The 121,896-nt window shown below is 39.9% G+C and overlaps 2 protein-coding genes across 4 annotated transcripts; one reads left to right on the top strand and one right to left on the bottom strand.

The window, feature by feature from the left end:
* The first annotated feature begins 13,407 nt into the window (after positions 1–13,407).
* MOCS2 (molybdenum cofactor synthesis 2) lies at positions 13,408–24,925 on the top strand. 3 transcript variants are annotated; one of them, XM_068990508.1, is made up of 7 exons: positions 14,312–14,342; positions 14,646–14,767; positions 15,926–16,070; positions 19,707–19,834; positions 20,427–20,577; positions 21,679–21,802; positions 23,638–24,923. In XM_068990508.1, exons 3-7 carry the CDS (start codon positions 15,973–15,975, stop codon positions 23,704–23,706), a joined length of 570 nt encoding a protein of 189 aa, XP_068846609.1. In that variant the 5' UTR covers positions 14,312–14,342; positions 14,646–14,767; positions 15,926–15,972; the 3' UTR covers positions 23,707–24,923. The 3 variants fall into 3 exon arrangements, with proteins under 3 accessions (XP_068846608.1, XP_068846610.1, XP_068846609.1); XM_068990507.1 differs by lacking the exons at positions 14,312–14,342; positions 15,926–16,070 and adding an exon at positions 13,408–13,461 and having other exon boundaries at positions 23,638–24,925; XM_068990509.1 differs by lacking the exons at positions 14,312–14,342; positions 19,707–19,834; positions 20,427–20,577; positions 21,679–21,802; positions 23,638–24,923 and adding an exon at positions 13,408–13,461.
* Positions 24,926–30,186: 5,261 nt separating this feature from the next.
* ITGA2 (integrin subunit alpha 2) lies at positions 30,187–121,051 on the bottom strand. Its single transcript, XM_068990354.1, has 30 exons — positions 120,925–121,051; positions 107,890–108,010; positions 91,445–91,554; positions 88,348–88,439; positions 84,704–84,818; positions 84,422–84,549; positions 81,687–81,835; positions 76,029–76,179; positions 75,578–75,743; positions 73,502–73,578; positions 70,448–70,586; positions 69,428–69,573; positions 67,542–67,685; positions 65,578–65,781; positions 64,737–64,873; positions 62,846–62,985; positions 57,474–57,625; positions 54,543–54,653; positions 53,865–53,947; positions 51,450–51,591; positions 50,259–50,351; positions 49,387–49,463; positions 49,217–49,300; positions 45,734–45,836; positions 43,981–44,091; positions 42,946–43,050; positions 40,635–40,748; positions 37,552–37,641; positions 34,363–34,479; positions 30,187–33,926 (listed from the first exon to the last, which is right to left on the bottom strand). Exons 1-30 carry the CDS (start codon positions 121,049–121,051, stop codon positions 33,846–33,848), a joined length of 3,609 nt encoding a protein of 1,202 aa, XP_068846455.1. The 3' UTR covers positions 30,187–33,845.
* Between the last annotated feature and the right edge of the window lie 845 nt (positions 121,052–121,896).

Here is a 121,896-nt window from a genome sequence, read left to right on the forward strand (position 1 = left end):
ACATTTTAAGAGTGAGAGTTATCTATATAAGAGCAGCAACAACACCTCCCAACACACAGAAAATAAGAGACGTGACTTTCACAGAGGAAAGAGCAATTGATGTCTTATGGCTTCTCAAAATGAGAGTCTAAATAGATTTTGGTTGGTTATCCAGTTTAATGGAACCAAGGTAACCACTGAACATGCACCTTGACCTTCTGCTTACCCTAACCTTCTGCACCCCAAAGCTGTTCTAGCAAAGTCTTCTGAAATAGGATTTATAGAAAGACCAACAGTGCAGTGCAACTTTGGACAGAAATATTGGTGCCACATTTCTCATGGCTACTTCTGACCTAGTGCCAAAGTTTCTCTTACCTCCTGGTATGTTTTCAGATGTCTGTATGGTGACAGAAGAATTCTCCAATCTCTCATTAGAGTTTCTAAGCAGTCTCTGTGGGGTAGAAATTTATAAAGAGTTTACTTCTTCCAGTCACCGCCTTCCACTGTGCCTCATTCATTCTCCATTTCTTGTCACTTAATACCATCTGGGATCGAGCCCATAAATTTCCAGTCATTTGAGTCATTAAAACTCATTTATTTTAAAGCATCAATCTCAATTTTGATTTAATCCCATCCTTCCTTTGTGATCTTTCTTGTGTGGTCCATGTAGGAATCTTTCAGAGGGCCTTGTAGGACCTGTCCATTCCACAGTTCCCTGGTCAGGAAAGTCAGCTCTCAGTCCAATTCCTCCACCTCCCATTGGCTGGTGCCCCCACCCAAAACTTCTCGTTACTGGACCCCTGTTGCCAGGAGGTCACCACCATGGGCTGAGCAAGATGCCTCAAACCTGGCTACTTTCTGTGGCACCCAATTGACCCACAGTCAACTGACTCATCTTTGCCACCGAACAGTGGAAGAGGAGACTGCCCCCCATCGCCCTTCTGCTGTCTGTCTTCAGGTCCCCCACCCAGATGGTCACAGGGACGGATGAGCCAGTTCACTGCCCAGGCAGATATCTCACCAGGGCATCCATCCAAGTGCAACCCCAGGCTGAGCCATTCTCCTGCAGTCTCACTCTCACTTGTCTTGGTGACCTGAATGCCCTTCTATTCTCCCTGGGAAAGGGGGAGAATCATCTTTCATTTACACCCGACAGTTTCCCTGAGGACAAGGAACCCATCGACTCTCACCCTTTCCTCTCCCCAGGCCTCTGCCCTCCAGACTGGAGGATGGGAGACAGTCACTTGTGGGTGGGTCAGTTCCACAGACTCTTTGTAAGCCCTGAGCGAGTTGTCTGGTCCACTGCTGGCCGCTGCTGTCAGAATACAGGCACTTCGTGACTTCACAAGTGCTGTTCTCTGTTGTCGGTGCCAAGCTTGGGAAAATCTGCCCAGTATCTGCGGCACTGTTGTATTTGTGCTAATTGCATCAGCTTGAGCACATCCAGGTGTGAGGGGCAGAAAGTGAAGTGAAGTCGCTCAGTTGTGTCCTACTCTTTATGACCCGTGGACTGTAGCCCACCAAGCTCCTCTGTCCATGGGATTCTCCAGGCAAGAGTACTGGAGTGGGATGCCATTTCCTTCTCCAGGGGATCTTCCCAACCCAGGGATCGAACCCAGGTCTCCCACATCGCAGGCAGACGCTTTAACCTTTGCACCACCAGGGAAGCCCCAAGGGGGCAGAAAACTTGACCCCAAATAGATCTGCCAATGAGGAGGTATATTGTGTCACTTAACTTCAAAAAGAGATACACTGTGTCACTTAACTTCAGATTGTACTGATTCCTGGTTCAAATGGTGTTCTTGGATCCCCAACTTCCTCGTGTTTTCTCTGGGTGAGAAGTGATAGGTGGGGGAGTCTTGGGGCTCTTATGGAAACTCACTCAAGGATTACCTCATCAGACACCAGCAGAGGAGAGTCCACTTTCCCAGCTGCTCAAACAAAAGTCCCGGAATGTGACTTAGGTCATGTGCCCATTCCTGACCCAGTCAGAGTGTTTGGAGGTGGCTGATGCCACTTTCAGAGCCAGGTGAAGACTGGAAATGACTTTCCTCCATCTCTCACTTCCCATGACATCCTTCAAAGGAGGTCATAGAGTTCCCACATCTACCCTTGCTCAAACAACCTGAGGGTGGATACACTTTAGAACCTGAGGCTGAAGTATGAGTCTGGCAATATAATGAAGTTATTGCCAGGTTTCAGTGGGGCGTGAAGACTAATGGTTTAAAGTTTAGGACCTTGGATCCAAGTCCTGGCTCTGTCAGAGCAGAGGGATGTGACCAGGTACACCTAAATTCTCTGAGACTTAGTTTTCCCAGCTATAAAATGGGAATGTTAATACCCAAGTCATTGGGTTGTTAACAGATAAAATAAATTGTGCCTATTTCAATTATTATGACTTCCCTGGTGGCTCAGACAATAAAACGTCTGTCTACAGTGCAGGAGACCCGGGTTTGATCCCTGGGTTGGGAAGATCCCCTGGAGAAGGAAATGGCAGTCCACTCCAGCACTATTGCCTGGAAAATCCCATGGACAGAGGAGCCTGGTAGGCTACAGTCCATGGGGTCGCAAAGAGTCAGACACGACTGAGCGACAGGGCTAATGCCTGACACAATTAGGTGTTTAATAAACACTGTTTTTATTGCTAAGAACTTCCTTCTTTGTGCATAGACACCAATACTATGGGAAAACATAGTGAAGTAAGAAGGTTCTCCTTGCATTTCCTAGAAGAGACTAACTTGACACTGCTGTCCCAGGGAGTAAGCAGATTTTCCTGCTAATTCTCCTGTTATTCTTTGCATGGAGCAAGTGGAAGACTCAGTGTGAAAGATGGAGGATGGAAGAAATCTAAGTGTGTGAAATGTTGTAAGCATCGGGGGGTGTGTGTATGTGAACTAGGAAGCTCATGCTAGGAGTAACCACCAGAGATTCATGAATCATTTTCAAAGAGCAACATCAGGTGCTTTGGAGAATCTGCCAAGTTTTGAGTAACTTATGAATTTAGCAACAGCCTCAGGCATTGCTGAGGCCTTCTACCCTTAGATTTGTCTATAAAACAGGGAAAATGGAAACATTTTTGTTTTGTCATCTAAAGCAAAGCAATCTTGCCCAAATTTCATATTTTAAGGAAATTGTAAACATATGAATAGAATCAATTCATTTCTAAAATGCATTTTGTATTTATTTTTTAAAATTAAATAATACTGGAATTAAATGTGAGAATATTTTTTATATCAAGTAGGAACTGCAGCTTTTTGAAAAGTAAAATCTCATGTTTTGAGAGACAGTAACAGTCGAGGTGATTTTCCCAAGTAGAATATGTGGATTATGTTGAAATATACATGTTGTGACTGTGTAAATGTAAAATGTTAACAACAGCCTATTTTGCATTCCAAAACAGCTCCTATTTATTCTGAAAATAAGGTAGCAACTGGTGCCCTCTTGTGGAAATGATTATTTTAGCTATTTAGTTGGAAAGGAAAATCTACACAGTGTTAAAACATACCAATCATAGATATGTTTTTTGCCAGGCACTTTTGATGACTTTGATCACATGATTTTGTTTAAACATAAAGTCCCGGAGGAGATTTTAATATGTAGCACAATGATGGTTCTCACAGATTTATTTACATTATGGCTTTTTTTCTTAAACAGATTTTGATCTGTTATCTGATTTGGCTCTTCTAATAACTTAAAAACTAATCAGGCTTCATTTAGGTACCTTTATACATTGTACCTAATACAATGTACATTTAGGTACATTATATTTCACACCTGAACCAAACAGGTGTGTTTAAATACAAATAAAAATACTTTTTACAAACTTTAAACTCTGTGCAGCATCTCCCCTCCCAAAACTTCTCTTGATGGCCCTCCTCCAGGGATAGGTTTTGACCCAGCTCCTGAACCAGCTTCAATCAAGTGGAAAGTCGTCCACCAATTTTAACCACCATGACCACCTCCATCTCTTTAGCAGCTGGCTGTCCCTGCTGTATGTCAGAATATAAAGAACAGTCACACTAGTCCAAGACTGAAAGTGATTCTCAGGCTCCAGAATTCTCTGGCATTCAAGGTATTCAAGGAGTGGGTGGCCAACTGCTTGGTAGGCCTACAGCAGAGTGCATTCAAGGTCAGTTATTTGGACTCAGTGATCTTCATCATCCCTTCCAACTCTGAGATTCTAAAGCTCCTCTGTGTAATCCAGTCCTGCTGAATGAACTAATCTTCAGCCCCATGATAGCTGTGCAAATTTGAACCCACTCAGTGCAGGGCTGTATGTCCCTCTGGAATTACTCCATCAAGTACACTCTCAGAACCTTCACAGGGCCATTTAAAGTGCATGTTAATGAGGACACTGGAGCATAATAGACATACGATGCCCTTTGACCATTATTTTTGAACAGTTATAAATAATCGTGGAATATACAAATTACCTTTAGCAGAAAATTGTTAAGCATAATTACAAGTGGATGCCAATTCACATCAGAAATGGTAGAAGGCCTAGGGTCACATATGCAAGGGAGACATGAAGCATCCCGGGGGTGGGGGGGAGTAATGTGTGGGTTTGGGGGGCACAAAGGAGCCAGATTCAAACCCTGATTCTGTTATTTGCTAATGAATGACCCCAGGTAAATGTCTGAGCTTCTTTCATCTGTAAGATGAGAAGGATTGTATTTACCTCAGAGGGTTGCAGTAAGAATTCAATGGTATAAGAAAATATGCACAGAGCATGGTATGTACAAGGCTCTAAAAATGCTAGGTATTCTCACTTAAGGGACAGAAACCACACCAAAGTGGAGTCACGGCCAGAAAGGGTCCCTGATGTTTAAGGCTTCACAAGCACTGAGAAAGAAAAGTGTTTCCTGTATATAATTACACTGTGTTCATTGATTATCCCTGATAAGCTTACCTTATGAATCAGGAAACTATCTCCATCTTCCCCTAATATTTTATCTTTGATTGTTGATCAGGGTAGATTTTAATCTCTCAGCATTTACATTCACACAGTAAGCACTCTTAACTGATTCAATTATATATCAAGAAGAGCAGAGTGCTGGAATTTGTACAACTCCCTTGGCTTTTCATAAGGATATTTCTGAACTTGACAGCAAAAGCTTATAGTAGACAACAGCTTCAGGTACCCATAGTGAAGGATCTGTGGAGAATCTTGATAGATTAGACCTGATTATTCCATAGTTCAAACTACTGGATTAGTCAGGCCTACAAACTGGGTGGTCACAGTTTATATATACAAAAGAATAATTTACGAAGTCTTAGTAGATTCAGAAGATACATAATTTAAGACAGAATTCTTTTGGAAAATGATATTCATAATTATTAGCTAAAGTGACGCCATCATGTGGCAAAAGCAAAAATAGCATGCACTCAGAGCTAATTCGGAGAGTAGCAATTTTGGACTGATTTTAATGAATTGCTTTTGATAATTGGATTAATTGTCATTAATTAATTTTAATTATTGTTATTTCAAGGATTTTACAAAATGAAACTTTATTACTGTTTCTTAGTGGGATGACTTCAAATGCATGTGATTCAAATGTGCATAAAATGTGAATAAAAGTGCATAAGATATGTAAAATAATTAAATGGACTCCCAAAGCTAAGTGAAATGTGAGGAAGTCTGGATAATTGTTAACTAAGCATTAGATTGCTTTACTCTTTTTTAGAACTATACTAAATAATTTGATTCCCTGAGTAAAACTAAATATATAGACCTGCTAAGAGAACTGACCAGCATTAAAAATATAAAAGCAAGGTTTTGTGGTCAATATGGCAGGCTGAGTGCATGCAAATGTAAAAAAAAAGTGAGAGAGATACAGTACAGGAGGTTTAGATTAGGCTTCAGAAACCCAGAGCTGGAGAAAAAGCACAATGGTATATGGGGATGAGAACACAGAGCAAAATAAGAGTTTTAAATTAAAATATATGCTTAGAAAGACTTTCCCAATGGTTCAGTGGTAAAGAATCTGCGCACAGTGCTGGAGACGTAGGAGATGTGGGTTTGATCTGTGGGTCAGGAGCAGGAAATGGCAACCCACTACAGTATTCTTGCCTAAGAAATTCCACGGACAGAGGAGCCTGATGGGCTCCATGGGGTTGCAGAGTCTGACACTATTCAGTGACGGAGCACTGAGCACACACTTGAAAAGCTGAGCCCTGAACTCCTAGCCACCAGCATTTGCATGCACAGAACTTGGGGCAGTTAGCCTCTCATGCCCCGTGAAACAAACTAGACTGTACCTCTCTGGCTTCCTTGCCAAATACTATGGAAAAAGCTTCTTCTTCTGGTTAAGATAGAGTAATATGGGCTGGATTTATCCTTCTAATTGAAACAGCTGAAAAACAGAGAAAAACATACAAAACATATGAAATCTTAAGACTCTGAGAAGAACTGAAAGGCAGACAGAGGTAAAAAAAATAAATAAATACGTTAGGGAAAGAGGAACAAAGATAAAGTAACATAAGAGAAAATAAAAACAAAATGCTGTAGAGAAATATCTTTAAAGCATCTAAAGAAAAAAATCTACCAACCTAGAATTTAGTGTTCTATACGTTAATGAGATCAACTTGATTAACTGTTGTATCCAAATCTTCTATATGCCTGCTAAATTTTTTCTTCCTATATGTCTGTTTCAACATGTGTTAAAATCCTCAACTATGATTGTGAATTTATCTACCTTTGTTTTAATTCTGTAACTATTTGCTTTATGTATTTTGAAGCAATGTTATATGATATATACTAATTTAGAATTGCACCTTCCTCTTAAATTGACCCTTTTATTATGACATAATATCCTTCAACTCTTATACTTCTTGCCTTATAATATATTTCGTTCTCAAACTAATGATTGCCATTGGGGAAGAATGGGGGAAGAGATAGTTAGGGAGCTTGGGATCGACATGTACACTCTGCTATATTTACAATGGATAACCTAAAAGGTACTACTGAATAGTACAGGGAACTCTCTGGTCAAGGTTATATGGCAGCTTGGATGGGAGGGAAGTATGGGGGAGAATGGATACACGTATATGTATGGCTGAGACTCTGCTGTCCATCTAAAACTATCGCAACATTGTTAATCGGCTCTACTCCAATATAACATAAAAGTTAAAATATATATATATATATATATATATTTCTATGTGAATATAGTCACACCAGGTTTTTTTCAGTTGGTGTTTGCACACTGTATCTCTTTCCATTTTTGTTCTGCTTGTTCTCTTCTTGAGTACTAGTTCCTTGTGCCAGGGTTTGGAAAATACCCTCAAACAGAAACCTGGAATGACAGTGAGGCTCATTCACCACACTTGCTTTCTTCCTTTAAGGCCAGTTTCAGACAGCTGTTTAATGTGGCTGAATTCTCTTTCAGTCCACTGTTTTTTCCTTACTATATAAGTGATACTGCAAGCATCAGCAAATATGGCCTGAGGGACAAAGTGGCCCATCTCCAATCTTTATAACTCATTTTTACTGAAACAAAGCTCCACTCATTCACTTCATATTGTCACCGGCTGCTTTCATGGCGCAACAACAGAGTTGAGCAGCTGTGACGGAGATCGGATGTTGGGATGTCTAAATATTTACTGTCTGGCTCTTTACAGAAAATGTTTGTTGACCTCTGAGGTACAGAGAAGGAAAAATTATGTGTAGCCTGAGGGCATGGGGCAGGGTGACAATTAGGGTTAGAAGAGATTTTTCTCAGCTAGGCCTGCCTGCAGCTTCATTGGCCAAGTCAGGCTTTGTTCTCTCTTCTGGCCCTTTATTAAAGGTCTTCAGCCAGGTTTACTTCCTAATGCAGGGCTGTCCTCTTTACATCCAGGGATAAACTTGAGCTTCGGATCATTCTCAACCTCTAGTTGGATCTGGGCTTCTGGAATCTTTGTTCCTTTTAAGGAAAGACAGCCCTGCTTGTGCTCTTGCCCTGTATTCGGGTGTCAGTCAGTTCTACTCCCAGATTGCTGACAAGTGGGTGGAAAGTAATTTGGCTCTCTTCTTGAGCACCTTTAAGATGACGAGGACTTTGCCTGGCCAGTCCACCAAGGACTCTGGACTCAGCCTCTTCATGCATCTGCAGCTGCCTCTGATTTTTTTTCTTATTTCTGTAGCCTGTGGGTTTTCCAGTTCTACAGACTGCTGACTCACCAACTCCACTTGCTAATGTTTTTCAGGGTTTTGTTTACTTCAGCTCTTCCTCTTAATGATTCCAGAAAGCTATTAGGAGAAGCTTTCCTAGCGCCCACACTGTGTTCCTGTACACAGCTTTGCTTTCCATGGTTAAAAATGTCCCTTGTATGGGACATTTTTCTCTCTCTCTCTTTTAACCAATTTGTTGTGTATATTTTAGATTTCACAGTAGTGAAATTTTGAGGTCTGGCTTTATTCTGCTATCTGAAACTGGGAGATTCCATATTGGTTTTAGAATATGGTCAGTAAAGTACATATAATAAAAAAGCTCTTTTGTATCTAATTTCTTCCCACTTGTAAGATGAAGGATTTGTAATTAGAATTTTAACCACAAGGGGGGGGTGTTTCTTTCGATTTTCATTTCCTTAAAGGAACAAAAAAACTTTTATGCCGGGTTTTATGTTTGTGACCAATGAATAAAATCACACGAGTATGATGTTTTTGTAAATAATGCTATTTGAATACAAAGCTGAATCAACAACTTTTTTGTATATTTACAAGGTGCAAGGCTCCCTGCTAGGTTGTTTATTAGTAAATGCTACAATGTGTCTTTACAAGCCAGTTTTACAGAAAAAAGCTTGGAATTCTGGGTGACTTGTTAAAAAGAGTAATTCTAGATAAGTTTATGTTGAACTAATAATTTAAGGAATAACTATGCCAAAATCACTGCAGATGGTGACTGCAGCCATGAAATTAAAAGACGCTCACTCCTTGGAAGAAAAGTTATGACCAACCTAGATAGCATATTGAAAAGCAGAGACATTACTTTGCCAACAAAGGTCCGTCTAGTCAAGGCTATGGTTTTTCCAGTGGTCATGTACAGATGTGAGAGTTGGACTGTGAAGACAGCTGAGCACCAAAGAATTGATGCTTTTGAACTGTGGGGTTGGAGAAGACTCTTGAGAGTCCCTTGGACTGCAAGGAGATCCAACCAGTCCATTCTGAAGGAGATCAGCCCTGGGATTTCTTTGGAAGGAATGATGCTACAGCTGAAACTCCAGTACTTTGGCCACCTCATGAGAAGCGTTGACTCATTGGAAAAGACTCTGATGCTGGGAGGGATTGGGGGCAAGAGGAGAAGGGGACGACAGAGGATGAGATGGCTGGATGGCATCACTGACTCGATGGACGTGAGTCTGAGTGAACTCCGGGAGTTGGTGATGGATAGGGAGGCCTGGCGTGCTGTGATTCATGGGGTCACAAAGAGTTGGACACAACTGAGCGACTGAACTGAACTGATGACATCATCTATTTTTTACTGAGAAATTTACATACCATCAAAAATATCTTGGGGATTCCCTGGTGGCTCAGATGATAAAGAATCTACCTGCAATGCAGGAGACCCCAGGTTCAATCCCTGGGTTGGGAAGATCTCCTGGAGAAGGGAATCCACTCCAGGATTCTTGCCAGGAGAATCCCCGTGGACAGAGGAGTCTGGCAGTCTATAGTCCCTCAGGTCGCAAAGAGTCAGACGACTGAGAGAATAACACTTCCACTTCCAAAAATATCTTAAAGATATCAGTTAAATGACTAATGACTACAGATCTCCCACCACACTTGACTTCCTCAGAGATATTTTCACTTTCTACAAATTATGTTACACTTAATAAAAAGGTATATGTGGACTTAGATTTTAAAATCTATTTCCTCTATTTTTTAACATAGTATATAGGCTTCAACTTGCATAAAGCCACTGACGCTAAATAGCATTTCACGGAGAGTTCCTGACAATGGGCCAAAACGTATGACACGGTGTTTGGGACTAGATACTGTTTAATAGCTCAAAATGACAGCAGAAAATATTAGGGCAAAATAAGGAATTTATTAGCTTGCATAAATGAAATATCCAAGGATCAGGCTTTGTCAGCTTTCTCTTCAGAATTGTTTGTGCTCCGGCTGCTCAAAATGACTCCAAGCTGATGCAGGGTCAAATCTGAAAAGGTGTGTGCATGTGTGTGTGTGTCTGTCTGTCTTCCGAATGAAAGTGGAATAAAATCCTAGCTGGCTTCCAGGACCTCCCAGGATCTTTAATGTTCAGATTCCCTTTAATCTCTTCAAAATCATCCCACCAGGCTCTCCCCCTTTTATTTCAGGCACGCTAGCTTCTCTTCTGTTCTTCAAATGTGCAGAGTCCTCTCCTACCCGGAAACCACGTTCCATTGTCCAGAAACTGTTTTCCTGGCACTGCACAGGCTGGCTCCTCTCCTCCTTCAGGTCTCAGCTCAGCTCAGTGTTCATTCCCTTCTGACCCTAAGGAACGGGCACTCTACTCCTTCCCTACAAGCCACTCATCAAACTGTCCTTATTTGTTTTCTTACATATAGCCTATCTTCCTAATGAGAAAGTAAGCTCCATGATGCAAGGCCCTTATTCTTATAGCTCACAGATGTATGCCCAGAGCCTAAATAACAATTAGAGCACAAAATAACAAAGAGCACTGAATAAATTTATTACTGTTAAAGATGAAGCAACACAGAAATTTACAAGAGGAAGCCAAAGTATTTTTTATATTGTCCACAATTCTACTACCCAGATACGGTAACTGTTATCTGGTGAATGTTATTCCATCCCTTTTCTTTGAGCATTAAAGATGTATATATCACATATATATATCTATCTCAGTTCAGTTCAGTCAATCAGTCGTGTCTGACTCTTTGCGACCCCATGAATTGCATGCCAGGCCTCCCTGTCCATCACCATCTCCCGGAGTTCACTCAGACTCACGTCCATCGAGTCAGTGATGCCATCCAGCCATCTCATCTTCTGTCGTACTATATATCAATTTTCTTTTTAGATTTTATTTTCACTTGTACTTTATTTAAAACAAAATAACTGAAGTGAAACTAAAGGAATTAAAAATCATCAGAATATTTACTTATAAGACACGCTGCTGCTACTGCTAAGTCACTTCAGTCGTGTCCGACTTTGTGTGACCCCATAGACAGTCACCCCTAATATATCCTTCTAAACTTAACAAGATTGTGAGAGCTATTAAGTGGCTTGAATCAATGTTTTGTTGACTACATGTTCCAATTTGGGGGCAGTTTCTATTTTTTAACAAAATATTCTGATGTCACTTACATTTAATTCCATAATCCCACAGTTGTTTTTGGTTTATATTTAAATGAGTTAAAATCTCACATCCAGTTGTTGTTGTTGTTTTTTTAACCATTAACTTCCTTAACACTGAGTTTTAAAGTTTGATTACCCTCTTGATTGACTGGATTTCTGCCCAAGGAGATTTTTAAAGAAGAGCTGTTGGTATCTGAGCTATTGTGCTTTTTGAGCTCTTGTGAGTTTAGGAGTGTCAATTTGCATTTTATCAACACCAGCTTGACTGTATGTAATATTTTGGGTCATACTTTGCTCTCAGGCTTTTTTTAGATGTTGCACACCACCATCCTCTGGCATCAGATGTTTCAGACAGTTCTAAGGTCATTGTCATCACTACCTTATTTTTCTACCTGGATGTGAATATAATTTTTATACTTGATGTTTAGCAACTTTGCCAGAATATATCCTGCTGCTGTTGCTGTTTAGTTGCTCAGTCGTGTTTGACTTTTTTGCAGTCCCATGGACTGTAGCCTGCCAGGCTTCTCTGTCCATGGGGTTTTCCAGGCAAAAGTACTGGAGTGGGTTGCCATTTCCTTCTCCAGGGAATTTTCCTGGCCCACGGATGGTACCTGGGCTTCCCTTGTAGCTAAGTCGGTAAAGAATCTGCCTGCAGTGCAGGAGACCCGGGTTCAATCACTGGGTTGGTAAGATCTTCCGGAGAAGGAAATGGCAACCCACTCCAGTATTCATGCCTGGAGAATCCCATGAACAGAGAAGCCTGGCAGGCTACAGTCCATGGGCTCACAAGAGTTGGACACGACTTAGTGCCTAAACTACCACCAAGGATGGTAACTACGTCTCCTGCGTCTCCTGAGCATTGGCAGACCTATTCTTTACCATTGTGCCACTGGGAACACCCCACCTTAGTGTTAGTCCTTGTCAATTTCTCTGGCCGTGGGCTACTACTTGAGAAGTCCAGTCTCATTTCCCACTACTTCCGTGCAGAGGCCACACCTACTTTGCCGACATTTTGCCCTTCTCATGATGCTCATTATGACCTCATTATGCTGCTTTATATCCCTCTGGCTTGGCAAAGGCTAGTAAAATTTCCTCATCCCTACTCCCACCCTGCCCTTTGCTGCTGATCCTTCCAGCAGATTTAGCTCAAGCATCTCTCTCCTCCAAGAGGACTTCCTAGACCACACTCCTCAGGTGACCAGCCTCTATCCCCCTCCACTCCCACGAAATGTAACATGTAACCCTAGTATAATCTATTCGGTGCACTGAGCTTCCATCACTGGTTCATGACCGTTTCACATCCAGGACTGTGAGCTCCACGGGGAGGGCCGCCTCGTTTATACTCCCGTACCTACATAACTACCCAATTTAAAAGAATTCTTGGTGGTAAAAAGTTGGAGATAGTAGAGGAGTTATGTGGGCAAATCACTAAGTAGCTAGTAAACTACCTAGAAAAAGTATAAATGTATGCAGGTCAAACGCCTTAAGCCGCTAATGAACAGTAATCACAATCGGAAGGCGCTGCTGCTAAGTCGCATCAGTCCTGTCTGACTATGCGCAGCCCCATTGATGGCAGCCCACTAGGCTTCTCCATCCTTGGGATTCGCCAGGCAAGAACACTGGAGTGGGTTGCCATTTCCTTCTCCAATGCATGAAAGTGAAAAGTGAAAGTGGTCAGTCGTGTCCGACTCTTTGCGACCCCATGGACAGTAGCCTACCAGGCTCCTTTGTCCATGGGATTTTCCAGGCAAGAGTATTGGAGTGGGGTGCCATTGCTTCAGCGGAAGGCGGGCTAGGTAAAAACTGTGAAAGAGAAGCCTGCAGGTGAGCGAGCGGAAAAGCAGTTTCCGTAACGGAGGAGGCAGGTGTCCAGGAGAGTCCCAGGGTCGGCTCTCCTGTACCTCGGCCCCTCGTCTGAGGATAAAGGCACGCGTGGTCAACCTTTTAACCGTTGAACGACAGCCACAGCTCTCGCCCACCAACGCGACCCACCCGCGAGCGAACACCAAACTCCAGACACCCGCGGCGCAAACAAAGCGAGGAAAACAGCGGGGCGGAGCCAGCTCTGCGCATGCTCGGTAGGGGCGGAAGGGGCCGGCAGGTTGGGACGGCAGCTTGCGCCTGCGCGCTGCGCCACTTGGCGCCTCCGCTTCCGCGGCCGGAATACCCGGCGAGATTTCCCTGGCGGGATGGTCCCCCGGTGCCAGGTAAGGGTGGGGAGTCCTCCCGAATGTGTCCGCCCTTTCCTCCACAGAAGCGGCCCTGGTCAGTCAGACCCTGGAGACTGCCACCGCGGTGGTGGCCCCTCCCGGTTTCGGAGGCTTTGCTATTGGCCTCCCCAAAGAAAGTCAAGTCGATTTCTGCGAATTCTAGTTATGCGGGTGACGGCCCAGAAGACCAGCTGTTTCCAAAACGCTTCTCAGATTATTCTTTCCTAAGAAGATAAGTTTTCAATTTAAAAAGAAATGCTCTTAACTAGGAATTCTTAGGTGAAAGTGCTGCATCTGTGCATTGGCCAACGGTTATTTGCAGACCTCTGCTTGTTTCGTGGTTTGCCTAGTGACTCAGCGGTTAATAAAAAAAAAAAAAAAAAAATCCACCTGCAGTGCAGGAGCCTCAGGAGATGGGGGTTCGATCCCTGGGTCGGAAAGATCCCCTGGAGAAGGTCATGGCAACTCACTCCAGTATTCTTGTCTGGAGAAATCCATGGACAGAGGAGCCTGGTGGGCTGCAGCCCATAGGTCACAGAGTCGGATATAATTGAAGTGACTTAGCACTCAAGCACGCTTGTTTCGTAGAGAATGATTTGCTCCGAGTGCCAGGTGGGTTATTTTACTTGGTCGGATCCCTTGGATACCAGGCTGTCTTAGATAGGTTTATCCTGTGTTTCAGGCCCACCTGCTTTTGTAACTATCAGGGTTTGTATGTTTCGTAACATAATCCCGGACAGCTGGGTTCAGTGTAATGTAGACTGGAATCGAAGGTCATGACAACCGTGAAAGACGTGTCTTTCACTTATTTGGTCATTTATTTGTGTAATTCATCGCTTGACTCAGACATTTGTTCACTGCCTAAGTGCTTATAAAAGGTGCTATAATTTTACGTAAATTAAAGGCCAACTTCATGGTTTCTAAGAAGATATTGTTAGAAGTTTAGTCGTGCCACGTGTATATTTATAAAACTAAAAAGCATCTGAAAGTCTGAATTGTACTTAGAAAGCCTACATTTTTTTCAAAATTGTGGATACTGAAATTTTTATGGGCACTTTAACTTTCTCTAACTTATCAAAAGTGTCTGATTAAAGTAATGCATTTGAAAAACAAAACCCCGCATTGAGAGTCAGAAAAGGGCTATGAGTTGTTACTGTTAAATACGTTTTCTTTCTTTTCAGGTGGAAGTGTTGTATTTTGCAAAAAGCGCTGAAATAGCAGGAATTCGCTCTGAGACCATTTCTGTGCCACAAGAAATAAAAGCATTGCAGCTGTGGAATGAGATAGAAGCACGCCATCCAGGGTACTTAAAAATTTGTAGAATGTATATGATAAGCACTTTTTAATATTTAAAAATGCATGAGTAAATGATAAAAGTAAGAAGTTAATGTTGATTTCCATGTTTAATGTCAAAAGTATCATTAGCTGTATTTTTTCTGAAAACTTATAGTATTTAAAAATAAACAGTTCCTTAAGAAAGGTTTGATATTTTACTTAAAAAACACAGTGAGCTGAGATACTCCCAAAGAGACATGACTATATTAGCTTTTATAATTTACATAATACTGAAAATTTAGATTTTGCATTTTTATAGCATTAAATGAAATCATTACAAATTCTGTTAAAACGTGTGCTTTAAATTTTTATGTCCCACCCCTTCTTTAGAGAACCCGATAGAAATTTTTAAGATTGAAAGAAAAATGAAAGATAAGAAACGTTAGCTGCTGCTGAATTTGCATTTTTGCGATATTTGATTTATTTTTTTTTGGTTCTTGAAAATTGTCTAATTTTACTGCTCTTGTTCCTACCTCAGATGAGTCTTCTTTGGAACAAAGTATAAAACTGGCTTACCTGAATGTGTTCCAGGAATACTAAGTGTCACTTAATCCTTGTAGATGTTTAACTTTGAAGTTTTAGTGCTGTGTAGCAGACAGTCCACAATGTATGTTCCGAAAGAAAACTATTCCTTCATGATTTCATATCTTTTTAAGTTCTTAAAGTGCCCTGATAATCAATGGAAGTGGTTGGGCCTCTGTCCTACTTTACCTTTAACCTGGTATTAATACCTGGCTGAGAGGCACTTTGTATTTTGGAACCTTACAGGGTATACTTAGCATACTTGTTTCCTTAGATGGAAGGCTCCTGGGAGGGCATGCACTGATAAATGTTTCTTTTTTTTTTTTTTTTTTAACTTGGTCTGAATGTTGTCTCCAGTTTAGTGTGGTTTTTGTTTGTTTGTTTGTTTCTTTAATTGCCTAAGACACCCAACATCCAGTAAAGAGTTGTTAGCAATTTACTCCATTCAGTGGATATATACTTTCTCTGCAAAATATGAGTGAGTTTACTTAGTCATTTTGTAGAGGATGCTTCATAAAATAGTATTTATGTAATTTTAATTGCAGCTGAGGAGATTTAGGATCTAACAGCATTGATAGGTCTAATTATACTTTTTGCCCTTCAGATTGGCTGATGTCAGAAATCAGGTGATATTTGCTGTTCGTCAAGAATATGTCGAGCTTGGAGATCAGCTCCTCCTGCTTCAGTCAGGAGACGAAATTGCCATTATCCCTCCCATTAGTGGAGGGTAGTACTTTTGAGGCACCTGGGTATGTGAGCGAGTTTTTTTCTTAACCAGTGTTGTGGCGCAGGACCATACAGATAATAACCTGTATATTGTTTACCTTATACACTTTGTAAGACTGCCTGCACCAGCTCTTTTTTGGTGCAGGTGGACTTACAAATGCCTGTCATCTTTGAATGTCATTTTGATATGTTCACTCTGTTGATTTAACATGGTTCAGTTGAGCTTTTATTTTGTGTTGGACACAGTGCCAGACACTGGTGTTTTAATATTCCTATTTTTGCAGAAGAGAAAACCGAAATTCAAAAAAGATAAAAAAGCTTGTCATGATCACATAGCTAATAAGTGGGAGAGCCAACACTTGAAGTCAGATTATTGGACTTTCTGGGTACTTTTCCACAAATAATGCTTATTAATACTGGATAATAGCTTTCCTCAGTACAGAGAAATGTAGAAAAATTGCATAGCTGGAAAGTAAGAATATTTTTCTTCCTAAGGAAAAAAAAAGCTTGCCATTTTCCAGGTAGAAAAAGACAGCTTTATTGTTATAATTGTATCGCAAATGTCTCTAGGATCCATGTCATCTTTCCACTACATAAAAATGTAGTCCATGTCTGAGTATGATAATGTGTAAGAACCTTGCTTAGTATAATGTGGAGAGGCAAACAGAATGAGGCTTAATTTGTCAACTGAGAAATAAATAATGTAGAAATTAATAGTCATCCCTAATTGTAAGTTAGGAATGAAAGAAAACTTTCTTAATTTGATAGTGGTTTTATTTCAAAGTCAAGAGTAAGTATCATCCTAGACTGCAAAACTTTGGTTGCATTAAAGAAAAGAACAAGCCATGGATGCCTGTTTCTTTTGCTCATTTTTTCTCTCTACTCTCCAGGAGGACAGTCCCTCAAAAAGTGAGGAATAAATATTGCAAAGCAAGTCACCTGGCAAGATCTTCAATTTAGAAAAAATACAATTCTTTGTTAGATTTGGAATTCATTCAGAAAACAATTGCCTGCCATTGAAGTGTGTGTGTGTATGTGTGTGTGTGTGAGTGAGATCATTAGAGCTGTCCTTTGAGAAGACGAGGAAGATCAGAAAACAATTCATTCAGAAAACAATTGCCTGCCATTGAAGTGTGTGTGTGTGATGATTAGAGCTGTCCTTTGAGAAGACTAGGAAGATCAGAAAACAATTGCCTGCCACTGAAGTGTGTGTGTGTGTGTGTGTGTGTGTGTGTGTGTGTGTGAGTGATGATTAGAGCTGTCCTTTGAGAAGACTAGGAAGATCAGAAACCAGTTGTCTGCCATTGAAGGTGTGTGTGTCTCTGTGTGTGTGTGTGTAATGATTAGAGCTGCCCTTTGAGAAGATTGGGAAGATCAGAAAACAGTTGCCTGCCATTGAAGTGTGTGTGTGTGTGTGAGTGAGATGATTAGAGCTGTCCTTTGAGAAGACTAGGAAGATCAGAGAACAGTTGCCTGCCATTGAAGTGTGTGTGTGTGTGTGTGTGAGAGAGAGTGTAAGATCATTAGAGCTGTCCTTTGAGAAGACTAGGAAGATCAGAAAACAATTCATTCAGAAATCAATTGCCTGCCATTGAAGTGTGTGTGTGTGTGTGTGAGTGAGAGTGATGATTAGAGCTGTCCTTTGAGAAGACTAGGAAGATCAGAAACCAATTGTCTGCCATTGAAGGTGTTGTGTGTGTGTGTGTGTGTGTGTGTGAGAGTGTGATGATTAGAGCTGTCCTTTGAGAAGATTGGGAAGATCAGAAACCAATTGTCTGCCATTGAAGGTGTGTGTGTGTGTGTGTGTGTGTGTGTGATGATTAGAGCTGTCCTTTGAGAAGACTAGGAAGATCAGAAAACAATTGCCTGCCACTGAAGTGTGTGTGTGTGTGTGTGTGTGAGTGAGAGTGATGATTAGAGCTGTCCTTTGAGGAGACTAGGAAGATCAGAAACCAGTTGTCTGCCATTGAAGGTGTGTGTGTGTGTGTGTGTGTGTGTGTGATGATTAGAGCTGTCCTTTGAGAAGACTAGGAAGATCAGAAAACAATTGCCTGCCACTGAAGTGTGTGTGTGTGTGTGTGTGTGAGTGAGAGTGATGATTAGAGCTGTCCTTTGAGGAGACTAGGAAGATCAGAAACCAGTTGTCTGCCATTGAAGGTGTGTGTGTGTGTGTGTGTGTGTGTGTGTGTGATGATTAGAGCTGTCCTTTGAGAAGATTGGGAAGATCAGAAAACAATCATCTGCCATTGAAGGTGTGTGTGTCTGTGTGTGTGTGTGTGTGTAATGATTAGAGCTGCCCTTTGAGAAGACTAGGAAGATCAGAAAACAGTTGCCTGCCATTGAAGTGTGTGTGTGTGTGTGAGTGAGATGATTAGAGCTGTCCTTTGAGAAGACTAGGAAGATCAGAGAACAGCTGCCTGCCATTGAAGTGTGTGTGTGTGTGTGTGAGTGAGGTGATTAGAGCTGTCCTTTGAGAAGACTAGGAAGATACTCAGCAGCAGTGTGTATTATTTGAGTGTGTTTGGCAAGATTTCTAACATGTGGTTTTAGAATCTATTCTTATAGAATCAAGTTATGGGACTCAGTGTGGTCTGAAGTTCATAGATGTTTGGGTTACCTATATCAGATTGCAAGAAAAAGTGGAAAAAACTCAGGTGGCACATGCAGGAGGTTGAAACATCCTGAAATCTGGTACCATCAGAATAATCCAGTAGTTTTTTTTTTTTTTTTTCTCTTCAGTAGTGTGATCATCAGTATCCTCATAAGTACCCATTCCCCAGCCCCCATGCTTTGTCTCAGAACCCTGTTTCTATAAGTTATCCCTGTTTGTAATTCCTATTTATTGCTTTGTTCCTGCTCCAACATAAGTGCCCTGAGTGCAGGAGCCAGGTCTTTTGTCCCCCGGCCTATATCCAATCTAGGACACTTAGTGAGTATGTAATAGATCCTTGACGGATGAAATGAAATGCATGCAAAGGACCTGTGGCATCTGATGAATAGGCCTTCAGTTCATTCCCTTGTTTCCTCAGTTATTTAACTGGGTTGTGCCTGATTATGAAATGAACCCAGTTCCTGTGGAGTCTCCATCATTTCTGCTTGCTCTCCTGTTTGGATAAAGAAAAAGCCAGTACTGAGTGTACTGCTTGGTAACATAGTGGTTTAGAGGTGATGTGCCTGTGGATGAAGGAGGTAAGAGCAGCAGCTCTAGAATGGGGACTATTTCGGCCTATGAGATAGATTACCTTTTAAGTGATGTTAATGGTAAACTTCTTATAACATGCTTGATTCATTAGGGGTATTTGTAAATGACTGAGTTCTGCTAAAATTTTACATTTATTTTTATCATCATATTTCAAATCATGCCTCCTAACATATCTATGAGTCACAAAGAGTTGGACATGACTGAGTGACTGAACTGAACATATCTAATGTAGAAAAAAAATAAATTGAAATACAGCCGATAAATTGGGTGTTTTGACTCTAGTACCTATATTAAGGTTTGCTATGCATACTAAGTTGCTTCAGTCATGTCTGACTGTGTGACCCTATGGACAGCAGCCCACCAGGCTTCTCTGTCCACGGGATTCTCTAGGCAAGAATACTGGAGTGGGTTGCCATTTCCTTCTCCATATTAAGGTTTAGTAATATCTTATTTCTAGAAAAGATATGAATGAAGTTGAAGAGAAATCTAAAGATATAATAAAATTCACATCTGAGAAACTTTCAGTAGATGAAGTCTCACAGCTGGTGATTTCTCCACTCTGTGGCGCAATATCCCTATTTGTAGGTGAGTTTTCATTTTCATAGCGTCTATTGACTGTACAAGACGGTTGAAGTTAGCAAGTGTTTCTCCTATTCAAGTGTTAGTAGTCAGAGGATTTTAAGATCCTGAGCTACTTAGGCCGAGATTACCCATGGTGGTGACTAGAAATTTTTAGTTATTATTTTGCTTTAATAATCTTTAAATTAATCTATGTTTAAAGACCAAAAAAAAGTAGAATAAAAGTCATTATTAATAGAGAATTTTGTGTTTTCCAGATATTGAGGGGAAAAAATGGTGATGATAATAACTTAATGATAATCCTGGGAGCATGATGTTTTCCATTTTAAGTGTCAAATCTTAGTTCTTAGAAAGGGAATATATACTGGTTTGTATTTTGAATGTTTTCAGTAAACCTGGCTAATCAGTGTCATTTTATTTCCTCATCTTTGTGATAATTATCTTGATTTTCTAGTCAAGTCTTCATGTTTAGAAAATTTCAAAGTAATTTTTATACAAACTTGTATGCTATTAAAAAATAATCCCCCCCTTCTTTTTATTAGTGTGGCTATTTCAACTATAAGGAGAAGCCTTATTTTGTCTTTTTTTTTTTTTTCAGGGACTACAAGGAATAATTTCGAAGGGAAAAAAGTCATTAGCTTAGAGTATGAAGCATATCTACCAATGGCAGAAAATGAGATAAGAAAAATTTGTAGTGACATTAGACAGAAGTGGCCAGTCAAGCACATAGCAGTGTTTCATCGACTTGGGTATGATTTCCTTTGTCAGTGTAAAAGTTTAAGCATAGTTGTTCTCCATGTTTGTACTAATTCTGATTCTGAGATCTTTCACTGGCATCCTGTGTTACCCTGAGAGGGAGGTTCATGTATCATTCTGGCAGACTGTGCCTTTAAGGGCTGCTTGTTATATTGTAACATTTGGAGAGAACGGTGGTAGATGCTGTAACAAAGTCTAAATGTGCAAGATTTGCAGCCTGTGCTGATGGGTGCTAAAGGCCAGGAGACCTTTAAAAGAACTGTTTTGTAGCTGGGACTTTGTTTATATGACAGTCTGAGACTTTTTGATGTAAAAGCCTCTTGAGGTCATGAACTTAGTTTATCTTTTTGTATCTCTTAAGAAGAGTATAATTCCAGGCTTTGTAAAGAACCCAGCAGGGGGACTAAATCTATCATCTACTATATTTTTAAATAATTTTACCAATTCTGTTATTTACTCTTTATTGCTGTTCAGTATTTTTAATTCTATGTTATATTCATCATGTGATTGCTTTGTATTTCTAGACATTACCTGACCTTGTGCCTTGTTTGAATCAGATACTTGTTGAATCAGTGAGGTCCCTTTCTTCTTGGTCCCCATCAAATAAATCTAGTGGATACATGCTAACAAGTTGGTCACAGCTTTGGCTTCTGCTAAATGCAACTGAGATGAATTACTGTTTTCTAACTAAATGGGATGTTTAGGTAAAATAGAACTGGATATTTAGTTCTGTGTGCTGTGCTAAGTGGCTTCAGTTGTATCTGACTCTTTGCGACCCCATGGACTGTAGCCCACCAGGCTCCTCTGTCCATGGAGATTCTCCAGGCAAGAATACTGGAGTGGGTTGCCATTTCCTGTTCCAGGGGATCTTCCCAACCCAGGAATTGACCCCCCCCCCCCCCCCGTGTCTCCTATTTTGGCAGGTAGTTTCTTTACCACTGAGCCTTTACCATTTACCGCTGAAGCTCAGATATTTAGTTCTAGGAACTAAATGTTTGCTGGATTCCAGTGGAATTTTTTTTTCCCCCCCGTGTTGATTCTTTAACATGCAGCTTCAGAGGAGATGATGAATTTTTGTCTTCATTTTGTTAAAGCTTGGTTCCAGTGACAGAAGCAAGCGTTATCATTGCTGTGTCCTCAGCCCACAGGGCTGCATCCCTTGAAGCTGTGAGCTATGCCATTGATGCTTTAAAAGCCAGGGTGCCCATATGGAAAAAGGTAAGTTAGAAAAATACCTACCTTTCTCTCTGGACATGATTTTTTCTTAGGAGTTTTTAAAGGACAAAGAAAAAGAGTACATAGAGTATATACTCATGGGCCTTCCCTGACTTTATAGAATTTTGTTTTCTTTTATCTATGAAATAGGGTGTTTATGTAATAATCTTCTTTCCAAGCATGGAAAATACACGCCTCAGATAATGCATGACTGGGAGAAGACCTCAGCAAGTGGTAACAGTTAGAAGTCCTAGTCTGGAATCTTCCAGTGGCTCATATATGCAGTAGTATCCCTTGGAATTGAATTCCCTTGAGTTAGAGGGGCTTTCCTTCGGAGAGCAGGAATCATGTATGGCTATTTAGGCAATGGCTAAAACAGAGATTTCTCAAGGCAAAAGAACCTTCTCCTAGAATGCCTTCATTTAAGGGGAAAATAAAGGATATTGCCTCTGTGGAGAAAATGCAGAGCGGATTAAAAAACCTAAGTTTGAAAGTCTAGCTTGTTTTCGGTCCATACATCAAACCCATCAATAAAAGCAAACAATTCCCTTCTTAGAGCATCCTGAAGAGATGAAAAGGCCCAGCTCCCTGATTTCTCCCCTGGTATAGTTACCTCCTTAGACACATGTAATTACACTTGAGAGCGTCGAATTGTCCATGGCTTGTGGCTGAATGCAAAGCTGAGGAATGTACTGCCCAGTAGAGCAGGGCTCAGAGTGAAGGGCCAGAGGGCGAGTCCTTCCTAGGAGCCTCCTGCTTCAGCCAGTGCTGAGATGAGTTAATTGGACCCTGAGCCAGCGCTTATGAAATTTAGTGACCCATATTTTCTGAATAAACACTGAAACCCATTGTTATAAGGGGATACTTAAGAACTAGAAGATAGCGTGTGTGAAAGGAATCTGTCTTAGTGAAGCTCAGGTATCTGGTTGCTTGGCTGTGAGCAAGGCTACCGCCATTTAGACCATGAGCCAGGCCGCTGGAGCGAGCAAGGTAGAGAGAGCAGGCCAGAATGAGTTGTGAGCCTGGCTGAAAGAGCTTTCTTTACCTGGGAGGGAAGAGTAGCGAGCCAGCTGATGAAGTAGATGAGAGAGCAGGAGATGGGATGCTGAGGACAGGCTGGGCTTTCTGTTTCCGTCTCTGTCTGCAGAAGGTGAGAGGGTGTCCGTAAAATGGGAAAACCTGAACTTTGTGGCCAATCCAATAGAAGCTAATGAGAGAGAGAGAAGAGAAAGTGATATATTCTTATTCCCCTTCTGTCCCCAAATTGTTTAAATTCCAGTCTGGTTCCGGCCTGTGCTTTGAGATTGTCTGTGACGTAGGCAAGAGGGCGGGTGGGTAGGGCAGGCACTTAGAGAGCAGCTGGCCCCAGCATGTAGCTCAGACCTGTTTAGGAACCTCTGTGGTGGTCTCTTTAATTTCAGAGCTAATGGAAACATCCCTTCTGCCTTTGGAAAAGCATGTTTAGAAATGTGGAAGTAGTAGGTATGTCAAATAGAACAAAATGTTTAAAGACCTTCCATCTTCCCCACTTAACTTTGCCCAGGCTATTGCCCATCATGGTCCCGAGTAGATTGAGCAGTTTATTCCTCTCAATGTTGGCACCTTGCCTTGTTAAGGCTTCTTGTCTGTTGTTTCTCCTATTGGACTGAATGTTTGAGTGTAGGAAGCATGTTTGTTTATTTTCTTTTGTTCTCAATGCCTTATGCAAATGTCCATTGGATTGTTAAAAGAAGAGCACATTTAAATAGTTGTGATATTCATTTGCCTGATTTATTCCAGTATATTTGCATTTATTAAAATGCTCTCTTTTGAATTCTCGTTATGGTTCTGTTTTTTAGGAAATCTATGAAGAATCATCATCATCTTGGAAAAGAAACAAAGAATGCTTTTGGGCAACCAGTGTTTAAACTGCTTAGGTTTTTAGAGCCCCTAAAATTTAAACTTGGTAAATTCTTATCTTTGATCATATGTCCATTCTTCTTCTCTAGAAGATTAATGAAGCTGATCTCTTATGTTACACCGGTGGAACAAAAGAGAGGAGAAAATAAAGCAAAATAAATGAGTGTTTAGGACAAGGGCTTATGTGGGAACTAGAGACAGAGGAAAGAAAGGCTTTAGGGAGAAAAATGGAAGAATTTGAATGTGAGGAATGATGCCTGTGGTGGACAGACAGCTCTATGACTGAGTTCCAGTTGTAATCTGACTCACACTGAGGGGCCGCACCTCATCAGTGACTCTCAGGCTGCCCCCTCTGTGCCCCCTCCTGCCCCCGGCACCCTGCCCCTATGCCCAGCGATATTGTTGTCAGGGATGCATTTTGGGAATGTTGGCAGAATTGAAAGTTATAAAAAGTCCTTATCAGATACTCTTGATATATTTTTAGAATTTATATATTTTAAAAATAAGCTAAGTACGGTTTTAAAAGTTTAAAGCGATATTTTCTTGTTTTTAAAACCTCAGTGATGATGCGTGCATGCTCAGTCGCTTCATTTATGTCCAACTCTTTGAGACCCTATCAGCTGTAGCCCACCAGGCTTCTCTGTCCATGGGATTTCCCAGACAAGTATACTTGAGTGGGTTGCCATTTCCTTCTCCAGGGACTCTTCCCTTCCCAGAGATTGAACCCACATCTCCTACATTGGGAGGCGGGTTCTTTACCGCTAAGCCACTGGGGTAGCCTGATGATACCTAAGATATTTCATAATATGAGGATTTCTTCTATTTCAGAATCTAGTATAATCTTATCATAATGCTTATTATATTTTGTTATTAGTATTGTATCAGTATATAAATGACCATAAAATTATCAAGACAAACTAGCAAGGGTGGTTTGCATTTTAATGTTAGTTATAAGATTGTACTCACAACCAATTAAGAAGGAAAATTATATGATTATTTAGTAAAGCATTTTCAGACATCTTTTTAGCTTAAGCAGCATTGTTGTTAGTGAAGTCATTAATAAAGTTATGTTTTCTGCAAAATCTTATACTAAATAATGGTCCAGTTTTTGTTTGGTCAACCCATATACTACCTTGATAGATCTTAGTATATAATTTCTATATATAGTTCTTTTTTTTTTTATAAACTGAAGTGTGATTTGCAATATTTGGTTAGTTTTAGGTGTACAGCATAATGATTCGGGGTTATTTTGCAGATTATATTCCACTATAAGTTATTGCAAGATTTTGGCATAATTTCCTATGCTGCACAGTAAATCTTTGTTGCCTATCTGTTTTATGTGTAGTAGTTTGTATCTGTTAAGTCCACTTTCCTCATTTGTCCTTCCCCCTCATCCACTCCCTTTTGGTATCCATAAGTTTGTTTTCTGGATGCTTTTGTTTATATTTGGATTCATTTGTACTATTTTTTTTAGATTCCACACATAAGTGATATCATACAGCATTTATCTTTCTCTGACTATTTTCACTAAGCATAACACTGCATTCATGTTGTAGTGAAGGATGGTTTTTGTGTGGTAACACTCGCGTGTGCGTGTCTCATCTTCTTAAGTCATCTGTTGAGCTGCTTTCATGTCTTGGCCATCGTAAGTAGCACTGCTATGAACACTGGGGTGCATGTACCTTTTCAGATTAAGAGTTTTCATGTTTTCCAGATATCTACCCAGAAGTGGCATTACTTGATCATATCATGGTTTTATTTTTAGTTTTTTAAGGAACCTCCAAACTGTTTTCCGTAGTGGTTTCACCAGTTTACATTACCACCACCAATGTGTGAGGATTCCTTTTTCTCCACATTCTCTTCAGTATTTATCTGTAGACTGATTGATGATAACCATTTTGACCAGTGTAAGGTGATACCTCATTGTGGTTTCGATTTGCTTTTCTCTAATGATTAGTGGTGTTGAGCATCTTTTCATGGGCCTTTTTCCTATCTGTATGTCTTCTTTGGGAAAATGTCTGTATGGGTCTTTTGTCCGTTTTTTGATTGGGTGGGGTTTTTTTTTTTTTTTTGATATTGTACATGTGCTTAGTCACTCAGTCCTGTCTGACTCCCTGTGACCCCATGGACTGTAGCCCGCCAGGCTCCTCTGTCCATGGGATTCTCCAGACAAGAATGCTGGAGTGGGTTGCTGGTCCCTTCTCCAGGGAATCTTCCCGACCCAGGGATCGACTGCGGGTCTCTTGCATTACAGGCAGACTCTTTACTGTCTGAGACACCAGGGAAGCCCCAGAAGCACAGTAGCACAGTGAAAGAGCTGGTAAACGGGAGCTGGCATCCAGTGGACAGGTAAGAGTTACTGACTGGAGGAAGGAGAGGAAGTGGAAGACGGCAGAGCTGAAGGATCGTCAGCAGCGGGAAGACGGAGGGCAGGCTGCAGTTTCACTCACCCCTGACGCTGACGGCCCAGGTTCTGGTTCCTTGCTGGCTGCAGATAGAATTATCTACCTTCTTGAAGAAATGACCCAGTGATGCCTGAGTAGTAGCTCTCTTTCTCATCGTAGGTGACATGGTAGCACTGGATTGCATGCCGAGCGGCTACTGCAGCCTTCGTGTGCCATTCTGTGTTCAGGTCTCGTGCCTGGAAAGCTGACAGTGCCTCCTCCAATAAAGAGGAGCCCTTGCCTTTTCCTGTGTCATGAATTTCCTCAGTCCTTCCGTTACTGCTGCTTCCTCTTTGTCCTCCCTCTGGGCCTCCAGTTCCACCAGGTCTTCATTACCAGGCTCCTCCTGTTGTACAGCAGGGAGTTCAGTGAAGTCGTCTGCAGATGCAGCTCTAGCTTCTCACTGAGGGTCACTGAGTGACTGAAGACCTCACTTTTGCATCCTCAAAAGCCCACAACTTGAAGGTTCCTTTGGAGGGGACTTGGAGTATATGTTCATATGAGGTCTATGTGGATTTTGGAATTTTTCTACTGAATTTCTTTAGAGGATCTTTATTGATAGTAATTATAAGAAGAACTGACTCATTGGAAAAGACCTTGATGCTGGGAAAGATTGAAGGCAGGAGGAGAAGGGGATGACAGAGGGTGAGATGGTTGGATGGCATCACCGACTCAATGGACACGAGTTTGAGCAAGCTCCGGGAGTTGGTGATGGACTGATGGGACAGGGAAGGCCGGCATGCTACAAGCAATCCATGGGGTCGCAAAGAGTCAGACATTACTGAGCAACTGAACTGATACAAAGTACATGAAACATTCTCTAAGCATCTTTTTTTAAAAAAATAATATCTTCATTTTAAGTAGGTTTTGTTTAAATCAGGAACTCAGACTATTAAGCTTTTAAGTCTCTAATGCAGACAAGTTAAGGAGTTAATCTGGGGCATGCTAAAATTGGGATGGATCGTCTGACAGTTTTCAGTGTGTTGCACTGGACTTGAATAGGGTCGTCATTGATCCCCACTTCTCTTAGGAGTGGCACAGTTAATTGGTGAAATATCAAGGAGCTGGCATCACTCTGACATAGCCTTTCTATGTCTGTGACTTAACCGGCTAAGTAGAAGAGTAACCTAAAAAAACTGGCCTTTAAATAGACTGTAATGTTTAAAGTCACTTGGGGACTGTGCCTTTGTATGACAGCTTTGGAAATTCATTTAAGAAGTAGGAAACTGATTTCTTGTGTTTGAAGTGTTTTAACAGGTAGCTAAAGTGAAAGAGTTTTATCTTTGAGTGAAAGTAGCCGCAGATGTTCTAGTGAGCTGCTTTGTGATTGTGTGGCTATGCTTGTTCTTTACATATCCTGCTGAGTCACTGTACTTTCAGTATGTTTTGAGAAGTAGTGATTAAGAAGCTAAGAGTTTGAGTCTTGATCTTAGATCTTGAATGAACCTATTGGACAACTGGAAAGCAATTCCTGGATGCCCCTGGAATCCACTCGTTTCTTTATTCTGCCGCCTCTGTCATCCAAGCCACCACTCCCATTTCTCTTGGACTGTTGCTATGGCCTGGTGACAGTCCCCCTTCCGTCTCCTACTTGGTCACTTCATCCTACTTGAACCTTCTGATAGGTAATCACATCCCAGAACCTCTGTCCTCACCATGACCAACAACCTGCACGACCCGGCTCCCGCCTCGGTGCTCTCTCGTTCCAGGCTCCCTGCTTTGCTGTGGTGACTTGTGGCAGGCTCTCTCTCCCCAGAGGCCCTCGCCTGCCCCTTTGCTAGGAAGCCCTTCCTCCAGGTATTCCCTCAGTTGCTTCCTCACTTTATTTCCTCACTTGCTCCTTGATGAAATGTTACCTCTGGAGAGAGCCTGTTCCAACTACACTCTCTAAAACTGGATTCCTTGTTCTACTTTATATCTTACAGTGGCACTTAGCGCACTGTCTCAGGTGCTACATCTGTTAGTTTATCTCCATCACTAGACCGTCAGTTTCCTGAGACTAGGGACTTGTCTCTATCATCAGTGTCTAACCATAACATGCATGCAGGTTTTGTTGGTATTAAGCACTGAAGTGAAGTGAAGTGAAAGTCTCTCAGTCACGTCCAACTCTTTGTGACCCCATGAACTATATAGTCCATGGGAATTCTCCAGGGGATCTTCCCAACCCAGGGATCGAACCCAGTTGTCCTGCATTGCAGGTGGATTCTTTACCAACTGAGCCACAAAGGAAGCCCAAGAACACTGGAGTGGGTAGCCTATCCCTTCTCCAGGGGGTCTTCCCGACCCAGGAATCGAACTGGGATCTCCCTCATTGCAGGTGGATTCTTTACCAACTCAGCTATCAGGGAAGCCCAGTAAGCACTGAAACCCATATTAAACACACCTGACGTGATGTGTAGTTGTAGTGCTTAGAGATGTGTAAAAGTACCTGGCATGATGAATGAAGTGGATAGGTGCAGCGAGCTTTTCTTCTCCACTCCCTTCCTCACTCCCGTCCTGTAACATCTCTTCACAGTTCCTGAGCATCTAGTAAAGGCCTCTTTACATTAAGTGATTTGTGTGGTGTAGTTAGGCAGCTCACCCAGCAGAGGGCGGTAGAGCCAGGGCTATAGCAAGAGCAACTTGAGTGAGTTAGCTTTTTGCCCTATTTGCATATAATCAAAAATTTCAGATTTTTCAGCCTTTTAATTAGGTTGGAGTGGTCCTCAGATGAAAATCAGCCCTTCTTTTTGAATAAGAAAATTTTCAGTCTTTAGTTGGTTATCTTTAAAATACTAAAGGGTTATGCTAGGATGAAACCCCAGGTGATGGAGTGGTGAAGAATCCGCCTGCCAGTGCAGGAGACGCGAGAGACGTGGGTTTGATCCTTGGGTCGGGAAGATCTCCTGGAGGAGGAAATGGCAACCCACGCCAGTATTCTTGCCGGGGAAATTCCATGGACGGAGGAGCCTGGCAGGCTACAGTCCATTGGGGTCGTAAAGAGTCAGATACAACTAAGCGAATAAACACACGATAGAGTGAGGATTATTTTTATGCTCTCTGTAGGTTTTCAAAGGTGATAAAGATAAATAAAAGGGATTATTTTTTAAAATACTGAAATATAAAGATACGTTCTGATTTGGTACAGAATGCTAGCTTTCATACAGGTAGCAGCATTTCTAACCCACTGTGACAAAACAGAAACGAATGTTCTTTTTCTCCAAAGTTGTATTTTAATGTATGAAGCATATAAGATACACTTACTGGTGGTGGTTCTGCAGTCTGGTTTTGTCAGGTGCTTCACCAACATTGAGATGGGTCGAATTGAGGGAGGGGTAGGGGGCAGTGCTCACTTGGTGGGAATCAGAGGTATCTGTGCACAGGTTGTGAAAGACAGCACCTACCCCTCAGCCTTTGCATCAGTGCACCATCTCTGCAGTGACAGCCAGTCTCTGAGCCTGATATGTGTCTTGTTTTACAGTTTCAGCACATTCGTTTCAGCTTACTTAATTCTTAAGAGTATGCAAATGCTTTTACTATTAAAGAGTTTTTTAAACTCTGCAGATGACTGCTCATGTAGGCTGCAGTAGTTTGACTTTTTTTCTGTTTCAGGCACGTATTTCTTTCTAGAGATAAGCTGTGCTTTAGAGTGGTGCTTCTCAACCTGTAGTGTACTGTAAATCATCTGGTGATATTAAACTTCCAGTTGGAATTCAGTTCTGCGTGGCACCTGAGAGCTCCATTTTGTAACAGGCTCCAGGTGATGCAGATGTTGCCTGCCTGTCCACCACACCGTGAGGAGCAAGGCTTTACACCTCGTCTCTAAACTGTTCAGGTGGTGTGTTGCCTACAGAACATCCTTGTGGCCACTGCTGTTGTAAGTGGTGAGATACATCCTCACTCTTCTTATACTGAGTCTTGACTGACTGTTCTCAAGCACAGTGAGTGCACAAGATAAATACAGTGAGATCCATAAGTCATAAAGTTCAAATTCCAAAGTGAATAGCTTTATCTTCAAAATGATTTTAATGATATTCAGAATGTGCTATGTAAAGAGTGGTTTACAATTGAATAATACTCTTCTGTTTGATTCTCATACTTTAATAGGAGAAAAGCTCTTAACTAATTTAAGGTTGATTATTGCTCCAATTTGATTGTTTCTTAGAAATCAAATTAGCTATGTGACACTTCATGTACAAACATGCATACATTCATTTTTATATTTTTGGTGGAGAGAAAAAAAGACAAAAACCAGTTCATCAAAACAGCAAATATTCTTAAAGATTTATACATTATGTATGAAGGAAACTATCCAAGACAATTTGTCTTTAAAAAATATACAATTTAGCATAGTTGTGCAATATATACATTTACATTTTGACTTTATCTCCCAAAATAAACCAGGTATGAAACCATTTTTTAATATTTACATAATGGCTACATTTTCATTCTTTAAAGTTCAAACAGTGAACATTTTGTTTCAAACATTGCCCCCATATATACTTTTTACCCCTAGATGTTCAGTCTTTCTAACTGATTAGAATGAGTGTGCATTAATGAGGGCATACTCCTAAAAGTTGTGTATATGATTATTTTCTATGTGCAAACTGTATTAAAGATGGACCGGGGAGCAAAGTTTGAGGAATCCTGTTTAATGCTTATGATATCTTAATTTATGAGATTGTCATATATTAAGTTATAACTATATCAATAGATACACTATAAAATTATACCTTATAATAACTACTTGTGTAATAACCATTAGTATAATCACTTGTGTGATTATGATAAATTGTTTTCCACTTCTTTTTTCACAGTTAATAATGTTCACTATTTTATAAAAACATATCCAGTTAGGAATCTGTCCAGTTTCTCAGTTTGCTGCTGAAGTGAACGATGCACAAATTCAAATTTCAATGCAGTTTCTTTAGACTGTTTTACTTTATTATTTTATAAAGCTTGTATGGCAGCCATGCATGAAGCAACTCAGTTCTTATCACATTCTATACACATTGTCTATATACCATTTATGAAATGGAAACTTTAAGATGACATCTTTTAAGCCCTATATTCTACTTACTTTTAAAACAAAAGTATGGCTGAATAGGAATACAGAGCTGTTCTTTTTTAAAAAAAAAAAAAAAACAATTTTAAAATATCTTGGATGACTATTCAACCTTTGCTTAAAAGTGCTCAAGGAAACAGAAGTTGTATATTTAGGCCACGTGCTCTCGTGCAGTGGTTCTCAGCTGGAGCGACTATACCTTCCAGGAAACGTCAGCCAGTGTCTGAGGCATTTTTTGATTGCCACGAGGGCGAGAGGGTGCCTCTGATGTGGGTAGGCAGAGCTGTAGACTGAGGCCAGGGATGCGGCTAAACATCCTACAATGCACAGGACAGGCCCCCACCAGAAAGAGTTACCTAGCCCCACCCAAGTGTCAGGAGTGCCAGGGCTGAGAGACCCTACCCCAGCAAGATAAATGGTGCAGAGACAAGTGGCTGGCTTTTTAAGTTTGCAGTAATCCTCCAGCTCCTTCATGGAAATGGTGCCATCAAGGCGACTCATCTAAGGCGAGGCTCACCAGAGCTCACCAGCTTGCTGTGGGCATGTGACCTCTGCCTAGTGTTTATCTAAGGAAGCTTAGAGGCAGAGTAAAGGAGGATGACATACTGTAATTCTTAGTATATTACTTTGAAGAACTAGTATACATAAATACACAGCAGTTACCCAGTTTATAGTCTTTATAAAGACTTAAATAGTCTTTATCAACGTAATGACCAGTTTCCCCTCCATTCTCTTTTTAAACAAGCCTTCTTGGAATGAAACAGTGTTTGAGTCCACACAGCTGTTACAAGAATTGGGCTCTAGCACATGTTAAGTAGAGAATACCATGTCATTTTTGCTTTAAACCCCTGACATTTTACTGATAATTGTTTCTCTTCCCTTTGTTTCGTCAGATGCAAAATGAATCCCGGAACTGTGCAGACAGCCCAGTGCTACCATCACAGACACACACGGGCACATGCCTACTTTCCTGACTTCAGTATCACATTCTGGGAGGATTGTCTATTTGTGTTATAAGAAACCCAGACAATGGGTTTTTTAAAGTTGAATGTGTCACTACTGAGCTCCACCCCAGTCTCCCCCATTTTATAATGAGGATGCTGAAGTTTCAGAGGCTAAGTGACTTGTCTGAAGCTTTAAGTAGGTATTTTCTGACAGAAACTAGTCCCCACAGCCTTTGCCTCTGTGCTTTCTCTCTCATGCCCTCCTAGAGGATGAACCTAGAAACTAACAGAGGAAAGAAGGTACCGCAGGAGGGATGCATGGTGTTCCACATAGTGGCCCGTTTACATCATAAGGACCTGGACCCTTGTTAAGATACAGGTCATCAGGCTTCATCCCAATTTGATGACTAAATAAGATTATCAGGAATTGGGGCCTGAGACGATCTGGTGAGCAAACTCCCAGGTTAAAGTTATTCTGGAAATTTAAGTTCTCCAGAAACAAGCACAGCAGGTGCTTACTAGGTGGTTTCTAAGGTCTCCTTGTAATTCCCTGCAAATTCCTGAGATTATTTATATTTTACCTTGTTTACCCTGCCGGAAATATCAACAATTAGAAGTTTACTTGGGCTTAATTTTTTCTTACATGTTTAGCAACAACTGAAAACAGCTCCCTGAAGTTAAGGGGATTATACAGTAACTCACGCAAGTGCGGGAAGTGGAACGGATGACTTCCTCCTCACACCGGGGGAAGAGCCCCCGCCCTGGTAGTGGAGGTTTGGACAAGAGTCCCGGAGCGTGGGAAACTCCGGACTCCTGGAGAGGAAGGTGGGCAGCTGCGGGCTTGCATAATATGGGGGCACCAGGACATGGGAGAGGGTTATTGTGGAAGCAGAAAGGATTCCAAAGCAATTACTCAGATTTCAAAAATTGGCATGGTGCCAGCCAGGTCAGCCAGTTTTCATCCTAAAGGAGAAAGGAAATGTCTTTCTGCTTCCCAGCGGGGACTCCCAACAGACAAGATTTTACTGTAAATGTTATAGATGCTAAACAAAAGTTAGTGCTGTGGCCTCTAAACCCATTAGGCCACTTAAGAGGAGATTTCCCCTGCAGGAGGCTCCTACCAGTCATCAAGCATGTTTGGATAAGCATGTTTTGATAAGCATATCATCACAAGAAACAGGGCTCTGGGAAACAGCTGTGGGCTGACAACAGCAAGTTTTACCTCGTTTATAAACAAAATTATCACTGAAAATATCCTCTGTGGCAACTTTGGACAAGCAGCAAAAGTTGACCTGTTTTTTTCCCCAACAATATCAAAATCCAAGTTAATGATGTATCTACACTTACCACTTCCACTTGTTTAAAAACAGTCATTTTAAATAATTGGGTTCCCCCGCCCCCAAAGATCGTATTTTTCTCTAAGACTTCTCCTGTTTGGAAATATGTCATGCTTCAGATACGATGTACTTGATAATGTAAACTCTGGACCAGCCAGCATAAAGATCACTTTTTCCTCCATATAAAATAAGTCTTTTACCCTTTGTACCCCTGTCCTCCCAATCCCCTCACACTTTCTTTCCAAACTGCCCTGCAGTTCTGTTTTAATTACTACATTATTAAGTTACCCTGGGATTAAAAGAAAATCCATTCATGCGAATAGTAACCTCTGGCTGTACTGCTGCCCCTTCCTACTACGGTGGGAGCTGCTGGGTGATTCAGCTGTTGAGTTCTGTGGTCTCATCAGTTTCATCTGGATTTTTGGCCATTTTTTCATATTTTCTTTTGAAGAATCCAAGCTGTAAGATGATGTAAAAACATTACCACTTGTGGCTAATTTTGTATAAGACCCAGACCCAAGGCCCTGCCACCAGAGAGGGGGGTGCTCCAGAGAGGTGGCTATGCAGAATACTGCCCTAGCATCAGCCCTTCAAGGAGGAGATTGATACCCAGAGTTGAATGAATTGCATAAAATTAAAATTTTCAGGGTCTGCTTATTTGCAGCTGAACAAAACATTCAGGGTCAGCACGAAAGGAAGGTTGGGGGAAAGGGATCAAGACCACTGGAGATAAAATCCTTACTGATGGTTTTCGAAAATATGAGTGAGAATTTGCAAGCAAACTTGCATGTCCTTTTTTCTTACAATATAAAATGTAGGGCTGCTCTGTGATAAGGAAATTGGAAGACAGAGGTCTTTAGGACCCTCATATTTTAAAATACGAAACAGTTCTTACCTTCCATAAAATTGCAACCAGAGCTAATAGCAAAAGGATTCCAGCGATTACACTTCCTACTATCACTCCAATTGGTACTTCAACTTTCTCATGGGGTTTCATTATCATAAGGGGAATCTGTAAGTGTACATACAAAACAATTGTGTTAATTTTAGCACTGGGAAAAAAGTGAGATGGCCTAGTCAAATCCTCTAATCTTAAAAGTGATGGTCCAGAAAGGGGATGTGATTTCCTCACGATCGCAATCCTCAGTTAAACATTGTGAAGTAGAATTGCTAGAGGAAATGCGCCTGCAAATACAGGCAAGGCACACAAGTCTTCCCCTTTTCTTCCTTTAATTGCATCAGTACTTAGCAGGTATGTCATCTCTGACGATCTCAGATGCTTTAATCATTTATGAAATGGGAACTTCAGTTTCTGACATCCACTCAAGTGAAAGCATTTGGAACCCAGTCTTGGGGAGGGGAGTCAACAAATTAACCACCCAAATCCCTTGTGATTAAACAACAATTTTGAATTGGGTTCCTAAAATGTTGATTTCACTTACTCTCACTCAAGATTACTTGATAATGAGTTGTTAACAAGTAGAAGTAATATCTCAAGACTCAAGCTGACATTTTCAGTGATAAATTGCCCTTGAGGCTACGCGTGATTCCTAATGTCCACTTTGTGGCAGTCTTTGTGACTTTAGGCTTCCCTGGTGGCTCAGCGGTAAAGAATCCACCTGCCAATCTCTGGGTTGGGAAGATCTGGAGAAGAAAATGGCAACCCACTTCAGTATTCTTGCCTGGAGAATCCCATGAACACAGAAGCCTGGTGGGCTCCAGTCCATGAAGCTGCGAAAAGTTGGACATGACTTAGCTACTAAACCACAGCATCAGCACGGCTGCTGTAAGTTCTAACAGTAATGTTCTTTTTTTTTTTTTTAATTGGAGTAAGAATCACAACCATTTCCTCCACAAAGAATATTCTTAAAAGAGTTACATTTTGGAACCAAAGGAGAGGAAAAAACCTAACTTACTTGAATTTAACACTGAATTACAATGAGAGATGAGCTGCTTTTCACCAAAGAATTTATGAGTTGGGCTAAATTTTAGTCTGGTTTTTTGGTGACTATAGTTCTAATTTGGATTTTGAAGAGCTAAAATAAAGCTTTGTAAATTTAGGAATAAAATAAGTTCATATAGTTCACTGTGTAGTGGCTGTCATATCCCTGCTGCTGCTGCCAAGTCGCTTCAGTCGTGTCCGACTCGGTGCGACCCCATAGACGGCAGCCCAGCAGGCTCCCCTGTCCCTGGGATTCTCCAGGCAAGAACACTGGAGTGGGTTGCCATTTCCTTCTCCAATGCATTAAAGTGAAAGTGAAGTCGCTCAGTCGTGTTGGACTCTTAGTGACCCCATGGACTGCAGCCTATCAGGCTCCTCCATCCACGGGATTTTCCAGGCAAGGGTACTACTTCTGTCTATTTTAGAACGTCCTAATCCAGGCTCCACGGATCTTTAGGGAACCATGAGGACAAGATTTTTGTATCAGATTTTTAAGCAGGCTTAGAATTCAAATCTAAGACTCATTGGTCTACCTATAGGAATAGGTCAGTTTATTCTTTGGATTCCAAAAACTATTTAAAAATTATTTAAAATAGTATTTGAATTAAAAAAAATATTTTTATAGACACAAGTAGTAGCTGGCCTCTATTATCAGTATTGAGCAGAGAAGACCATGAAAAGAAAAATCTCCCAAAAGGTCCATTGATGTTAATTTAAACTTTTCATTAACACATTTATTCAGTGCAGCTTTCTTAGAGATTTCAGCAGACGTCCAGGTATTGTCTGAATACTGCATTCTTCTGAAATGAGCTTTTAACATATGTATAGTATTTCCTCCCCCAACCCCGCAGGCTAAATTTCATAGCACTCTGATTCTGAATCCCACATTTCCTTTGGCTCCATTTCTGTCTTTCCACACTCCAGCCTCTGAAGATAGGGTGTGGGCCTTCCCTGACAGTCCTAAACCAGAAGCAGAAAAGCATGCTTCATTTTTGTTGGGACAGTAGTGGAAGGGCAGTGTTGTGAGCTGTACTCGCAGGCACGGAGAGGCCCGGGGTTCACAAGGCCATTGGCATTTTAGCCAAGTCTATAGGCTGCAGCAGTGGACAAAGCTGGCCTTGGGGGCAGAGTCTTGAACTGGCTTCCAGTTCCTAACAAAAGCATTGGGAGGAAAATGCCCAGGTCTCTGCCAGCAGATTCACTGAGCATGGAAATCCCGCTATATCTAAACAGCATATTCTAAGCAGAGTTCCAGTGCAAAGGAAGGTTGTCCCATGCCAGCTCTTGGAACAGTGAGCCTCTGTCTTCTGTGAGCATATGTTTCTTTGCCAAATCTTTTTTTTTTTTTTAATCAAGAGAAGCATTTACAGTTTTCTAGACGGAAGATCTAATGAATGGATGTGTCATACAGTGTCAGTTGTAAGGGGTACTACTTTAAAAAAAAAAAAAAGCCCTCTAATAAACACCTTATTTATTAAACATACTTCAGCACTTAAAAATACTCTGAAATACTATGTATGATTCAAATGAGCATGACTTAGACTTCATGGCCTAGGTTGTAGATTACTTAGTGTAAGCATGAGCAGCAAGGAGGAGCCGAGGTGCTGGTTGAGGCTGGAGCAGCGAGAAGGGGGTCACAGCCAGATGGAACCCCTTGCATCCTGCCTTCTGTGGTATCATCATGTCTGATCCAACTTTGCCAATGTGGGGACATGGGGTAGGACAAGTACACAGCTGGGCTTTTTTGAGTAGCAAACACCCTTGTCAAAAGCTCAACATGCCCCCTGCACACACCACTGGCAGAGGGGTGGGCAAACTGCCTGAGCCACTCCTCCAGCCCAACCCCTGGATACAGCCCTCTACCCTCACCCCATATAAGAAAAAACAGCTCCCCTCTCAGTGGGCGAGTAAGCAGGGGAATCTGTTAACTCATTCTTGCTCCCCACCTGCTAAAGCAGGGGCCCCAATAAATCCTTGCCTGAAAAAAGAAAAAAAACTCAACCTGATAAACATTAGACTTTTAGAGTTTCACTAAGATAGTTGTATATACAGGTAGGTGAGAAGAATGACTGTTCTATAAACTGTCAGAAATGGAAAGCCTGTGAGACTCCACAACCCACAGGGAGGGATATGAGCACTCACCGTGACCGTGTTTTCTTCGATCACGTATATCTGAGGGTTGTACGTGTTAATTTCTGCAGCTGCTGTCAACTGCACTGTCTGGAAAGTCGACTGGAACATAAAAATAAAGAGTATATTTTTATCCTAGCAGAAGTTAATGCATAAAACAACATGTCCATTATTTATTTCCTTGTGGAAAGTGACTGGAGCAAATGCCAACTCTGAAGACTCAAACATCTTTGTGTGCTTAAATCACTGATATGACAGGACCCCACATGGGAACTTAAGCCGTGTGGGTGGCTGGGCCCTGCAGTGGCAAATTAAACTGAGTCTTGGCGGGTGGGGTCTAGATATCAGCTTGTTAAAATGTCTCTCCAGACGACTCTTAACTTGAAAACGGGTGAAAAACAAAGGTTTAGAACTGAAGTTTTTAATTGGGAAAGATCATAGTTTAGGCTTTTAAAAACTTAAGTTTCTGACGTGAGAGAAAATTGAAAATTTTATGTTTGCCTAAGTCACAAAATGAAATAGAAAATCAGATTAAAAAAGAGAGTTTTTCCTCTGGATACACATGTATAAAATAATACTGTTTGAAGACCACAGACGTCAGTGGCAGACACCTTAAACCTTATGTCAGCGCTATATAACAGTGATAACTTCAGATTTCTTAAGTATCTGTACAGAAATATTGGATTTGGGGCAGGCATTTGGAAGGACATACATTTTATGGTGATGTTATTAGTAACCTCCACAAATGAAATAGTTTTGCATGTGCTCCTGAATGCACTTACAGAAAAAGCTATGCACTACCACTGTGTTATTTTCTCTGTAATCAAATATTGGGACTGATCTTATTTTGAGATGAAATATAATGCCTGGATTTGAGAACTGCCTTCCCATGCTCTGGCTACTAGGATTGAGTTTTTCTGGTTACTAGGGCACATGATTCAATATACTCCATGAGGTAATTTGCTAAACTATATCTGGGAGCCAGAAGAAGAGAATGCATATCCAAAAAGTGAGCAATTTATTTCTTTTCCACTGGCTCAGTCTCTGATTAGTCTTCTTAATTTTCTCAAGATGGAATACTGCAGCAGAAGTTAACCCTGATCACTGGTCCCTCAAACATGCATTATTTGGGGAACATTAAGAGTACTGACAATGGTTTAAATTAAAAAAGGAGTAACAGTTTAGTGAATGCTCACTTCATTGTCCCTGTAGAGTACTGGTGAAAGCATTTCCTTACAGCATCGATACATCTGCCCTCCCAGACTTCCCAAGTCTGGCCATTTGCACAGGTGCACAGTCCCCTGCACGGCTGACAAGTAGAGGTGAGCGTACCATGCATAACCAGGAGAGGGAAGTCACACTTGCTTGCATCCAGCCTTTTCCTTACAAAGAGCAGCCAACATGCCATTGATTTGGAGGTGTGAGCAATCACTTTGTGATGAAATTACTTTGGAATGTTGACTTACACTGCCCAGGAAAAGGGCAAAAAGTGGTATATTAATGAGCTCTAATACAGGAAATAGGACTCCTATTTCAGACTGGGTCTCCTAGGTGGTCTGAACATCCACTTGGCTGTTGAAATAGTTGAAAACCAGGTGGGAAGAAACATTTGACCTTTCATGAAGGAGGAAGATGTATAAGCCTTGATATACAGTAATTCCCATGAGTGTTTTTCAGCATAAATAATACACTGCTTCAAAATTTTGCTCCCAGAAATGAAACTGCTGCTTCAGAAAACCTTAGGAAGGTACTTTAAAAAGTCTTACAGTTAAAATGATGTAGCTTTAAACAAACGAGAAAAACCAAATGCATTTTACAGAGTTGGAGTGATTGCCTTTTGATTTGCAATGGTTTTCCTTCCAGCTGGCAAAGATTACTATGAAAACATTTGTTCCTCAAATCCAAGGAGCCAAGATCCAATGGGTAAAACCCAGCACCAATCTGTAGCAGCTGGGATGGTGGCATAACTGCCTGCTTTGCCTCTTACTGTATTTAGAAGCGTCCTGAAGGCTTGAAAGTAACTAACAAAAAAACCAACTAAAAGAAAGCAAACAAGCAGAAAACCCAACTCCTCACTCCTCCACTTCTCTAGCAAATTTTCCCCTGCCTTTCACAGCTCTTCTGTTATTTCTTTATCCAAGAATATTGCTTATATTCTTGTTCCAGGGACAAGTTTGGAGGGAGCTAATTCTCCAATGTTACATAAAACATTCAGCAGGGAATGGGGTCTGTTGGAGAGATCACGAAGTGGTTGGAATATAGGGAATAGGATACAGTTGAGGATAGCACCTTGAGGACTGATTTATTTATTTAAAAATCACCTAGAGCTACAAGGCCCCCTGGAGATTTTGCCTTAGAGCCAGTGTTAGTAAAATGAACAACTCGCTGCTTATGTAGTCAGATTTAAAGAGCTTGGTCTATCCTTCCAGTTTCCGAGCCAGATTGAAATTCTGGCTTCTGAAATCTCTACTGGAAGCAGATATCACTACTGCCAAGTCACACGTGCTGATGGAATAACACCCTGACATTGTTCTGGCACTTTCTTTGAACTTTTCATGAGATTGAAATGACTTTTAAAAAAAAATTGTAAGCACGTTGGAGGTTTCATGAGAGAAGGGGTAAGAACAGGAGACCAGAGTGTTTATCTGGCTCTAGGAAGACAGATCCTTAGGTCAGATTCACCCTCCAGGTGGTCTGAGATCAATCAGCAGCCACCTGGGGGAGCCAGGAATGACGCTGAGATGTGCATGCTTCAATTTGTGTGTGGCAGAGGAGACCAGAAGGTCAGAGAAGAGCCTGAGGAGGCAGATAGAGAAGGTGGCCCCTCACTCCAGGAATTCTGCTGTGGTAGGTGGGCCTGGGGTCTTAAGAAGCAGAGGCTTTGCAAGCACCTCAGGGGATTCAGAGGCACAGCCAGACTGGGCAAGCCTTGGAAAGGGATGGAAGCATATTACCTTCAAAGGTAAGATTGCTTTGGGCCACTGGGCATAGCTGACATTAGCCAGAATGCTAATTTTGTCAAGAGGTGTGAACTTACAATGAAGCTTTACATTTCCTTGCTATCCATAAACCCAATAAATAAAGTTGATACTTACTGCTGCAAAAGTCCCATTCCAAATCCTGGTGGACACATTAAGGAAGTATTCTCCTTTCACCTGAAGGTCTCTCAGCCAGCATGTGATGTTATTACATGAAGCGGTTCTACAGTTCTTTCAGGTTGGAGTCAATGATAAAAGAAGTTAGTATGAGCTTTAAGAAAAGAAATGCTAAAATTTTACGAAGACATACAACTTAGGGAAGGATCTAGGGAAACGGGCAGTCTTGTGAACTATGAGTAATTATTATATAACCCTTCTAGAGATTCTGGCACTTTGCCTCAGAATGTAAGAAGTACATGTCCTTTGCCCCGCCATTTCCCATCTGTATGGAGGGCCTCAGGAAATAATCATAAATGAGTGTAGAAAAATACAGCAAGCCTATTTATTGCACTACTATTGCTAAGAGGGGAAAAAATGAAATAATTCATGTTTATCAACAGTGTACTAGTTTATTACTGAATATATATACACAAAGGGCTTCCCTGGTGGCTCAGATGGTAAAGAAGCTGCCTGCAATGTGGGAGACCTGGGTTTGATCCCTGGGTCAGGAAGATCCCCTAGAAGAAGAAATGGCAACCCACTCCAGAATTCTTGCCTGGAGAATCCCAGTGGATAGAAGAGTCTGGTGTGCTACAGTCCACGGGGTCACAAAGAATCAGACAACTACTGAGTGACTAACACGTTCACTTTTTCGTGTATATACACAAAATTCAGTACAGTTAAGTTAGTAACCTCAGGATAAAGATGTCTTCCTTGAGTTTTAAAAAAGTCATCATTAAAAGAATCAGTGGTTACCAAGGAAGGGTTTGTAGGGAGAGAGGGATGAATAGGTGTCAAAGGAGTTTCCGGGCAGTGAACTATTCTGTATGCCATAATTGTGATCCATGTCATTATACATTTGTCCAGACACATAGACTATACATCAAGAGTAAACCTAACGTAAACCAGGGACTTTGGGTAATTATGATGTGTCAATAGGGGGGATTTGATAGTGTGGGAGGCTGTGGGTATGTGGTAGCAAGGGTATATGGGAAATTGCTGTAATTTAAACTCATTTTGCTGTGAACCTAAAATTACTGTAAAAATAAAGCCTGTTAAAAGATCTATGATATATGGGCCAATGAAAAAAAGGTCCATTTATGTAACATTATATGTAACATTATACATGTGCCTATTTGCAGCTTAGTGATTATAAAGAAGAATGTTCAGTAAGTGTTAAGTGGTCAGCTGTTAGATTTCTAAAGAACTTTAGTTTCTTTGCAGTTTTTTGTGTTCCGTTTGCTTTATATTGGAAGTTGCCATTTTTACAAAATCAAACATATTCACAAAAATATGGAAACTTCTAAGAGGTATCATATTTTGGCATACACTGAGGTGAGTTTCTCCTGGGCATTTTTACATATCTCTGTTCAGATTTAGACCACATTTACACTGTAATTACACTATAGTTACTTAAGAAACTGTTTCATTCTCCCAGCTTCCTGTTTTCCCATCCTTTATGAAATAAAACAATTGCAATGAATGGAAAACAGGAGCAATTCCATGTTGTTCATAGAGGAGAACTGACGTTGACCTTGTACGTGTGCGCTAAGTCACTTCAGTCATGTTTAACTCTGTGCGAATCTATGGACTGCAGCCCACCGGCTCCTCTGTCCATAGGATTCTCCAGGTAAGAATACTGGAGTGGGCTGTCATTTCCCTCTCCAGAGGATCTTCTCAACCTAGGGATCGAACCCATGTCTCCTGCTTGACAGGCAGATTGTTTACCACTGAGCCCCCTGGGAAGCCCTAGGTTGATCTTATTGTTTGCTAAATGTTTATGTATTTGAATACTTAATAATGTGCCAAGCACCATGCTAGACACTAGACAAGCCTCTTTCCCAAAGAAAGTGGAATATAGCTGTGCAGCAGGATATGATCAAATATGGAAAGCAGAGCAGGGTCATCAGAGAGTCAAATTTAACAGCTCAATAAAGACATCAGTGATTCTGTGGAGAAGGTGAGAGAGGCTTTACCTCGCATACATGCCCAGCTCCCGCCCAGCTCTTTGCAGTGTTTTCAACATGCCCGACACAAAACTAGTTTGACATGGGGTCCTTTTGATTTCATGAAATTATAATAATGGCATAAGCAATAATGCCAATAACCTGATTTGAGTGTATATTTTCTTGATTCACACAGACCATCAAAGGCAAAACGGGAAAGTTCTCCCACATGTGTGGTGGCAGGGAAAAAGAAGTGCCTCAATTTCCAGGTAAAACAAACAATGAATCACCCAAGGAAATTTCACCCATTAACCTGTCCTTACCAATTCTTTTATGTGCCGGAAATTTTCACTCTTGAAAGATACAGAAGAAGACGTCTGTCCTATTTTCAGTGGATTTATTTCAGCTTTGCAACTGATGTCACCAGCCTACAAAGAAGGACATCAAATTGGTCTTCAGAAGCAAGATGGTTTATGATGTTTTCAACTTGTTAGGAAATCCTGTTGTCCCATGTTGGGGCAGGGCAGAGCTCCCAGGATTCCCTTTATTGTGCTGACCTGGCTACACTTCTGGACATCACCACTGTAATTCTGATTCAAATCCTTCTGATGTGGCTGGATGGTGTGGCACCAGTTCTTAACAGTCCATATGTGATGAAAGAAATTTGCAATAACAACTGACTATGAGTGATTTCACTCGGGTTCTTTCCTGTGGAACAGTTTAGGCTTTTGCTTCCCTCTGGTCACCTGTGAACACCACAGAAGTACTGCTGCTGTAGCATCAGCTAAACGCTAATCACGGGGTTTGGCTAGAGTATGTCGGAACTACCTGGATGGCCCTCCAAAGGAAAACACCAGTGCTAGAGCCTTCGCCCTGGAGATTCTAGTATAATTGCCTGGGGTAGGCCTTGGAATGACACAGATTTGAAAAACGACCCAGGTGATTAAATGAGCACCCAGAGTGGACAACTACCAGACAAAAGCCCTGACTGAGAGCTTGAAACCAAGCTACTGACTGCAGCTATGTGGCCCAACTACTCTCCCACCATGGGTTCAACCTCTCACTTCCCAGCCAGCTAACTTCTCTATAAACAGAGCTCTGACAAAGTCAGATCTTCACCTGATCAGAACAAGGTGCTAATAACAATTTCTGCTATCTGTAAATCCCTAGACTCAGACATTTCTGATGATGATATCCTGCTTCTAATATGAAATTAACTGCTAGTTAACTGGCACCCAGAGTGCAGAGGGATTATCTTTTCAGTTCCTCGTCTATAAGATGGCAGGCAAGATCACCCCACCTTGGGGTGTTTCCACATGGGAGGTGTGCATTTCTATAGGCAGTCTGGCTGCCCTTACCTGATCTGTGTGCACCCCAGTCAGGTACATCAGCGGGTTCCTGCCTTTGGTGTGTTGAGGGATGTGGATGATCACAGATGCCATGCTTACTGGAACACTTCCTGTTGTTACCTGTGCAGTAAGGACACAGTCTTATTGCTGCTCCATCAGACACACATTGCAAGGAAAGTGATCAATAACCTCAGGGTTGATGACGGGCAACTATTAAGTATAGATTGAGTTCCTATGAAAGTGAGTCACTACTTTATGGACTCTTTGAGTCCTTGTGTTTCATCTCTCATTAAAATCTCAACACCTATGATTTGGACTGGTACATAATTTGTGACTTAGGAGATGGTTAGAAACACCTGCCATCTGTGGGTTTGGCCTGTCAGGGCATGAAGTCCCACTCTGCCCCTGATAACAGCGGGGCTTAGGCAAGATTCTTGACCCCTTCACGCTTCAGTTTTCTCATTTGCAAAATAAAGATAGTCAGCAACTCAGTAGTTATGCACAGGTATAGCCTCTGTTCTTACTGGTGGGAAGTCTGTCCTAATTGTTCAGGACTCGTGCCCTATTGGGGTTAGACATTTTAAAGAACACTCATAGGAATAATAATCCTACCAATCTAATAACTGATTTGGGAATTAAATGGGTTAACATATATAAAGTATTTCATACAAAGGCTGATACTTATTATATGTCTTTGAATATTATTTTTTTGTTACTACTAATTGACTAAATGTTTCATTAAAGAAGTAACTGCCAAATACCATGCACATTTTGTAAATTCCATAAATTTGGATCACAAATCAAGATTCCTTTAAGGACTTTTAAAGAATATAAATTATCACCAAATTATAGAGTTGTAGCCATTTGACAGATTAGTAGAATATGTACAAAAATAAAATGACAGGCTGTGGATGGATTCTTTCCTTTTTATTTAACAAAATTTATGTAATGTCATTATAAAATATTCTCTCACAAATTCATTTCTCTTTATATAACTGGAAACAAACTTTAATAATTACCAACTAATAGCCAATAGAAATTGATTTAAAAATATTTTGTATACTACTTAGCATGACTGTACAAAGTAAATATTTGTATACAAATAAATGGTGAGCTTCTCAAACAGAAGTGGTTTCCAAGCATAAATTGACATTATATTGCAGAGACTCTGTCCACAGTAGTAGCTTTATGTTAATACTCTGTTGATTAATATTCAACATTTGCTTTCAAAATACACCAATTATCCCTTACCCTGGATACAAAACTATGTATCAATACAAAGCCCAGCTGTTTACTTATCGATGGCCCATCTTTGTGGTTCTCAAAGAATGGCACCTGGCCCAGAAGCATCTGCACCCCTTGGGAACTTGTTAGTACTGCACATTGTTAGGTTCACCCCAGACCTTTTGCATCAGAACGACTGAGATGGAGCCCAGTGACATGTGTTTGACAAGACTCAGGTGATCCTAATGTGTGCTCAAATTTGAGAACCACTGGCATATTTCATATTTCACGGAGAAGGCAATGGCACCCCCCTCTAGTACTCTTGCCTAGAGAATCCCAGGGATGAGGGAGCCTGGTGGGCTGCCATCTATGGGGTTGCACAGAGTCGGACACGACTGAAGCGACTTAGCAGCAGCAGCAGCAGGCATATTTCAACTTTGTTTTACTTTCTTCTTCTCTTCCTGCCCTCACTCCTGCCCCCATTCCTGCCCCCGCCCCCTTTCTCCTGACTTCCCATTCTTGTAACAGGTATACCAACCTTAATGGAGAAGATGAATTTTGGACCAATATCTTCAAAACTGTGCAGGACAGAAGAAACATTCCCATCCAAGGAGACTTCATAAAAATTTATGTTGGTAGATCTGTTGGATGATATTTGTAAAGCTGAATATTTTAGTTATGCTATTGCTCTTGAAGTTTAATATTTCTTTTACTTATATATCTTCCAGCTTATATTACAAGTGAAAGAATTTACATTTAGGTACAAAACATTAAAGGAAAACAAATATCTGTTATGGACTTAAAGTTCAGTATACATTTCTAAGGCTAAAACAAGTTCCTTTCAAAACATACCCCTTCATGATCATTCTGCTAAGATTCTTTGTGTTACATCAGTTGTATATATAGATGCATATATCAGCTGTAAGTTTCTAAAATAAGTACAAATGTATTACTTTAGAATTTGGAGTGAAACTCTTTGCAAGATTGCTATTATATTGACTGCTGTGTTAATACAGTGGACACCTGGGTCTTATTGATTGGACTAACAGACTAATAAGGCAGAGGATTTTCCACTTGGTATGATGGCTGAAATATCATACAGTAATAAGATATCAGGCATTAGCTCCTGCACTACTGATCACTGGATGCCTGTGAAATAGGGTGTACATTTTATTATTCCCTCAGTATTCTTGCCTGGCAAATCCCATGGACAGAGGAGCCTGGCAGGCTACAGTCCATGGGGTTGCAAACAGTCGGACACAACTTAATGACTAAACAATGACAACAATCCTTAGTTTCAAGCCAACTCTGAAGCTTTGGTCTGAATCGGGGTAAGTCCATCTGTCTCCACCACTGACCACAGAAACCACTTCTAAGATGGCTAAGTAAGGAGTTTTGTTAATAGATTAGACCTAGAGGTAATGGCCTAACTGAATGTCTTCGCTTGGGGCTGCTGAGTAGGGTTTGCAAGTGAAAAAATGACCAGGCCTGAGGGAACCCGCATAGGACCACCCAGACTGAAATGTAACTGAATACCGTTTCCTCTCTTCACTCATTTCTGGGAATCTGAAGCTGAATTCCAACCAGGGCAGCTTCCTTAGGGGGTAGAGGGCAGACAGCAGGGGCAGGAGTCTGAGAAGCAATATTTATTGGCATCAGACAGTTTATCCTAATTATAATACATTGATTCTATTTCCTAAAAAAAAATTGGACTGGATATTTTCAAGATAGGGTCCTTTGGTTTCTTTACTGAAAATCTTGCTCTCTTTTATGCATTAGAATTTTCCCCAAAATTCTCAAAAGGAAAATATGTCAAAGGCACTTAAATAAATGTAGTATTTGTCAAGGTTATGTCTACGAGAGAAAATAATGATTTGTCAGCTTTACATGGAAAATGGGAAACCTGACTGAGATTTAAAACAGAAAGCCTGACTCCAGTAAAAATTAATTAAAAAAATAGAAAGGCTGGCTGTATGTGCCTTTTAGATCTTTGTGTGAGCCCCTATGTAAGGCGTTTTTAAATTAATTTATATGCTCTGTTTCTGCATTTTAAAGAGATCCAACATTTTTTCATTTGTTCCTTAAGGCTTCCGTCAGTTACTTAAATATTGATCAATATATTTATATTAGCAGTTAGCTATAGTGGGGCAGATCCTGCTTTAGAAATAAATTCTACTGTTATCTATTTCCACCCATCATATTTGCAAAATATAATTGCACACTTATATAGTATCAAAATGGTTCCTAAGGGATATATTCAATAATTGGGATTGGGTAGGACTTTTTTCTTTTTTTTTTCAAAAAGTAATTAAACTGTGTGTGTGTGTGAATGTGTGTGTGTCTGTGTCTCTGTGTGTGCGTGTGTGTGCGCGTGTGTGTGGGGCATATATCCTAGTAGACAGATAGACCTTGTATCTGGAAAATATTCTGAAACAGCCAAATCAGTCATTACAAAATGACGAGCGGAGATCGGTGGGATAATTTCTCTTCATCGTGCATTTTTCCATGATGTTTGGGTTTTCTATCCATGCACATTTAACATCTTTCTTTTTAAAAACATATTAAGACAAATTATCTGGATGGTAGGTTTAGGAATGACTTTAGCTTTATTCTTGATAATTCTCCATATTTTTTAACTGCATGATATACTTTAAACATCAGAATGTCTGAGAATCCAATTTACCATCACAAAAAATACACAGCTAAGATTTAGTAAATGTGAAGTCCCATTTATTTCATCTTAAAATAACTGAAAACGTTGGCCATGGTGGGAGAATGGAATGATGAAAAGGCTCTATTAACAAAAAGCATTTAGGATGAGAAAGTAGAATTATAGGTAGGAAGGAAAACATTTAGGTAATGTGGTGCTAGCAATCTCTTCGGCTGCAGCTGTTTTCAGTTACTTATTTTAGCAGCTGAGGGCCCTTTGAAATCTGTAGCTACTGAATAATTTTTCAGGGATGGATGACTTGAGATACAGTTTCTGCTTTTGCCGTTTGCAACTCACTTGACACAGAAGCATTCTTTTCATCTTTGCTCATGTGTCTTGAGCTCTAGACATAATGACCTATTTTCCTTTTTGTTTTTGCTCAGGGATCTGTTGGATGATCCACATATTCCATGCTTTTAGGGGTTGGAGTGATGTTAGAGAAAGCTGCAGTCACTGGACACTTCGTAGCCTGGCTCCCTGGGGATAGGTTGCTGTGTGTTTTCCAGGGGTCATTGAGCTGTACTGCAAAGCTGCCATAGTGTTTCAGCAGCTAGAGAACTCTGGTTCCCAGGCTTGGAGGTGGGCCTCACCTGGGACTTCTGTACCTGCACAGCTGTGCCGCAACGTGTCCGTGCCCATGAACCCGCTTCACTAAGTCGGAATGAAGGTGATAATATCAGCACCTGTGGTGTCTGCAAGTTACTCCCTCGCAAGACACCTGTCTCTCTGAACAATTCAAGATAATAGGTATCAAGTGATAGTGTTTTGGCCGGTGCTTTCAGGTTTACTTGCTTTGGACAGACAAGAAAGTGGAATAACTCATTTCTTTCTGGATGACCTCTTTTGAAAAATGCATCATTTCATCTTGGTTGGAAGAAACCCCTAATCCACTGTGCCAGGAATTTTCTGTGACTAGATTCAGTATTTGTGCCCAGGGCTTCAGTGTCCAGGAGTGGGGCTACCCCTTGAGATCTCATGTGGACAGCGGGACAGAGGTGTGGGGAAGGAAGTGGTGGCAGCTCCTTGGGGCCCTGCGAGCTGTACTCTGACAGCTCGTCCAAGAGCCTGCAGGGGAGCTCCCCTTGGCACGTGACAGACAATTATCTTTCCGGTATTGCTCTTAATAAATCTAAAGAGTCCCTCAAGAGTCCCCTAGGGACCAGTTTGCCCCTGGACTTCTGTTTTAGTTGACAAGGAGGAAACATTTAAATTCAAATTCTCCAGTAAAGAATGAGCATGTAGAGGACTTCTTTAGTCATGAACCAAATGTGTTGTGAGCTCCGGTCTTAGGCTCCCCACTGTTTCACCTACCTTGTTATGTGAATTTCAGCATCATACAGCAGAGAGAGTTTTAAGTTGACTGAATTATCTGCCATGTTTTCTTCCTGGCTTTCACTATTGAAAGGAATATTAGGAAATTACTGAAAGAGAAATATTAGAAAAGCCACTTTTCATCAATTCATGACTTCATCATGTTTTACCTTAAGGCTCGGAAACTGATGGATGCCTGATTCTGAAGGTTTTGAAGATTGAAGTCGAAGTTAATAGTGAAAGTCACCTATATACAAAATGAAAACTCATCAATCTATGATGCTTTGTACTCAGGGACCAACATAAAAAAAAAAAACTGTTCCATAAAAGTAAACTCAGTCCCATTTGATTCTGAATTTTATGAAACTTAAGCTTTCTAATGTGTAGAATATCTATGTATTTGTCCACCTTGCCTCACCTTCAGAACAGAACTGAATTTACTTAACAAATACATACAGCAGGTCTCCCTAAAGACTCAGTCAGTAAGGAATCTGCCTGCAAAGAAGGAGACCCAGCCTTGATCCCTGGGTTGGGAAGATCCCTTGGAGAAGGAAATGGCAACCCACTCCAGTGTTCTTGCTTGAGAAATCCCATGGACAGAGGAGCCTGGCAGGCTACAGTCCATGGGGTCACAAAAGAGTTGGACACGACTTGGCCACTACACCACCACCACCACCACCATCCATATCACAGGCACTAGTACTTGTCTGAATTTGAAGGCTTTGTGCTGACGTAAAATTTGCTTACTACCAGGGGTTAACAAATGATATCCATGACTATGTATAAACCACTTTGACTGGTGTTCAGAAAATCTTTCTATGTTGTGTGCGTCTTTGGAAATGAACTGTATAGGGGGAAATCCCACTTTTATTAATAATTTAAAGCATGCAGATATTTAAAAACTTCCTTTAAATATGCAGCCAATTATTTTGTGGTGCCTCTCAAATGATGACACTTAATAAAGAAAGATGGTTCACTAGTGAACTAACACCAATCATGGGAAGGGGTCAGCATAGATTTGGGGATGAAATGGAAGTTCTACCTGTTGTTTGCTCTTTAAAGCAGGATAGCCCACATTGCAGGTAACAGACTTCTGAGATGAAGCAATCTGGCAGGTCACTTCTGTCCCATCAACCTGAATGAGACCAGAGAAACAATGATCAATTCTTTTTCAATGTCTGTATGTGTGTGCGCTCGTGCACATATGTGCCAAAAGAAATATAAACCACCTAGATATTTTAGCAGTAAGGTTGTGTTCACACCAAGACTTGAAAATCTTCTATGTATTGTCCAGATGGCTAACATCTATTTTTATTGCTAGACAGGCCACCCAACAAAGCAAAGTCAGATACTGAAATTTCCCCCAGAAATAAATCATATGTCATATTTCAGAACCACAAAATAAATTTAATCCACTATTTAGAAATGCTGTCTTTAATACATACCTTTCTCTCAATATATTTGAAAGTTGTAGTTTCAAGAGCAAATAAAATATAGCTTTTGTTTATATTTTAAATAACTTAAAAGAATCATCTTCAGATTTTTTCAGGTTTCTTCTCTTTAAAATAAGAAGCTGTCATTTGGCACAAGAAATTTAAACACTAAAGTCAGAATCGGCGTAGAACACTAAATCTATTAAGTTCACAATGACTTGAAACTGGATGAAACCATTTTTAAAACCCTTTCATCAAGTAGTGAATTTGGAAAATCTGAGCTGTTCCCTTCTCTCCTTTTCACTGCTTGGTGGCAGAGGAACCAGGGGGGCGTTCATGGTCAAGTGTGTTCCTGGTATAGCGATCAAGTCAACATGAGTAACTGACCTCGCTGGAATGCATTATCTTGGCAGCAGCAAGACGTGTGGTTACAGAGCTTGGGCTGAGCTGTGGGACTCTAATTTCTGAGAGCAAGTGCAACTCCCAGCATCTGTGCAGCTCCATGCAGCCTCATCACACAGATGGCTTGAGGAGAGTTTACGGTAGAGTCTGGCTACAACTGCCAAGTGTCAGGTCAAAGGAAAAATCTGATCTAAGCCATGAAGCTGAACTGGTCTAGATACACAGCCAGGCTATGTTCTCAAGCAGTGTAACTAGTTGGGAGCCACAAGTGTCAAGATTGATCATGTTGAGGGGCAAGGAATTTCTTCAGAAAACACAGAGGACCTGGAGATTTGAGTAGAAGGAAGACAGTAATTGACAACAAAAATTGCAGTTATCACCAGAGTGCCTTCACGTACCGGCATGGACCAGGAAGCAAAAAACAGGTTTTCTGAAAAATCAACAACAATCTCAGTGTTGTAGGCACTTTCCTTCTTGTTTTCCAGTTTTACTGAAAATGTTAACCTTTTGTTTTGGTTGCTGACAATGAAGGGCTGTTGTCTGTTAACAGTAAAAAGGAGAAAAAAAAGTCATTACAGTTTTGTTTTCTTTTTTTTAAGTCAGCATTCAAATACTTTACTCATTTAAAAAACAAATTTTGGATTTACTAGAGACTGAGAAAACTGCTTAATAACAAATTATCTTCATAGTAAAATAATATTGGCAATGAATGAATAAATCCTGTTGGGTTTTCTTCTTTGTTGCTTTTAATTACATTGCAGAAAAAGACACCATCCAAATATAAGTGTTTTTATATTTCTTAGTGCTTACTCCTATATGGATGAGAGACAGTGAAATTTATACTTTCTATATTGAAGTATAGTTGATTTATAATATTAGTTTCATGTGTACAATACAGTGATTGAATCTTTTTATAGATTATACTCCATTGAAAGTTATTACAAAATAATGACTATATTTTGCTGTGCTATACAATATAGTTTTGTTACTTATCTTTTTTACATTTACATAATATTAATAGTTTGTATCACCTAATTACATATCTCTATCTTGCCCCTTCCTCCTTCCCTCTGCCCACTACTAGTTTATTATTTTTCTATTTCTATTTTGTAATATATATTTGTTTTGTTTTAAATTCTCTATATGAGTGAAACAATATTTGTCTTTCTCTGACTTATTTCGTGAAGCACAATACCCTCTAGGTCCATCTACATTATTGCAAATGGCAGAATTTTATCCTTTTTATGGCTGAGTAATATTCTATTATATATATAAGTGTGTATACATAAATATATATATATACATGTGTATGTTACATCTGCCTTTATCCATTCATCTATTGATGGACACTTAGGTTTCTTCCATGCCTTGACTATTGTAAATAATGCTGCTATAAACACTGGGGCACGTCTATCTTTTCGAATTAGTGTCTTTGTTTTCTTTGGATGCATGTCCAGGAGTAGAATTGCTAGATCATATGATAGTTCTATTTTTAGTTTTTTGAGAAACCTCCATACTGTTTCCCATAGTTGGCTGCACCAGTTTACATTCCCACCAACAGTGTAAAAGGGTTCCATTTTCTCCACATCCTCACTAACATTTGTTATTTATGTTCTGTTTGATGACAGCCATCCTGCCAGGTATGAAATAGCATGGTACCTCATCATGGTTTTGATTTGCATTTCTCTGCTGATTAGCACTGATGAGCATTTTTTATGTGCCTGTTGGCCACTTGTATGTCTTCTTTGGAAAAATGTCTGTTCAGGTCTTCTACCTATTTTTTAAATCAGGTTTTTGGTTTTTTGACATTGAGTTGTACAAGTTGTTTATATATTTTGGATATTAACCCCTTAGCGGTCATATCATCTACAAATATTTTCTCCCATTCAGTGGGTTATTTTTTTGTTTTGTTAATGGTTTCCTTTGCTGTGCAAAAGCTCTTAAGTTTAATTAGGCCTCACTTGTTTATTTTTGCTTTTATTTCTTTTGCTTTCAGAAACAGAGACAGAAAAGCTACTGCTACAATTTATGACAAAGAGTGTTCTGCCTCTGTTTTCTTTTAGGAGTTTTGAGGTTTCAGGTCTTATATTTAGGTCTTTAATCCATTTAGCATTTATTTCTGTAGTTCATATGAGAAAATGTTCTAATTTTATCTTTTTACATGTAGCTATCCAGTCTTCCCAGAACCACTTATTTAAGGGACAGTCTTTCCTCCATTGTATATTCTTGCCTTTGTTGTAGGTTAATTGACCATAAGTAGATGGGTTTATTTCAGGGTTCTTTATTCTGTTCCATTGATCTATATGTCTGCTCTTGTGCCCAAACCATGCTCTGTTGATTACTGTAGTTTTAAGGCATAACCTGAAGATACTTCAAACTTTGTTCTTTTTTATCAAAATTGCTTTGAAAATGTGGAGTCTTTTGTGGCTCCATATAAATTTTAGAATTATTTGCTCTAGTTCTGTAAAAAAAAACGTCATGGATATTTTGAGTGGGATTGCATTAAATCCGTAGTTTGGTGTGGACATTTTAACAATATTAATTCTTCTAATCCAAGAGCACAGGATATCTTTCAATTTCTTGGGATTATTTTCAAATTCTGTTATTAATATTTTATAGTTTTCAGAGTATAAGTCTTTCACCTCCTTGGTTAAGTTTATTTCTAGATACTTTGAAATTTAGATTTTAAGGATCTTTAGGAGTTATGATGCTTCTTTTGTAGAAAAAAATTTCCATACACAATCACTTGAATAAAGTAATCTAACATGTCTTTTATTTCAACAATTTTCACTGTGCTTTAAAGTAAAACTTACTGAGTGGCTGGCAGCTGCTGAACATTTAGAACTAGATCAGAAATGCAAACTCCATCATCACCACAGTCTTTATGAAAAGGGATCTACAGAAAAAAAAAAAAAGAGAAAAACAATCCCCCAAATTTGCTATTGAGTTAAACAAGCAAATTGTAGAACACATAATAGTATTATTCCATTTATATAAAGTTCAAAACCTTGTGAAACTAAACCACATTTTAGGAATATATACATCTTTAGCAACATCAGAAGGAAAAACATTGATAAATGCAAAATTCACGATGGTGGTGCAATCTGGGGGCATAAGACAAAAGTGGATATGATAGAGTATGGAGTAATACAGAGAATTTCAGAGGTACTGGTACCATTTTATTTTTTTTAAATGGGTTGTGAACACAAGGTGTTCCCTTTATTGTTATTTATTTCTTCAATAAACATTTACTGAGTGCCTGTGGCAGGCCAAGCACTACTTGCAGTGCTGGAGACAGAGCAGAGAACAAGGAAGACAAAATCCCTGTCTTGATGGAACTTACATGCTGGTGAACTTCCCATAGATGTAACTGTACTTCAATTAGAAAATTACCAACTTAGGCTATGTCCTAAGTGTCTTACAAACACTAAGGCAGTGACTGAAACTTTGCCAGCTAGTCAGGAATTCCAAGAAAGGCAAGCCGTACTTACACTAAAGACCTTGACCGTCTCAGAGTAGGCTTCAAGGGCAGGGTTAGTGCCAGGGTTTTCCAGACTAATGTTCACACACAGATTCAGAGGGCTGATAGTGTCAGAGGGCTCCTAAATACACACAGAGTTAGTGGATTAGGGCATGGCAGCTTCAAACAAGAAAATGACCACACGTGAGCTCACAATTAAACACACAGTCCACTCTCAGTCATGCAGAATAGCTCTGCTTTGAACTTTCAAGGCTCTCGCTTCTTCACTGCAGCCATGAAATTAAAAGACGCTTACTCCTTGGAAGAAAAGTTATGACCAACCTAGATAGCATATTCAAAAGCAGAGATATTACTTTGCCAATTAAAGTCCGCCTAGTCAAGGCTACGGTTTTTCCTGTGGTCATGTATGGATGTGAGAGTTGGACTGTGAAGAAGGCTGAGCGCCAAAGAATTGATGCTTTTGAACTGTGGTGTTGGAGAAGACTCTTGAGAGTCCCTTGGACTGCAAGGAGATCCAACCAGTCCATTCTGAAGGAGATCAGCCCTGGGATTTCTTTGGAAGGAATGATGCTAAAGCTGAAACTCCAATAATTTGGTCACCTCATGTGAAGAGTTGACTCATTGGAAAAGACTTTGATGTTGGGAGGGATTGGGGGCAGAAGGAGAAGGGGATGACAGAGGATGAGATGGCTGGATGGCATTACTGACTCGATGGACATGAATCTGAGTGAACTCCGGGAGTTGGTGATGGACAGGGAGGCCTGGCGTGCTGCGATTCATGGGGTCGCAGAGTCGGACACGACTGAGCGACTGAACTGAACTGAACTGAAGTCTGCTGTTAGCTTCTCCACTTCTAAGAGACTTCAAAACTTGGGCTCAGTAAAAATCTGAAGCACTGATTCAGATAAACTCATCAGTCATTTCATTATTTATATAAGTAATGATCAATATTTAGATGAGATATCCAGTTTTCAGTGCTCAGAAGATCACTCTGTTAGTACCTAGCTCTTGGGTTGTTGGCCATGTTCTTCCCATTCCTACTGCCAAGACTTTTGGCATCTACAGGTGTCCTGACCAAATCTCTGGAAGAGAATATAATGACCTGGAAGGGAAAGTCCCAGGGTTCACTCTCTAGTCTACAAAACCAGATGAAAGTGTTTCCCATACTCGAAACCAAGCTCCCCAGTTTCCAGCCTAGCTGTCTGTCAGTGCTCTTTTGCATGTCGAAGATGATGCACATATCACTCAGCAGGCGTTGAAACCAGCACTGTCCAGCTGTAAGTAGGACAGCTCCTCTTTGTCTAGTAAAGATGGTGGAGGATTTGCAATGCTCCAAGAGGCCTGAGCTGCTTCTAGTTTTTGAGGTTTCCTGTCTATTGCACAATGAAAATAATGCCAAAACAGGGCTACAAACACCATCTAGCATTCTTCTTCAAGAAAGAAGAATGCCTATACATTGGTAAGCACTAAAAATTAAATTTCCTTTTCTTAGGAGTGATATCTTTATCTCAGCAGGACTTCTGTCTTGAGCCCTTTGGACAGGGGGTAGAGGGGCAGGGGCAGTGAGTTCCTGACTGCAGGGAAATGTATCCTCGGCTGCAGGGTTGGCACATACGATGGACTTGGGTATTGATAGCAAATATGGTGTTACCTGGAACAATACCTCTCAGCTGACCACAATAATATACACCTTGTAAAAACTTCACAAGTACACATGGGAGAGAATAGGAGACGTATTTATATATATGTAGTAGTTGGGTCCTCATGTCTGGCTCTGTGACTTCATGAACTGTAGCCTGCCAGGCGCCACTGTTCATGGAATTCTCCAGGCAAGAATACTGGAGTGGGTTGCCATTTATTTCTCCAGTTTATATATATACATACGTACACCACATCCTGGCTCTCTTACTTCCCCCACAATGGATTACATGTTTAATTTGACCCACCACGTAGCACAAGGATAAGAGAGAATGGAATCTGGCTTTTATTCCTTTAAAGATGTATAATTGGCACATTATCAACAAAAAAAGTCTAAGCCTTCACAAAGAAGAAACATTCAACCTGAACAATAAATTACTCAACTGATTTTAGTTCATCCAGCTCTTTGTTCAACTCTTAGCACTTCTTGAGATGTGATTTCTGTATCATCCTTCTACTTGAGAAATGTCTGGGGATGCCCCTTAGACATATTCACTGGATCTGAAGGGAATTTCTGAGGAGGGTGGGGTTCCAGCATATGAATTTTATAAAAGTTTCTTTGGAAATTCTTATGCATCTTAAACTTTGAGAACCACATTCTAGGAAAGTTCTTAAATAACTCTTATAAAAATAGTTTCCTGAATAAATTGTACTTTCAAATACATAACCTGGCTTCTGGGGGGAAATAATCATATAATTTATAAGATAAGCTTTTTTAAGAAATTTTCTTCTGAGAAGCACTTTTTATACTTGGGAGAATTTCAAAATTCATGTGAACTGTAGTAATTATGGCATAAGATTAGAGCAAAGAATTTTTACCTCATAATCTACCATCCTTCAAGTGTATCAACTTAAATCTAATAAGGAGGGCAATTAGAGTTATCCTTTTCAATCATTTAAAAATAAATATTCTCCTGATATGAAAATATCAATATAAAATTTATCATCAACTAAAAGTTCTTCCTATTAAACATTTAAGAAATCACTGTCTTTGATTTCTTGAAGAATCTTATTTTTAGCCCTTTTACTTGCCATCCCAAGTAAAACTTAATGCAACTAACTTACATAATAGCATGTAACCACATAGATGAGCATAAGGGAAATATACTCCTATTCATAGACCAAAAAAAGCAGTAATTAGAAGAGCAAGGGGTCTTCTCATGCATAAGCCTCCAATTCAGGCTTCCACCATTCCTTAGTCTTTAAAAAGGAAGGAGATGAAAGAGAGGACTCAGAGGCTCACCTGTATGTGGATGATGTACTCAGAACAGCGCTGTGCTTGACTTACTATAGTGGTCTTCTGCAAGCACCTTTCATTATTTTCCTTAAATATGCCCCTGGACGTCACTCTGGATGAAAACTGGTCTTCATCAATTGTGATGTTATACACAATGGCTATAATAAAAGTCATAAAGAAATGTCATTACAAATACATTTTTAAGGAAAAGGCATTCCTGTTTTATCGTATCTCCCTGGGTTAAGTCTCTGACTACAAGAAAACAAAAACCTGTCTTCCTTTTGATGGACTGTGAACCATGGCCTGTGATATTTGTAACTGCAGCTCTGGTATGATGTACGTTGACTGTGGATACAAAGAAAGGTGATTCAAAGAAATGTGATTTGACGCAGTGGAAGAAAAAGTAGACTTGCCACCAGGAAATCTACTGAATGAAGTTGGTCAAACTCTTTCCTCAAACAGCAATTTCATTGTCTGTAACATGGTGACGTGCAAAGGAAAGGTATTATTATTGAGTGCCTACAATTGAACACGTTCTCATACGTTATGTAAGTTTCACAATAAACCTGGAACATGGATATTATTATCCTATTTTTCAGATAATTAATAGAATATTATTCGGTTTTTCAAAATAATTCACCTCAGCTCACACAGCTACGGCCTGGTCAGAAGTAAAGTTTGAGTAATTGTGAAATCAGACCCCATATTCCTACTATTTCTATGCAGTTTAGAGGATTCACTGTTATTTGAGGATTCAATTAGATACTCTAAGGGGAAATGTGTAGCGCCTTGCGTATTCCAAAAGCTTACTTGTGGAAAGTCATGTTATACTGCAATAACAAGTGTTGAATTTGACAGACTTGTTTTGAATCTTAATCTCATCATTGACAAGCTTTAGGCAATTTTCTTAACCTCCTTGAACCTCCATTTCTTCATCTATAAAACAAAGATAATAATACTAACCTAGGGAAATGGAATGAGAAGCATATGTGATAAAAACTGATGTCAGTAGCTAATGTCCAACTATCAGAACTTTCAATAAAATCTGTTGGCTACCCACCCAACACTGAGAAGATCTGATACTATTAATAGCATCAACTGCATTGCTTAGGATTATTCTATCTTATTATTTACAAGAATTCATGATTTTGAACTGTGGTGTTGGCGAAGACTCTTGAGAGTCCCTTGGACTGCAAGGAGATCCAACCAGTCCATCCTAAAGGAAGTCAGTCCTGAATATTCATTGGAAGGACTGATGCTGAAGCTGAAACTCCAATACTTTGGCCACCTGATGCGAAGAACTGACTCATTGGAAAAGACCCTGATGCTGGGAAAGATTGAAGGTGGGAGGAGAAGGGGATGACAGAGGATGAGATGGTTGGATGGCATCAGCGACTCAATGGACATAAGTTTGAATAAACTCCGGGAGTTGGTGATGGATAGGGAGGCCTGTTATGCTACGATCCATGGTGTTGCAAAGAGTCAGACATGACTGAGCGAATGAACTGAACTGAATTACTTCCAAGAGTTTAAAGATTGACTATACTTCCAAAAGCATTCTACATGTAACCTTTCAAATATCTGCTAGAAGTGATATATAATTTTTCTGGCTCTGAATACTTCATGAGGTTAACAAAGATAAAATACAAAAGAATCAAGAACTACAAATAAGTAGTGAAAATAACACAAAGGAAAAGTAATGGCAGGGAAGTGATGGTAGCTAGGACAAAGTTAGTACATGTGGTAAGGACAATACTTCATTTTTTCCAAAATGATACATAGTTACATAGGCAATATGATAATCCTTTTCATCTTATTAACTTCAAACTGGAGTGTGCACCCAATGCAATAAATAACAGAAGTCATATGCTTTATAAATTGACTTTTCAAAGTCACAGAGGTGGGATTTCTGTCTTACACACTATTATTGCCAGGCTAGTAAGTGACCAATGATCATGACCATATGGACTTAAGGCATCAAGAAGAGGATTCAAAGGGAATGGTGCCCAATGGTGAGAGACCCTAGAGAACAGGTGGGAGGGAATAAAATTCTCTGAAAGCAGAAAATGCCTTTCAAGTGTGTGGTAACAGAAGAGGTGAAGTACAATCAAAAACTAGGAGGAAGATGTTTGAGACAAACCCATGCTTCAGGGCCAGCAGAGGTCATTTCTGCCAACTAATAGATTTTCCAAATTAACTTTTTATACTTAATGTTTTATTCCTCCAGCTTCATTAAGATATCATCGACATATAACATTGTGTAAGTTTAAAGCATACAACATAGCTATTTTATACATTGCAAAATAATTACCACAATAAGGTGAGTTAACATACCCATCACTTCACAAAGTTACAATTTTTTGTGTGTGGTGAGAACCTTTAAAATCTAGTCTCTTAGTAACTGTATACGCTACAGTATTATTAACAAAAATCACCATGCTGTACACTCCATCTAGCCATTTCATGTTTAGACAGTAATGGTTTCTGACTCAACTCTCACGGCTACTCAGATGGATGTGCTAAAAGGCAGGTGTGTGAAATATGCTACTCAGAGCTGGGTAGTGTTTGAACACTTGAAAGGAAAAATGCCAGATAAATGTGAAAAATAGAAAATATGGAAGACATGCCAAGACGTGAATCTAACTTTGTGTTCCTAGCCTTCTTATTTCTTCTATAAATCGTGACAACTTGCCTCTATATTTTTACCCTTTAAGTTAATTTGTTCATCACCTAATAAAATAGCTATAGTCAACCCTAACAGAAATCAACCCTGAATATTCATTGAAAGGACTGATGCTGAGGTTGAGACTCCAATACTTTAGCTTCCTGAAGCAAGAGGTGAAGTCGCTCAGTCATGTCCGACTCTTTGTGACCCCACAGATTGTAGCCTACCAGGCTCCTCCATCCATGGGATTTTCCAGGCAAGAGTACTGGAGTGGGTTGCCATTTCCTTCTCCAGAGGATCTTCCCAATCCAGGGATCGAACCCGGGTCTCCCACATTGTAGGCAGACGCTTTACCGTCTGAGCCATCTGAAGCAAAGAGCTGACTTATTAGGGAAGACTTTAATGCTGAGAAAGATTGAAGGCAGGAAGAGAAGGGGACAACAGAGGGCGAGATGGTTGGATGGCATCATCGACTCAATGGACATGAGTTTGAGTACGTGAAGGACAGGGAAGCCTGGCGTGCTGCAGTCCACGGGGTCACAAACACTCAGACACGACTGAATGACTGAATAACAAGGAACTGCAGGTTTCTGAAAATTAGAGCCAAAATCTGATGGAGAGGATATATATGCATAACTGAGTCACTTTGCTGTACAACAGTAAGTAACACAACATTGTAATTCAACTACACTTCAACTTAAAAAATCTGATGGAAAGGATGCGGACCCATGGAACAGCAGCAAATGAAAGAAGGTAATATTGGATTAAGTGCTAAAAATCAATGGCTGCATATTGAAGGAACTGAGATAATTGGAGCAGGAGAAATGGAGGTGAGATGCAGTGGTTAGGAAGACTTAAGGGACATGTAGGACTTCAGCCAGGCTGCCGAAGACCACTGGACCAATCCAGAGAAAGACTGCCCACAGTCTTCCTTACCCTCCCCTGCCAATCGGTCATGTTTCAGACTTTCCCTCACTTCACTGGATTATTTGTTGTTATTGTTCAGTCACTAAGTCATGTCCAACTCTTTGCAACCTCATGGACTGCAGCACACCAGGTTTCTCTATCCTTCACTATCTCCCTGAGATTGCTCAAACTCATGTCCATTGAGTTGGTGATGTCATCCAACCATCTCACCTTCTGTCATCCCCTTCTCCTCCTGCCTTCAACCCTTCCCAGCATCAGGGTCTTTTCCAATGAGTCAGCTCTTTGCATCAGGTGGCCACAGTATTGGAGCTTCAGCATCAGTCCTTCCAATGAGTATTCAGGATTGATTTCCTTTAGGATTCACTGGTTTTATCTCCTTGCTGTCCAAGGGACTCTCAAAAGTCTTCTTTAGCACCACAGTTCAAAAGCATCAATTCTTTGGTGCTCAGCCTTCATTATGTTCCAACTCTCACATCCATTCATAACTATCGGAAAAACCATAGCTTTGACTATATGGATCTTTGTTGGCAAAGTGACGTGTCTGCTTTTTAATATGCTGTCTAGGTTGGTCATAGCTTTTCTTCCAAGGAGCAGGCATCTTTTAATTTCATGACTGTAGTCACCATCTGCAGTGACTTGGGAACCCAAGAAAATAAAATATGCCACTGTTTCCACTTTTTCCCCTTCTATTTGCCATGAAGTGATGGGACAAGATGCCATGATCTTCATTGTTTAATGTTGAGTTTCAAGCCAGCTTTTTCACTCTCCTCTTTCACCTTCATCAAGAGGCTCTTTAGGTTCCTCTTTGTTTTTGGCTATTAAAGTGGTATTATCTGCACATCTGAGGTTGTTGATATTTCTCCTGGCAATCTTGATTCCAGCTTGTGATTCATCCAGCTTGGCCTTTCACATGATGTACTCTACATAGAAGTTAAATATGCAGGGTGACAATATACAGCCTTGACATACTCCTTTCCCGATTTTGAACCAGTGAGTTGTTCCATGTAAGGTTCTAACTGTTGCTTCTTGACCTGCATACAGGTTTTGCAGGAGGCAAGTAAGGTGGTCTGGTATTTCCATCTCTTTAAGAATTTTCCACAGTTTGTTGTGATCCATAGAATCAAAGGCTTCAGTGTAGTCAGCGATACAGAAGTAGATGCTTTTCTGGAATTCCCTTGCTTTCTCTATGATGCAATGGATGTTGGCAATTTGACCTCTTGTTCCTCTGCCTTTTCTAAATCCTGCTAATACATCTGAAAGTTCTAGGTTCACATAATGGATTATTTATAAAATATAAAACACTGGGCACAAATTATACATTGTTCTATACTTTCTCTCTCATTATTTCATGCTTCTTAAATTTTCAAGAAAAGAAATATTTGATCCTCATACTGAACACACTCTACCTATATTATGGCATAGCCAACTCACAGTGGACTCATCTAATATGGACTCAGGTTCAGTGTAATTTGCATGTGCTCATGGTTTTCCATTAGGAAGGTATGGGTAAGAGAAACTTAAAGAATAGACTGGAAGAGGCTATAATTATGTCACTGACTTCATGACTTTCTGCAGCAGAATGTGACCTTCTAAGGATGACAGAGGAAGGTCAAAAACACCTTCCGTACCTAATTAACCATTCTCAGGCACCTCAAATATGTGGCAATTCAAGTGTCTGCAGGACCCTTATTTCTTTTGGTTTCCATACCCCAAGTATAGTTTACCTCAGAAGTGAAACTCTATAAGCACACCTATCTCTTGTGCAGATTATTTCAGGTTTACTCACCCACTTGATTGTTTTGATTAGTAGGTCTAAACTTAGCACTGAAGCAGAGTTTAAGTTTTATCTCAGCATTTTTGTTGAGCAAAGTGATTTTTTTTGGTGTGAATGAAGCATCTACAGATACATCAGCAATGCTCTGTGACCTGAAAGACCAATGTTTAAAAAAAATTATTCTCAGGGAGCTACGCAGAAAAACTAGTCTTAGCACCTTGTAGGAATGTGACCACAAAACAGCATTAACCTAGCTTAACAGACAGACAGACAGACAGTGAAGTTGCTCAGTCATGTCCAACTCTTTGCGACCCCGTGGATTGTAGCCTGCCAGGCTCCTCTGTCCATGGGATTCTCCAGGTAAGAATACTGGAGTGGGTTGCCATTTCCTTCTCCAGGGGATCTTCCCGACCCAGGGATCGAACCCAGGTTTCCCGCATTGCAGGCAGACGCTTTATAACCTAGCTTAACTGGTCCCCTCAAAAAATGGATTGACTCCTTGTGTCTTGACTTTTTAGATGAATCAAACCCACCTTCAAAGAAAAAAGTTTGGCCATCATGGGCTATCTTAAAAGGGAACGTCACAGTATAGGAAGTATATGGCCTACCATGCCTGAGGTCTACCAAGGTGGCTACAGGGTGAAGTTCACTGAAAGGTATGATTTCTTACAAAACTGTTCCAAAGCAGCCACATAATTATGTCATCACATCTTGTATTTTTCTAATGTTACTCTAAACTGATTTTATCCAGTAAATATATTTTCTTTTTTTCAAAGCCTTAAATATTACATTTGAGTTTTATTTTTTCCACATGAAGATTTCATTAAAATGATGCACTAAGGCAGTGATCCCCAAATTTTGGCAGCAGGAACTGGTTTCGTGGAAAGCAATTTTTTCACAGACTGCAGAGGGGAGGGAGATGGTTCACACCAGTAATGGAGCGGCAGATGAAGCCTCATCTGCTCACCTCCTGCTACGTGGCCTGGTTTCTAACATGGGCTGGTAGTTGGGGACCTCTGCACTAAGGAACTTCTCTGGTGGTCCAGTGGTTAAGGCTTTGTGCTTCCACTTCAAGGGGTACAGGTTCAATCCCTGGTGGAGAAACTAACAACCTGCCTGTCAGGCACTGAAAGAAAAATGATGCACAGAAAACAATGCATTTCATCCTTTAAAAGCACAGGTGAGATACTGTAAATAGTTTCATTGAACTCAGTGTGATTTACTCAATACCTCATTTCTTTCTGTTCTTCACATACTTGGACATTTAAAACATATTTTTCGACAGACATGAATGGATAACTGAACTATATTTTCTTAGAGACTCCCGATAGAATTATCAGTTTCTTTCTGGTTCCATTCCTTCACCAGCCCAATATATTTATTTTTTGTCTTTGCTCCTTGGCTCTTGAATCCCTTATTGTTCCCCTCTGCTCTTCAACTCCTCCTGAGGTCAATGAGAGGTCAGCTAAACCTAAATAATGGCTTCTTGTTTATGACTAATAATTGTAAAAGATACCTTTTAACCACAGAAGTTGTACTTCACTTGTGTGGCCTTGGTATTCAGTATTTTTAGAGCATTCTCATGAGAATTCTTTTCTACAAGTTGAGGTAATAAAAAAATAATCAGAAATATCCTTAATACCATTTCAAGAGCTTTATCTTTTCAATACACTTTTCCTCCTCATTTTATAGAGAAGAGAAACTTGGTTCTAATGTTAAGCAAGCATTTTTTTTTTCCCACCAGGAAAAACATATTCCTTCCTCTATGCAAACTATAACATACAAATGTCTGAGAGTGTTATATAATGCTTGTGACATTTTCGCAATACTAGCGAAGCAATCTGCTTTCCTTAGCAGGCCGTGTGTTTGTTAACTGGTTTTTGTCTGGCTCTCAATGACTCACCAGAGCTGAACGACCTGTCCAAAGGCCCCCACGGACACATCGGTGATGGAATCCCCATTTAAATCTCCATAGCCATCCAGGGATCTCCCAAAGTACTGGAGGTGGCTACTAAAGGCTCTGTCAGACCCCAGGATTTTCTAAAAGCAAGTTTGAGATGAAATTATAGCTCGTGACAACTGAAATGGAAAAAAGGTAGCATCTACATTGCCCTGGTATATTCTTTCTACGGCCATTTCTCAGATTGTTTTATTCTCCACAGAACTCCATTGAGTTTTCATAGCTCATCTGATCTGATTATTATTCTTGCAGCCACATTTTCATCAAAGAAAATGGCATGAATCTCTCACATAAAATAACAAGCCAGCACAAAGCAGTGAGACATCAGTGAATCGGAGAAGGAGCCGATGCAGGTTTGGGTCCTGACTCCTCTCCGAGCTCATTTCGTTCAGATTTTTACTCAAAAGCTGCTTCTGAGTGAGGCTTCCTTGGTCACTCACTCAAATATTTGATACCTCCTAGCCCTGAAAATTTATTCCATAGTTTTTTTTAAGTTCCTTATCATTTCCTACTTTCTGGAATATTTTTCTTATCTTCTTTCCCTCTGTCTCCTCCACAAGAATGAAAGATCCATACAAAGCACAAAGGTGACCGTCCTGTTCTTTACAGTATTCCCAGAGCCTAGACAGAACTTGACACACAGTAGAGGTTCACTGAATATCTGATGAATAAGTGAATTAGGTTATAAAGTAAGAGGGATGGATTGGATGACCCACATGATGCTCTCTAGCTCTAACACAATGATACTCACATGTAAACATATCACCATAAAACTATGGATTACCTGAGAATACCTCAAGCGAATCATGCCCTCATGACCATTGTAGATGTACACAGCTCCAGAGTTCTGATTTTCCAAAGGTGAACCAACAATCACATCATTAAAGCCATCCATGTTGATGTCTGAAAGAGCTGCAATTGCTGAACCAAATCGAGCATTTTCAAGACCCTTGGGGCCTTCCAGAAATTGGTGCCAATTCAAAATGCCCTTGCAAAGAGGGAAAAAGGGGACAATTAAAGCCAACCTTATATTAACAAATATATACTACTATATATTTATAGTAATATAAATATAGATATAAAATAGATAACCAAGGACATACTGTATGGCACAAGGAATTATATTCAATAGTTTTTAGTTACCTAAAAAGGAAAAGAATCCAAAAAAACAATCTATCTATCCATCTACCTACCTACCTATGTACAAATGAATCACTGTGCTATACTGAAAGTAAGGTCATAGGCTATCTGCTCATAAACCAAGGTGAAAAGAAGCAATTCTTTTCTGTAGGCTGCCTGTACAACCTACATAAGCGTGTCCATTTCTTTGTCTTTTTTCGTCTTAATATTAGGATCTTCACTCATCTGTTTCCAAAATTTTTTTATTTAAAAAATTTCTGGTAAAAGTCTACTAATCTCTTCAATAAAATTAAGGTAGAAACAAATAAAACATAATATCTTAATACAGTCCTTTACTTAAAAGCTATTGAACAACAGTGGCATAATTATAATGGTATAGGAAGTGAAAGATGAGATTGTTAATATTCCATTATATAAAACATTGAATATTTCTGCCAAAGAAAAGACATTTTCCTGTAAAAGATACAATTGTGGGCTTTTTCTTTTTTTTGCAGATTTTGAAGTCAAGAATGGAAATATTTCATGACCTCATAAGAAAGCAATGCTCTTCAACCATGAAACTGAGTCTGTTTTTATTCTTTCTCCTCTATAATAATCTTATGAAAATTAATTTATTACTGACTGAGTTTGGTAAAATATTGAAAGATCATTTCACCTTTAGCAATTAATAATATTCAGAATATCTGACTAGCAAGAAACATTTAAGAAGTTGGGGATTTGTTACATTTTCAAACTAGTAGATATGCTCTTCCCTTATTAAATACTTAATTACACTTTATATGCTTTCAAATTGTTTTAATTGCTTCTGTTTAAGGGCTGTTATATTAATTTAAATAAATAAAGTAGGACAAAATATCGCAACAGTTAAATATAACATTTACTACATGAATATCAGCTTCTCTCTTTCCATCCTTTCCTTATCTAGCCATCTAATTTTCTATGTCAATCTGTGTCTTTAATTTTGGTTTTCTTTTCAGGTTTCACTAAGTTCACTATAATTATGTGCATGGATTTAGTTCAGTCTATAAGTTGGTAAAACTAGGCTTTTCCATGTTAGAGTATGTTCAGTTCTATGTGTAAGAACTGGAATTTCCAAGATTTGGATATATATCTAAATGTCAAGCAATGGAATTTCCTGACAAACTAATGTAGAAAGTATACAGGAAAATATGGCTGTTTCTAAAGTGCCCGGTACAATTTGTCCTTACTGTTGTAAAATGTCAACAAAGTAGCTTTGCCTTGTTATTGTTATATCTTTATAGCAAAGAAGAGTAATTGAATGAGATATTTGGGAAACACACAGATGTATATGCATGTGTGTGTATGTATTTCAAAAAACAACATGCATTTATAATGACTTTATTTGTAAAGAAAATATATATTCAAAGACCTCTTGTGGAAGATGGCAGGACACTATACATTAAGTTCTAGGTTATGCTTTTCAATGTGATTTTTGAAACTATAACAATGGTGACATCCTCAAAATGAAATATAAACCATACTTTTATTTAATAATAAAGACTTTATTCTGTAAAAATGCAAATTCACTTTTATCTATCAATACTAAAGCAAATGAAATGAAATCAGTTTAATAATTTTTTTTTTTACCTTTGTGATAGTGAACAGGTAGACTCTTCCTTCCTCTTTCTTTAGGTCATTCATGTACATTGGCGCACCTACCAAGAGCACATCTGTGATGGTGTCCTTATTCACATCGACTGCACACAGCACACTACCGAAATAGGAGCCAATCTGCAGGAATAAAGCAAATCCACACTAGGATTCTTCTACTCCTAGCATTACAGTAAACTTTTATTTACTCATTCAACATACAAAAATTGAGCATCTGTTGCCTGTAAGGTGCTAGGAACATAAAGATAGATAACATCGCCCCTTCTCTCCCTTTGTGTCACAATCTAACACTTGCTTCTTAGCACTTAGGGTGCACAAAAATCACCAAAAAAGCACCTGTAAAATACAGATTCCCAAGAGCCATTTCCAGAGATTCTGATGCAATATCTATAGGGCAATCAAGAAAACAGTATTTTAAGTAAGCACTCCAGGTATTTCTGATGCTGGTGGGAAAAACGCTACACTTAAGGAACACTTAGAAGCTTTATGAGGTATTGTAGACAAAGGCAGGCAGGGAAGAGGGAGGCTGAACAAATAACAGGGCTTCTGTGATAAAACATAATAGATTTGGGAGAATGGCATTGAAACATGTATAATATCATATATGAAACGAGTCGCCAGTCCAGGTTCGATGCATGATACTGGATACTTGGGGCTGGTGCACTGGGACGACCCAGAGGGATGGTATGGGGAGGGAGGAGGGAGGGGGGTTCAGGATGGGGAACATGTGTATACCTGTGGCGGATTCATGTTGATGTATGGCAAAACCAGTACAATATTGTAAAGCAATTAACCTTCAATTAAAATAAATAAATTTATATTAAAAAAACAGAATAGAAAGTGAAAGTGTTAGTCACTCAGTCGTGTCCAACCCCACAGACTGTAGCCCATCACACTTGTCTGTCCATGGGATTCTCCAGGCAAGAATACTGGAGTGGGTTGCCATTCCCTTCTCCAGGGGATTTTCCTGACCCAAGGATTGAACCCAGGTCTCCCGCATTGCAGGAGGATTCTTTACCATCTGAGCCACCAGGGAAGACCATAAACTTTAAAATACTAAAGAGGAGGAAAATGTGTGACCACAGTGGATTTGTGGTCAAGGAAGTCAAAGACTCAGATCTTCTTCCTCCAGGAAAATCCATAGAGACAATGAATCAGTTTTAATCCCAGAGAAGGGAAATCTGTTGTTTTGTCAGTTTCTCTGATTTAAGGAAGAAATTTTTCTGTTGGTCGTTGGAGTACAGTGATGTGCATTTCAAATATTTGCTAAGCTCAGGAGTCAAAACTACTTCGCAAGAAATAGGACTCTATAGGCTGGCTTTTGTTCTTGTGGACCTTGACTGGGAGGCATCACTGGTCCTCACGACCAAATTGCCACATATCAGAAGAAAGTGACAGAGAAAAGTGCTGCTTTACTTTTAGCAATGTCAAACTTTTTGACATTTAGAAATGTCAGAGCCACAGGACACCTGTACGGGCCCAGATGTCGTAGCTCAGGCTAATGCTCTATTGCTCCCTTTGTCTACTTGTTTCTTCTCCAGATCCTTGGTTCCTTGTTGGAACTTGCCTACAAAGCAGTAGTTAGGTGTCTGTCATCACTGAGCTTTAATGACAACTCAACCCCATGAAAGCTATGTAGCCTTAGAAAGGTAGTTAAACTCTCAGCAGCTAGTCAAAAGGGGATGGTAGATCTCAGTATTGTTGTGAATATTTAAGGAATATTCAAGTAAAGACAAATCACAGAGGCAGCTACAGGGTGGGCACTCAATAAATGTTAGTTTCCATTTCTACTAACTCCTCCCTTCCCACAAGCCCCGATTGTCCATGAAATTGATTTCACCTGCTTAAACAATGGAATTTACCTGGTCACCTCTGTGAGACTGTATAACTGTGACATTGCCATTCTCATGAACACTGTATAGCACTATCTGGCCAGTATAATTTGCTCGAGGAGCACCAGCAACAAAGTGGACACTGTTCCCAGTAGAAATTGAAGCCACAGAGTAACCTAGGAGAGAAAGGGTTACAGGGTAGGTACTGTTGAATATCTTGGCCAGATAAGCCTGTGAAGCTAGCAGAGATGATCAGAGGGCCCTTTTGTTAGTGTGATGCGTAGCTGCTCACGTTCCTGAGTACAACACGAAGGTCACATTCTCCTGCTTTTTCTAAGATGAACTGCTTGTGCCATTTGGCCGGAAACTCTGCCCTGTGGAGGTGGAACATGTCCCCATAAAGCTGACCCTAGATTCTGAATTGTCCTCACCAGCTCCTTGTGAACTCAAATAGGAACAAATATTTGAGAATGAATAACTAAATGAATTTAAAAGGTGGAAATTTGCACAGTGGGAAGAACATAGGCTTTGGAGTCAGTCTCCGGTTCAAAGTTTGGACTTGCCACTTGTTGAGCTTTTTATCTTTGAGCAAGTAATTAGGCTCTTTGGAAAGGTAAAATGAGGATAGTAGTACTCCCTTCAAAGGATAGTTGGAAGTATTTAAATATTATGTAGATAGAATAGCCAACTCAGGGACTGTCCCATAGGAGGTGCTCAAAATTGGTGACTATCATTACACGAACAGAAACACTGGAGACTCCAAATTGATCTAAGACTACCACTTACGGTACTGACTTTTAGGTCCTATTTCTATTTTGGAGAAACACAGTCATGTCCCAGGAATAACAACTGCTGGAACAACCAGAAGAGATTAACGAGTCAAACATGCAGTGTTTCATTAAGTAGTTATGGGCTAAGGCCTGACTGGCAAAGAGCTGAAATATGTGTAATTAGATGACAGCTCAACTGTTTTGCTGAACTGATCTTGAAATCCAACTAGCTTAAAGGAAGCAACTTAAATGTGCTAAGCCAAGTGCTGGTAGGTCTTACCTAAGTATGAACTGTGATTTCTGTCTTGCAGAATTTGTTCAAATGCTTGTTTAGAAAAGATCAGATGTCCATGAGGTGTCTTCTGGACCACAGTCCCACTCCAGTCATAAGCTCCTACTGCACCCAGCGTCAGAATATTCTACAATAATTGAAAAGTGAGAAGCCTTAAAACAAATCACCTGTAAGGCATAAGAGTGTCGGGTGGGCAAAACATCAAAACAAATGGTCTAAATTTAAAGAAAAAAAAAAAAAAACTAAGCGAGACGAAGCAAAATATATTTGAATTGCTTAGAAAAGAGAGTCAACAGGTCAAAATGGAATCACCTGTGCCAAGTCTACATCATCAAACCCAGACCATACCTAACCTAACTGCAACTTCAATCTCTCCCAGGAAGGTCGTCTTAAATGGTCACTTTGGAATTCCCTGGTCAGCACTAGTAAGGTAATCATGAGAGACCCCTTCTGTCCCCTATGTGAAGGTGACTGTGCTTGAAACAGTCTGACCATTTCCCCTTCTGCCCATAAAAGCCTTCCGTTTTCTACAGCTCCTTAGAGCACCTTTCTGTTTGCTTAATGAAATGCTGCCCAATTCATGAATCATTGCGGTGGTTTAGTGGCTGAGTCATGTATGTCTCTTATAGCCCCATGGACTGTGGCCTGCCAGGCTCCTTTGTCCATGGGATTCTCCAGGCAAGAATATTGGAGTGGGTTGCCATTTCCCTCTCCAGGGAATCTTCCCCACCCAGGGATCAAACCTAGGTCTCCAACATTGCAAGCAGATTCTTTACCAATTGAGTTACAAGAGAATCCCATGAATCATTGAATAAAGCCAATCAGATTCACTCAGCTGAATTTTGGTTTTTTAACAGATTGTATGTTGATATATCTCCAAATTGTTTTGATACATTTTGTGCTGGAAAAGAAGCCTTCCCATGGGCTGTATTACTTTGGGCTTTGTTTAGTACAACACATTTTAAAGATAAATCTGTACCACAGTACAGGAGGGGCACATAGCCATCTTCCAATTTCCATGCAAAGGTGCACATCTGCAAATGGTGAACAGTTGTAAGCCTTTAGAAAGGAGTCAGAAGGGAGCCTCTGGCCTAACGTGTTCCTAGGAAGAGCTCGGGCTATGAGACATGCTCAAGAAACAGGAAGTGCTGCTGCCAGAGGAAGAGAGGTGGGCACTGTTCCCCCAGACCCATGTGGTAGCCCTCTTCTGACCTATCTTCAACTTCCTTCCTCTTTTTTCTTTTAAACATTTTATTTATTTTTTGGCTGTGCTGGGTCTTCACTGCAGTGTGTGGTCCTCGCTAATTGTGGTACACAAGCTTAGCTGCTCTGTGGCATGTGTGGTCTTAGTTCCTCAACCAGGGATTGAACCCACATCCCTTGTATCGGAAGGTGAATTCTTAACCACTGGACCACCAGTGAAGTCCCTTTCCTCTTTTTTCTTAACTCCTTCTCAAACATTCCTCTCTCTCCTATCCCATCTATTTGAGAATGGCACAGCTACAGAAAGCAACTGAAGATATGATATTTCATCTATGGGAAGAAAAACAGCCATTGGTCAGCACCAGTGGGGAGGCCCAAAGAGGACAGGCTACTCAGGATTGGCTCAAAACCCAATCTGAATATTCAAAGCTATAAGCCATCGCAGGAAGCAGATGGTCAGGATGGGACTTATTTTTAAATTTTTTAAAAAATTAATTAATCAACCAATTAACCAATTAGTTAATTATTTTATTTATTTTGGCTGTGTTAGGTCTAGTTGTGGCGAGATATTTCGCTGCTGCACACAGACTCCCTAGCTGTGGTGCTCAGGCTCTGTAGTTGTGATGGGTGAGCTTAGTTGCTCCAGGGCAAGTGAGATCTTAGTTCCCTGATCAGGGACTAAACTCATGTCCTCTGGACCACCAGGGAAGTCCTCATTTACAAGCTTTTGATCTTAGAAAATATCAGAGATACAATCTTGGGGTTTTGCTGTTATTGTTTAAAATTTATTTTCTTGAAGTATAGTTGATTTACAACATCATATTAATTTCTGCTGTTCAGCAAAGTGATCTCATTATATAGACATTATTTTCCATATTCTTCTCCATTATAATTTTCAAGGTATGATTTTGGGATGAAAAATACAAAGCCATTAAAAAAAATAGGGAAATAATGTGTCCCATTCTGAAGATAAGAGACCATGAAATTATGTAAATGATTGTCATAAATCCTGGACTCTGAAATCTGGGTGCAGGAAGGAGCTTCAGGGTCTATACAAAATTTCAGGAAATTGTATGAAAAATTGTTTGTGTGGGTTCACTGACATTTTTTCTGAAGGAAAGACCTATAACTTGTAGGAGCATCTCTTAATGATTGATGATCCAGAGAATGTTAGCACCTTTTATTCTACAAAAAACCCCTGATCCTCGGCCTTTATTCAGCCAGTCAAATCCTGTTCCCTGAGTATTTCCCAGGGTCACCTGTCTCTTTGCCTCTTTTACTACTGTTGCACTCATATCCTGAGCAGGATCAGAATCAGAGACCTGTGAGATGGATGTCTCTGAGCAAGAATGGACTTCCCTGAGCTAAGATGTCCCATCGCACTCTTTCCCTAACTCCTTACTTTTTCAACTGTTTTTCTGTCTCTGTTGTTAAAAAAAGAGATATTCAAATAACTCAGAATTCAACCATGACAGTGAGGATACGAGTTTGTGTTTTAAACAAACTTTTCCAGCAGCTGATTGATATAAAGAAAATTCCTGCAGTAATGATACCTTGAGTTAATACACTGCCTGTCCCCTGGAGCACTCAAAGGCTTTCTTGTATATTATCATTTTTTTTCCATTTAAAAAATCCCTGTAAAATAGGGGAGGGAAGGCATTATTAACCTCTGTTTTTTAGAATGATAAACCAGCAGCACAAAGAAACTAAACGACCGTGACTAGGAGTGAGAACTGCTGATCACTAGATGGCTGTTTTTCCTATTTCAGGACAAGGCTACTGGGTCCAGAAGTGTCAAGGCAAATGACAGCGTGACTGGAAGTTATCTGAAATACACACATTTTGAGGAGAGTATTCCGCACTGAATCCCACTTGTGACATTTCCATTTGGAAGTTGTCTCCTCCTTGAACTGTACCTGGGAAATAGCAGTTTCAAAAATTATATCACTGTTACCAATTTTAAATCAACTTTTCAAACACATGTACCTACACACACACACACACACACACACACACACACGGTTCTGATGTCCACTCAAAAATACAGAGCTGGGAGGGAGGAACCTCTAGGGAAGTGTTCTAACAGATGCAGAAATCCACAATACTTCCCAGGTAGTCTGAAGTTGGCATTAATCTTGATTGTGCATTAATGTATGTATTGGTATACTATGAAATTCCTGATATCAAGAAACACTCAACATAGGGGATGAGGTAAGATGAAAACTGACATTATCTTTTCTTTTTAAAAATGATTGTTACTTGCTAAAGACCTAACTGAATTTTTAGCTTTTAAATATTGGTACTAATAAATGCACATATATCTCAGATATAGTTGGAGGAGCCAGGCAATTGATCTGTGGTGAAGACTTGTGTTGAGAGATATTTGGATTTGGCTTCAGGAACCAGGATTCAAGATTGAGTAGGAATTTTGCCAATTTGGAAGTCTGGTCCAAGTTCTACATATGTGCTTACCTCTGACACTAGCACCGTAAGACTCATTTAGACCCTTTTTCCATATAGAGCAGCCAAAGTGGTTACATTTCACTAATCTTCACAAAAAGAAAAGTTTGCGGACTGTCACATTAATGTAGTGAAGAATAAAAATGTTTGGATAGATGCTTCCAATGGATAACCAGGAGAAAAAGATTTGACTATAGGGATTAATACTTAATCTATCAGGAGATAAAGATTTGACTATAAGGATTAATACTTAATCCATGCAATCCCTTTGATCAGAGCAAGTGCTCAATAAAATACTCACTTCATTGCTGAGAGTTATTTGGGTTAACCATCAGGAACTAGGATTTGGGTCACGTGGGACTTTTTACCAACTGGGAATTGTTTTCCAGTCCTCCTTACAATGAGGTCTTAAACATATGACATTTCTACACTGACTAGACCTCCCAAGCCACAGAAGTAAATTATTATATATCTGGTAAATGTTTCGTCAAAATCTGAACTATTAAAAATCTTCACTGTATTTTTCTAACCTAAAAAGTATACATATTTACTGCAAACAAATTTTAAGAATTTCAATGTAAATTATGAAAGCAGTATAAAAGGGTAAAACTATTTATGATTATAATAGACGGTACTACATTGCTGCTCCCAAAGGTTATACAATTTATAATCTTATCAATAGTGTATGAGCTTCCGTGCTTCCCCATAATCTCCTCAAGATTAAACATTACTAATCTTTGTTGTCTTTTAGGCACAAAGAAACATTGATTTAATTTAAATTTTAAAAAGATTACTAAAATTGGGAATGTTTTCTTTTGTTTATTGACCATCTTTTATACCCTATGTAGTCATCATTCTTTATTTTTCTTATTGATGCTACTTATGAGTCCTCTTTGTATAAGGTATACGTGAAGTGAAAGTTGCTCAGTTATGTCTGACTCTTTGTGACCTCATGGACTATACAGTCCATGGAATTCTCCAGGCCCAAATACTGGAGTAGCTTTTCCCTTCTCCAAGGGATTGAACCCAGGTCTCTCGTATTGCAGGCAGATTCTTTACCAGCTGAGCCACAAGGGAAGCCAATTAATTAAAAGAGTGTTTGGTAATAAAGAATTTTTAAAGGTTTCTAAGAACATGTTACTTTTTTATTTGTAAAATTTTTATTGGCGTATAGTTGATTATAATGTCATGTTAGTTTCTGCTGTACAGCAAAGTGGTTTAATTATACATATATGTACTCTTGTAGATTCTTTTCCCATATAGGCCATTACAGAGGATTGCGTAGGGTGCCCTGTGCTATACAGGAGGTCTTTATTGTCTATTTTATAGACAGTAGTGTGTATATGTTAGTCCCAATCCCCAATTTATCCCTTCTGTTCCCCTTATATGCTGTTAAGTTTGTATCCTTGAAAAAAGGTTTTGAAAGAAAATTCTGAGAAGGAGGAGTTCTTTTACCTTCAATGCTGAAAATTTGTTCCCCTATTGTCCCAGCCTTTTCTAGTAGATCTGCTTCATCAGAGACATTGAAAAAGTGTCTTTCTGTTGGAATACTGGCGATAGCTTTAATTTCTTTTATTAAATTTTTAGTATCCAGGGCGTTTCTGTTTAAGTACCCAAGAACCTTGAAAACAGAGGAAGAGAGGAGAGGGCCATCAGTGCTGTACTTTAATTTTCCTGTTAGTATCTTCTAGACTATTTTTTTTTTCAACACAATAGGCCTTTTGGAGAAGTAAAATAAGCAACACTTGCATATCCTTTTGGTTGTCATGACCGAAAATCAGCAAGATGCTCAGATAGAGTAAAAATATTGTTTAATATGAAGCTATGAACAGGCAATAAGAAAGTATAGTCTTAAAGGAATATTTCCCTATGAACTGAAAAACCAGTAAAAAGAAAAGCCACTTACTGCTATGCCAAACCTCAGTATATTGTCTTTGTTACATTGATCAATCACAGCTTTCAACTTTGAACCATCATGGGATTCACCATCAGTTACAACCACCATAACTTTGGTAGCACCTGGTCGTCCACCAGCAGCCATTGAGTAAGCGGTATCTCTGTGGCAGACAAAATAAAAACTCTATCGATGGATAAAGTTAACACATGGACCTCTGGTTAGAAAAGTAACTATGAAACTGACTGCTTTGAATATAACCTATTGCGACTTAGAATTGCTCTATTAGTTTTGATGACATTTTAACTATATTATATTTGTAGTTTGTAGAGACACATGCTGCTGCTGCTGCTACTACTGCTGCTAAGTTGCATCAGTCGTGTCCGACTCTGTGCAACCCCAGACAGCAGCCTGAAAGGCTCCGCCGTCCCTGGGATTCTCCAGGCAAGAACATTGGAGTGGGTTGCCATTTCCTTAGAATGTAAATCTCACTTGCCATTAAAAATAGCTCCCATGGTTTTCATAGTGTGTGGGTATATGTATTCACATCAGGAATCCTTAGAATTATCCTTGGCTAAGAAAATTAAACTCATCAACAGAGCAAAGATAATTCATTTTGTCATAAATTTTACTCATTGGATCTGCATTTTTCCAATAACAAATGGCTTTTTTTTTAAAGTAATAAATAAAGGACTGGAGTGGATTTCCATTTCCTTCTCCAGAGGATCTTCCTGACCCAGGGATCGACCCCAGGTCTCCTACATTGTAGGCAGACGCTTTACCCTCTGAGCCACCAGAAGTCTCTAAATAAAGGACTTCTGACCCAGCAATCCCACTGCTGGGCATACACACCAAGGAAACCAGAATTGAAAGAGACACGTGCACCCCAATGTTCATCGCAGCCCTGTTTATAATAGCCAGGACATGGAAGCAACCTAGATGTCCATCAGCAGATGAATGGATAAGAAAGCTGTGGTACATATACACAATGGAGTATTATTCAGCCATTAAAAAGAATACATTTGAATCAGTTCTAATGAGGTGGATGAAACTGGAGCCAATTATACAGAGTGAAGTAAGCCAAAAAGAAAAACAGCAATACAGTATACTAACGCATATATATGGAATTTAGAAAGATGGTAATGATAACCCTGTATGCGAGACAGCAAAAGAGACACAGATGTATAGAACAGTCTTTTGGACTCTGTGGGAGAGGGAGAGGGTGGGATGATTTGGGAAAATGGCATTGAAACATGTATAATATCATATAAGAAATGAATCTCCAGTCTAGGTTCGATGCAGGATACAGGATGCTTGGGGCTGGTGCACTGGGATGACCCAGAGAGATGGTACAGGGAGAGGGGAGGGGGGTTCAGGATTGGGAACATGTGTACACCAGTGGAGGATTCATGTTGATGTATGGCAAAACCAATACAATATTGTAAAGTAAAAAAAAATAATAATAAAATAAAATCTGAAAAAAAAAAAAAAGTAATAAATATACATGGTAAAAGAAATCTAAAGCATTTGGAAAGCTATAAAACAAAAAGTTTACATCAAGCCACTATTTCAAAGGTAATCACTATTATCAGTTTGTTTCCTTCTAGAAAATGTTGCATATAGAGAAATATATGCAACATTTACTCCTTAAACTTTTATGTGGGGATATATTTTATACAGTGGTTTTTCATTTTGATGGAGATCTTTCCATACCTGCACATATAGAACTCTCCTTTTTGTGTTTAATTTGATTTCTAAATTTTCATTTAAAAAATACTCATTTTATATAATTTTAGAGGTAAATTTCCATTTACAACTATAAAATATTGACTATATTCTCCTTGTATTATTACATCCTTGAGCCTGTCTTATGCCCAATAATTTGTGCCTCCCATGCCCCTACCTTTATATTGTACCCCTACCACCCCACTAGTAATCACTAGTTTAGAACTTTCCTTTTTTAATGGCTACATAATATTTCATTGTTTTGAGAAACCATAGTTTATTTAACCAACTCCCCATTATTATGCATTTAGGCCATTTTTGGTTTTACAAATAATGCTATAATGAATGTCCTTGAGTATATATCTTGGCATACTTTTTCAAAAGCATCAGTAGTAAAAATTACGGCATTGAAATTATTTGGACAAAGGATTTACACCTTTCAAATTTTGATAAACCTAGTACTAAATTGTTCTTCAAACTTCTTCCAATTTATACTCCCATCAGTGTACAAGAATGCACTTTTCTCCATCTCCTTTCCTTAACAATGAGGACTATTAATACTTTTTAATCTGGGATACTCTTATAAGTGAAAAATAATGTATTATTGTTGTTTTATTATGTACTTTTTAACTATGAAGAATGATGAGTATTTTTATGTTTATTAGCCATTTATATTTCTTTCTTCATGAACTCTTGATTTTTCTTTACATTTGCTCATTTTTGTTTTTCATCATTTTCCTGAGCAGTAAAATTTCTGTTAATAAAGAAAATTATCCTTTGTCATATATGTTGTAAATAATTTTTTCAGTTCATTAATCATTTTTAAAATTTTAGTGACATTGATACTATGTGGAAATTTTCTATTTTTGTATAATCAAATCTGTTACTTTTTGTGTCTGTGTCATTTATACTTGACATGTCATTTTAAAAGGGCCTTATCTCTAAGACTTATTTTTCATCAGCCAAGTTTTCTCATAGTCCTTCAGTTGTTTCATTTTCTTAGATTTAAACTGAAATTTGTTTTGATTCAACGAGGAGGGATTCAGCTTTTGGTTAGCCAGGTGTCCAACAACTTTTTCCCTGTCTATTGAATTCTCTTGTTGCACATTCTTTCTGGTGTCATCATATAGGTTTACCACCGCCACTTACATGATGACAATTTAAAATCTATATTTTCTTCCATTCATCCCTCCCATCTTCAAGTTTGTGTATTCAATGCATTGAATATTTTCACCTGAAAGTGTACAGAGTTCTTTAATTCAACATGTTTAATACTGAGAATATCATTTTATTTCCTAAAGCTTTTCTGTGTTCTATATAGCAGCATACAGAAATATTGAAAAATAGTTCCTATTTCTCAACCAGAGAAATTTGAATTCTTATACTCACATCAAATAATTTTTTAAGTGAATTATACTCTTTATGACATACAGTAGATCTCATGTCTGATTATAAATTTGCTGAGAGTAGAAACCATGGCTCATTTAGTCTTGATGACCTGTGTGTGTGTGTTAAGTTGCTTTGGCCAAGTCCGATTCTTTGCAACCCTATGGAATGTAGCCTGTCCATGGGGCTCCTATGTCCATGGGATTCTCTAGGCAAGAATACTGGAGTGGGTTGCCATTCCCTTCTCCAGAGGATCTTTCCAACCCAAGGATTGAACCCAGGTCTCTTATATCTCCTGCATGGGCAGGTGGGTTCTTTACCACTAGCGTCACCTAGGAAGCCCATGATTATCTGCATGGCTTGGAACAGTAAATTGTAACTTAAGGCACCAAATCAAATAAGATCAACAGAAAATGGAAACATTCACTGAAGGAGTATCCGAATTCTACTTGATGTTGTAAAGAAACAGATTAAGAGAGAGAAAGAAGAAGCAAGAGAAAAAGAATTCGATGTAATTAAATTCTGGAATGAATAAGTAAAACGTCAGGTGGTTCTCCTCACAATGGAAAGACTCCTGTTAGCTTGGAAAATAATGGTGAGAGAGGGATGACAGGGAGAAAAACAAAGTTGTGAAAAGATCATAAAAGCCATATGAGTCCCATTTTCTCAGAAAGTGCCTATTCTCCCTAAGAAGGAAGCTTGCCAGGCCCCTAGGCTCTTTCCAGGGAAAAATGCCACACCCACATTCCCTTCTAAAAATAAAGGCTCTTTACTGTTTCTAACTCCTAGGAGGCCATTTTTCTACGTCACCTTAGTCCTCCCCTCAGCCTGCTTTACTGAACCAGGAAGGGTGCTTCGCATAATAGCTACTGGCCAGCAGCCGATGAGATGGCTTGGCTCCAAAGCAAAACTTAATAGGGACATAAAGTAACCAAACCAATCATATCTTCTCTTGTAGGAAATCTACTCTTGAGACAGATAGGGAGAGTCAGCAGCTGACAGAAGCAGCAACTAGAACATAGAATATACTGAAAAAAGAAAGGATGGATATTATAGGAAATTCAGAAATAGAAAAGACAGGATGTGGTGACTGGCCAGATTATGTGACCTAAAGAGGAGCAGAAAGAATAAAATAAACCATTAAGTTTACAGTCTGAATAACAAGGAGGAAAGGTGGACAAGGAATCAAAATGGCAGAGTCACGAGGAGGGGAAGGGAAAAGCACAGCGCCAGTTTAGGATGGACTCAGTTTGACAAGTGAGCCAACACTCCAAATAAAGATGCTCGGCATCAGCTGGACACTAGCGTGAATTCTAAGAGAGAGGTCAGGCCTGATGACATAGCCGTGGGGTAAGCCAGGCAGGGCTGATGGCTCATGTAACCAAGAGAGTGGACACAACACCTAAGAGAAAAAGAGCTATGAAAGAAGGACTCTGTTTAGTGAAGAAAAACTAGGAAAAGAAGCCAATGAAGAGGCAACCTCGTTGACAAAAGTTGGCAGGTTTTCTAGAAGTGTGTGGTGTCAAGGCATCTGGGGTAGAAATAACACTGCATGCTCATTATTGTCAAATGATAAGGGAAGCTAAAGAGGATGAGGCTTGAGGCAAAACTGCATTTACCTGGTGGCAGAGCCATTTGTTTCAAGGATATGAAGAAAGGAACATAGATACTTCTTTTAAGGAATTATGGCAGTGGAAGGAAGGCACAACCAGAGGGAAAAGGGCAAAAAGTAGGTTTAAAGGAAGATGAACTTACTGTTCTCATTTATACTTTTTAAACAACATGAGAATGTTTAGCACTTTTTTGGTAAAGGTATCTGAACAAATCAGAGTGAAGATGAAGGTCAGCAGTGCTAAGAAAATAGAGACACTGAGCTAAGAATTAGGAGAGTGTTGTATAATTATGAAATTGCCCCAGATAGTAGTAAGCAGAATGAGTCCTTCAATTCAGACTCCTATGTCATTAACACTTAAAGATTCTACAGCCCTTCTTAACTTGGCTGAAGTATCCCACTAGCTCAAGTTGTTTGTGGTCTTAATAAATAGTAACAAATAATTGCAGATTGCTCTATGTCCAACTTAACCCAAGGTTTTTAAATTTCATTTTATTTACTTCATATAAAATATTTAAAAATCTTATAAAAGTCACAGAAATCAAAGATTTAAAAATTTTATTCCCTTCTGCCTTCTCAAAGTGTTCAAGTAAAAGAATGTTCAGACTTGTCTACTCTACTAGTTCTGATTTAAGTACAGGTACCACATATTTGGGTTTCCCATGTGGTGCAGTAGTAAAGAATCCACCTGCCAATGCAAGAGACATGGGTTCAATCCCTGGGTTGGGAAGATACACTGGAGGAGGAAATGGCAACCCACTCCAGTACTCTTGCCGGGAGAATCCCATGGACAGAGAAGCCTCGCAGGCTACAGTCCACGCGGTTGCAAAGAGCTGGACAGGACTGAGCAACTGATCGTGCACTCACGATATATTTTTGTTTGTCTTTTCTTACTTATGAGCACTTCTACTTTATCAACATACCGACCTATTAGCATCATAACTTACCTTGCATACTGAATTGCTTTGAAGGTATTTGTAAGGTCTCCACCATATTGGTATGTCTGTGATGTTGCTTTAATCATTTCATCTTTGGATTTAAAAGTATTCAGATTAAACACAACTCTTGGATTATTGGCATATTGAATTAACCCCATCTTAAAGAGAAAAGAAGTTTATTACAGGCTTGTCATTGTTATAAATCATTCCTATGTAACCAATATAATAAAAATCAGAAGTACATTTATACATGGGCTGATAGCTTAAGGGAATCATTTCCAAATTTTTTCTTAAGAATAGTTATTTTTCTTCCAATAGGATAACTTCCCTGTCAGAGGCCATCAGTGTACAGCAGTGGGACTTATTGACATGCATGATAATGTGCCATTTATCTGCCATATGGTTCTCAAGAATAATAGCTGCAGCTTTTAAAGCACTGCCATATGGATGAATAGTAGAATAAAGTTCATAACAGGAAGACTTAAATAGATTTTCTAGTTACAAAAGGATATATACATGTTAACCATTACAAGCAATCATGAATGGAACGTTAACATCTCATCAAGTGAGGATAATTATCTAATAAACAGGGAAGTATAGTTGAATACTAGGAAAAGTGACTGCTAATCAATGCAGTCAGTATAAATGTTTTCACTGTGCTGGATTTCCTCTCATCACAGACGTTAGAAAGGAAGCTGCTATATGTGTGTTTGGGACAGGACACTTCTGGTCTTCAGGGAAAATGCCACTGGAGAGGCTTATTTGGGAGAGCTGAGAGGGGTAGGACAACTTCGGAACAAGACGTTTGAGCATATACCCTAATCCTTTAGATCAAGGAGGTCAAACACTTTAGTTAATGTCCTTGTACTCAGCACTGAGATCACTCCCTATGCCTAGGATTTGGGGTTTCCAGAATGGGAAGTGGTTATAAGAAAATCAGTGGTAAAAGAGTCGCTGAAATAGAGGCCAGTGTGTAAGGAAGGTGGGTAGGGCAAGGCCTGGATTTCTGAGATCAATCAGCTGCTTTTGCCAGCAAGGCCTGGGAAAATGACAAAAAAAAAAAAAAAACACATGATATTGTTGAACTTCTCTCTTCAAGGTAAGATGTAAGACTTGAGAGAGAGGAAAGGACCAAAAATAACTCTAAGAATCTCAAAATCTAAGCTGAGAGGAAGAGAGTGGTGACCCCCTGACACAGCCCACAACTTCTGTATGTGAAGGAGGGAGGTGGAAGAGAAGCTGCGGTAGATTAGGGCTTACAGAAAGGTCACATTTAGGTTGGAAGAAGATGCTGAGTAAAACCACCTTTAGAGATGAAGGAGAGGCACTGGGGTTGCAAGACAGAAGAGGAAGGTCAGGAATTCCACATGGAAACTACTGAACACAGTAAGTCATGTTACAGGGGTAATTCATTTAGAGACAGAAAATAAACAGATACAGATGAAAACTTCTCTTATGAGGGGCTTTAACAGTGATGTTCTCTAGAAACCAGTACAAAACTTAGTCTTATTTAACAGAATTTTCAGTGAAACCCCACAGTGAAACCTTCAAAGTTTTGATGGATATTAATATCCTCTTGGTATTGAAAAGCAATGTTAATGGGGAAAACATCCAATGGTATTTTAAAATACTGTATAGAATGCAGAAAGGCAAATTTCAATACAGAGAACTGCAAAGCATTTAGGGAAAAGTGTTCCAATATCTGTTGGGCCTTGGAGCATCAGATGCAACACAGAAACTGAAAACTCTGTGAACTGGTTCCTGTTGATATCGGTTCAATGCTTTCCTACAGCCAGGATGACCCAGAAAATGGCAGAGGCAACAAGAAAGAAAGAAAAAACCCAAAACTTTAAAAATGCTATTCAGTGTTATAAAAGCAGGACCTTTCTGCACCTTAATTTTGGTTGCCTACCACAGGAAGAAAGAAAACCAAAGACTCTTTAAAACATAAAGTTACACAAAACTATTGAAAGGACTTCTGTAAAAAATGAAAGTTTAGCCTAGACTGTGATACTGGAGTAAAAGTCGCTCAGTCATGTCCGACTCTTTGCAACCCCATGGACTATAGAGTCCATGGCATTCTCTAGGCCAGAATACTGGAGTGGGTAGCCTTTCCTTTCTCCAGGGGATCTTCCCAACCCGGGGACTGAACCCGGATCTCCTACATTGCAGGCAGACTCTTTACCAGCTGAACCACAAGGGAAGCTCAAGAATACTGGAGTGGGTAGCCTATCCCTTCTCCAGAGGAACTTTCCATCCCAGGAATTGAATGGGGGTCTCCTACATTGCAGGCAGATTCTTTGCCAACTGAGCTATGGCAGAAATATGCTATGAACTTATTTATAAAAATCCTAGAATTCAAAAATAATTTTTTCACCAGTAAAAAGAGAAAGTTATCATTATTAGTCCAAGTGTGTGTAAAAAAAATACATAATGGATTTTAAAATGTATTGATTAGTGCATGAATTAATGGAAGAAAAACTTAGCAACGAAACATAATTAAGATGCTATATCACCTATCCAATGCCTGTGTCAGAAATAGGAACCCATGCTTAAAAGACCAGCATTAGGCAAAGTTACGATAGAATAACTCAACGTAGCACAAATTTCAATTAACTTTCAAGATTACCATTAAATGCCTTTAATATGGGGATTGGACAAATGCAAAGATGAAGACTTCACCTCTAGTAATATTTTCTCCGAAAGAAAGCGTGGGTTAGGGTCTATATAAAGCATGTCCATACCTGTGTTTTTGTGGGGCCTATATCTAGGCCTTGTACAAATTTTTCCAAAAAGTTCTTTACTGCATCCCAGGGATAAATACTGTTTGATTCATCACATACAACCACAACATCTATGAAGGAAGGGCAGGCTACATAGGAAATGACAAAAGAAACATATTTCCATAGGTAAGACAAAAGTCACATCCACATGAAAATGAGACAGAGTAAAAGAGAATGGCACTTGCTGATACAATTTTTTCCGTCTTTTAAAGTAAGGCATTGCTTGGCACATTCATAACTTACTCTGAACTGCAGGCGCAAAGCTGGTCCGCAACTGAAAATCGGAACTGACATCAGAGCAAACCCCGGTTGTGTAATACTGACTTCCGCACTGCTGTGCCCACAGGGGACCACAGGTCTTAAAAAAATGAGAACAATGACAAAACACATAGAAAATGTTAACCTTCCACCTTGCCATTTGTGAAGCTTAGGAATCATTTCCCTTCTAAGACACTAGGAATCACCAACTCTTGAAACTAACAAGTCAACAACGCCTTTGAGAGAAAGTGCACTGGAGCCCACAGAGGGGAAGGAGAGGGTGGCAGACGTGCTGTGCCCAGTGGCAGGCGTCTCAGGGACAGGGACACTGGGACTGTCAGTGTAGGGAGGAGCCCATCAGCTGCTGCTGCTGCTAAGTTGCTTCAGTTGTGTCCGACTCTGTGTGACCCCATGGATGGCAGCCCACCAGGCTCCCCCGTCCCTGGGATTCTCCAGGCAAGAACACTGGAGTGGGTTGCCATTTCCTTCTCCAGTGTATGAAAGTGAAAAGTGAAAGTGAAGTTGCTCAGTCATGTCTGACTCTTCGCGACCCCATGGACCGCAGCCTATCAGGCTTCTCCATCCATGGGATTTTCCAGGCAAGAGTACTAGAGTGGGGTGCCATTGCCTTCTCCGAGCCCATCAGGTGACCCACCAAATCAGAGAAAAGGGGTGCCGTCCTTTCAGAGAACAACCAGGAGAAAAAAAGGGGCCAAGTTCATTTTTTGTCTCTCAGTTACCTGGATCTCACCTGCCTCATCTATAAAATGAGGATGATCAGATCTCCTAACTTAAGGCTGTTGTGAAGACAAAATGAGTCTATGTCTATGAATCACTTAGAACAGTACTGGGTAAATAGCAAGTGAAATGTCATTGTTAGCCAGCCTCATTAGCATTATTATTCCTTGAACATATGTCTCCTCCTGTCCCTTCCATTTTCACTATTCAGGACAAATCATAAACCCTGTGTCCCCATGGGCCAGGCAGGCAGCTTGGCAGAGAGCTTGGGCCAGGTGTAGATACCACGGTGAGTGAAGAGCCCACACCTGCTGTGCAGGGCAGACCACTGTGGCTCCTGCCCACTGGCTGCTGTGAAACAGGCCCTGTGTGGCTGAACCTCTCAAATTCTCAAGGAGAATCAAAGCAAAAACTTTGTATGAAAATTTATAATTAAAAAAAAAAACCCTTGAAACACTCTACATGCTAAACAAATACAAGGGAACTAGTAGGCTCATGAAGTGGCAGTTTTTAACTCTGCAGTTATCAAAGCATTTCTTTGAGGACTTCAGAGCTGCCTATGTCCACTCCCTAGAACCTTCAGTCATCCCAGCTAGCGCTTGTCTTCTTGTGCACACCATACGCCAGTTGTTAATATCACCATTAACCCAGTCCCAAAGCTCTCCCTTTCAGTAGCCCTTGAACAGCAAGAACTCCTGATTAAATCACGTGGGGAATATCAAGTGTCTGTGTGTTAGTTGCTCAGTCATGTCTGACTCTTTGGACTGTAACCCATCAGGCTCCTCTGTCCATGGAATTCTCCAGGCAAGAACATGGGAGTGGGTTGCCATGCCCTTCTCCAGGGGATCTTCCCAACCAAGGGATCAAACCCAGGTCTCCTGCATTGCAGGCAGGAAATATTAGGTTAAATACAAATCATTAGATGTGGAAGGAGAAAAAATAGGGAAGACAAGTCTAGTCATGAGCTTAAAAAAATCTACAAAGTTTAACCTTATGTAAAGCTGTGGAACAACTATTAAAACTTCACTGAAAAGTGTGGACTTGCAAAAACTGATTGGAAGGATGAAAGGGAACTTATTTGACCCAGTTTAATTGTTGGTAGCTCAAAGGAGAAGCAGCTGTGGTCATATTTCATGCTCAATGAGCAAGGCATAGTTTTTCCCTTGTAAAACTGGTTCATTTTGCCAATTAGGGGAGAATCACAATTGATGCCTTGGGTATGTTTACCAAATGAGATACCAATTACTGATTTCCTACATCTGTACCCCCAAATTGGTTTAGCTTAATCACCCTGAAAAACTAACTCATGAAGTATTCAAAAATATTTTCTGGTTGTAAAAGCAATGGAAAACAACATTAAGGAGTTGAAATTAGAATATGCCAATTGTTAATGCCAGAACAGCATTCCAACTTTAAGCCCAGAACTTAAGAAGGTTCAAAAAATGTGATGATTGTCAGTCTTTTCCACAGTATTCTTAAGAGTATCTTAAGATTTTGACCTTTTAGGTATGGAAAGGAAACCTTAGCTTTTTTCCTTTTCCTTTCTTTTTTTCCTCTTTACCTCTTTCCTTCTACTTGCTACATTGACTATTAAATTAACCTCAAATTCTCTTCAACATTTTATATATATAAGGTTTATAAAAGGTTTTACACGTATGTAAAAATTGATAAAGTAACAGATTAAAAATCTGAAGTTACAGATTAGAAACTTTGAAGCATATTCTGTAATCCCTATACCTCAATATATTTTCTTTTTAAATTTATTCAACTTTAAAAAAGGAAACAAGAAAGACAAAACAACCCTATGATAAAGACTTCAGAAGATTATAAACCAGGAAGATTCATTGAAATACTCATGTATGCACTGATCTAACATATATTGTAAGCAACACCTAATTCACTAGGTGGTACCAAAATCTAATATCTCTCAGTAAAAACAGAATCATATTTTTCAATATTGATCACATTTTTAGAGAAATCTGTATCCACAGGCTTTTAAGTTAGCATGTCAATGCAACATGTCATAATTAAGCTTTCTAAGATGATTTTAACAGAGATATACAACTAGGTTACACCTACATGGGCTGGTAGAAATGTCAAATGAGGTTGGGTTTTTGTTTGCTTTTAAACTCTTTTTGTCTTTCTTTTATCTTTGGGTGTGTGATGATTTTCTTTTTCTTTTTTTTAACATAGTCGTGTCTTTTAACAATTTTTTATATTATTTTTTTCTGTTAGTTCCAAGGTCAGAAATTCTCTCAGAAAACTTCCATTTTCTTCTAGTTTTTTAGATTAACTCTTTAGTTCACTTGGAAGTATATTTGGATATGCAAGATATTCACCAATTAATTGTCCCCAGACCACTTGTTAAATACAGCATTCTCTTTTACTCTAATTTGTGGTGGTTTTTACACAGTATTCTAGAAACTAAATGAGAGTAAATGCTAACATGAAATGAGTCCAGATCATTGCTTTAAATAATATCAGAGTAGTCAATGATTATCAGAAATTATTAAAAACAAAAGGACTTTGTAGCTTTGAAACCTACTTTCTGAACTAGCTGTATTTATCCAGAATGTTTCTACAGGAAGGGGAAATGAGAGCTAGAATTCTGTTGTTATCAACAAATACAAAACACATTTCTCAAGGGCAAAGAATCCTTGTTCCTTCTGCCTCCTTTCCCCAAAACATTCTGTGGCAACATTTTTGCTAAATGTCTTAAGATGCTTACATATCAACATATTGTTCTTTCACGTTGGCTCTCCTCTAGCATAACTTATCCAAAATTCAAGTTCGAACGTTTAAACCTCAAGATTTGGTTTGCTAGGAGGGATGGTCAGAAGACACTGACTTCATACTTGAGAGGAATGAGAATTTGAAAAGTAAACACTCACAAGAAATCCTCCTGTTCCCAAGTTCCTTGTCAGTGTCAAGCCAAGGCTCATGTTGGTTTTCATCTCAGTAACATTGGAAATGCTCGTGGAAGCTTTCAAAGGGGAAAAGATTTTTAAAAGTGGTTAAATTATCATTTAAAGACTTTTTTTTTCAATGTACACTCAGGTTTATACGTAGCATTGAGTTTAGTGCTCATGATGTGTAATCAAGTGTATGGAAACGAGATGTTTCCTTGATCTGGCTGCTCACTTAAATGAGTGAGGCTACAGAATATGGTCCTCGTGGGTGGGGTTTGCAAAGGTCATGATGACTCCGTCTAATGCTTTATTCTGGATCAGAAAAAAACATTCTTAAAGTGTTATTAAAGAATGCCATATGGTAGAATCTGGCCCAAAGCAATAGTAAGTGAACTTTAGAAAGCCATCATGACTAGCATGTAGAATAATAGATAAATCTCTCCACCCTTCTCTCTCCCATTCAGCTCAGGCATCATTTGCTGTATCCATTCTTGACCTACTGAACATTGAAATTCTTTTAAATAATATCATGTTTTTCATTATCTTCTAATCTCTGCCAAGGTACATATGTGTGTATATATAAACATACATGTACACATACCTGTATACCTCACATATTAGTTTTTCATTATCCTCTAATCTCTGCCAGGGTATGTGTGCACATATATATACACACATATATATAGACACACACACATATACATATATATAAAATTACACTATTTCTGTAAATGTATACATACATCATTTATCCTAAACTGTGTTCCTCAGTCATTTAGTTATGTCCGACTCTTTGTGACCCCATGGATAGTAGCCTGCCAGGCTACTCTGACGGTGAAATTCCAGGCAAGAATACTGGAGTGGGTTGCCATTTCTCATTCCAGGGAATCTTCCCCACTCAGGGATCAAACATTCTTTACCAGTGTACCACCTGGGAAGCCTAATCCTAATTATCTGCTCATTTATATACATATGCATAAAATTTCTAAAAATAAATATATATATATATATATATATTTAGGGGTGAGAGCTCAAAAGTTTTATTATACAGTTTATCCCCTATTTCCCAGGATGCCCATTTTAAAACTTCACCCTTCTTCTCAAGCCTCTAAATTCAACCCAGATTCCATCACTCTCTAGTGCAAACAAGATAATCACACTCAAAGGGTAATCTCAACTTCATTCATCTTTACCTAACAGTCCTTTTAGAATTCTGACTTGTCTCTTTCCTCTGTGTTTCAGAGAAGGGAGCATTCTTCGTAAGACTCATTTTCCCAGGTACCAGAGACATTAATTGCATCCAGTTAACTTCATTCTTGATTGGTCGTCACTCCCTTTTATTGCCTCCTTCCTCTCTCCTTATAAATATGATCAGTCAGTTCAGTTGCTCAGTCATGTCCAACTCTTTGTGACCCCATGGACTGCAGCACCCCAGGCTTTCCTGTCCATCACCAACTCCTGAAGCTTGCTCGAACTCATGTCCATAGTGTCGGTGATGCCATCCAACCATCTCATCCTCTGCTGTCCCCTTCTCCTCCTGCCTTCAATCTTTCTCAGCATCAGGGTCTTTTCCAGTGAGTCAGTTCTTCACATTAGGTGGCCAAATATTGCAGTTTCAGCTTAAGCATCAATCCTTCCAATGAATATTCAGGACTAATTTCCTTTAGGATTGACTCTTTTTATCTCCTTGCAGTCCAAGGGACTCTCAAGAGTCTTCTCCAACACCACAGTTCAAAAGCATCAATTCTGTGGCACTCAGCTTTCTTTATAGTGCAGCTCTCACATCCGTACATGACTACTGGAAAAACCATAGCTTTGACTAGATGGCCCTTTGCTGGCAAAGGAATATCTCTGTTTTTTAATATGCTAAGTTGGCCATAGCTTTTCTTCCAATGAGCAAGCATCTTTTAATTTCATGGCTGCGGCTGCCATCTGCAGTGATTTTGGCACTCAAAAAATAAAGTCTGTCACTGTTTCCATTGTTTCCCCATCTATTTGCCATGAAGAGATGGAACTGGATGCCCTGATCTTAGTTTTCTGAATGTTGAGTTTTAAGCCAACTTTTTCACTCTCTTTCATTTTCAGTCAAGAGGCTCTTTAGTTCCTCTTCACTTTTTGCCATAAGGGTGGTGTCATCTGCCTATCTGAGGTTATTGATATTTCTCCCAGCAATCTTGATTCCAGCTTGTGCTTCATCCAGCCTGGCATTTTGCATAATATACTCTGCATATAAGTTCAATAAGCAGGGTGACACTATACAGCCTTGATATACTCCTTTCCCGACTTGGAGCCAGTCTGTTGTTCCATGTCCAATTCTAACTGTTGCTTCTTGACCTGCATACAGATTTCTCAGGAGGTAGGGAAGGTGGTCTGGTATTCTTGTCCCTTGAAGAATTTTCCACAGTTTGTTGTGATCCACACAAAGGCTTTGGTGTGGTGAGTAAAGCAGAAGTAGATGTTTCTACTTACAGGATCATCTCCTTTTTATTAGAAAAATTGTTTCTTAAACCTGCTTGCTATCTTATCAAACTATTTTGCCAATTCTCCTTCACTACTTAACTTCTGGAAATAGAGGTCTGCTTTTGTGGATAATTAAAACCCAGCAATTCCAACAATTACAAATAATTCCAAATAGTGATTTTTTTTTTTAGTAGAACAAGATCATTTTCACGTGATCAGAAACACAGAGTGTTCCTCAGCACCCCCCAAATTATCCCTAGTGCTGATGTTTCTATACTGAATGGTTTATTTTGGGGAGGGAGAGAAGTATGAATAGTCTCAGATTTCTGTTAGTAATCATCAAAATCATCCTAAATGTTGGTGGAAACTGGTCCACAGACTGGGCCAGATGGTCCAGGAGGCAGCATGTTTCCCACACATCTTACTTAATTAGGTCATCAAACTGTGTTGGAAATTTGGATACAGTTGGACCCCATGTGACTACAGAGATAAAGGAACAAAAGCTGCATATATTTCTTAAAGGCAAAACTCTGACTGGTTTTGTTGTCTTTTTTCAACTGAGTATATAACAAGATTTTGATATGTATTTTAAAAAACCACATTGCTAATTATAACTTACTTTGCAAATTCAATTTTTCACATGTAGTGGTAGATAGATCAACAGGACATTTATAGACATCTCCCATTCGGTTCTTAGGAAAGCCACTCCATGGTGAACCAACCAGTAACCTAGAAATAGGGATTTTATTTTCCATTAGACATTAAATGTTAGCTATAGTTTCTTAAAGGTAAAGCTGACCACAAAACAGTAAAAAATCCACATTAAATTTCAGTTTAATAAGTAAACAGTTTCTATTTGCTCAGCTATAACTTGTTCTTTTTCTTTTCTTCTTAGCTGATGAAGCAACTGATGAACATCTGCAGTACTGCTGTCTTGGCACAATACCTGGGAGGTCTCTCTAAAGCATTTCTGTCCAATGGAAATATAATGCAAGTCACAAATGTGAGGCACATATGTAATTTTAAGTTTTCTAGTGGCTGCATCAAGAAAACAAAAAAAAGCAACAGATGAAATGAACTTATTTAAATAATATATTTTCTTTAACTCAGTATATCCATACTAACTTGCTATAAATATTAAAATTACTGAGCTATTTAACATTCTTTTTCCATACTAAGTGCTTGAAATTCAATGTGTATTTTATATTTTAAGCACAATCAAGTAACATATCAAGTGCTCAGTAGCCACAGGTGGCTGCTGCTGCTGCTAAGTCGCTTCAGTCACGTCCAATTCTGTGCGACCCCATAGACAGCAGCCCACGAGGCTTCCCCGTCCCTGGGATTCTCCAGGCAAGAACACTGGAGTGGGTTGCCATTTCCTTCTCCAATGCATGAAAGTGAAAAGTAAAGGTGAAGTCGCTCAGTCGTGTCCGACCCTCAGCGACCCCATGGACTGCAGCCTGCCAGGCTCCTCCATCCATGGGGTTTTCCAGGCAAGAGTACTGGAGTAGGTTGCCATTGCGTGGCTACCATATTGCTCAGTATAGCTCTAAAGAATGAAATAATATTAAAACCTAAAGCAAGAACTAACATTTGTTGAGTGTCTTCCATGCCCTAAGCACTTTCATATGTTATTTAGGGAGCATAAGTTATCTAAGTGGCTTTATGTTTTACTGTCTATATAAGGGAATGCTCAGCAAAAATACAGAGCAAGTATACTGTGGGTCTCTCCTTATGTGCATTGTGTTTATAGCTGGAATACAGAAGCAGAGGTCAGAGATATGTGCTAACATTTTCCTTTTGGATAGTTTCACTTCCTAAAGAGCTTTCCAAAAAGATACTAAGCATTTCCTTGTAGAATAACTGGACATTTCTGGCCAAGAATGGACAGAAAGAGTCCATTTAATAGTCTGATCTTTAGAAACTCCTGTAGGTTAACTACTCAGCAGCAACCAGTAACTAAGGAAGCATATTTGACTCAATGTTTTTTCCTTGTCAAAGTTGGGAAAGATTAGATTATTGATTTATGAAACTGAAATTCTTTCATGATACTTCTGTCTAAATATTTTGTCATTACTGATTAAACAAAATGTGCTCAATTAAGTGCTATAGTGAATTAAGAGAAGTCTAAGGCACGTTTATGTCTACTAAATGTAGTAAAACTGTTTTAAAAAATAACAAATAAAAAATAATAATCATAATGAATGGAAAGATATCAATAAATTGCTCTTCTTGAAAAAAATTTAAATGGTCAAAGGAAGCTAACATGGACATGGAAGGATGAAGCTGGTAGCTGGCGTTCTTATCAGAGGGAGCAGCATAAACAATCATGGAAAGAGCGAAATGCAAATTATTTTGAAAGAGTTAATGATTCAGTAATAATCTTCTCCCCTTATCTTATACAAATATTCTCAAGCAAGTATTTTGTAGAGGATTCTAGAAGACTTTAAACCAGTTAACTTTGATTACGGTTAGAGTTGCAAGTTTTTGTCTTCTCATGAGTAGATAACTTTACCTAATTTATCTGTTAAAATATTGTCTATAGAAATCATCTACAAGACAAAAAGACCGCCTAATGAATAGGAGAAAATATTTGCAAATGCTAAGACCGATAAGGGATTAATGTACAAAATATAGAAACAGCTCCTACAACTCAACATCAAAGGGGGAAAAAAAAAACTAAAAAAAAGGGCCAAAAACCTGAATATACATTTTCCAAAGAAGACATACAGATGGCCAACAGGCACACGAAAAGATCCTTAAGATCATTAATTACCACAGAAATGCAAATTAAAACCACAATGAAATATCACTTCATACCTGTCAGAATAGCTATCATCAAAAAGACCACAAATAAGGAATGTTAGTGAGGATACAAAAAAAAGGGAACTCTACGACACTGTTGGTGGGAATGTAAATTGGTGCAGTCACTGTGAAAAACTGTGGAGGTTGCACAAAAATGAAAAACTGAACTATCTTATGACCCAGCGATTCTACTCCTGGGTGTATATCTGGAAAAAAAAAATGAAAATGCTCATTTGAAAAGATATGTGCACGTCAATGTTCATAGCAACATTATTTACAATTGTCAAGATATAAAAGCAACCTAAGTGCCCATCAATAGATGAATGGATAAAGAAATGTGGCGCATATATATATACACGCACATACATACATACACATATATGTAGGTAAAGAGTCTGCCTGCAGTGCAAGAGAGTTGGTTTGATCCCTGGGTCCAGAAGATCTCCAGAGAAGGGAATGGCAACCTACTCCAGTATTCTTCCCTGGAGAATTCAGTGGACAGAGGAGCCTGGAGGGCTGCAGACAGTCACAAAGAGTTGGACATGACTGAGCAACTTTGACTTTCACATACACCTACAGTGGAATACTACTTAATCATAAAAAGGATGGCATTTCTATTATCAAACTTTATTTTAAAAATTTAGCATGCAGTCTATTTGATTGAATGAATTTTTAACTATAGAATATAGTTGGTCTGCTATAGGATAATGCAGCTCACATCACAAGTTCAACTTAAACCTTGAATTTGGAGTAAAGCACATAAGAATGTTGCTAAATGTCCTCAATCACCACTTCGTTGCCCTTTGGGGAAAGAAAATCCAGAGGTAGTGGTTGGAGATAGATGCTGCTGCTGCTGCTGCTGCTGCTGCTGCTAAGTCATTTCAGTCATGTCCGACTCTGTGCGACCCCATGGACTACAGCCCACCAGGCTTCCCCATCCCTGGGATTCTCCAGGCAAGAACACTGGAGTGGGTTGCCATTTTCTCCTCCAATGCATGAAAGTGAAAAGTGAAAGTGAAGTCGCTCAGTCATGCCTGACTCTTAGCGACCCCATGAACTGCAACCCACCAGGCTCCTCCATCCATGGGATTTTCCAGGCAAGACTACTGGAGTGGGGTGCCATTGCCTTCTCCAGGAAATAGATGCTACTTAAGTAGAATTCCACATGAGCTATTTTAAAATGTAAACTGTTTTCAATCTGAATTTTTGATTAATTTTCAGCTAATAATTTCTAAGGTAACATTATAACAAGGTTTTATAAACATGCATCTGTAATTTTTATTTTAGTCACAAATACAGTTTTTTTGCCAAAAAAAGAGAAAAAATGACATTTTGCCATTTGAAACAACATAAATGGACTTGAGGTTATTATGCCAAGGGAAATATGTCAAATAGAGAAAGACAAATACTATGTGATATCACTTATATGTGGACTCTAAAAAAGTGAAACAAACTAGTGAATATAACACAAAAGAAACAGACTCACGGATATAGAGAAGAAACTAGTGGCAACCAGTGGGGAGAGGGAGGAGGAGGCACAAACTATTATGTATAAAATAAACAAGCTGTAAGGATACATAGCACCATACAGGAAATAAAGTCAATACTTTATAATAACTCTAAATGGAATATAACCTTTAAAAATTGTGAACCACTATGTTGTACACCTGAAACTTTTACATTTGTTAATGTAATATTGTACCTCAACTATACCTCAATTAAAAAGTAACACATCAAAATATTGCCTATAAAGAGGAATGCAATAGCACCAGACATATAGGTTAAGATTTCTGAAAAAGATAGAAATTGATATGTTGGCTATAAGTCCCAATATTTGGCTTAGTGAAGGAAGAGAATCAAGGAGCAGGATTTGAAGTGCATGTTTGAGCATATCTGATGTTCTTCAATTCATGACAACTCAGAGAAAATTAGGAAACTTATGAGAATTCTGTATTGTAAAAACTATCTTCCAGCAGCTTGACTTTCTCCATTTGTACAAGTCTGTGGTCTTCATTCCATAGTGGGACTATACAGAATTACCTCTAATCTTTGTGTGCGGGATACATTTTAAAATTTAAGAAAGAGACTGAAAAATGAAAAAGAATATATATATGTATAAAATGGAATCAATTTGCTGTACACTTAAAACTAACCACATTATAAATCAACTATGATAAAAAATTTTTTTTTAATTAAAAAAAGAAAGAAAGAGATAATCTGGCCTTTGCTTTATTTTCCAGGCCTGTTTTCTTCTACTTTCCTGAAATTCTATATTTTAGTCATTAGGCTCTGATCTGGTGGAGAAGCTGGGTTCTTCCTGCTTCTAAACTTTAACATGTGCTATTCCCTGCCTGGAAAAATTCTGCTCATTACTTAGGTCTCCCATTAGACAACCACTTCCTCCAAGAAGTCACCTGGTTCTTCTACATTTGAGCAAGGTAGATTTCCTAAGTAATTTCTTAGCCTCTGAGCTTTTCATCACATTACCCTGTAAGGGCCTGCCCCCTGATTAAATACCACTCACCCCCACCCCTGCCCCCCATGGAGGAAAAGTCCATGGGGACTAGGAATCCTGCCTATAGCACTGAGTGACTAGGTGTCAAAGGAATGAATGAAAAAAATGAGTGAAGAAACAAATGGATGATTGATTCAACATTATTTTTTAAAATTTCTATTAGAGTTTAGTTGATTTGCAATGTTGTGTCGATTCTACATTATTACCTGGCGCTTCCCTTGTGGCTCAGCTGGTAAAGAATCCACCTGCAATGTGGGAGACCTGGGTTTGATCCCTGGGTTGGGAAGATCCCCTGGAGAACGGAAAGGCTACCCACTCCAGTATTCTTGGACTCTATAGTCCATGGGGTCACTAAGAGTTGGACACAACTGAGTGAATTTCACACACACACACACACATGAGAATTCTCTTGTTAAGGAAAAGCTGAATAGAAAATTTTTATTTCTTTTTGTCTGAATTAAACATAAAACAAGCAAAATAAGAGGTGAAAAAAAACTCCACCGAGTTGAGAAGAAAGCATTATATGGGTACTCTTCTGTCAATTGCTCCTGATTCAGTCTCCACGTAGCTACCATGTGTCAAACTCACGTCTTTATTTTTTAAACAAAGGCTGACTGAGGAGTCTGTAGGGAACAACGCAGCACCTTATAGCAAGAATCTGTAACAAAAAGTGTGGCTTTGCCCTTTTAAACTGTGGGAATTTATATTAATGACAGCAAATCTTACAACAACTGATGCTGTATAGGAGGCTTTCCAAACATTATTAACTTCCTGTGCCAAATGGGTCTGAGATTATTTTATCTCCATTTTACAGATGGAATCACCAAGAGAGATGAGCAACTTACTAATATTCACATGGGTCGTGAAAGCCAAGCATAACTGATTCTGACATCCAAGCTCTTAACCCTTAGGCTATTTATTCTCTTTCCTAAATAGTGGCAAGAAGGCCTGGCAAAGGGCCCAGGTTGGGAAAACTGTCTGAACAGATGAGTTGGCTTCCAGAATCATAAAGGAGTAAAAACTGGAACCTGAGGGTCAGACCCACACCTACTGAGAAGTGGGTTGTAGGCCCTGGCTGTGCTGTACAATCACGTAAGAACAGCATATGTTCAGATAGCACCAAGTGTGGTCATTCAGGCAGCTTCTGTTGTACACCTTTCCTATCTATCCTTAGCTTATTCCAGAGAAACACACCGAGAAACATAAGTTAAGTGTTTCTCAGCTAAAATTTAATCATTTTGTTCTTCTGGGCCTCCAGCTGTAGAGCCGCATCACTAGCTACCCATTTTCTCAGTGAGAAAGCTCAAAAGGCCACCTGCTGTTTCCTAGTAAGTCTTCCCTGGACACTGTCTCGGCCTCCCTTCCACCTCACCCCAGAATTCAGGGTTGGATAACCTCATGGTGCTGGGGGGTTATGACATCTCTACCACCACCGTGAGAATTAGGGTCCCTGCCCCTGCTCCCATTCATCAGACAAGAAGAAATGAAGCCTCTGTGCAGCTATATGCCACTTAATGAGAAATTCATGACAGGGCTTCAGAGTCTCACACAGAATGCATAGAAATCTCTGGCGGCACCACCCCATCTTAAACTCTTAACACAAAACAATAGAGGACAGTGGCAACCAGACCATCATGTCTGTTGAAGAACAGCAATGGTGTTCTCACTGTGTACGACTCATTCTTTAACTACTGAGAACCACATTAGTAAGTAGGTAGTCATAGGTCATACTAGCGATTACAGGGAAGGTTTGAAAATCCACTGCCCACCTCCTTTTTTGGCAGTGTTTCCAGCAGATTCTCCTCCTGTCTTGCATCCAGTGAAATTCTCGTTCCTGACAACTCTCCCTCCAAGGGGAGGTTATGACATCACCCGTGGCTACTCCGAGGGAACTGCGACATTCTCAAATTAATCAGACAGGAAGATGAGGGAGGCAGGTATATCTATCTACTAAAGTTTATGTAATCAGCTATAGCAGGAAGAAACATGCAAGGAGAGAATGTTATAAAGGTGGGGGACAAGACACCTCAGCGGGTAAACTAAGTGTGGCGAAGCCTCTCTGAAGTAACAGATTTAATTTAATCACAACCAGGCAAAGAGCTGCATGAACAGTTGTGTGTGCTGATTCTCAAAACAGAACAAAATCCCAAGATATAAACTTCTCTTTTCCTACAGTGAAACTGGGAATTCTTCCAAGACTACTTAAAATAACACTTACTGTTCAATTATCTTGTGGGAAAATAGTGATTATATAGAGTTCCAAAACATAGCCAATTTGCCCACCTCCAGTGGAATTCAAAATACTTTGTTTAGTTAGTAAATAGTATTTATGGTGGTGTAGGTAGTTTTAAACCCACAATCCAGGGGCTGTTATAAATATCTTCCTTTGGTCTGTGAGTCTCTAAACTCTCCAAGCATTTCTTTGATACTAGAGATTTTCCCAGAGATTACCAACAGAGGCGCACTTAAAATACTAGGGCAAAGCATGTTTTATTTGATTCAATACATGTTTCTTGAGGTCCTAGGAGACTGACATGTTGTAAAACTCTAAGGAGTTCCATTCCCACATGAATGGTGTGCCTGGGCCTTGTGCAGTGTACAACCTGTGAAGCTGTACATGGTAGCCAGGCAAACTATGTGCCAGACTCAATTCTAGGCACTGGGGATACATTAGTGACTAAATTAGTCAAAAATTTATGGCCCCAGACTTCTCTGGTGGTACAGTGGATAAGAGTCTGCCTGCCAATGCAGGGGACTTGGGTTCTATCCCTGGTCTGGGAAGATTCCACATGCATGGAGCAGATATACCCATGCTGCACAACTCCTGAGCCTGCGTTCTAGAGCTGGAGAGCTGCAACTCCTGAGCCTGCATTCTAGAGCTGGAATGCCTGTAGCCCTTGTGCTACAGCTGCTGAAGCCCATGCACCTAAAGCCTATGCTCCACGACAAGAGAAGTCATCAAAATGAGAAGCTGCAACAAAGAGTGGCCCCATTTGCCTCTGCTAGAAAGCCCATGCCCAGTACAACTAAAAATAAATAAACATATTAATAAATACATACAATTAAAAAAATTATGGCCTCACAGAAGTTACCTTCTAGGGGGAAAAAGAGACAATAAATGTAATGAGCAAGTAAGACATATGGTAACGGTGATCAGTACTTTGTGGGACAAGTGAGGAGGGCAGAGTCAAGAGTGTGGGGTGGAGGGTGTTGCAATCTTTATTAGGAGGGCCAGGAAAGTGTCACTGAGGAGGTGACGTTTACGTGAAGAGTTAAAGGGGGGAAAGGAGCAACGTCTTAAGACTCTGGTGGAAGAGAAGTCCTGACTATGAGAACAACAGGTGCAAAGCCCTGTGGCTGGCACAGAATGCACGAGGGGGAAATGGTGGGAGAGGAGGTCATGTTAGTAATGGGCCTGGATCACAGAGAGCCTTGTATGAAACTGTAAGGACTTGTGTTTTCCTGTGAGTGGAAATATGAGAAAGCCACTGGAGGGTTTTGAGCACAGGATTGAGACGATCTGACTTTTTAGGAGGGTTTTGAAGGTTCCTCTGTTGAGAACGATTGCATGGGAGTGAAGGTGGAGCTGGTGAAGCACTTAGAAGGCACGTGGCACAATGCAGGCAAGAGCTGATGCCAGGCTCCTGCGGGGCTGGCAGAGGGAAGGTGGTGACGAGGTGGTAACAATGTATTGTAAATATATTTTGAAGGTAGGACCAGCAGTATTTCTTGAGAAGTTAGTTTTTGAATAAAAACAAAGCAAAGGGTAACCCCAAGGTTGTCGGCAAGAATTAAAAGTAACCAAGCGGCCATTGTCAGATAAGGAGGATATGGTCAGTAGAGCAAGACTCCAGCAAAGGAAGCTCAGAAGTTCAGAGGGAGGTATTCTCAGTTGGAAATGTCTATCAGCCACCCACAGAGTTGTTATGCCTGGCAGTAGAAGCCTACTATATGTAACACCCACATTAAGATGAGGCATTTCAAAGCCTATAGCTTATAAATATAAATATTATTCCTTATATTGTTTAGTTCCAGGCCACTGACAACACAAGGAGTCCAGTGAGTTCCATATGGCTACTTGCTTGGAACATAAAAGGAGTTTGTCATGGGAAGAATTCACCTGTAACGATTTCCCATCTCTAGGAAGAAAGAAGGCAGGTAAGAGTTCATTTTTAGCTCTTGGTTGGGAAGCACCACTACTATAATTTACTAGTTAAACTCTAGCATATGTTTCAAGGCAATTTTAGCCTCCTGGCCTCATTATGCTGCCCCAGACTTCTCTGGCTGCCAGGCTGCTTCCTCAAATAGTGGGATGGCTACATCCTCAAGATCTTTCAGTCCCCCGACGCAGAGTCCACTGACCCCATTATTGCTAGAACATCTTAAGCCTATTATAGTTTTATCTCACAAAACCCTGGAAATCAGCTTTTGCACTGGAAGCAAATGAATCAATAAAAACTGATTCTGTTACACTGACTCATCCAACATGAAGTTTTCCTGAAGTTAAAATCAAAAGCCAAAACAGTCAATTTAATGCCTTGTGACGATATAAATTCCACATGCTTGTGCCCCGGTGGGGAGGAAAGGAACGCTTTTAAGGTCACACATTTTTATGTCTCTAAGTCTATGAGACAGTACCTTTTAAACAGATGCTTCAGCAGATAGCTATCAATGGAAAGAACTGGAAAAGCAACAATATTTGTAAACTATAGTTTATAAGGCACATTTTAACGTGCATTATCTTCTTTCATCCTTATAAATATCCTGTGAGGTCAAATATTATAAACACTCCTGTTTCCATATAAAGAAATCCAACTCTAAGAGTTTGATTGGCAACAGAGCCTGAATGTGCACCTACGTCCTTTCACTCCAAACCTCCAGTTCTTTCTGTCATACTAAGCTGGCTTAGAACCCTTCCAGGAGAGCTATCACTGTGGTTCCATCATCTGGGTCCTAACCAAATTAACAAATAGGTCCCACCTATGCCACTTAGCATTTACCAGATCCTTCTTAAGACAGAGTCAATGGATGGAAAGTTTCAGACAAGTATCCACCAGAAAGGGGGGGGTGGGTAGGAACGTGTGTGTGAGTGTGTGTGGGAGTGTGTGTGTCCCAGCACCATCATGAATGAACTTGTTCTGAAAACAGACCTTCAGGCATTAACACAGAGGGAAGCTTAAAATGATAAGACTAGGTGGTGAGGCTAGATGCGAAAAACTGATTCTTTTGAAAAAACCCTGATGCCGGGAAAGATTGAAGGCGGGAGGAGAAGGGGACAACAGAAGATGAGAGGGCTGGATGGCATCACCGACTCAATGGACATGAGTTTGGGGAAACTCCGGGAGTAGGTGGTGGACAGGGAGGCCTGGTGTGCTGCAGACATGATTGAGCAACTGAACTGAACTGACTGAGGCGGCGAGGCATGGAGGATTTTCACAGATCATTGAAGGTCTCCAGAGTCTCTGGCTCAGAAGATCTATTCCACAGGCAAGTCACAAAAGGTGGGCATGTATGTGTGACCCTGTTTGTGGATACACATACAAATTTGTGTCCAGAGCTGGGGAAGGAAGAAGTTAGTTGGAGCAGGGAATATTTAAAGTGCCTTTTCTAATATAACGCAAATCATTGAAAAAAATGTAGCCATAAAGATGATTTTAACTTAGTGGAAAAAAATTAGCAACTATGGTGTGACAAAGATAGGTAAATCAACACTGGAGTGGTCTATGGAGCTCTAAAAGGAACTTGGTTGCCTATCTACCCTGGCCCTACTGTCAGCCATGGGAAAGTCATTGTTGACAGGAGACACACCACTTTGCAGACCTAGTAATAGTGTTAGTTTAAGTATATGACAATAGCATAATAATTAGCCATAAAAATATTAATGGTAAGTTTTTTAAACTTAAAAATACAAGAATATATTACAGTCAGACTTTGTAGAGTCAAAAATATGACTAAGTTAGAAGTTGGTGAAAATAACTAAAATGTAATAGAACAAAAAGAAATATATATGTCATGGATTTAAAATAAAAGCAAACCTTATGAAAAAACAAAGTAAGCATGTTAAATGGCACTGCCAGAAAAACCTAATAGCCAGAGAATTTTATCTTTATGAAGAGATATAAAGGATGATATTGGATTTTATCTTTATGAAGAGATATAAAGGATGATATTGGCTGATACCTAAAGGCTGTATAATGAAAGACAAAGATGATTATTTTGGAAAAGGGATCAGAATAGCATTCTTGGCCAGAAAGAAGAAGAAATGGACCAAAATTAATCTAATATTGCATGGGAGCTAATCCGTGACAGAAGAGAAATGGCTGAGGAGGAAGTGGTGGGTGGACAGAGGTGGGGAGGAACGAGTCATTAAAAATCCTGATTTTGCCTCTAAATGTGTTTACACAGAGCTCAATGGCACCCCACTCCAGTACTCTTGCCTGGAAAATCCCATAGACAGAGGAGACGGGTAAGCTGCAGTTTTGGGGTCACTAAAAGTCGGACACAGCTGAGCGACTTCACTTTCACTTTTCACTTTCATGCATTGGATAAGGAAATGGCAAACCACTCCAGTGTTCTTGCCTGGAGAATCTCAGGGACGGGGGAGCCTGGTGGGCTGCCGTCTATGGGGTCGCACAGAATCGGACACGACTGACGCGGCTTAGCATCAGCAATGAGAGTATCTCATATATGCACAGTAGTTTAGTTTTTGAAGTGCTTTACTTTTATTCTCTCACAAGGCACTAAAAACTTCTGGTTTGGTCAGGATGCCTTTTTCTTTGTGATCCAGAGAGGCTCTGTTACTCTTCCAAAGGCACCCAGCTGATGGTGGGGAAGCTGAGGATAAAAACCCTTTTGTTCTAGCTCTTGGCTTATCTGACAAATCTCTGTCTATCAGAGAATGAAAAGACAGATGGGAACTGTCATCCCAGTTAACACTTTTTATAACAATTTTTAATTCAAAATGCTGAATGAAGTTCATCTTACTTTATAAACTTCACATGGAAATTATATTTAAATATTATTTATAAATGCCAATTACATTCTCCCATGTTCTTCCCTGGACACTTGAAAAAACATGCCCACTTGGAACACCTTATTTCTGTACTAATCTGTGTGTGTGCATGCTAAGTCACATCAGTCGTGTCCAACTGTTTGAGACTTTATGGACTGTAGCCCACCAGACCCCTCGGCCTGTGGGATTCTCCAGGCAAAAGTACTGGAGTGGGTTGCTATGCCTTCCTCCAGGGGATCTTCCTGACTCAGGGACTGAACACGTGTCTCTTGTGGCTCCTGCACTGCAGGTGGATTCTTTACCTCTGAGCCACCGGGGAAGCTGCTTGTAGTAATCTACCCTATGCTTATTACTTCTTAGCTCTGTAAACTTAGACGACTAACAAAGCTTTCTAAGTCTCACCCCTTTATCACTTATAAAATGGGTAATAATTTGACAAAACTCTTAGAGTCATCATGAGTATTATGTGTTGGCTAAGAATTTACTAGTATTGATATTGCCAATATACTATATGACATAATCATTGCTGTTTGTGCAGAATTGAATGTTACTTCTCTATTGTTTATCTAAAATTCCCTTATAAGAGGTATCTCATACACCCTGTTATATTTATAATACACATAATGCTTTACTACAATTTTTCTTACTTAAAAAGTAGAATCTATAATATATATAGATGGAAGGGTTTTTATTTTTGGCTATGAAATATGTTCAGGGCTTCCCTGATGGCTCAGTGGCAAAGAATCTACCTGCAATGCAGGAGACACAGGAGATGCAAAAGTATAATAAATAAAACCCAGCAAAGGACTCAAGAGCATTTTGTTAAAATCTTATAGATCCCTGTGCAAAATATGCCTATACATTCTTAGAAACATGGGGCACATGGAACAGATAAAGTTTGTACCTTGAAATAGCAGAGTGTGACTTAAGAAAACTCTTCCCTGGGTTGGGAAGATCCCCTGAAGGAGGAAATGGCAACCCACACTAGTACTCTTGCCAAAAAATTCCACGGAGGGAGGAGCCTGGCGGGCTCCAAAGGGTCACAGAGTTGGATATGACTGAGCAACTGAGTGAGCATGACACAATTCATTATATTTCTCCTTTTAAAGAGCAAGTATGCACTGGTCCTCACTACAACAAGAAAGTACATTTCTACAACTGGAAATACCCTCAATCCCAGACAGTCCTCGTCACACAAGAGATTGCAGTGTTCTAAGATTTTTGAGTCATACAATGAGTTCAGATGATTCTTGAGACAGGCCCTCAGATTAGACAAACAGAAACAGTACGTATCACCACAAGCTTCCAGGAAATGACTTTAAATGTATCACAGTCCTTTGTACAACTGTGATAAGGATTGCACCACCCACATCTGAACATCCTGTATATAAAATGACGGCTCCAAAGTAGGGTGACCCTTTGCCTACACTGGAGGGAGAACAGACCACAGTTTTACTTACAGGAAGAGGAGTGCTGTGGAGCTCTACTTGGGAGGTAATCATGCTTTTAAAATCATCCAGCTCATAAGAGACCATGAAAAAGTTTCAGGAACTTTCAAAGCATATCACTACTGTTTTTAAAGTAAAAGTCCACAGTGTAATAAAAGTATAATAAATAAAACCAGCAAAGGATTCATGATCATTTTGTTAAAATCTTATAGATCCCTGTGCAAAATATGCCAATACATTCTTAGAAACATGGGGCATATGGAACAGATAAAGTCTGTACTTTGAAAATAGCAGAGTGTGACTTAAGAAAACTCAGGCTAGAGCTTTAAGTGAGTTTTCAGAGGGCAGGAAAGAGCTGAGAGATGAAGTTTGGGTTCAACAAGACAGATTGTAAAGAAAGTCAAAGTGAGCTGAGGAGAAAACTACCAGCACAGCAGCTTTATTTTTGTACTCCCTTTTTACAGTAAGGCAGTTAAAAAAATAGAGAGAGATGTGTGTGAGTATTACATATATAAAGTCTAAGGGAAAAAGACTCATAGTTATTAAAGGAATTCATAGTAATATCACTTTCTGTGCCCAAAGTTAACTTGATTAATATCAGAAGGAAAGTTAATGTTAAAACAGTCTTTCCCACATCTGCTACTCCCATAATGTCTGTGCGATTGTCATAAATTAGGAGTGGGGAGGGGCACAGTGCCAACTGTCAAAACAAATAGGCCATTCTGGATTCCAAGTTTCATAGTATTTTCCTTGATCCTGAAAGTCATGAAAGCTGCTGGTCCTAACCTCGGCCACCCCAGCACTGCAGCGGGAAAACCCACACACACCTGGATCCTGCCCCAGCCCTGCCCCCTGGGCAAGGAACCTAGGTGGTGTCAACTAGTGAGAGCAGTCAGGAAGGAACCCTGTTCTTCTAGCATCTCAGGTCTCAGGAAGGGAAAATGAGCTCTCGACAGTAAGTTAATACAGCAAGTGGCACTAGAGGAACGCAAATGCTGTTGACTGTGGGGGTTGGCATTTATGCCCCTGGCATTATTCATGGCTGCCTGATCTGCACATCCATCCTCCTCACGGACTCTGTTCCACACACCTTAAAGTCAAGGTCCATGCTTTATACTTTCTGCCCCTCATATAGCATCCAGCCTGTGGTGCATTAGATCACATCCATGACTTGGATGTTAGGAGGCCAGATCAGGGAGGGACCTAGGCTAGCATGTCAGGCCAGCTTATGTTCTCTTTTCTTCCTGCTTCACACCCCCACAGGGTGTAGCCCCCAGGTAAGACCTCCCCTTCTCTGCTTCCTGGGGGTGGGGTATGCACATACCAGCTGGTGGTTATACTAGGCTTGAGGAAAGAAGTCCTTGATAAGCTTTACCATACATCTAACAGAAAGCTCTGTGTTGATGTATCTTTCCGTAATGTCCTGAGAAGGTCAAGGCAGGATTTAGAAATGTCTGGTGTCCTTGGTCTTGAAACAACCCTGTCAGCACCAGATTCTCACCACAAATTAATACATTTGTCTTTTTAAACATTTTTATTTTATATTGGAGTACAGTTGGTTAGCAATGTTATGTTAGTTTCAGGTGTCCAGCAAAGTGATTCATTTATACATATGCATACATCTATTCTTTTTCAAATTCTTTTCCCATTCAGGTTATGACCTAGTATTGAGCAGAGCTCCCTGGAATGTGTTTGTCTTCTAGCAATGCTTTCTGCACTTAAAGGGAATCCTGGAGAGAGAAAGGAGACAGGGCCCACTTGGCCAGGACTCTGCCTGCTAGATCTCTGTCACCTCTGTCTCTTTGGGTAACTTCCAACCCACAAAGTGGCCAGTGGCTGAGCTGCCAGCAATCCTTGACATCTCTAATAGCATCTATTGCTGATGGTGGCTGTTTCTCTGCCCCAGAAAAACTGTTACTTAAAAAGAATCACCTCAAGTTTAATGCCAGGTTGTCCTCAGCAAGGCCAAGCTTACGAAGTGGACCATCAGAACTCGTCTGAAGGTCTTGTTCAGCTTCTATGTCAGTCGGTCCACAAGACATCACTTTGCAGACTACCTCGAGTGAACCAGGTGGAACTAGAACTTTCATTCAGTAATCAAGAAAATAATTACTGACCCTCTACTCCACAGCAGCTGCCACTCTGGGTTCTGAGCACACACCAGTGCCCAAAGCAAGGTGCCTACACTCAGAGACAGAGCAGAAGATGGGTCATGGGCGTACAAACACATAAAGGTAATTTCAGATAGTAACAATGGCTATTAAGAAAATAAAAGGCTAGAGACAACTGAGAGCAGATATGAAGTGCTAATTCAAACAGGTTGGTTCTGAAAGGTCTCTTTGAGAAGGAGGCATCTGAGCTGAAACAGAGATAAGAGCCAAGATCTTCTGAAGACAGTCCCTTCTAGGAGAAAAGCAGTGCACCAAAGCTCTGAAGCAGGAACGAGTTAATACTCTTCTCCTGCTTGTTCACCTCCACTCTTAAGACCCAGCTCATGATTCACCTCCTCTACGATGCCTTCACAGACATACTACGCTCTTGAGTATCATTCCATTTTGTTTCCCTATCATACAGATAGGCACACACCAAAATGTCAATCACTGGGATCCTGAATGTTTGCTTGAATTCCACTTTTTCAGAGCACCAGACATAAGTTCATGAAGGAAAAGGGGTATAAATTATAGCCCTTATTTGATAAGCTAATAACTGCCTATTTAATCATCAGAAAAAGCTCTAAATGAGCCAGGATCTGCCTGGAGTTTTCTGCTGCAACAGGGAGCATGAATGTTTGCAGGGACCCTTGGTTACCTGGAGTAGGGAATGCTGACTTTAAATGAAGCCAGTAGACAAAGCTTTGCTGAAGGAGAGAATGTAGGGAACAATTCTGCCATCTAGAAATGGTCCAGAGGTAGCATTAGCTAGTAGAACACTTATAAAACCTGATGGATACCAGTTTACAGAGTAAGAAAGGAAGACAAATCTATCCATCTACCTACCTGTCTATCTGTTTATCTATCATCAAATGGTCAAAATCTGGTATTATGAATTCACAAAGGAATATTTAGAGAAAACTTTCTATCTAGGTTTTTTTTTTTTAGTACTTTTAAGTCATTTCATTAATTATCAATCTGATATTTACCAAGTCTGAAAGAAAAATTCTTCATTTAAGGATATTTGAGGGCTACCAATTAATAACATTTTCATGCATCAATCTGAACAAGCAATTGTAGTCAAATATTAAATTTATTTAATGACTTTACTGAAAAGATAAAGAATGTTCTTACCAGTTGCCTTTTGGATTTATAAACTGCTGCACTGCATAGCCAAACTGTTCACTTGAAGGACCAGAAAATATCTTCGCTTTTGGGAGACCAACGTTGTATGCCACACAACAGTTTAAAATGCCTATTAAAGAAAAATGAAAACAGTCCATATTTACATTTTGTGAATATAAGGTTGTAATATAATTCTCAAAGGCCACTTAAAAAAAAACTGGTTGAAATAATAATTATTCTCCATCAATGTTTACCAAGAGTTTTAAGTATTAATTTGAGGCCCTGGGAGCAAGCTAAATACGTTATGTGCATGATTCACTATTTCATTTGGCCTCATGGCAACTCTAGAATATGATTGCTATTATTATACTTGCTTTGCAGAAATTTCTGAAGTTGTTGGAAATACAGGTAGAAAGTCAAAAGGGAAGGCCAGGATAAGGCTGTCTGATTGAAGAGCTTGAACTCTTAAACCACATATTACCTTTACAGATTCTTAAGTAACTCTGGTTCTATTTGTCCTTCCTAATGCAAGAAGACTCTAAGCCACCCGAAGGCAGGGTCAGAGGGTTATCTTCTATTTCTCCTGAAAATCTTGACATGAACTCTATATGAAATGTCTGCTGGAAAAACATTGCTGACTACATCAAAGGAGGTTAAAAAAACCACACAGCTGCTTGAAAATTGTTTCATTTCTTTCAGAAGGGATCACTTTTGAGGATGAAAATGTAGGGAAAGGGGTCATGTGTTTTATTCCAGCAGGAACTACAGAAGTGGTTTTGCTTTTTGATGTTTCTTTCTGAATACTTGAGAAACAATATTCACTTTCAAAAACAACAAAGGCCCTGATAGGATGAAACCTGGATAGATCTTTTTGAAAAACCTTGTTTTTGATGGAAAGAAAAGAGGGAAAAGAGGGGGTAATGAAGACCAGCCTCTCTGACACTGATGGCATTGACACTGGCTGTACTGCATTCTGGAGAAAGAAGGTAGTGTGGACATTAATGTTCTCCATAGAGATGGGATGGGGTTTCCCAGGTGGCGCTAGTGGTAAAGAACCCGCCTGCCAGTACAGGAAATATAAGAGACGTGGGTTTGATTCCTGGGTTGGGAAGATCCCCTGGAGAAGGAAATGGCAACCCACTCCAGTATTCTTGCCTGGAGAAGCCCCATGGACAGAGGAGCCTGGTGGGCTACAGTCCATGGGGCTGCAAAGAGTCAGACATGACTGAATCGACTTAGTGCATAGAGATGGGAACAGGCTTCAAGCTGTTTGAGATCAGTAGTTATCTTTGCAGACACTGAAGGCAATGTGAGTCCTTCAAAATTGACATCAACCATGTCAACTGTCAACTGATAACTATGTGTCTTCACAAAGGAATACTCTACTTTCTGGGCAACACTGAAAGTGCATTATTGTTTCCGGCATTGAAAGGATGGAGGAAAAGGGCTGGCTCTCCTATTATGCCCCTGTACCTCGGGAGCAGATTCAGAAATGTGCTCCAAAGGAATAACGAGGTCAGTAATGAAGCTTTGGGGAATGAAAGTAGTTGATGTCCCTCTTCACATGCCAAAATCATTCCACCATAGGTGTGTTCACTCAAGAGTGCACAGCTCATTATTGGCTATTTTTTTTAGAAATAATGTGCTGTCAGGAAGAGAAGGACAAATAATTTTCAAACACTCTAAAGCAAACACTACACAGCTTTACATTTGCAAATTTTCTCCTTAATATCATTTTTTCAAATACACCACTCCGCTCTCCTTTTCAGGAAATTAAATGCAAGTGAAAATAACAAAGTATTGGAAGCAGAGAACCAGAACTGACATTCAGAATACTGGTGTTTCCAATCAAGAGCTTAACTTTGCCCATAGTACAGAACTCAGTAAATCTTATTTAAATATGTTACAAATTATCTAACAAATCAGTAAAAGTTTGGGGAGGTAATGTAAACTGTCCCCCTTTAAAATATATAACGCTTGAAAAGCCGCATATGGATATATATATATATATGAAATGACCTCATTTTCTCCCCATTAATTAGACATTGGCAGATCATGTCATGACATGAAATCATGATAGGCTACATTTTATCACCTAGCAGTTAGATTTTACTACATATCTATATACATACGTGTGTGCATATACATTTATATATATACTATGTGTATACATATATACATGAACATGTATCAGTTCAGTTCACTTTAGTCACTCAGTCGTGTCCGACTCTTTGCAACCCCATGGACCACAGCACCCCAGGCCTCCCTGTCCATCACCAAGTCCCAGAGTCTACCCAAACTCATGTGCATTGAGTCGGTGATGACATCCAACCATCTCATCCTCTGTCATCCCCTTCTCCTCCTGCCCTCAATCTTTCCCAACATCAGGGTCTTTTCAAATGAGTCAGCTCTTCGCATCAGGTGGCCAAAGTATTGGAGCTCCGGCTTCAACATCAATCCTTCTACACCCAGGACTGATTTCCTTTAGGATGGACTGGTTGGATCTCCTTGCAGTCCAAGGGACTCCCAAGGTCTTCTCCAACACCACAATTCAAAAGCATCAATTCTTTGGCCCTCAGCTTTCTTTATAGTCCAACTCTCACATCCATACATGACTACTGGAAAAACCATAGCCTTGACTAGATGGACCTTTGTTGACAAAGTAATGTCTCTGCTTTTTAATATGCTGTCTAGGTTGGTCATAACTTTCCTTCCATGGAGTAAAGGTCTTTTACTTTCATGGCTGCAATCACCATCTGCAGTGATTTTGGAGCCCAAAAAAAATAAAGTCTGACACTGTTTACACTGTTTCCCCAACTATTTGCCATAAAGTGATGGAACCAGATGCCATGATCTTCATTTTCTGAATGTTGAGCTTTAAAACAACTTTTCACTCTCCTTTTTCACTTTCATCAATAGGTTCCTTAGTTCTTCTTCACTTTGTACCATAAGGGTGGTGTCATCTGCATATCTGAGGTTATTGATATTTCTCCTGGCAATCTTGATTCCAGCTTGTGCTTCATCCAGCCCATTCTTTCTAATGATGTACTCTGCACATAAATTAAATAAGCAGAGTGATGATATACAGCCTTGACGTACTCCTTTTCCTATTTGGAACCAGTCTGTTGTTCCATGTCCAGTTCTAACTGTTGCTTCCTGACCTGCATATAGGTTTCTCAAGAGGCAGGTCAGGTGGTCTGGTATTCCCATCTCTTTCAGAATTTTCCACAGTTGATTGTGATCCACACAGTCAAAGGCTTTGGCAGAGTCAATAAAGCGGAAATAGATGTTTTTCTGGAACTCTCTTGCTTTTTCCATGATTCAGCGGATGTTGGCAATTTGATCTCTGGTTCCTCTGCCTTTTCTATAACCAGCTCAAACATCTGGAAGTTCACGGTTCACATATTGCTGAAACCTGGCTTGGAGAATTTTGAGCATTACTTTAGTAGTGTGTGAGATGAGTGCAATTGTGCAGTAGTTTGAGCATTCTTTGGCATTGCCTTTCTTTGGGATTGGAATGAAAACTTAGTTTTTCCAGTCCCGTGGCCACTGCTGAGTTTTCCAAATTTGCTGGCATACTGAGTGCAGAACTTTCACAGCATCGTCTTTCAGGATTTGAAATAGCTCAACTGGAATTCCATCACCTCCACTAGCTTTGTTTGTAGTGATGTTTCCTAAGGCCCACTTACTTCACATTCCAGAATGTCTGGCTCTAGGTGAGTGATCACACCATCATGATTATCTTATACACATATATAAAATATTAGTTAAAATGTAAATCATATCATCTTTCTGCTTAAAATACCCTCAATGTCTGAGAATAAAATCTAATTTCCTTCCCACAGTTTCAAAAGTCCTTCATGATCTGCCCCCTATGTATCTGGTGACTTTCACTTTTCACCACCCTCTCCAATCACTGTTTTCCAGCCACAATGGCTCTCCTTCTGTCCCTTGAACACATCCAGTTCACTCTGCTTATGGCCTTGGGAGCATCCAGACCCACTGCCTAGAGCAGTCTTCTCAACTCAGTATTTATGTCCTGCCATCTATCCATCATTCAGATCTTTGCTCAGATAGGTCTCTGCTATCCTTGTAGAGACTGGCCCTGACTCATCTACCAGTTTATGTCCTCCTCGATCATCATGCTACTATCACTGCACTTACCATCCGAAACGATCTTGTGTATCTGCACTGTTTTGTCTCTGCTTGCCTAGTAAAACCTAAGCGACTTAAGAGTCCAGACCTTATTTCTTTTATTCACTCTTATTTTCTCAGCACCGAGGATAATATTTGTTGTATGAAGTAAATCTTTAATGAATATATGTTATTTGATGATGATATGGATATATCATCAATTTTGCCTATATGAATATAGGCAAAATTAAGAGAAGATAATTCATAATCATATCATTCTAATGCAAGTACAGGTAATTTGGATATACTATTTCCTTCTAATATTTTTTCCAATATATAAACCATAATGTATATTCCCATGTGTAGCCTACTATTTCTTAATGCTTATGTTGGTCTGCCTATGTCAGAATCATCTTGATTTATTTGATCCCCACAACAACACTGTGAAACAGCAAAACTAGGGAGGTTATTAGAGGTTAGACACCTTTCTTGCTCACTGTCACTCAATTGGTGGCTGAGATCTGAGTCTTGGTCTGGCTCATCATGTCAAGCTTATAGTCCAGAATTTCTATTCATAAATAGTCTGCTCATTTTTCTCACAAAACATGATCTTCTCCATCACAGTGCCTTCATCCCACTGATCCTAAATCTCTTCTTACCTGATACATCAATCCCTCCCTGAAGAGCCTGCCCCTTTTGATTAAGTCTCTCTGTTCTCTATACTTATTTTTTCACATATATATTTACAACTCACTATGTCACCATTTCACACTTAGCCTATGATGGCTAATTCGCTTTTACAAATTTAATGTAAGTATTCTAATTCAATGTCTATTTCCTCTTTACAATCCCACTGCTTACAGTAATGTGTCCCTATGTCTGTCATAACTGAATCATATGGAAAATGACAACCTACGTGGTTCATCCTGTTTCCTTACATCCTAAACATGCCCATATGCTAAGAAATGAATCATTCAAAAATATTTCTCCAATTCCTTTGTGCTAGGCATTTTCCTAAGTCTTGGGGACAGAAGCTTTTTAACTTATGTGCAGAGTATATCATGCAAAATGTTGGGCTGGATGAAGCACAAGCTGCAATCAAGATTGCCAGGAGAAATATCAATAATCTCAGACACGCAGGTAACACCACCTTTACAGCAGAAAGCGAAGAAGAACTAAAGAGCCTGTTGATGAAAGTGAAAGAGAAGAGTGAAAAAGTTGGCTCAAAGCTCAACATTCAAAAAACTAAGATCATGACATCCAGTCCCATCACTTCATGGCAAATAGATGGAGAAACAACGGAAACAGTGACAGACTTTATTTTCTTGGGCTTCAAAATCACTGCAGATAGTGACTGCAGCCATGAAATTAAAAGACACTTGCTCCTTGGAAGAAAAGTTATGACCAACCTAGACAACATATTAAAAAACAGAGACATTACTTTGCCAACAAAGGTCCGTCTAGTCAAGGCTATGGTTTTTCCAGTGGTCATGTATGGATGTGAGAGTTGGACTGTAATGAAACCTGAGAATTGATGCTGAAGAAACCTGAAAGCTGAAGAATTGATGCTTTTGAACTGTGGTATTGGAGAAGACTCTTGAGAGTCCCTTGGACTGTGAGGAGATCCAACCAGTCCATCCTAAAGGAAATCAGTCCTGGGTGTTCATTAGAAGGACTGACGTTGAAGCTGAAGCTCCAATATTTTGGCCACTTGATGTGAAGAACTGACTCATTTGAAAAGACCCTGATCCTGGGAAAGATTGAAGGTGGGAGGAGAAGGAGAAAACAGAGGATGAGACGGTTGGATGGCATCACTGACTCAATGGACATGAGTTTGAGTAAACTCTAGGAGTTGGTGATGGACAGGGAGGCCTGGGGTGCTGTAGTCCATGGGGTCGCAAAGAGTTGGACACGACTGAGCGACTGAACTGACCTAGCAACAGAAGCAATGAACCAAACAGATAAGACCTCTGCTGTCATTGAGCTTCCATTCTTGTAATTGGAATAAGAAGTAAAAAGTTATATTATCATGGGATAAGTGCTAAATTTCAGAAAACTAAGAAGAACCGTGACCCAAGAGTTAAGAAGAGGATAAATCTAAATTTGAAGGCTTCATTCATAGAAGAGGTGGCAATCTATATGGACCTTAGAGGACGAGCTGGAATTCACTACACAAAGAGGAAGACCAAGGTCTTTCGAGGCCTAAGGAGCATCCTGCTGAATACTATGGGGACATGAAAGAGAAGAGAATGGGGACAGGGAAAAAGTGGCCCAGCATGTCACAGATTATTAATTTATACTTTCCAGGTCTGTATTAGATGCAGTGCGTTTCAAGGTCATGTCATTACCCAGAGTTTAACTCTTCCCTCCGGTCCTCATGTGTATGCTTGTGAATGCAGGAAGTACTTATCCAAGGTGACCTTGCTGTGTATTTGTTGACAGTAACCAAGCGCAAGTATTCAGTGAATCTCACCCATCCTTACTGTAAAAATAAGCAATGCGTGTTCCTGGACGGTTAACTAATTTCCTCTCTGTTCACAATTAAAGGGGGTCTTTCATTCTTGATTATAACCTGGCTTGTTGTCATTTTAATATCCACAGCCAAACCAGATTGTGAAGCACACATTGATTAACGCAAACTTCTATTTTCTTCCACTCATTTAAAAATTTTATAGCACCTCCTGTCTAGAGAGTTCCTGCTCATCTCTGAAATAGATTTCTGGGAAACTTTAATAATTTAAGAATTAGTTTCAGCAAATATGGAGTTCATTCCCCCACTTGATTCTGAAAACTGATTTTAAGTTATAAGGTTACAGATGAGATATAGTTAACCCAGTTTTGTTCTCAAAATGTAGTGAGGCTCAGAAAGAAAAAAATCTTTTGAAAAAAAGGGCAGAAATAAATGTGTTAAACAAGACATGTCATTCTATATTTGGCAGCAAAACTTTGGGGGGAAGTGTCAACGTCTATATCATTGTCAGAGCTTAATGACAAATATTTGCAGTAGAAGGAGGAGAGTAATTTGTGTAGCTATTGCAAAATTTAAGAATATATGTTGAAGAGCAGGTGGGGCTGGCTTTTCATGGAAGATATTCATTTGCAAAAAGATCCAGAGAGATAAAGGGAAAAATTCATGTTAACAGATATAAAACCAAAAGCAAGAGGTAGAATTGGACAGAGAGGAGTATTTTAAATTAGGACTTTCTTAAGGCATTCTGGCCCATTCCACAGATGCATGCTGGTATTTGAGGGGAGGAAATACCTCTGTTAAATAGTTAACAAAAATATAAGAACTCTTTCAGATATAAAATAAGTCAGGGGGATATAAGGTACAGCTTGGTTACTATAGTTAATAATACTGTATTGTGTATTTGAAAATGTATAAGGGAATAGACCTTAAAAGTTATTATCACAAGAAGAAAAATATATAATTACGTGTGGTAAGAGAGCTTCCCTGGTGGACCAGCAGTAAAGAATCCACCTGCAATTCAGGAGATGTGGGTTCAATCCGTGGGTTCAATCCCTGGGTTGGGAAGATCCCCTGGAGGAGGCAACAGCAATCCACTCCAGTACTCTTGCCTGGGAAATCCCATGGACAGAGGAGCCTGGCAGGCTACAGTCCATGAGATTGCAAAGAGTCGGACATAACTTAGTGATTAAACAACAACAACAACAATAGATGTTAACTAGACTTACTGTGGCAACCATTTGGCAAATATGCATGTATCAAATCACTGTGTTGAAAACAACTCAGTCAAAAAATGGGAAGATCGAAACAGACATTCCTCTAAAGAAGATATATCTTCCAAAGAAGATAATCAAAAAACATATGAAAAGATGCTAAACATCCACTAATTATTAGAGAAATGCAAATCAAAATTACAATGAGGTATCATATCAATCAGAAAAGGCAACCTACTCCAGTACTCTTGCCTGGAAAATCCCAGGGATGGAGGAGCCTGGTAGGCTACAGTCCATGGGGTCGCTGACTCGGACCTGACTGAGCGACTTCACTTTCACTTTTCACTTTCATGCATTGGAGGAGGAAATGGCAACCCACTCCAGTACTCTTGCCTGGAGAATCCCAGGGATGGGGGAGCCTGGTGGGCTGCCGTCTATGGGGTCGCACAGAGTCGGACACGACTGAAGCGACTTAGCGGCAGCATCATATCAATCAGAATGTCCATCATCAAAAAATCCACAAACAACTATCTGGAGAGGATGCGGAGGAAAGGAAACCCTCCGAGACTGTTGTTGGGAATGTAAATTGGTACAACCACTATAGAGAACACTATGGAGGTTCCTTAGAAAACTAAAATTAGAACTACCATAACTATCATATGATGCAATGATCCCATTTCTGGGCATATATCCCTGAGAAAATCATAATTCAAAATGACACACACACCCCAATGTTCACTGCAGTACTATTTACAATTTTCAAGACATGAAAACAATCTAAACATCCACTGACAGATGAATGAATGAAGAAAATGTGATACTTACATACAATGGAATATTTACTCAGCCATAAAAAAAATAAAATAACTGTCATTTGTAGCAATATGGATGGACCCAGAGATTATCATACAAGTGAAGTAAGTCTGACAGAGAAAGGCAAATATCATATGATGGTACTTATATATGGAATTTAATAAAAATGATACAAATAAACTTATTTACAAAACAGAAACAACTCACAGATCTCAAAATCAAACTTACAGTTATCAAAGAAAATGTGGCGGGGGGGAGTGATAAATTAGGAGATTTGGATTAATTTATACACACTGTGCTTTGCTATGCTGTGCTAAGTTGCTTCAGTTGTGTCTGACTTTTTGTGACCCTAAGGACTATAGCCCACCAGGCTTCCCTGAACATGGGATTTCCAGGCAAGAGTACTGGAGTGGGTTGCTGTGCCCTACCTCCAGGGGATCTTCCCGACCCAGGGAAGGTGAGTGATCACACCATGATCAGGGATGGGTGAAACTCCAGGTATGGTCTATCTTAGGGTAGATTTCTCCCAATCTGGGCGTCTATTAACCTCAAAAATAAGTTCTCTGCATCTGAAAAAGGATGGTGTAAAAATATGTGATAGAACTTTCCATTTAAAAGGAGAGATTCAAAGGAATAAAGGAGTCAATGGTACCAAGAAAGTTTAACATAGCAGGTCAAATTCTATTAGGTTTTAAGGTCTGAAAATAACCCTCTATTAGTCAAGGCTCCATCCTCTGGGCCTGCAATAGCTCTACTAGCCTCTGCTTCTCTTTCCCCTTCAGTCTGAGAGTAGCGTTTCTGCTGAGACAACATTTCTGTAAACCTTGTAGGTCTCTTGTATATGTCATGGGGATCTGTGCCATTAGACAAGAGGGCTCTCCACAGACCTTTCCTGGATAACTCTTTCTCACTTCCTGGCCTCTGTGAGATGGTTGAGAGGATCCAGGAATCACACGCCGAATCCATTCAGCAAAACATTTTCCTACCACACCCTTGGCCTTCTCTTCAGAGCATTCTCTCCTAACAATCAGTCTCCTAACGTTTGCTTTTCAAAACAACTATGGATATAGGCTGAGAATTTCTTAAATCATTAAGTACTGTTCTTTTTTAAAATTAATTAATGAATTAATTTTTGGCTGCTCTGGGTCTTCATTGCTGTGCGACCTTTCTCTAGTTGCAGCGAGCAGGGGCTACTCTCTCGTTGTGGTGTGCAGCCTTTTCGTGGCGGTGGCTTCTCTTGTTGTGGAGCATGGGATCTAGAGTGCACAGGCTTCCGAGGCTGAAGCACACAGTCTCAGTAATTGTGGCTCAGGCTTAGTCGCCCTGCTGCATGTGGAATCTTCCTGAACAGGGATCGAACCCGTGTCTCCAGCATTGGCTGGTGGATTCTTAACCACTGGACCACCAGGGAAATCCAGTGCTGTTCTTTTTTATTTAATACTTTCCTCAATTTATCTTTTCTCTTGCACTTCACTACATTCAACAAGGGAAAAAGGCAGGCTGCCCCTTCAACATTTTGCTCGGAAATCTCCTCAGCTAAATGTCTAAGTTCATTGCTTGAAAACTTCCCACACAACAGGAGGACACAATCAGACCAAACTTTCTGCCACTATAAAACTGGAGTCACCTTTCCTCCAGTTTCCAGCAACACGTTCCTCATTTCCTTCTGAGCCCTCACTGCAAGTGGCTTTGATGTTCATGTTCCTACCAACATCCTCCTGAGGCAATCTTCAAAGCCTCAGGTTCAAAGCCTCTCAGTCTATATAAGGTAATATTCACAGATTTGAGAGACTGGGATGTAGAAATATCTTTGGGGGGACTACCATTCAACTCAATACAGTGGGTCTGCCAGCAATGCAAAGTCCAGACAGAGGTCTGCCTGGGTTGTGTTTGTAGTGAGAAGCCTTGAGGGCGAGGTAATCTCACTCTCCAGGACAAAAAGAATGGGTGTGCTGACTTCTTGCTGTAAAACAGCAGGTCACCAAATTTACTTTTCCTCTCTCATAATGCAGCCTACTGAGTGTGCAGGCTTCCGTTTGGACCCCCTCCCGTGGCCCTTGTGAGCCTTCATGGGGAAGCACAAGGGGAACTGGTGTAAACGTGCTCGCACTGCCTGCATGCTGTGAGTAATAAAGTCCTTGCTCTCTAACTCAGGAATCTCATGTCATCTGTCGGCATCCATGAAATGGCAATGGGCTAATGTATTTGCTTGTACATAGGATAAAACCAAAGAGCAGGCCTGTCAGAGTAGAGAAGAAACACTCCCCGGTCTGTATACTGAGGACTGAATGACAATGAAAATGGATGTCTCCTGGGGGTTCAGACAAATCTTAGGGGAGCAATGTATTTTCCTACAAGGGTGGAATAGGGATTCAAAAGAAGTATCTTTCAATTTTAAGCAGCAAAGGAGCTTCAGCTGATGTCTGGGCCATGATTTCATAATTTGTTCTGCTTTGTAATTTTATGGCCACTTTTTTTTCAATGGTGTGTGCACGTAATTAATTTATGTGATAATTACTCTGCTGCTGCTGCTAAGTCGCTTCAGTCATGTCCAACTCTGTGTGACCCCATAGACGGCAGCCCACCAGGCTCCCCCGTCCCTGGGATTCTCCAGGCAAGAACACTGGAGTGGGTTGCCATTTCCTTCTCCAATGCATGAAAGTGAAAAGTGAAAGTGAAGTCGCTCAGTCATGTCCGACTCTTCGCGAACCCATGGACTGCAGCCCACCAGGCTCCTCCTTCCATGGGATTTTCCAGACAAGAGTACTGGAGTGGGTTGCCATTGCCTTCTCCGAATTACTCTGCATTCATATTTAAAAAAATATGTGTATCACCTCCCTGCAGAAATGAATATATCACTATGCAGTTAAGTTTTAGGGGGTGTTATGGATGAGTTGTATCTTCCTCAGATTCCCACATTGAAACCCTAATTCCTAATGTAACTATATATGAAGATAGGACCTTTAAGGAGGCATTAACAATTGGGTTGGGCTTCCTGGGTGGCTCAGTGGTAAAGAATCTGCCTGCAATACAGGAGCCACAGGAGATGCAGGTTCAATTTCTGGGTCAGGAAGATCCCCTGGAGTAGGAAACGGCAACCCACTCCAGCGTTCTTGGAAAATTCCATGGACAGATGAGCCTGGTGGGCTACAGTCCATGGGGTCACAAAGAGTTAGACACGACTGAAGCGACTTAGCAGAGTTTGCTACGGCAGGCACTGCACCATCCATCCCAGCCAATAATTGGGTTAAAAGAGATCATAAAGGTGGGAACCTAATTTTATAGGACAGGTGTTCATTTAAGAAGAGGAAGAGACACTAGATCTCTCATTCTCCATGTACATACAGAGGAAAGGTCACATGAGAACGCAGCCAGAAGTCTACAAGCCAGGAAGAGCGGCATCACCAGAAACCAACCCTAAGGGTCCCTTGATCTTGGAATATTAATACGATCTCCAGAACCATGAGAAAATAAATTCCTGTTGTTAAAGCCACCCATTCAGGTGTATCTTGTTTTGGCAGCAACTATAGCAGACTAAGACTGCGGGGAATAGGATTATATTGATATCAGACATTTTCAGTTTTCTATGCTGTATTTCAAAGACAAGCCTGTCATATACAGATGCACATATACAAAACAGATATATACTAATTCAAGTTATATCTTTTAAAGTTCATATAGTGTACAAAAAATACAAGTCATTTTTTTGTGACAAAGCAAACATATCAAGTATCAGAGTATTGTGGCACATTGTTAGGTGATTTTGATGTCCTTTTACAATTCTTGACCTTGCAGGCAATCAACATCTTCAAAAGTCTATAGCAATTGCTTCTTAAGTCCATTTATTATGACTTAGCGCTTCCTAACAACTCAATAAATTCTTTTTTTTTTTTACAATGATGTTGGAGGATGAGCTGCTATTTGGCAGACTCACTGGCTCCCAGTGGCCGAGAGGATGGGGTGAAGTACTGGGGTACCAGCTCATCAATTCACTTTCTATTTTAACATTATACTCCTTTTATGTGAAAGGAGAAACTCCTGTATCTTCCTTTCCCTCCTCAGAACAGCATTTGTGTCCATTTAGCAAGTCAGGGCCTGTGGAATAGCTTGCTCATTAACACGATAGGCCTGACACATCTCGAGGCCATGTATGGAGACAGCAGACACAACTGAAGTTAGTTTTTCTTTCGTTACATCTCTGTTCACAGGCCATTTCTCGATAGACTTTTGGTTTTCCCCTATCATTTTAGCCTGCACACTCTTCTTCTAACTCACCATTTGCATCTCTTATTGTGATGTACTATCTTGAAATGTCATACTGTTCTCCTGTGTAAGCTTTGTCTCAATAGTTATGCAATCGTTGTCTCCCCATCCTGTCTGACCTCACCTCCTACCCTATCTTTTTAGCTCACTCACCTGGCTCTTCCTTAAACTCACCCTGACATTTGTCCTTTTGTTTTGTCCCTTCTGCGTGGAACCCTGTACCCAGAGAGCTTCCCGTTTCTGCATCAAACATCAGTCTATCAGAGCTGCCTTTCCTCATCACCTGTGGTGGTCAGCAGGTCCTCAGTGGGCCCCATCTCTTGCTACCCGTGCTTTGGTGTGATCCTCTTCCCTTGAGGGCAGGATCTGTGACTTCAAACCAACTGAGATGAAGATTTGAAATGTAGAATCAAATATCATAGAGTATTACTTTTGTATTTACATGACATAGAATTATAACTTCTATCTTGCTAGCAGATGTCATCATTTGTTGACAAAACAGAGAGGCCCAGAGGGCAAGGAATAGAAGGCAGCCTTCAGCTGAGAACCAGTGGGGAATTGAGGCACTCGGTTAACAGCCCCAGACAAGATTAATTCTGCCAACAATTAAAAATGAGCAGAAGTGGATCCTTCCTCAGTTAAGCATTCAGATGAGACCCCTGCCCCTTAAGCCAGCACCTTTGACTGCAGTCTTATAAGAGATTCTGAAGCAGAGGATCCCAGTGAAGCCATGCCCAGATTCCTGACTTACCCAAATGATAAGGCAATAAATGTACATTAAATTGCCCTAGGTATGGTAATTTGTCATATAGCAAAAGACATAATATAATCCCAAGTTAAAAATAACTTCCCATTTCCCACTACCTGCGCAGCATTTTCAGAACCCCTTACTGCGCTATTTTTTTTCTTAATAGAGCTTTATCTCATATGTTATACACAAATATTTATCTTTTTCATTTGTTTGCCAACCTTATTAGAATCTATATTTGAAGAGTCAAGTTTTATAGGGGTTGACACTTCAACAATTTGAGGCAGAATGTCTCCATAGGAAAAAATTTAAAAATTGTAGAACACATTCAGATATAAAATTAAATACCTATTTATAATAAGAAAAGTAATCCTAGC

This window comes from Capricornis sumatraensis, chromosome 18 (genome assembly GCF_032405125.1).
Source record: "Capricornis sumatraensis isolate serow.1 chromosome 18, serow.2, whole genome shotgun sequence".
Lineage (NCBI taxonomy): Eukaryota > Metazoa > Chordata > Mammalia > Artiodactyla > Bovidae > Capricornis > Capricornis sumatraensis.

Coding starts and splice junctions, on each gene's coding strand:
- MOCS2 (XM_068990507.1), top strand. Junction 14,768..19,706: donor ATAGAAGCACGCCATCCAGG/GTACTTAAAAAT, acceptor TCTTATTTCTAG/AAAAGATATGAATGAAGTTG. Junction 21,803..23,637: donor GGGTGCCCATATGGAAAAAG/GTAAGTTAGAAA, acceptor TCTGTTTTTTAG/GAAATCTATGAAGAATCATC.
- ITGA2 (XM_068990354.1), bottom strand. CDS start 121,051: ATGAGGAAAGGCAGCTCTGATAGACTGATGTTTGATGCAGAAACGGGA. Junction 84,819..88,347: donor TGGGAACAGGAGGATTTCTT/GTGAGTGTTTAC, acceptor CATTTTTTTAAG/ACCTGTGGTCCCCTGTGGGC. Junction 76,180..81,686: donor AAAGCAATTCAGTATGCAAG/GTAAGTTATGAT, acceptor TGTCTGCCACAG/AGATACCGCTTACTCAATGG.